Below are 134,194 nucleotides of genomic sequence, written 5' to 3' on the forward strand. Positions count from 1 at the left end.
GGCGTATATGGCAAGTTATACGCGTATAGGATGAAGGACTCCTTTGAATCATGAACCCGACTTAAAAAATTATCCTCCTCGTCCATCTGTCCTGAAAAAGACAATAGGCAAAAAGTTCTGAAGCTGACACGAGTACGTTCACAGTACTGCGTGGATATGAGTGACCTGTAATACGCCTTTTTTCAATCACAGGCCACAAGTAAACATCTCCACTATGTAACTGGATAATTCCAGAACACAATCTACTTAAGCAAAAAGAAGACAAAGGTATCCAGTATATGGCGACCAGATTTTAAGTCCAAAAGCCTCGTATTTTCTTAAGCTTATTCACACGCATACACCATATAGACAGTATTTCCAGGAAAGTGATTCCAGAGTACGAACTTGAATTTATCCCGTTGGAAAAGTTTATCATGTGCTGATCATCGGGGGAAAATCCAGTGATTGCTTGGAGTCCTGAACACGTAGTTCAAAGCTTTAAGAAAGTTCAAATTTGGCTATCCAGAGGGTAAAAGCCTTTCTGTCTTCTTGAAAACATTCTTCGTTGAAAGCATCTTCATTTCAGATAGATTATTTCTAATAATTATTATGTACTTCATGCTTGGTGTCCATGTCAAAAAATGTCCTTAGTTTGTATACCCAAGACTTATTCAAGCAGCCTTAAGCCAAAGAGGACAGTCCGTTGTAACACTGCCCACACGACAACTACACGACTACGGTCCTAGTTTCGATATTTGAGGTTAATGGAACAACAGACAGAATACGGGGAACTACGTAATAGACCAACTCCATGCACAGGCCATACACCTGTGTTCTAAGTTCTACCTGTTGTATTGATTTGTCCATGGATACCATGCAAACATTCATAGATTTTCGAATCAATATGCTCTTTATTCCTTTACAGTTCACAAAGTGGGTCAGGCGGTGAATTAAATATTTGTTATTATAACCATTTCATTGAACTATATGTGCCGGCCTACTTTCGTTTTCAAGTGATAGAAGCTTCGATTCAAACCCTAGAAATAGCTGGTTCCAGTCCCTAATTGCTGGGGTCGCTTAAAAATAGCAGGTCGTGATGCTTTGGTGGACCGTATTTGTGTTCGTCTCTCCTTTCCTAGGTAGTCACCATGACGTGACTAGGAAAAGAAGCACTTATATATAAGCACTATCATGTATATAAAGACTGATATAATTTTAAAAAAGCGAAAATCAATTCGTCTTTGCTGGAAAAGGAATGGTGCCGCAAAAAAAGCTTTGCTGGCAGTTCGAACTACAGCGCATTTTCCGGAGTGCGGTAAAAGTATCGTCCTACTGGGCTGTCAATTGCTCCGTTGTGTCTGATCGCGAGATCGTGAGTTCAAGTTCAGGTCATGTCTCGTGTTCCTCTTCAGTCGTATATCTAAATCTGCTAGATCTGCTAGCAACCTGTGGATGGTTGTTGACACCCCTCCCCCCTCACTCCCGGGCTCTTCTCGCCTTTTTCTTCCAACATAATACTTAAGTAAAATATTCTTGAGTATGGCATAAAACACCAATGAAATAAATAAATAAAATAAATCATTTTTACTGTAACACTTTGGTCTTGTGTAACTTGATACCGCTAAACCTTGTTTCGTACAAAGCCAAAGTGCCTCGAATGCTTATCGGTATCAAAACGAAAGCGTTAAACCCTTAAAGCAACAATCAAATATACATGATAAAAAGTTACAGGTAAAAATGCATGAGTGTGACTGAGGCCTCGCCTACTGTTTCCATGTTCTACACATTGACTCTAAGCCACAGCTCATCTGGCAGACTGCGTTCCGTATGAAAACCGAGAGCGTCCACACGGAATCTCGCTATATTTATTACTCCCAGTAAAGGTCCGCCAATTTTAGTGCAGTCAGGTGCAATATGGTGTAGAGATGAACACACACCGCACTCGTGTAACCCCTCAATACCCATTTAGTGTCCTGTGGAATTTGCATACTATTTGGCACTGTATGTTTGTGTGTTACTAGGGAACATATGACGGAGCGGTCCGAACGTGGGTTTATCGTGGAGCAGGAGTCATCTCCCCCTGGTTTACCAACTAAGCTGGTTCCAAGTGGCGCCAGATTCGCACCAGGAACATATCCACAGGTACGACAAGAACTACACCTTACCATACCTCACCATACTATACCACACATGTACTATACAGTGACATACCATACAATACCATACTATACCATACATGTACTGTTCAGTATCATACCAGGCAATACCATACTCTCCCATACCAAACCACACCACACCATACTATACCGTACATGTACCATACAATACCGCTTCATACAATACTATACTACACCTTACATGTACTGTTCAATACCATACCACACCATACCATACTATACCACACATGTAATATACAATACCATACCATACAATACCATAATATACCAAACCAAACCACACCACACCATACCATACCATACACGTACTATACAATACCAAACCACACCACATTAAACTACACCACACATGTACTATACAATACCATACCATACTATACCATACCAAACTACACCACACCATGCCGTACCATAAATGTACTATACAATACCATACCATACTATACCATACTATACTATACCACACCACACCATACCATACCATACCATACCACACCACACCATACTATACAATACCATACCATACCACACCATTCTATACCATACATGTACTGTTCAGTACCATACCATACAATACCATACTCTTCCATACCAAACCACACCACACCATACTATACCGTACATGTACCATACAATACCGCTTCATACAATACTATACTACACCTTACATGTACTGTTCAATACCATACCACACCATACCATACCATACCACACATGTAATATACAATACCATACCATACAATACCATAATATACCAAACCAAACCACACCACACCATACCATACCATACACGTACTATACAATACCAAACCACACCACATTAAACTACACCACACATGTACTATACAATACCATACCATACTATACCATACCAAACTACACCACACCATGCCGTACCATAAATGTACTATACAATACCATACCATACTATACCATACTATACTATACCACACCACACCATACCATACCATACCATACCACACCACACCATACTATACAATACCATACCATACCACACCATTCTATACCATACATGTACTGTTCAGTACCATACCATACAATACCATACTCTTCCATACCAAACCACACCACACCATACTATACCATACATGTACTATACAATACCATACCATACCACACCATATTATAAAACACATGTACTGTTCAATACCATACCATACAATACCATACTCGTCCATACCAAACCACACCACACCATACTATACCATACATGTACTATACAATACCATACCATACCACACCATATTATAACATACATGTACTGTTCCAAACCATACATTACCATACTATACCATACACGTATTGTATAATAACATACCATATAATAACATACTATACTATACCATACCACATCACTATACCACACATGCACTATACAATACCATACCATACAATACCATATTATACCATACCAAACCACACCGCACCATACTATACTATACATGTACTATACAAAACCAAACCACACTACACTAAACTATACTATACTATACCATACCATACCAAACCACACCACACCATACTATACCATACATGTACTATAAAATACCATACCATACCACACCATACTATACCATAAATGTACTATACAATACCATACCATACAATACCATACTATACCAAACCACACCACGCCGCAACGTGTGGATAGATAAATTAGTAAATAAATCCTTTGTAGGAGTAGGAAACGCAAAAATTTCACATCTCCGCTTATCTTCCCTTAGTCGTCCTGTCATTTTCCAAGCCAGAGTTGCATAGAGGTCCTATTTTGATCAGCTTTTCGAATGTAAGAAATGATTTCCACTTTTATCAAAAATAGAGGCAATTGTCATTATGTAACCCGTTTTGCGTGTTTTTATAGTCAAAGGTTCTCTGTGATATTGATTTTGAACACTGTCTTCGCGATAGTCTGGAGACCGTGGTGATAGAGGTCTGTTGCTGCTTAGTAGTTTATTCCCGATTTGATTAGAATATGGGCAAGGTAACGTTTGCCGGCACACTCATAAACGTAGTCTGTTAATTTTAACAGAAAGTCTGTTGAGTGAGTGATGTTAGAATGTATTCTGCTAAATATAACACACATATTCTATTAATTCAATACAAAGGTTCTATTAGACTGTTTAATATGACAGAGTATTGTGTTATTAGAACAGAATACATGCTAGCATCACCCAGACAACAGATTTTCTGTTAAAATTGACAGATTAACATTTTGAGTGCATATTATTTAGCACTGAGTAAAACATCAGTAAGGGAAGTAAATAAATAATTGTTATAACCCTCATCTTCTCTTCGGCAGCTGTCAGACGCTGGCTTTCCTGTTATGCAAAATGAATTGCACCCTATTGCACAGGATTTGCATGGCTCAATGATTTCCTTGCACACTCCGGAAGAGCTTCATCCTGCGCAAGATCACCAGGAGGGTTAAGTTTCCGGTTTGTTTCTATTTTATTATTTGTTCATTTGCTCCACTGATCATTTACACTGATCTGAGAATGTTTTATTTTATGCATGATAATGGTCATTTATTTTTGAGACTTGTCAACTTCTTCATAGACAATGTTCGATGTTCCTTCTTTTAGGTACACGATCAGTGTTGAGACCCTCTTAGCACTTTCCATTTGTCAACCTTCAGTGCTTTTTATAAAATGTGCTAAAAGTCACATTAAAATCACAGAAATGATGCTTGATCTCGCCTCTTTAAAAGCTAACAGAAATAAATACACTTGAAAGATTGGTTTAACACAATAAAAATTTCAGATGCACAACTAACACTCTAGTGAAGATTTCCCGCCTGGAATGCGCGGACTCAAATAAATGCAGACTACTTCCTACGCTCAAAATATAATCTCTTAATTTTTTAACAGAAAGTCTATTGTCTGAGTGATGTCAGACTGTATTCCGTTATTGCAGCAGCTTGTTCTGTTAAATATAACACACATAGTGTATTAATTAACATTACATCTTATATTTATGTATGTAAAGCACAGCAAACTTTAAGTCGTTCAGTCACTGATTTTACAGTACTGAAATGCTATTTAACATTTAGTTGTGGCGTAAATCAATACTTTGTAGAATTAGGAAAACTCTAAAATCCCACATCGCCGCTTATCTTCTCAAAGTCGTCTTCTCATTTGCCAAGGCAGAGTTGCAGAGAGATCATGTATTTTATTGGCTCTTTTTCTTTTCGTTGCTTGCCACTGCTGATATATACTAAATGATATTTGTTTAAAGGTTCAGAACAGACCCATGGAGCGATCAACAAGCGGTCATAGCACAGATGTCACCGGGTTCCAGTCAAACGTCAAATAGAGCGGATACTTATACACATGAGGAAGAAGAAATGTTAATATTGGGTTTTCAGCAAGCATGCTAAAGTGGAACGAGGAAAAATGAGTACGAATAGCGGGACTATAGCCAGATTGCCATTGATTGGGTCTTTAATAAGAGTGGGAATAACGAAATTCTGAAAAATGAGTCCGCATCGCGGAAAGTAGTATAGTATGCTGCAAACGTGTCTTATTGTGGAAGATTTGTGGAGGCATTTGCATATCGCTGAGTGCCCGCACCTGCATGCACGTGACGTCAGCGCATGAGCGTTACGTCACACGTCACACAAGGCGCGCAAAAATTGATGTCACGCGAGAGAGCAGCTCGATGTCGCGCCAAAACTGACCAATGAGTGAGCTCCATTTCGCGCCAAAACTGATGTCACGCGCGAGAGCAGCTCTGTTTTCCCGCTAGGTTATTTCGTTGAGGTCCGAGCTGCGTCGTCGAATGAGCGGCGAGGATGAGTCGTGCTCGAGAAGGGAGCAAAATAACATTGTATAGTATAACATTGTAACAGTGTGCACAGTATTACATTAGTATTGTATAGTATTATAATTTTGGGTAGGCTTGTAAAAAAATATATACGTAGAAAAAATGCCTGTTGTCAAATCGATGTTAGCGATTCCTGTGATGTTTTTTATTCGCGTGACGTCACATATCACGACGCCCAAACCGACCAATGGGCATTGTATAGTATCGACTCCATCGCAGCGAAGCTGTTGTGTTTTCAACACAAGGAAAAGTTATCACTTTGTCCAGGTATGTACCTAATAGTTGTGTTTGGACGATTACATCTTGTGATCCGTGGTTGTCCGAACTACTGTGTGTAACTGACAGTCGTGTACATGGGCTTGACAGGCAAGCACGGCTTTTCACATGGGTATGGTTCACCCGGAACGGAGAATCATGTTTCACCAGATTTCTGTATACATGTATATATAGTATTCTCAACAAGTTTGGTGCAATATTACTGAAAGTGTTGTAGCGTTGTATTGTTTGTGACGCGCTAGAAGGAGTTCTTGTTTATTATTTTACAATACATCGCGTGAAGTAAAATGCGATTTGAAGAGAGTGTCTAACGGTCAAAGGAGTTTTATTTATTTGTGAATACTGGCTAACTTATAAGGTAAAGTGATGTCATTTATTTCTTTATTTAGTTGGTGTGTAACGCCTTACACAGAATTCTTGCATTCATTTGTTGGCGGGCATGTATATGGGTTGTTCTAACTTGGGTAACAATAACACTGCGATACTCTGTGTGCCTGGGGTGTACGGACGAAGTACTTCAAATGAACATCCCTCTGTGTAGTTTCATGCATTTTTTACATTAAATTCAGGTAGGCTTGCATTTATATATGTACACACATATGGAATATATTATTTAATAAATAAAGGTATAATTTTTGTACTAGTTTGTTGTGCTGCGGCTGTTCTAAACCTCTCGCCTAACAAGTATTTAGTGATATTTAAACTATTTTAATCTTTTATAGGCCATCATTGGTCTGGAGTTAATTTAATACGTATGCAATTTTAATCCTTTATAGGCCATTACTGGGCTAGAGTTAAAATCCAGATCGCGTTTTTGGATACCTCTTTAAGTCAGCAACAGAATCAGCAATAACATTTGTGCGAGAGAATTTCAGGGGGAATAACTCTGGGCCGCTTGTCCACATGGCTATAGACGGGGAACAGCCCGTGGCGCTGTATGGTTAATCTAATCCCGTATTCAGAGAGTGTGAAGATGTCCTCTGTAGAAATAAGTCAGCTTGGCTTCATGAATTATGGAGTATCTCCAGGATTCAAGCATGTGTGATGTGGTCAAGAAATACTGGATCTTTCTTCTTTTAGGGTAACTTGGGTGCTGGGAGACGGTCTCGTCTCCCCTGAAAAACATATGTATATATATATGTTGTTTATGATATATATATATATCATATATATGAAACAAAACACACTCAGAGCACGTTTCACTCTCTGCATTCAGTTTACATCACTGTCACCACTAGCAAATTTTGTAGAGAAATCTTGAACCATGCCGAGGTCAAAGGGGTTGCGATGATGAGGCAGGAAGTGATGTCAGAATATACAAAAACTCCGTTTAAACCGTTGTTTATGATTAAACTTTATACACGTGGATGCTCTTCATCTAAAGTATACACAACACGATTCCAAGTGATACGGGAACCAATTTTATTGATTAAATATTTCCACGAATGAGCATCAGTGGTGAGGCTAAGCCTAAACACGTCTATGTGTGTCACATCGGCTCGTGCAAAGCGTGCATAGAGAGCGGCACGTGTGCTGTGAGGAATCTGCGAACACATACTGTGCCACAATATCCAAATTGTCTAAATCATGCTCTGTGCTTTTAAACACATATTTTCCGCATCACAAGAACAAATTTTGTTGTCCAGTTTGTTCTCTTCTGTTCTTATACGTCATATTGAGGTTGCATTGTGGGTCTGTCCATCCTACCCTCAACAGTTAAGTTGTAGGGATTCTTCACGTTTGTTTCTTGTTAGCAGAGCAGAAGCCTAATGGAAACGAGTCGCATCGCCTTAAAACTTATGTTATGGTCGTTTTGTGATATAATGATTTTAAAGTCAACACTGTATTTGTAGGGCTGCCTTACTATCAAATAGGAGGATCCTGTAACTTTTGATGATTCCCACCAATTCCGTGATCATTGTGTGTTATTTACTGCCATAAGAGGCATATTATCACGTTCCGGAACACTGAGGATTTGTTCACCGTGATATTTTGTCTTCACCATGTTGTTTTATCCGTTAACGATATACCATGAAGAATATGATGTTTTCCGGCAATTTATATACATACATATATGTTAAGCTAAAGTCTAAAGCAACACAAAGGCTGCTCAGATAATTATAACTAGTTCCGATGATGGAAATTACCTTAAAGCTACAACAGTTATCCCACAGAGCATCGTATGTATTATCTGATGATTCAAACCGTTCAGGTTGTCATTAGGCTGTACCTACTATACATACAAAGAAAAATTGGTGTGCAATTATTCAGATGTGCTTTTTTGAGGATTCCTGATTGTTGGACGGTCATTTCTTTAACCTGAGTGTATACATGAAAAAGATGTGCTGTGTGTGCCATCTTGAGAAGCAGTGTACTCTGCGTGTATGTGGATAAATAGAGAATTGCATCGAAGATGGGTTTGCAATTATTTGATACCTGTGGTTTCTGGCTATACACGTGGCAGTTTACATAACGTGAAGAATTAAACATTATAAAACTCTTTGCTCTTGTTGCTAACAAATGAGTTGACGGTTAACATGCTTGATTTTTGTGATTCTTCCTTCAGGAATGAAAATAGGGGTAGGCAGTGATTGCCACAGAATTTGTTAAGTGTGGCCATTTACCAGCTATCACAGTGTCATCACTGCTCTGGTTTAACTGCCTGTACTGTGTGTCATTGTATCCCTGCATAAACCAGGATCTGCTGGTGGACTAAGCATCCCCGATGGCCCATATTTATAAAAGGCTGCTAAGCCTACTTGGCCTAAATTGGCCTTTAGTAAATAGCTAAGCCTAACTGGAGGCTAACTGATATCCATAAAGCTTTGCTATGCTTATTTGGCTGCTATGCTGGCTGCTGAAGTTAGAGTTGACAACACAGCAAATTGAGACTTACACGTTCCACAGGAAACATGGCAAGATGCATATTTGAGTTGGCAAAAACAGACCACATATAATGCATAGAGAACGTGTTTTCAGATACAGACTAATCCCCATTGATATCCTTGATGATGTAAAATTAATAAAAAATGTACAAATTTATACGTGCAGGGAATCTCTTCATTGCGCATTTAATGGAAACGGCGAATGGACACCGAACAATGAGAAACCAAGCTCTTCTGTCCTATCAACAGAACCTCATTGCTTTACAGTATATTGCCACAGGCACATTTCACTCTGTCATGAGGGTGATCCTCGTCAAATTTTATAAACCAACTACATGTAGAGCAATTCATCGCGTCTCTCAGACATTATCAACGAAGATAACTGATTTCGTCCGATTTCTGAATGAAACGGATATTGCAAGATTTAGCGAGGGTTTTGAAAGAATCTGCCATTCCCTTATTTATTTATCTATTTATTTATGTATTTATTTGATTGGTGTTTTACGCCGCACTCAAGAATATTTCACTTATATGACGGCGGTCAGCATTATGGTAGGTGGAAACCGGCAGAGCCCGGGGGAAACCCACAACCATCCGCACTTTGCTGGCAGACCTTCCCACTTACGGTCGGAGAGCCATTCCCGTAGAGTAACTGGGTATGTGAACGGAACACATGAATGTATACGTGCTTCTCCATATGAGAATGATGCGGACTATGTAAAGGGGTATCATTCCCCATGATGACCGAGTCCTTAGATAGAGTAAGGTTTGAGATCAGATGGAAAACGGTGCTGTCCGTGGGTAAATCCATGGAGACTGTTGCTATCCATGACGAAGGTAGCCATGACGTCACGGTTGTACCCTAATACTGTAGTAGAACGGCGGCACAACAGGGCCCATAAACATTTGGAACACAGTATGGTTACCTAGTTACTTGCTGAATTGCTAATTTGCCAACTATCTGGTAAGGTGCTTACGATATTCAGAGAATATCTATAAATTATCTGTTATTAAGATAATAGATAATAGTGATTTGATTCCCTTAATGCAACAATTTTGAGTACCGTACGCAAAAATTTCCCGACATTAATAATACTGAGAAAACAATATTAACTTTCTTAGTGGTAGATATTTGAACAACAAAGCAGACTGGTGTAGAATATAGAACTCAGCATCGGCTGAGAGCCCAGTGGAGGAGAGTTCAGTGCAGAGGTCACTTCTTTTGTCGGTGGTTGTTGCAAGTGTGACAGAATTTGCAAAGAGGGCTGGAAAATCCTTTGCTCTGCCTACGCTCGACCGTATCAGTTACACGCGCGGTGAATAAGTATATATATTTTGGGATTTCTTCATTGCACTCACAGTACTCTGGTTGACAGATCTGCCAAGCTTTGCAGAAAATTTGCGAGCAGTGCGTGCTACTCCAATTTCTACAGCAGTTCTCGCAATTTTGGCTCTGATTTCATCATCAAAGGTGTCGTATTACCCTCGTTTTCTCTTTCGAGAATTCATGGCCGTTTGCACAACTTCATTTATGGCTTCCGTCGTTTCAGCTTCCTCTCGGGTCTCGCAGAGTTGTGGGTTATCATGAGGGGCGTCTGTGTATCTAAGCAGTTGTCATGAGCGGTGTCTGTGTATCTAAGCAGTTATCATGAGGGGTGTCTGTGTATCTAAGCAGTTGTCATGAGGGGTGTCTGTGTATCTAAGCAGTTGTCATGAGGGGTGTCTGTGTATCTAAGCAGTTGTCATGAGGGGTGTCTGTGTATCTAAGCAGTTGTCATGAGGGGTGTCTGTGTATCTAAGCAGTTATCATGAGGGGTGTCTGTGTATCTAAACGATATTCACCACACAATGATAATAAAAAGTTATCATCACCCAAGCTTACAAAATTACTGAACTGTATCAGGAGATATTATGATCAGCCTGAAGTCGTTCAGTGCAGAGGCCACTTCTTTTGTCGGCGGTTGTAACCGTATCAGTTACACGCGCATTTCATAGTAGTTTCACACCGCGCTTCTATTATATATCATATTACAAAACGCTAGTGAGAGTACAGACTCTAGACCATATTATATTGTATGGGGACGTTGAAGTCGTTTATCTTGGACCTTGTGGTTTTGAGTATTTCATTATTTGATACGCACTTATACACACCTGGCTACAACACCTTTGTTGCTTTGAGCGAAATACACTGCACCCAGGAAAAGGAATATATGTATGACCCCCAAAACCTCCTCTGAGAGTTCCACTATATTATTGTGTTTAAGATTTTTATTTTTGAGAATTTTTGAGTGTGAATTGAGAGCGCCGATTTGCAGGATTTTAATGTGAGTTTCTGAAACCCGCAAACACTATAGTGGGCGCGGTCAGTCACGGTTTATCTTGTGGCCGGTCAAATTTAGTCTAGTGTTGCTTTGGAAGAGCCGTTGCTGAGACAATGTCACCCAGTTTTCTTTACTGTTCATGTAAAATAATGAAACATCAAAACAACTACTGGTAGATATATGGACGGGGATTTCGTAAGATTTATCCACGTCTTGCTAAAAAAAAACCTTCCCCTCACCCACCCTTTCATTGCCTTAAAAAGCCAGATAGCTGTTACGCTTCAGCACGCGTAACGTATCATGGTTGGCATAAACAAAAGCACATGAGCACTTATGCCTTAACATTACAGTCTTTTAACTTGAAACTGTTCTCGTACACATGTAATGTCTTATATGGCACAAGGATTGGAATAAAAAAACACGGATTTTTCTGAGCAGTGTGTAACTACCGAGGGACATTTTACTTTAACACTGTCACGTTGATTTTCTTGTCACGCAGTGATGAAATCTTTATCATGCGCACTGGAAACATGTATCCAACTTACAGCGCTTACCTGCGGATAGTCGTGGGTTCCTTCCGGGCTCTCAAATACTCTTGAATATGGCGTAGAACACTAGTGAAATAAAATGTATAAATAAATCCTGATCGCGTTTTAAGAGTAAAATACATGTACATTCACCGTTGCGAGTTTAGCATCTGCAGTGCTTTATAATGGCCTGAAGATGGCATGTAAATCTGACGAAGAATTTAGGCATGGTGGTGTGTTTGTTCCACTCAGTGTTAAACATCCGTTTTAATTTGTGGTTTTGCTTATTTTGAAAACGGGTCTCACTATTATGGACGCGGAACACCCCTGTACAGGGTATTATTGTTAGATGTTATTTCATGGCCGTGTCTCACCGTGGTCCATATTGATGTCTTACAACACAAGAAGGCTATGCCTACGAAACGAGAAGCAACACCAGGTCCCAATTCCTCAAAGACATCAGTGATTTGTGTCCAGATTCATTATTTATTCATAATTAGTTACCCCTGTATATATTGTTAAATTGAATGTAAACTATTGAAAAAATGTTCAATAATCTGAGTAATATGGCACTTAAAATCACTAGATAATGAAGCTGGTTTCATGCATTTTTACCGCAACACTCGGTAGTTTACGTTATACCCTCATTTAGTTCAGTGTTGAGTGGCAAGCATATCGAATTTCTCCACGAAATTGTTTGCTTTCTGCTTACGTTTGTAAAAAGAGGTAGTTGAAGAGCCCTGGAATTCGGTTTTTCAAGTTTCCAGGTGATTTGGGTCTCAGGTAGGCGTATATTTACTGCAAAAGAAGAAAAGATTTTGTACTCCCCGATTACAATCGTATTTGCTTTCGGCAATTTACAGCTGAAAGCTGGTACAGGAATACAGCTGAATTTACACAACGGCGCCTGCACACTGTACTTATAAAATACTATTAACTTAACTGAAAAGCATCCTATATGTATTTATACTTTGCACGACTCTATTCCGAATGCCGACAATAACATGCACCGGTATCTATAGTGAAGCGGACAGAGGGAAAGAATTGTAAATAAATATTAAATCTTAAAATAAACACACGAGATGATCAGTGTAACACTGGGTAAAGCTATAGCTTATCAGCCATAACATTGCCAGTGCGGTTGAAAATGCCTGGACAAAGATCAAATTCGACGTCTGAAAACTCGGCATCTGAAGTCAGGCCAGAGATATCAGTATCATATATCGGAATTTCAAGGTCTTCCACTATGGGTTCAAATTGATAAGGCAGTATATTTGCTTCTGAGTAGCAAGAATAGCAAGGTCGTAAGTGGGAAGGTCTTCCAGCAAACTGCGGATGGTCGTGGGCTTCTACCTGGCTCTGCCCGGTTTTCTCGATCCATAATGCTGGCCACCGTAGCATGAGTGAAACGTTCTTTAAGAGTGCGGCGTAAAACCCCAATCAAACCCCAATCAAATAATTAAATAAATAAATATCACCGCATGCTACCGGCGAAGCGACGAGGCAGCGAGATTAGCAATAATGTAATGTAAACGAGATGCCAGTGAGTTTCACTCGAGAGTACATTTCACTACACATATGGCGACGTCGTTTGTAACACCATTAAAATGTGGAATACGTGTCAATAAATCTGACTTAATCTAAACCAGCATTCTTGACTAAATAAGTAAATAAATAAATATGTTACGTTTAATTAACTCTCACTTGAACGTTGGTGGTTATGGGCTCAATGAAACCGGAGCAATCGTGGTAAACCATCGACCTTTAGCAAGTCACTGACGAACTACCCACATATAATAGATGTATACAATATTTGTGGAAGACAATTGCCTTATCCTCAACGAACATTAGTCTGCACAAACGGCTACATGAGAGTGACCAACGACTTAGTGTCGCCAATGCCATCCAAGCTGTGAGAAGCGGAGGGTCTGTCCAACCAGCACCTATTGTATATAAGGTACATATATGGATTGTGAAGAATAAGTTCAAATTAGGTTAGGTTTCATTAACGTTTGGGACAGCTAAGATTAGATTTGAACTATGGCTAAGTTAGGGTTAGGATAAGGTTAGGTTATGGTCAGACAAGGGTTATGTTAGGGTTAGACTAGAGCTAGGTTAGGGTTAATTTAGGGTTAGTTAGAGATAGATTATGGTTATGTCAGGATTAGACTAAGGCTAGGCTAGGGTTATGTTTGTGTTAAACTACGGTTAGGGTTATGTTTGGGTAAACTCCGGTTAGGGTTAGGGTTAGACTAGGGTTATGTCAGGGTCAGACTAGGGCTAGGTTAGGGTTATGTTTGGGTAAACTACGGTTAGGGTTAGGGCTAGACTAGGGTTATGTTAGGGTTAGACTAGGGCTAGGTTAGGGTTATGTTTGGGTAAACTACGGTTAGGGTTAGGGCTAGACACGGGTTATGTTAGGGTTAGACTAGGGCTAGGTTAGGGTTATGTTTGTGTTAAACTACGGTTAGGGTTAGGGCTAGACACGGGTTATGTTAGGGTTAGACTAGGGCTAGGTTAGGGTTATGTTTGGGTAAACTACGGTTAGGGTTAGGGCTAGACTAGGGTTATGTTAGGGTTAGACTAGGGCTAGGTTAGGGTTATGTTTGGGTAAACTACGGTTAGGGTTAGGGTTAGACACGGGTTATGTTAGGGTTAGACTAGGGCTAGGTTAGGGTTATGTTAAACTAAAGCTAGATTAGGGCTATGTTAGAGTAGAGCTAGGTTAGAGTTAATTTAGGTTTAGTTAGAGTTAGATCGGGGTACATCAGGATTAGACTAGGGCTAGGTTAGGGTTATGTTTGGATTAAACTACGGTTAGGGTTAGGGTTATGTCAGGGTTAGACTAGGGCTAGGTTAGGGTTATGTTTGGGTAAACTACGGTTAGGGTTATGGTTAACTAGGGTTATGTCAGGGTCAGACTAGGGCTAGGTTAGGTTTATTTTTGGGTAAACTACGGTTAGGGTTAGGGCTAGAATAGGGTTATGTTTGTGTTAAACTACGGTTAGGGTTATGTTTGGGTAAACTACGGTTAGGGTTATGGTTAGACTAGGGTTATGTCAGGGTTAGACTAGGGCTAGGTTAGGTTTATTTTTGGGTAAACTACGGTTAGGGTTAGGGCTAGACTAGGGTTATGTTAGGGTTAGACTAGAATTAGGTTGGGGTTATGTTAGACTAGAGCCACGTTAGGGTTAATTTAGGGTTAGTTAGAGTTAGATCAGGGTTATGTCAGAGTTAGACTAGGGCCAGGATAGGTTTATATTTGGGTTACTACGCCACCGACCTTTTTGTCAGATATATAGCAAACGTCTTGACTTCAAGCCAAAAGTGAAACAACGAGAGCTGGGTTCGAACACGCGACCTCACTGCTGAGTCAATACTTCATGGAACAGCAACCTTTACATGTACCTACATGGGGAAACAATGAAACAAATGTGGGTAAAAAGATCTTGAGTTGTCTCAAGAGCTTACATTTGATGTTTATTTCTGGTTCTGAAAAACATGAACTAAAGCACAGTGTTGAAGATTGCGAAAAGTCACAAAACAGCAATCAACTACACAAAGTCACTAAACAACGGTCAACTTTCAAAAGTAAAACAGCAGTTTTCTGCCAAAAAAAGCAAACTCCATTATTTCAATTGGCCACATGTTTCACACAACACCTTCTTATCTCAGCCAAACTTCTTCGCTCATAATCAACCAGGAAACACATATGGTGACTTGGACCCCGCCTTCCTCCTGTTTGATTGATGGTTTTGGGCGCGGCTTTGGGTATGGGCGTGGTCAGCGCTATCAAATGGCATAAGCAAGCCTGGGACGGTCTCACCGACCACTTCCTTGACCTCGTACTTGGGGTAAGCCTTCCATATGCAGTCCTGGGTGGGGGTGGGACCGTGGTACATGAAGTGCATTCTTTCACATCCACGGTGGGAGCAGTAGGCGTAATGCTCGTGCCTCGGGTACTTTGCTTTTACGTTAAAAAATAAAATCCTGTAAAACAATTGGGATAATAACTATATACCGGGAGATGTAGCAGCGCGTTTTGCTGTATGACTTCCTTTTCTCACTGTTGTACCTATTCAACGTCTATCATGCCTGTGATATATATTCAAAACAAAGACAAGGCTAAGCAACACCCCAGAAAAAAAGCGCATCTTGACATAAAATCATACTGAACCCTGGAAAGTGATGGATTCGAACAGGTCACCTCATTAATATTGCTGAGCTTAGTGGAAATCTATTGTATTCCCCTAATGTATTTGACCTAGGGTATGAGACGACTTTTCACAGGTGCCCATCACCTCTCATCACCTCACTACTATCGAGGTCCTGTTTTTAAATTCACATCGAAGGTATAACAGCCTTAGCGTTACCGCGTTGGGATGTTATTCTATGATCTAATAGTATTTGATTCTGTGACATTACAGAATGTGAATCATTAACCTCACAGAATTTGACTCCATGACCTAATAGAAGATTGACGGATTACACAAAGGTGTTCAGATCGTATGACAAACACATAATTTTCTGTTGTGACGCTGCTGCAGTGCATGCCTGATACATGTTATTTATGATATATATATATATATATATATATATATATATATATATATATATATATATATATATATATATATATATATATATATATATATATATATATATATACATACAAGTATATACAAGTTTCCTATGTACAGGTATTTATTTCATTGGTGTTTCACGCCGTTGTCAAAGAATGTTGGCTTCGTATCCGATCGTACGTGTCGTAGTGTCAGCAACCTGCAGATGGTCGTTTCTTCCCCCCGCGCTCTGCCATGTTTCCTCACAACATGTTGCTGCCTGTCGTCGTATAAGTGAAATACTCTTGAGAACGACCACCGTAAAGCAACGATCAAATAAATAAATACGATGATTTGTATTTTCTTTGACCCCTATACTGTATCATGGGCTTATTCAGAATGCCGATCAAATAAATAAATATACAACTGACAATAATGGCAAGATAACATACCCAGTCTCAGCGTCGTGATAATACTGGTCATCTTGGTCGTATATCTCTTGCATCGATGCTCCTTCAAAGTATCGCAGAGTCTCGATTATCTCCCCTTTGTCGTTCTCCAGCTCCCAGAAAACGTTAAAATCGTGCAATGCTTTGATGCATATCCCGACCGTTAAGAAATCATCCCTAGAAACAAAACGTACAGATTTTAGAAAGGCGATTTAACTTGCCAGTGCGGCGCAATGACGCAGGAACCTTTCACCAATGCGGTCACTATAGGTTCAAGCCCAGCTCGTGCTTGCTTCTTCTAGGGCCGCAAGTTGCGAGAACCGGATTCAAAATAGTTTCAGGTCATTCCGAAGACTTTATGCAAGATTGGTTGCTTCGGGATCAGTATATTGTGACTGGGTGGTGTGCCATGTCTGGTGTCTACGGCTGGATACTTTACAGTATACTTTGACAGTATGGACTGTCACAGTATAACCGCAACTAAGAAGACTATTTTGAACTATTTTGAAATTTTAGAAGAATTTGAAAAATCAAGATGACCTCCAAACCAGTCCAGCAAAGATAGCAATTCTCTAGTCAGTCAAGGGAGCGAGGCACATTGGGAAATACGCTGATTAAGTCTACAAAAGAATTACTTTAAATATAAAACTGTACTTACTCATCAAAGACGACCGGGTAGAAGGTGATGTCGTGGGGGAGGCTCCATCCCCAACTCATCATATAGCCCTTGTTCCGGATAACGTTAGGGTGGAACTCCGTTCTCATGTCCGCTCCTTTACCTACGGGGATGCCATCCAGCTCTAATGGGCTCCCGGGCACTTCATTCCTCCAGACCCTCATTTGCTGATATTTCCCCACGTCGGCTCGCACGAATAGCTAACGGAAAAAACGGAGCTATTTTTAAAAATGCAATTTGGTGGTACTTTCTCGCTTGTTTCGATTATATACTATCCAAAAAAAGAAACGCATAACCCGGTTTTTTGCGGAGGTGATGCAGTCTTTTCAATTATGCATAACTAAATAAGAATTGCTATTCTGCAAATATTTTTTTTACACAGATTAAGGAAGGGTCCATATCTAGACAACAAGGCATCAACTTGAGGTAAGACACTCACAATGAGTCTCCCACTTGAGTGGAATGTCAGTATCTGTTGTGACCACCACGGGCACGAATAACAGTTCTGACACGCCTTGTCATGGACTGGATGAGACGCTGGATAGAGGCCTGGGGAATGTTCTGCCACTCCTCCTGCAAACATGCAACTTGCTCTTGAAGCGTTTGGGGTTGAGGTTGACGTTGGCGTAGACGTCGATCAAGTTCATCCCACAAATGCTCAATTGGGTTAAGATCCGGGGAACGGGACGGCCAGGGTAGCACATTTACATTGTTTTCGGCGAGGAAGTCCCTTGTGACACGTGCCGTGTGCGGTCTGGCGTTGTCCTGCTGGAACTACTCCCGCTGAACGTCAATGACAGGTAAGAGGTGTGGCTGCAGGATGGTGTCTCGGTAGCGTACGGCCGTAAGATTTCCCTGAACGTGGACAAGATTTGTACGACCAGTATACGATATTGCTGCCCACATCATCACACTCCCTCCACCAAATCTGTCCACTTGGCGTACGCAGTTAGGGGCATAACGTTCGTGAGCACGTCTGCAAACCCGGTTTCTACCATCACGTCTCTGCAATAGGAATCTGGACTCATCACTGAACCAAATGCGTAGATTCCATGCAGTCACGTTGTTACACCATCGGAGGCGATTGGCGCGATGGTGAGGACGCAGCACGATCCCAACATAGGGCCTCCTGGCTCTCAGTCCATGTTCCCTCAGCCTGTTCCGCACTGTCTGACCTGATATCCTCCTCAGTCCCGGTATGCTGGCTGCTGTGCTTTCAGTTGTAGCACAACGGTCACACAAATGGAGGACCCTTATGTAGCGATCTTGGGCTGCTGTAGTGACACGTGGTCGACCTGAACGCCGACGGTCATTTGTTGTCCCAGTATTGATGTAGCGGGCAGAAAGCCGTTAAATCGTGCTCTGGCTGACGTGTAGACGCCTAGAAATGGACAATTGGGACTCTCCAGCTTGAAGTCTTCCAATGCCAATATTTCTTGTGGCAGTGTCAAGACGTGGCTTGTTGAATCAGCTTGAAAACACCACTTGAAAGACGCCGATTTCCGGCCCGAAGTTGCGGTTTTATAGTCACACACTGCATGCTTTCCATGAAAATATGTCAAACTATTTAATCTGCATCGAACTAGTTCATTGCGGTTTGTGAATAAACGCCACTGATCGAAGAAATTTAGCTATGTAGTGACAATGTGAGATTTGTGACGCAATCTTGTTGGCGCGAGAACTAAGATTAAGGTATCTCTTTCTACTAAATGTTCACCACAAAAATGGTGCAGCCAAGTTGCCCTAGGATCTATCTCTGGTAAGGCATACCTTTTATTGTAGCTATATGTGTTGTCCGATTGGATCACATAGAGATCCGTCTTTCAAAACCGCATGAACAGTAATTCAATCATGTAGACAAGTACGGACATGAATTTAAACCCTCTTCAGCCACTTTTTTTACGATTGCTATGTATACTGTGTTTCGAATATGAGCATATAGATTTATCTATATCATAAATAAGTCATTGTATGTAGACCACGGGTGTCTTTAAACTCTGTACTGCCTGTTTCCAATCTACAGTTTCCCTAATTACTTATCTTTTTTCTGGGTATACATGTGTGCTACCCGCCCTACCTTTTTTCAGTAGAGTAACACTTACATATAGTGAGCTTATACAGTGCCTGTTGGACCGGAGAACCACACATATTTAGGTCAAATATACATTTAAACTTATACAATTTCTCGCACGTTTGCAAGGTGTTCATTCAAGCACATTCTGAAGGCATTATTCTGTGTGGACTGATAAAATTATACTTTTTGCGAAACCCTAAAATTGGCCAATCCTACCAATGTTGTCTTACAAATAAAATTATCAATGTGCACAAATTCCATTGAAAGTGGATCTTTGACATGCGAAAAGGTTTCAGATACTGTCGTAAAACTGCTATATCATATCACAGTCATATACACCGACGGATACGGTGAGCAGACAGAAAGAATTTATTTAGTATGACGCGTAATGAACAAACAAATATGAATATCATCGATCTAGATTTTGAAAGAAATTTATGTTGTTTATTTCAATAAACTTATGTGCCTTACAAAATATCTGACTACTGCATGTCGATTTATGAGTAGGGTCATTGTGCGCCACTCGCCCCCCTCCCCTCCACCCTCATGCTTGGATTTATGCCCTGGCTTAAAATCAGTGTTGTAATCACTGTGAGCAAAGGAAAAATCAAATTAAAAAAAAAAGGGGAACAAACAAATATAAAGAAATATAAATCCAGAACGCTTTTTAGCCTCCAGTTCGTGCTGTTGGAGGTTTGCTGTAAAGTATACTCAGAATTACATCACATGGTGACAGGGTCCTGACTCGTCGATCAGTTCGGAGGAAAACCTTGACAACCAATACAAACTGCGCATGTTCAACCTATCGGTAGCCTAATATCAGGTCCCAGAGAGAAAAGTGAACTGATCGTTTGCCCCGGACTCGTACCTTGTCCTCAGGCTGCAGTCTATTGCCATTTACTTAAATGTTGCCGTTCAGTTGTGCTGAGCAATCCCTAAATAAAGCAAATCCTAAATCCTCTTATTAATAAACTTGTTGCTGACTTGTGTTTGAGACAATTTTGGCATAATATTGAAAATGGAGGTGGTAGATAACGGAATTTTTTACTTTAGAGTCTGATACCCGACTGGAGTATTGGAGGCTGCAGCGGGATATCAAACATATATATATCGAATTCTTGTGTCGTTTCCATTTGTGTAATTTTTTGTTGACAGAAAATGAAATCCCATGACACTGAAGTTACTTGGACGCTTACTCTAACAGACGAGACCTTCTTGATCATCTCGGGGCCTCCGTGGCTCAGTCGGTTAGCGCGCTAGCGCAGCGTAATGACCCAGGAGTCTCTCACCAATGCGGCCGCTGTGAGTTCAAGTCCAGCTCATGCTGGCTTCCTCTCCGGCCATACGTGTGAAGGTCTTGCGCATGTCGTGGGCCCTGCCCGGTTTCCACCCACCATAATGCTGGCCGCCGTCGTATAAGTGAAATATTCTTGAGTACGGCGTAAAACACCAATCAAATAAATAAATAAATCTTGATCAGCTCTGAGCGGTGTTGGTCAAATATACAAGAGTCAAGGAATTTTGCGGACCTGGATAAAATGTTGAAGTATGCAAAGTAAATAATGAACACTTGAAACACAGAAAAATGATGTTAGTTAATCTTAAACTCACTTAAGTATAGGCTTGATTTAAATCAGACGTAAAGAGTTACCTCCCCTGAATGATATATCAATCATCGCACAAATCTTGCTTTATTATTAGGATTTCTCAACGTAAGGTAAAGCGAAATTCAATAACAATAACAGTGAGCTCTTTTTATGTCAGAAACGACTATGGGGAAAAATTCGGAACGTTTTAAGCTATTAGCACCATTAACTGCTCCTGGCTGAAATTTGAAACAAGAAAATAAAACAAATTATCGTTTCATCTTTAACAAGTGTGATTGATTGTTGTTTTACGCCGTACTCAAGAATATTTCACTTATACGACGGCGGTCAGCATTATGGTTGTTGGAAACCGGGCAGAACCCGGGGGAAACCCACGACCATCCGCAGGTTGCTGAAAGACCTTCCCACGTACGGCCGGAGAGGAAGCCAGCATAGGCTGGTCTTGAACTCACAGCGACCGCATTGGTGAGAGGCTTCTGGGTCACTACGCTGCGCTAGCGCGCTAACCGACTGAGCCACGCAGGCCCCTTAACAAGTGTGAAGTGCCAGTTGAAAAAACAGTTCAAATAACAGAAAGCTATTAAAGTTCCATGTCCCCGAACGTAATTTAAGTATTTGCAATATTTTCAAACACTAAGATCAAATGCCAGGAGGTACTGACCTCCGGTTTTGCTCAACTGTCTCCTTAGAGGTTGTACACTTAGCTGCCCTCAGTGTTCGTGTCTTGCTCAAAACTTTATTGTCCTGCACCTGCACAAGTGGGTTCACGCAAGAAATTCTGTTTGACTGTGAAGCGAAAAGTTATCCAGAAATATTGGCATGTTAAATAAAAATGGACTATGGCAAACTACGTATGGAACTATTCGGGAAGGAGACAGAGTTACTAGTGACTATGACCCGGTTTGCATAAAAATAATGTTAACCTGATGGCAAATTCATCAACGTAAAGTACATATGGAAGAAATGTTAGTATCCTGGCAGGTGACAAAATGTTAGTATCCTTGCAGGTAGCAAAATGTTGGTATCCTGGCAGGTGACTGATTATGGCAAAAGGAAAAATGTTAGCTGCCTGGAAGTTGACAAACAGACCATGGCAGAGTGCACATGGAAAAATATTAGTATCCTGGCAAGTGACAAAATTTTAGTATCCTGGCAAGTGACAAAATGTTAGTATCCTCGCAGGTGACAAAATGTTAGTATCCTCGCAGGTGACAAAATGTTAGTATCCTGGCAAGTGACAAAATGTTAGTATCCTGGCAGGTGACAAACAGACCATGGCAAATTACACATGGAAAAATGTTAGTATATTGGCAAGTGACAAATAGACTAGGACAAAGTATACAGGAAAAGAATATATAAAATAGGAGAACAATGAAGCTGACAGAAAAGCTGATCTGAAGTACACATGAACATATATTGGATATGTTTGAGCCTTACCCTGTGAGCTCAATTCTTCATGGGGCTATACAATTTTGCAGATTTTTAAAGGATGCCGATGATAGATCGTAGATGTATAGTAGGTGGGTCAAGATTACTTTAACTAAAACAGAAAATGTCAAAAATGCTATTTTTCAATTGCAATTTTAAACATTTCCTTTCAGGAATTTTTATAATGAAGACATGGACAAAGGAATTGTACCGTGAAAACTTCTCACCAAAATGTATAGTTAAAAAATGGTGGCAGAAATTTACTTTAAAGCACTGATGCAAGGTACTCGATTTCTCTTGCTGCTACGCATGCCTAAATTGTAAAACCAAACATCCTATAGTAGCATATCATATCTATCATCCTGTTAACATGCTAGGAAATTCAACGCTTCTTTTGCATTATTTTAATGGGTATTGGGACGACGTGATACTGAAGGATAAAAGAAGAACGGTCAAGGCGTAAGCTTTATTAAGGCAGAGTTACCTCCCTTGAATCAATCACCACACAGACGCAGGTTTTATTTCAAATGTCCAAAAGTAATATAGAGCAAAATAACAATGAAAGAGATTCAGTGAGGCCAACAATTTCATTTGAACATAAAATCTTTTAATGTCAGAAACTATTACTGGAAAAAGTTTCGAATGGTTTTAAGCTAAACGCAAATCAATCTACAAAATTATGACCATCAATGATTACGCCAGGAGGAAATTTTGAACAGCAGAAATGTATTAATTCCACATAATTGTTTTATTTCTAATAAGTGTCAAGTTTTATTTCAGACAAGAGCTGAACAGACAGAGTAGTAGCAGAAAAGCTGTTAAAATTTTACGCCAGCAATCTTATCCTAAATAATTTTTTAATGTTTTCAAACCGTAGGAAACAAATACCCTGCAGTAACCTTCCTGGCTACCTTCCTGCATCTGTACGTATGACTTTACACATCCCATTGTGTGGACGGAAATGTGTTAAAGATCATCAGTCTGTGAAGGTTTATGTGTTTGTGAAAAGAATCGTCACTCAACAATTTTACCAGTGGAAAATAAACACAGAATGTAGTTTACAACCACCTGTGATTAGAAAGATGTTATCTGCCTTTTAAATGCTGCCAAAGATAAATTTAAAAGATGTGAGAAATGTAAAATGTGACAAAGTACACGTGAAAAAAAGTACGGCGTCAAAAAACCTGACAAATGACTTTAGAGTCATTGTCATGTGAGTACAATTACACCTGAAGCCAAATTTGCCAAAGTACACTATTGATTATTTGCACATATCAACGATCGATAATGTCGTCCATCCCATACTTATCATGCAGCAAAACAATTAGCTCATTTTTATTTAGTGTAAAGCGTCATAATATGCAAAGATTTAAAAAAAAAAAAACTCATGGTACTAGGAATTTGAAAATTATATAATTGTCTTTTGGAAGGAGTTTTCAAAAATCATCGTATGTCTGAGAAGGAAACTAGCATGGTGTAATCTATCTCATGCTATGGTCGGCTAAAAGATACAAGACTTACCTGCCATAAGTGGGCGTGACTAGCCGATAATTGCTACGTTCTTAAGGCTGAAATCACATCAACATCAAGGTAATCAACGAAGGCCTTCTTCCCTGACAGGCACTGATGACTTAACACTCTGCGAACGAAAATTGATGAGCTCATAAAGTTTTGAAACCCTCTTCTTTAAAAGAAACATAAGAAATAATATTGACTTTTACTTTATAGTCCAAAGGAAAAGTCTGTGTGGATTGTGAGCGTCCATGAACAAAGGCTTACCTACCTACAAAGGCTAAGGAGTCACCATATGATTACTTAGAAAGGAAAGAAACAAAACTTTCCGACATTAATATAGATTTCAACGATACTATCATGACTATCACTGTCACCAAGAATATCACTGTCATCAAGACTATCACTGTCATCAAGACTATCACTGTCATCAAGACTATCACTGTCATCAAGAATACCACTGTCATCAAGAATACCACTGTCATCAAGAATACCACTGTCATCAAGACTATCACTGTCATCAAGACTATCACTGTCATCAAGAATATCACTGTCATCAAGAATACCACTGTCATCAAGAATATCACTGTCATCAAGAATATCACTGTCATCAAGAATACCACTGTCATCAAGAATATCAATGCTTATTTGTATTTACATGTGTGTCCCCGTAGCACACATGTAATGGATAGCTGAAGGGGATCAGTTGATACATAGCTAAATTTCGAGAAAAAAGTTGCCAGCAATATGCAGTTATCAATCCCCTCCGATATAAATAAGCTTTCTGCTGCCAAGGCACTAGAATGATTTTCTTTTTCTGTTGCAATACAGAGAGCTTTCCCGCTTCCATCAATATCTGGCGTTCTCCCTGAGTATCTCCATCAAGCAAATTGCAAAATGAAACATCACTAAATGACACAAGTTTCACTTTTTCATCGAGAGATTGAAACTTTAGAACAACATGTTCTGATTTGTCACTTTGTTGGCATCTACAACATTTGGGACTGTGGTGTGGAAGCGTCAAAAGATTTGTCCAGCATTTGATCTGCACTGATCAACTTTTTGTACACCTAATAATAAGTCACCATGGACTCACACATGATGTCCCCAGTTTGTCCAAACTCAATTCCTACACACCGGAAATTCTCGTCATCTTTCCTTCCAACGTTGAAGGCAGATCCAATATTGGGAATCACAGAAGTTTTAAAAAAAGGCATCTAGACGGCCTGCTAGCATCCCATTTACTGAGTCGTTATCGTCTGGCCAGTAAAAGACTCCTGGATTAACCACTGACACATGGGCATGACTGTACTTTGGTGTACCAGGAAAGTGACGCATCTATTAAGCCAAAGATTTAGCTTCTATCATTAAAATTTCTTCTGGACAGTTCTCGTTTGTGTGTCGAAATATCAAAAACAGTGATGTCCACTGGATATGAATTTAGATCTGCACGTTCACTGAAAATTTTTGCTTGATAAGTTTGAAGATCTAATGTTGTTCCAGCTTTCTGGAGTGAATCTTTGATCAGTAGTAACGGTATGTCGCTTAGCACAACTTGTTCAATTTGCCAGTTAGTACGATCTGTTGTGCTGGTATTGTCACCTGTTTGACTGACTGTATTACTTTCCCATTACCATATTTAAACTGCTTTTGACTGAGTAAGGACTGGACTTTGTCATGTTTATTAACTCCTGCCAAATACTGATCAAGCCACTTGGAACCACATACAGTTATGGTACATGCAGTATCAATAACAGTTGTTGACGTCAGAGCCCTTATGCTGTAATTAAAATTATACATTTACACGAGGCTATAAACTTCTGAAAGGGTGCTGATAATGGGTGGGTGAGTTAAGATTTCTTGCACAAATAAAAGACAGAAAAAGCCAGAAAAGCTATATTTCATATGCAATTGTCTCAGATAATTACGACAGGTTCACAGAGATGAACAAAAAATTGGATACTGTTAGTAAAAATATACAAGAGTCAAAAATATAGCAGGCTTGGATCAAGAACACTTGGATACATCAAACAAAGAAAATGTCAGTCAAATTTATTTTACTTAGATGTAAGCTCAATTCAAATTATAAAAATCGTTAGCATCACTATCTAGTCCTGATTTTTAAAAAATTTAAGGAATTTAAAAATCCCCGAAATTATCGTGCTATACTTACCAAGAGTAATGTGTTCATTAACAGACAGGTCATTAATAGAAAAGCCAAATATGAGTATTTGCAATCTTTGCAAACCCTAACAACAAATGCCATGGAGTTTTAACCTCCTTGCCCACCTGTCTAGTAAGAATTTGATCACTTAATTTCCCTCAGTGGTCGTGTCTTCCTCAGAACGTTTAGTGTTTTAGATTAACCAGGAATGTTTCTGTGCAAAATATGAACACATATTTTTTTTATAAGTACATGTGATTAGAAATATGTTATCTGTCCCCTAAATGCTGCCAGAGATAAATGAAGAAAATGCTAGGGTTTGGACAGGGAATAGACTATGACAAAAACACGTAAAATGTTTGCACAGAGGCAGGGGACAGATAGACAATAGCAAAATACAAATCCAAAAATCTCTTAGCATTAAGCACGTAACAGACAGACTATGACAAAGAACATAAAACATGTTGGGCAGTCTGACAGGTGACAAATAGACCATGGCAAAGCACACATAAAATACTATGGAAGTTTCGTCAAAAAAGGATAACAGACAGACCCTTCATTTTTGATGACAGAATATGAATTTTTGCAAATATATCAGATTTTTGTTTATTTTGGATAGAACTGAATACATTATGTCCAGAGTGGTTGCGTTTAAAAGTCAAACATCTTAATTAAAGCGGTATTTAAATTTTAAAAAAAAAATGGAAAATGGAATATCAGAGGGATGTTAGAGCGAAGTTATTCTTTATAAAATCGGTTTACCGGATATTGCAGATTTGTAGGAGAGAAATATCACGTTTACTTTTGTTTTTTGTCGCTAGTACGAAATCAGTTCACTTCCGCATTCGTCGTTTTTGTTTTCCATATGTATATATTCATTTCGCGTGGTGGCTTGCCATACCATCACATGCAGCTGGCATTCTGATATATTTTGATTAGGGGCAAAATAGCAGAGCAAAAATGTTTTGTGTAACCTGAAATATCTCTGTGGCAGTTTATCCAACCAGCGATCCTGCAACTCTTCAGTTTGGATCAGTTCGGAGACAAATCTTGAACCCAACTGCAAGAACACGTGTCCGTGTAACGTTAACTTGGAGGAGTTCATCTCAAATCGTACGTTACCTGTGTTTCTTTGTTCACTATATTCTATTTCCATGTGATTTAGATAGCCACATACGTGCTCAACGCGGCTAAGTTCCTAAACGAATGCAAAAGATTTCTTAAACCTGTTGCATAGTAATAGAATGACAAAGGCAAATTTACGTGAAGACCGGTATGTATAACAGCTAAAAAGTAATGGGCGATTTATTCTTTCTCGAAGTAATTCATTGCGATTTGTAAATAAATGATTATGGCTTGGCGCTGCATCAGTAAAATTTTCAGCCATATCGTGGTAATGCAGAAGGAACACATTACTGTTTAGCATGTCAGACATAAACTGGTAATTCCACAGGCGCCGTTTTAAAAAATTGAAAGAGAGGCTTACCTTACCGCCATTTGTAAATTTCTTAGGGTTTAGCGCCATTTGTCCCTGAATAGATATCTCTCCTCTTCTTTCCGTATGTATAGTCAACTTTCATTCCGTTGATTCGACTGTACTGGAGTTTAAATCTCACCTGAATACTTCATTCTCCTCCTACAGTTTTGTCTATCAAGTTAAAAACGCACCAGTCGTTGTAGGGTATCTTTGCTTCTCGATTGGGAACTCATTATCTGTATGTTAGTTGGCCTATTTTACGTCGTGAAATATTGAGAAACCTAAAAGAAGGTGGCATCTCGGCCCACTAAACAGTTTCCACTGACATTTCTGTCAATAATTATTATCAATCTCTCAATATTAGCTAAAACTAGCAAAAATGAAAAAAAAAAAACAACTTTCCAATCAATGTCGAATTTACAAACAGCACAAGCGGGTACAAGTTCTCGCCATGGCATAACACATTCTTGTTGAGCAGCCTAGGTTTACATCCTTATGTGCAATAAAGGAATATCTACTGTGTGAACGCTTATTACATATATCTATTTGTCCTGGCTGACTTCTCAAAACCCCTTGTTTAAACCATATTTATTACCTACAAGCTTTCATCTTACGGTAGATATCTTTTTGTTTCCTCATAACAAATCAATAATCAACAAGGGCGCATATATTAACTTAATCCCGTTACACAGACTACATAGCCCCCCCCCCCCCCCTCCGCCCCCTCCCCAGTGAAGAATAGATTTCAGTAAACTCACTATGGTTACTACAATAAACCCTATAACGATACTTACAATTAGTATCTTAAAACGCATCAGGTCATCCGAATGATTCAATAGGCAGGAAGTTCTGAAGCTGATACGAGTACGTTCACAGTACTGCGTGGATATGAGTGACTTGTAAAACGCCTTTTTTCAATCACAGGCCACAAGTAAGCATCTCCACTATGTAACTGGATAATTCCAGAACACAATCTACTTAAGTAAAAAGAAGACAAACGTATCCAGTATATGGCGACCAGATTTTAAGTCCAAAAGCCTCGTATTTTCTTAAGCTTATTCACACGCATACACCATATAGACAGTATTTCCAGGAAAGTGATTCCGGAGTACGAACTTGAATTTATCCCGTTGGAAAAGTTTATCATGTGCTGATCATCGGGGGAAAATCCAGTGATTGCTTGGAGTCCTGAACACGTAGTTCAAAGCTTTAAGAAAGTTCAAATTTGGCTATCCAGAGGGTAAAAACCTTTCTGTCTTCTTGAAAACATTCTTCGTTGAAAGCATCTTCATTTCAGATAGATTATTTCTAATAATTATTATGTACTTCATGCTTGATGTCCATGTGAAAAAATGTCCTTAGTTTGTATACCCAAGACTTATTCAAGCAGCCTTAAGCCAAAGAGGACAGTCCGTTGTAACACTGCCCACACGACAGCTACACGACTACGGTCCTAGTTTCGATATTTGAGGTTAATGGAACAACAGACAGAATACGGGGAACTACGTAATACACCAACTTCATGCACAGGCCATACACCTGCGTTCTAAGTTCCACCTGTTGTATTGATTTGTCCATGGATACTATGCAAACATTCATAAGTTTTCGAATCAATATGCTCTTTAGTCCTTTACAGTTTACAAAGTGGGTCAGGCGGTGAATTAAATCTTTGTTATTATAACCATTTCATTGATCTATATGTGCCGGCCTACTTTCGTTTTCAAGTGATAGAAGCTTCGATTCAAACCCTAGAAATAGCTGGTTCCAGTCCCTAATTGCTGGGGTCGCTTAAAAATAGCAAGTCGTGATGCTTTGGTGGACCGTATTTGTGTTCGCCTCTCCTTTCCTAGTTAGTCACCATGATGTGACTAGGAAAAGAAGCACTTATATATAAGCACTATCATGTATATAAAGACTGATATAATTTAAAAAAAGCGAAAATCAATTCGTCTTTGCTGGAAAAGGAATGGTGCCGCAAAAAAAGCTTTGCTGGCAGTTCGAACTACAGCGCATTTTCCGGAGTGCGGTAAAAGTATCGTCCTACTGGGCTGTCAATTGCTCCGTTGTGTCTGATCGCGAGATTGTGAGTTCAAGTTCAGGTCATGTCTCGTGTTCCTCTTCAGTCGTATATCTAAATCTGCTAGATCTGCTAGCAACCTGTGGATGGTTGTTGACACCCCCCTCACTCCCGGGCTCTTCTCGCCTTTTTCTTCCAACATAATACTTAAGTAAAATATTCTTGAGTATGGCATAAAACACCAATGAAATAAATAAATAAAATAAATCATGTTTACTGTAACACACGGAATCTCGCTATATTTATTACTCCCAGTAAAGGTCCGCCAATTTTAGTGCAGTCAGGTGCAATATGGTGTAGAGATGAACACACACCGCACTCGTGTAACCCCTCAATTCGCATACTATTTGGCACTGTATGTTTGTGTGTTACTAGGGTAATGACGGAGCGGTCTGAACGTGGGTTTATCGTGGAGCAGGAGTCATCTCCCCCTGGTTTACCAACTAAGCTAGTTCCAAGTGGCGCCAGATTCGCACCAGCAACATATCTACAGGTACGACAAGAACTATACCTTACCATACCTCACCATACTATACCACACCTGTACTATACAGTGACATACCATACAATACCATACTATACCATACATGTACTGTTCAGTATCATACCATGCAATACCATACTATACCATACCAAACCACACCACACCATACAATACCATACATGTACCATACAATACCGTTTCATACAATACTATACTACACCATACATGCACTATACAATACCATACCATACCACACTATACCACACATGTAATATACAATACCATACCATACAATACCATAATATACCAAACCAAACCACACCACACCATACCATACCATACACGTACTATACAATATCAAACCACACCACATTAAACTACACCACACATGTACTATACAATACCATACCATACTATACCATTCCAAACTACACCACACCATGCCGTACCATAAATGTACTATACAATACCATACCATACTATACCATACTATACTATACCACACCACACCATACCATACCATACCATACCACACCACACCATACTATACAATACCATACCATACCACACCATTCTATACCATACATGTACTGTTCAGTACCATACCATACAATACCATACTCTTCCATACCAAACCACACCACACCATACTATACCATACATGTACTATACAATACCATACCATACCACACCATATTATAAAACACATGTACTGTTCAATACCATACCATACAATACCATACTCGTCCATACCAAACCACACCACACCATACTATACCATACATGTACTATACAATACCATACCATACCACACCATATTATAACATACATGTACTGTTCAAAACCATACATTACCATACTATACCATACACGTATTGTATAATAACATACCATATAATAACATACTATACTATACCATACCACATCACTATACCACACATGCACTATACAATACCATACCATACAATACCATATTATACCATACCAAACCACACCGCACCATACTATACTATACATGTACTATACAAAACCAAACCACACTACACTAAACTATACTATACTATACCATACCATACCAAACCACACCACACCATACTATACCATACATGTACTATAAAATACCATACCATACCACACCATACTATACCATAAATGTACTATACAATACCATACCATACAATACCATACTATACCAAACCACACCACGCCGCAACGTGTGGATAGATAAATTAGTAAATAAATCCTTTGTAGGAGTAGGAAACGCAAAAATTTCACATCTCCGCTTATCTTCCCTTAGTCGTCCTGTCATTTTCCAAGCCAGAGTTGCATAGAGGTCCTATTTTGATCAGCTTTTCGAATGTAAGAAATGATTTCCACTTTTATCAAAAATAGAGGCAATTGTCATTATGTAACCCGTTTTGCGTGTTTTTATAGTCAAAGGTTCTCTGTGATATTGATTTTGAACACTGTCTTCGCGATAGTCTGGAGACCGTGGTGATAGAGGTCTGTTGCTGCTTAGTAGTTTATTCCCGATTTGATTAGAATATGGGCAAGGTAACGTTTGCCGGCACACTCATAAACGTAGTCTGTTAATTTTAACAGAAAGTCTGTTGAGTGAGTGATGTTAGAATGTATTCTGCTAAATATAACACACATATTCTATTAATTCAATACAAAGGTTCTATTAGACTGTTTAATATGACAGAGTATTGTGTTATTAGAACAGAATACATGCTAGCATCACCCAGACAACAGATTTTCTGTTAAAATTGACAGATTAACATTTTGAGTGCATATTATTTAGCACTGAGTAAAACATCAGTAAGGGAAGTAAATAAATAATTGTTATAACCCTCATCTTCTCTTCGGCAGCTGTCAGACGCTGGCTTTCCTGTTATGCAAAATGAATTGCACCCTATTGCACAGGATTTGCATGGCTCAATGATTTCCTTGCACACTCCGGAAGAGCTTCATTCTGCGCAAGATCACCAGGAGGGTTAAGTTTCCGGTTTGTTTCTATTTTATTATTTGTTCATTTGCTCCACTGATCATTTACACTGATCTGAGAATGTTTTATTTTATGCATGATAATGGTCATTTATTTTTGAGACTTGTCAACTTCTTCATAGACAATGTTCGATGTTCCTTCTTTTAGGTACACGATCAGTGTTGAGACCCTCTTAGCACTTTCCATTTGTCAACCTTCAGTGCTTTTTATAAAATGTGCTAAAAGTCACATTAAAATCACAGAAATGATGCTTGATCTCGCCTCTTTAAAAGCTAACAGAAATAAATACACTTGAAAGATTGGTTTAACACAATAAAAATTTCAGATGCACAACTAACACTCTAGTGAAGATTTCCCGCCTGGAATGCGCGGACTCAAATAAATGCAGACTACTTCCTACGCTCAAAATATAATCTCTTAATTTTTTAACAGAAAGTCTATTGTCTGAGTGATGTCAGACTGTATTCCGTTATTGCAGCAGCTTGTTCTGTTAAATATAACACACATAGTGTATTAATTAACATTACATCTTATATTTATGTATGTAAAGCACAGCAAACTTTAAGTCGTTCAGTCACTGATTTTACAGTACTGAAATGCTATTTAACATTTAGTTGTGGCGTAAATCAATACTTTGTAGAATTAGGAAAACTCTAAAATCCCACATCGCCGCTTATCTTCTCAAAGTCGTCTTCTCATTTGCCAAGGCAGAGTTGCAGAGAGATCATGTATTTTATTGGCTCTTTTTCTTTTCGTTGCTTGCCACTGCTGATATATACTAAATGATATTTGTTTAAAGGTTCAGAACAGACCCATGGAGCGATCAACAAGCGGTCATAGCACAGATGTCACCGGGTTCCAGTCAAACGTCAAATAGAGCGGATACTTATACACATGAGGAAGAAGAAATGTTAATATTGGGTTTTCAGCAAGCATGCTAAAGTGGAACGAGGAAAAATGAGTACGAATAGCGGGACTATAGCCAGATTGCCATTGATTGGGTCTTTAATAAGAGTGGGAATAACGAAATTCTGAAAAATGAGTCCGCATCGCGGAAAGTAGTATAGTATGCTGCAAACGTGTCTTATTGTGGAAGATTTGTGGAGGCATTTGCATATCGCTGAGTGCCCGCACCTGCATGCACGTGACGTCAGCGCATGAGCGTTACGTCACACGTCACACAAGGCGCGCAAAAATTGATGTCACGCGCGAGAGCAGCTCGATGTCGCGCCAAAACTGACCAATGAGTGAGCTCCATTTCGCGCCAAAACTGATGTCACGCGCGAGAGCAGCTCTGTTTTCCCGCTAGGTTATTTCGTTGAGGTCCGAGCTGCGTCGTCGAATGAGCGGCGAGGATGAGTCGTGCTCGAGAAGGGAGCAAAATAACATTGTATAGTATAACATTGTAACAGTGTGCACAGTATTACATTAGTATTGTATAGTATTATAATTTTGGGTAGGCTTGTAAAAAAAATATTACGTAGAAAAATGCCTGTTGTCAAATCGATGTTAGCGATTCCTGTGATGTTTTTTATTCGCGTGACGTCACATATCACGACGCCCAAACCGACCAATGGGCATTGTATAGTATCGACTCCATCGCAGCGAAGCTGTTGTGTTTTCAACACAAGGAAAAGTTATCACTTTGTCCAGGTATGTACCTAATAGTTGTGTTTGGACGATTACATCTTGTGATCCGTGGTTGTCCGAACTACTGTGTGTAACTGACAGTCGTGTACATGGGCTTGACAGGCAAGCACGGCTTTTCACATGGGTATGGTTCACCCGGAACGGAGAATCATGTTTCACCAGATTTCTGTATACATGTATATATAGTATTCTCAACAAGTTTGGTGCAATATTACTGAAAGTGTTGTAGCGTTGTATTGTTTGTGACGCGCTAGAAGGAGTTCTTGTTTATTATTTTACAATACATCGCGTGAAGTAAAATGCGATTTGAAGAGAGTGTCTAACGGTCAAAGGAGTTTTATTTATTTGTGAATACTGGCTAACTTATAAGGTAAAGTGATGTCATTTATTTCTTTATTTAGTTGGTGTGTAACGCCTTACACAGAATTCTTGCATTCATTTGTTGGCGGGCATGTATATGGGTTGTTCTAACTTGGGTAACAATAACACTGCGATACTCTGTGTGCCTGGGGTGTACGGACGAAGTACTTCAAATGAACATCCCTCTGTGTAGTTTCATGCATTTTTTACATTAAATTCAGGTAGGCTTGCATTTATATATGTACACACATATGGAATATATTATTTAATAAATAAAGGTATAATTTTTGTACTAGTTTGTTGTGCTGCGGCTGTTCTAAACCTCTCGCCTAACAAGTATTTAGTGATATTTAAACTATTTTAATCTTTTATAGGCCATCATTGGTCTGGAGTTAATTTAATACGTATGCAATTTTAATCCTTTATAGGCCATTACTGGGCTAGAGTTAAAATCCAGATCGCGTTTTTGGATACCTCTTTAAGTCAGCAACAGAATCAGCAATAACATTTGTGCGAGAGAATTTCAGGGGGAATAACTCTGGGCCGCTTGTCCACATGGCTATAGACGGGGAACAGCCCGTGGCGCTGTATGGTTAATCTAATCCCGTATTCAGAGAGTGTGAAGATGTCCTCTGTAGAAATAAGTCAGCTTGGCTTCATGAATTATGGAGTATCTCCAGGATTCAAGCATGTGTGATGTGGTCAAGAAATACTGGATCTTTCTTCTTTTAGGGTAACTTGGGTGCTGGGAGACGGTCTCGTCTCCCCTGAAAAACATATGTATATATATATGTTGTTTATGATATATATATATATCATATATATGAAACAAAACACACTCAGAGCACGTTTCACTCTCTGCATTCAGTTTACATCACTGTCACCACTAGCAAATTTTGTAGAGAAATCTTGAACCATGCCGAGGTCAAAGGGGTTGCGATGATGAGGCAGGAAGTGATGTCAGAATATACAAAAACTCCGTTTAAACCGTTGTTTATGATTAAACTTTATACACGTGGATGCTCTTCATCTAAAGTATACACAACACGATTCCAAGTGATACGGGAACCAATTTTATTGATTAAATATTTCCACGAATGAGCATCAGTGGTGAGGCTAAGCCTAAACACGTCTATGTGTGTCACATCGGCTCGTGCAAAGCGTGCATAGAGAGCGGCACGTGTGCTGTGAGGAATCTGCGAACACATACTGTGCCACAATATCCAAATTGTCTAAATCATGCTCTGTGCTTTTAAACACATATTTTCCGCATCACAAGAACAAATTTTGTTGTCCAGTTTGTTCTCTTCTGTTCTTATACGTCATATTGAGGTTGCATTGTGGGTCTGTCCATCCTACCCTCAACAGTTAAGTTGTAGGGATTCTTCACGTTTGTTTCTTGTTAGCAGAGCAGAAGCCTAATGGAAACGAGTCGCATCGCCTTAAAACTTATGTTATGGTCGTTTTGTGATATAATGATTTTAAAGTCAACACTGTATTTGTAGGGCTGCCTTACTATCAAATAGGAGGATCCTGTAACTTTTGATGATTCCCACCAATTCCGTGATCATTGTGTGTTATTTACTGCCATAAGAGGCATATTATCACGTTCCGGAACACTGAGGATTTGTTCACCGTGATATTTTGTCTTCACCATGTTGTTTTATCCATTAACGATATACCATGAAGAATATGATGTTTTCCGGCAATTTATATACATACATATATGTTAAGCTAAAGTCTAAAGCAACACAAAGGCTGCTCAGATAATTATAACTAGTTCCGATGATGGAAATTACCTTAAAGCTACAACAACTATCCCATAGAACATCGCATGTATTATTTGATGATTCAAACCGTTCATGTTGTCATTAGGCTGTACCTACTATACATACAAAGAAAAATTGGTGTGCAGTTATTCAGATGTGCTTTTTTGAGGATTCCTGATTGTTGGACGGTCATTTCTTTAACCTGAGTGTATACATGAAAAAGATGTGCTGTGTGTGCCATCTTGAGAAGCAGTGTACTCTGCGTGTATGTGGATAAATAGAGAATTGCATCGAAGATGGGTTTGCAATTATTTGATACCTGTGGTTTCTGGCTATACACGTGGCAGTTTACATAACGTGAAGAATTAAACATTATAAAACTCTTTGCTCTTGTTGCTAACAAATGAGTTGACGGTTAACATGCTTGATTTTTGTGATTCTTCCTTCAGGAATGAAAATAGGGGTAGGCAGTGATTGCCACAGAATTTGTTAAGTGTGGCCATTTACCAGCTATCACAGTGTCATCACTGCTCTGGTTTAACTGCCTGTACTGTGTGTCATTGTATCCCTGCATAAACCAGGATCTGCTGGTGGACTAAGCATCCCCGATGGCCCATATTTATAAAAGGCTGCTAAGCCTACTTGGCCTAAATTGGCCTTTAGTAAATAGCTAAGCCTAACTGGAGGCTAACTGATATCCATAAAGCTTTGCTATGCTTATTTGGCTGCTATGCTGGCTGCTGAAGTTAGAGTTGACAACACAGCAAATTGAGACTTACACGTTCCACAGGAAACATGGCAAGATGCATATTTGAGTTGGCAAAAACAGACCACATATAATGCATAGAGAACGTGTTTTCAGATACAGACTAATCCCCATTGATATCCTTGATGATGTAAAATTAATAAAAAATGTACAAATTTATACGTGCAGGGAATCTCTTCATTGCGCATTTAATGGAAACGGCGAATGGACACCGAACAATGAGAAACCAAGCTCTTCTGTCCTATCAACAGAACCTCATTGCTTTACAGTATATTGCCACAGGCACATTTCACTCTGTCATGAGGGTGATCCTCGTCAAATTTTATAAACCAACTACATGTAGAGCAATTCATCGCGTCTCTCAGACATTATCAACGAAGATAACTGATTTCGTCCGATTTCTGAATGAAACGGATATTGCAAGATTTAGCGAGGGTTTTGAAAGAATCTGCCATTCCCTTATTTATTTATCTATTTATTTATGTATTTATTTGATTGGTGTTTTACGCCGCACTCAAGAATATTTCACTTATATGACGGCGGTCAGCATTATGGTAGGTGGAAACCGGCAGAGCCCGGGGGAAACCCACAACCATCCGCACTTTGCTGGCAGACCTTCCCACTTACGGTCGGAGAGCCATTCCCGTAGAGTAACTGGGTATGTGAACGGAACACATGAATGTATACGTGCTTCTCCATATGAGAATGATGCGGACTATGTAAAGGGGTATCATTCCCCATGATGACCGAGTCCTTAGATAGAGTAAGGTTTGAGATCAGATGGAAAACGGTGCTGTCCGTGGGTAAATCCATGGAGACTGTTGCTATCCATGACGAAGGTAGCCATGACGTCACGGTTGTACCCTAATACTGTAGTAGAACGGCGGCACAACAGGGCCCATAAACATTTGGAACACAGTATGGTTACCTAGTTACTTGCTGAATTGCTAATTTGCCAACTATCTGGTAAGGTGCTTACGATATTCAGAGAATATCTATAAATTATCTGTTATTAAGATAATAGATAATAGTGATTTGATTCCCTTAATGCAACAATTTTGAGTACCGTACGCAAAAATTTCCCGACATTAATAATACTGAGAAAACAATATTAACTTTCTTAGTGGTAGATATTTGAACAACAAAGCAGACTGGTGTAGAATATAGAACTCAGCATCGGCTGAGAGCCCAGTGGAGGAGAGTTCAGTGCAGAGGTCACTTCTTTTGTCGGTGGTTGTTGCAAGTGTGACAGAATTTGCAAAGAGGGCTGGAAAATCCTTTGCTCTGCCTACGCTCGACCGTATCAGTTACACGCGCGGTGAATAAGTATATATATTTTGGGATTTCTTCATTGCACTCACAGTACTCTGGTTGACAGATCTGCCAAGCTTTGCAGAAAATTTGCGAGCAGTGCGTGCTACTCCAATTTCTACAGCAGTTCTCGCAATTTTGGCTCTGATTTCATCATCAAAGGTGTCGTATTACCCTCGTTTTCTCTTTCGAGAATTCATGGCCGTTTGCACAACTTCATTTATGGCTTCCGTCGTTTCAGCTTCCTCTCGGGTCTCGCAGAGTTGTGGGTTATCATGAGGGGCGTCTGTGTATCTAAGCAGTTGTCATGAGCGGTGTCTGTGTATCTAAGCAGTTATCATGAGGGGTGTCTGTGTATCTAAGCAGTTGTCATGAGGGGTGTCTGTGTATCTAAGCAGTTGTCATGAGGGGTGTCTGTGTATCTAAGCAGTTGTCATGAGGGGTGTCTGTGTATCTAAGCAGTTGTCATGAGGGGTGTCTGTGTATCTAAGCAGTTATCATGAGGGGTGTCTGTGTATCTAAACGATATTCACCACACAATGATAATAAAAAGTTATCATCACCCAAGCTTACAAAATTACTGAACTGTATCAGGAGATATTATGATCAGCCTGAAGTCGTTCAGTGCAGAGGCCACTTCTTTTGTCGGCGGTTGTAACCGTATCAGTTACACGCGCATTCCATAGTAGTTTCACACCGCGCTTCTATTATATATCATATTACAAAACGCTAGTGAGAGTACAGACTCTAGACCATATTATATTGTATGGGGACGTTGAAGTCGTTTATCTTGGACCTTGTGGTTTTGAGTATTTCATTATTTGATACGCACTTATACACACCTGGCTACAACACCTTTGTTGCTTTGAGCGAAATACACTGCACCCAGGAAAAGGAATATATGTATGACCCCCAAAACCTCCTCTGAGAGTTCCACTATATTATTGTGTTTAAGATTTTTATTTTTGAGAATTTTTGAGTGTGAATTGAGAGCGCCGATTTGCAGGATTTTAATGTGAGTTTCTGAAACCCGCAAACACTATAGTGGGCGCGGTCAGTCACGGTTTATCTTGTGGCCGGTCAAATTTAGTCTAGTGTTGCTTTGGAAGAGCCGTTGCTGAGACAATGTCACCCAGTTTTCTTTACTGTTCATGTAAAATAATGAAACATCAAAACAACTACTGGTAGATATATGGACGGGGATTTCGTAAGATTTATCCACGTCTTGCTAAAAAAAAAACCTTCCCCTCACCCACCCTTTCATTGCCTTAAAAAGCCAGATAGCTGTTACGCTTCAGCACGCGTAACGTATCATGGTTGGCATAAACAAAAGCACATGAGCACTTATGCCTTAACATTACAGTCTTTTAACTTGAAACTGTTCTCGTACACATGTAATGTCTTATATGGCACAAGGATTGGAATAAAAAAACACGGATTTTTCTGAGCAGTGTGTAACTACCGAGGGACATTTTACTTTAACACTGTCACGTTGATTTTCTTGTCACGCAGTGATGAAATCTTTATCATGCGCACTGGAAACATGTATCCAACTTACAGCGCTTACCTGCGGATAGTCGTGGGTTCCTTCCGGGCTCTCAAATACTCTTGAATATGGCGTAGAACACTAGTGAAATAAAATGTATAAATAAATCCTGATCGCGTTTTAAGAGTAAAATACATGTACATTCACCGTTGCGAGTTTAGCATCTGCAGTGCTTTATAATGGCCTGAAGATGGCATGTAAATCTGACGAAGAATTTAGGCATGGTGGTGTGTTTGTTCCACTCAGTGTTAAACATCCGTTTTAATTTGTGGTTTTGCTTATTTTGAAAACGGGTCTCACTATTATGGACGCGGAACACCCCTGTACAGGGCATTATTGTTAGATGTTATTTCATGGCCGTGTCTCACCGTGGTCCATATTGATGTCTTACAACACAAGAAGGCTATGCCTACGAAACGAGAAGCAACACCAGGTCCCAATTCCTCAAAGACATCAGTGATTTGTGTCCAGATTCATTATTTATTCATAATTAGTTACCCCTGTATATATTGTTAAATTGAATGTAAACTATTGAAAAAATGTTCAATAATCTGAGTAATATGGCACTTAAAATCACTAGATAATGAAGCTGGTTTCATGCATTTTTACCGCAACACTCGGTAGTTTACGTTATACCCTCATTTAGTTCAGTGTTGAGTGGCAAGCATATCGAATTTCTCCACGAAATTGTTTGCTTTCTGCTTACGTTTGTAAAAAGAGGTAGTTGAAGAGCCCTGGAATTCGGTTTTTCAAGTTTCCAGGTGATTTGGGTCTCAGGTAGGCGTATATTTACTGCAAAAGAAGAAAAGATTTTGTACTCCCCGATTACAATCGTATTTGCTTTCGGCAATTTACAGCTGAAAGCTGGTACAGGAATACAGCTGAATTTACACAACGGCGCCTGCACACTGTACTTATAAAATACTATTAACTTAACTGAAAAGCATCCTATATGTATTTATACTTTGCACGACTCTATTCCGAATGCCGACAATAACATGCACCGGTATCTATAGTGAAGCGGACAGAGGGAAAGAATTGTAAATAAATATTAAATCTTAAAATAAACACACGAGATGATCAGTGTAACACTGGGTAAAGCTATAGCTTATCAGCCATAACATTGCCAGTGCGGTTGAAAATGCCTGGACAAAGATCAAATTCGACGTCTGAAAACTCGGCATCTGAAGTCAGGCCAGAGATATCAGTATCATATATCGGAATTTCAAGGTCTTCCACTATGGGTTCAAATTGATAAGGCAGTATATTTGCTTCTGAGTAGCAAGAATAGCAAGGTCGTAAGTGGGAAGGTCTTCCAGCAAACTGCGGATGGTCGTGGGCTTCTACCTGGCTCTGCCCGGTTTTCTCGATCCATAATGCTGGCCACCGTAGCATGAGTGAAACGTTCTTTAAGAGTGCGGCGTAAAACCCCAATCAAACCCCAATCAAATAATTAAATAAATAAATATCACCGCATGCTACCGGCGAAGCGACGAGGCAGCGAGATTAGCAATAATGTAATGTAAACGAGATGCCAGTGAGTTTCACTCGAGAGTACATTTCACTACACATATGGCGACGTCGTTTGTAACACCATTAAAATGTGGAATACGTGTCAATAAATCTGACTTAATCTAAACCAGCATTCTTGACTAAATAAGTAAATAAATAAATACATATGTTACGTTTAATTAACTCTCACTTGAACGTTGGTGGTTATGGGCTCAATGAAACCGGAGCAATCGTGGTAAACCATCGACCTTTAGCAAGTCACTGACGAACTACCCACATATAATAGATGTATACAATATTTGTGGAAGACAATTGCCTTATCCTCAACGAACATTAGTCTGCACAAACGGCTACATGAGAGTGACCAACGACTTAGTGTCGCCAATGCCATCCAAGCTGTGAGAAGCGGAGGGTCTGTCCAACCAGCACCTATTGTATATAAGGTACATATATGGATTGTGAAGAATAAGTTCAAATTAGGTTAGGTTTCATTAACGTTTGGGACAGCTAAGATTAGATTTGAACTATGGCTAAGTTAGGGTTAGGATAAGGTTAGGTTATGGTCAGACAAGGGTTATGTTAGGGTTAGACTAGAGCTAGGTTAGGGTTAATTTAGGGTTAGTTAGAGATAGATTATGGTTATGTCAGGATTAGACTAAGGCTAGGCTAGGGTTATGTTTGTGTTAAACTACGGTTAGGGTTATGTTTGGGTAAACTCCGGTTAGGGTTAGGGTTAGACTAGGGTTATGTCAGGGTCAGACTAGGGCTAGGTTAGGGTTATGTTTGGGTAAACTACGGTTAGGGTTAGGGCTAGACTAGGGTTATGTTAGGGTTAGACTAGGGCTAGGTTAGGGTTATGTTTGGGTAAACTACGGTTAGGGTTAGGGCTAGACACGGGTTATGTTAGGGTTAGACTAGGGCTAGGTTAGGGTTATGTTTGTGTTAAACTACGGTTAGGGTTAGGGCTAGACACGGGTTATGTTAGGGTTAGACTAGGGCTAGGTTAGGGTTATGTTTGGGTAAACTACGGTTAGGGTTAGGGCTAGACTAGGGTTATGTTAGGGTTAGACTAGGGCTAGGTTAGGGTTATGTTTGGGTAAACTACGGTTAGGGTTAGGGTTAGACACGGGTTATGTTAGGGTTAGACTAGGGCTAGGTTAGGGTTATGTTAAACTAAAGCTAGATTAGGGCTATGTTAGAGTAGAGCTAGGTTAGAGTTAATTTAGGTTTAGTTAGAGTTAGATCGGGGTACATCAGGATTAGACTAGGGCTAGGTTAGGGTTATGTTTGGATTAAACTACGGTTAGGGTTAGGGTTATGTCAGGGTTAGACTAGGGCTAGGTTAGGGTTATGTTTGGGTAAACTACGGTTAGGGTTATGGTTAACTAGGGTTATGTCAGGGTCAGACTAGGGCTAGGTTAGGTTTATTTTTGGGTAAACTACGGTTAGGGTTAGGGCTAGAATAGGGTTATGTTTGTGTTAAACTACGGTTAGGGTTATGTTTGGGTAAACTACGGTTAGGGTTATGGTTAGACTAGGGTTATGTCAGGGTTAGACTAGGGCTAGGTTAGGTTTATTTTTGGGTAAACTACGGTTAGGGTTAGGGCTAGACTAGGGTTATGTTAGGGTTAGACTAGAATTAGGTTGGGGTTATGTTAGACTAGAGCCACGTTAGGGTTAATTTAGGGTTAGTTAGAGTTAGATCAGGGTTATGTCAGAGTTAGACTAGGGCCAGGATAGGTTTATATTTGGGTTACTACGCCACCGACCTTTTTGTCAGATATATAGCAAACGTCTTGACTTCAAGCCAAAAGTGAAACAACGAGAGCTGGGTTCGAACACGCGACCTCACTGCTGAGTCAATACTTCATGGAACAGCAACCTTTACATGTACCTACATGGGGAAACAATGAAACAAATGTGGGTAAAAAGATCTTGAGTTGTCTCAAGAGCTTACATTTGATGTTTATTTCTGGTTCTGAAAAACATGAACTAAAGCACACTGTTGAAGATTGCGAAAAGTCACAAAACAGCAATCAACTACACAAAGTCACTAAACAACGGTCAACTTTCAAAAGTAAAACAGCAGTTTTCTGCCAAAAAAAGCACACTCCATTATTTCAATTGGCCACATGTTTCACACAACACCTTCTTATCTCAGCCAAACTTCTTCGCTCATAATCAACCAGGAAACACATATGGTGACTTGGACCCCGCCTTCCTCCTGTTTGATTGATGGTTTTGGGCGCGGCTTTGGGTATGGGCGTGGTCAGCGCTATCAAATGGCATAAGCAAGCCTGGGACGGTCTCACCGACCACTTCCTTGACCTCGTACTTGGGGTAAGCCTTCCATATGCAGTCCTGGGTGGGGGTGGGACCGTGGTACATGAAGTGCATTCTTTCACATCCACGGTGGGAGCAGTAGGCGTAATGCTCGTGCCTCGGGTACTTTGCTTTTACGTTAAAAAATAAAATCCTGTAAAACAATTGGGATAATAACTATATACCGGGAGATGTAGCAGCGCGTTTTGCTGTATGACTTCCTTTTCTCACTGTTGTACCTATTCAACGTCTATCATGCCTGTGATATATATTCAAAACAAAGACAAGGCTAAGCAACACCCCAGAAAAAAAGCGCATCTTGACATAAAATCATACTGAACCCTGGAAAGTGATGGATTCGAACAGGTCACCTCATTAATATTGCTGAGCTTAGTGGAAATCTATTGTATTCCCCTAATGTATTTGACCTAGGGTATGAGACGACTTTTCACAGGTGCCCATCACCTCTCATCACCTCACTACTATCGAGGTCCTGTTTTTAAATTCACATCGAAGGTATAACAGCCTTAGCGTTACCGCGTTGGGATGTTATTCTATGATCTAATAGTATTTGATTCTGTGACATTACAGAATGTGAATCATTAACCTCACAGAATTTGACTCCATGACCTAATAGAAGATTGACGGATTACACAAAGGTGTTCAGATCGTATGACAAACACATAATTTTCTGTTGTGACGCTGCTGCAGTGCATGCCTGATACATGTTATTTATGATATATATATATATATATATATATATATATATATATATATATATATATATATATATATATATATATATATATATATATATATATATATATATATACATACAAGTATATACAAGTTTCCTATGTACAGGTATTTATTTCATTGGTGTTTCACGCCGTTGTCAAAGAATGTTGGCTTCGTATCCGATCGTACGTGTCGTAGTGTCAGCAACCTGCAGATGGTCGTTTCTTCCCCCCGCGCTCTGCCATGTTTCCTCACAACATGTTGCTGCCTGTCGTCGTATAAGTGAAATACTCTTGAGAACGACCACCGTAAAGCAACGATCAAATAAATAAATACGATGATTTGTATTTTCTTTGACCCCTATACTGTATCATGGGCTTATTCAGAATGCCGATCAAATAAATAAATATACAACTGACAATAATGGCAAGATAACATACCCAGTCTCAGCGTCGTGATAATACTGGTCATCTTGGTCGTATATCTCTTGCATCGATGCTCCTTCAAAGTATCGCAGAGTCTCGATTATCTCCCCTTTGTCGTTCTCCAGCTCCCAGAAAACGTTAAAATCGTGCAATGCTTTGATGCATATCCCGACCGTTAAGAAATCATCCCTAGAAACAAAACGTACAGATTTTAGAAAGGCGATTTAACTTGCCAGTGCGGCGCAATGACGCAGGAACCTTTCACCAATGCGGTCACTATAGGTTCAAGCCCAGCTCGTGCTTGCTTCTTCTAGGGCCGCAAGTTGCGAGAACCGGATTCAAAATAGTTTCAGGTCATTCCGAAGACTTTATGCAAGATTGGTTGCTTCGGGATCAGTATATTGTGACTGGGTGGTGTGCCATGTCTGGTGTCTACGGCTGGATACTTTACAGTATTCTTTGACAGTATGGACTGTCACAGTATAACGGCAACTAAGAAGACTATTTTGAACTATTTTGAAATTTTAGAAGAATTTGAAAAATCAAGATGACCTCCAAGCCAGTCCAGCAAAGATAGCAATTCTCTAGTCAGTCAAGGGAGCGAGGCACATTGGGAAATACGCTGATTAAGTCTACAAAAGAATTACTTTAAATATAAAACTGTACTTACTCATCAAAGACGACCGGGTAGAAGGTGATGTCGTGGGGGAGGCTCCATCCCCAGCTCATCATATAGCCCTTGTTCCGGATAACGTTAGGGTGGAACTCCGTTCTCATGTCCGCTTCTTTACCTACGGGGATGCCATCCAGCTCTAATGGGCTCCCGGGCACTTCATTCCTCCAGACCTTCATCTGCTGATATTTCCCCACGTCGGCTCGCACGAATAGCTAACGGAAAAAACGGAGCTATTTTTAAAAATGCAATTTGGTGGTACTTTCTCGCTTGTTTCGATTATATGACGACGACGTCCTCTTGTATATGGATAGGCGGAATACAGGCTTATTCTCAGTGCTGCCTCACTGAAACGCCACGTCGAAAACCTCAGCAGACTGTTCCATAGACATATTTCAGCCAACCGTAAACCTTTATGTACCAAACATCCATCTGAAATAATGCAGGTATCTTGTCGATTTCACAGCAGGCAACTTTTTAGGGAGACGAAATATTTTGTTTCATTGTGTACCCTCGCATCTCGTAATCCTAACACGAGATATACACATCAGTAGGGGCCTCCGTGGCTCAGTTGCTTCGCGTGCTAGCGCACGGTAATGGCCCAGGAGCCTCTCCCAATGCGGTCGCTGTGAGTTCAAGTCCTCATGCTGCCTCCCTCTCCGGCCGTACGTGGGAAGGTCTGCCACAGCCTGCGGATGGTCGTGAGTTTCCTCCGGCTCTGCTGTGATTCCTCCAACCATAATGCTGGTTGATAACGATAATGCAGCCATCGTATAAGTGAAATATTCTTGAGTACAGCGTAAAACACCAATCAAATAAATAAATACACATCAATACGCTGTTATATCTGTATGTTACGTGTAGACATCTGCACCAGTACACGTGTATCTCACTGAAAAGGAATAGTCGTGGCGTATATAATGCTAAAATATTTACTTCATCTTTTACAGGCGCATGGTTCTTTTGTTTTTTGAGTGTTAAAAGTGATTGTATATCAAATGTGATTACAGCACAGCATTTTGAGTAATTCTAGACCAGTGACGTCTAATAAATTGCAACTTTGCAATTCTTTTACCTAGTTCTGCTTCAGTCATGTTATGAGGCGCGAGTAAATTTGCTACTGTTTAAGCATTTTCATTTACAGTTAGAATAAAACCCTAACATTCGTATTTCACCGGTTGCGAATGATCTATTGCCAGCTATCACACTGTCGTCGCTTCCCTGTTTTTTCTGTCTGTGCTGTACCTCTGTTTAGCTACTGGAATTATCAATCTTCCCAGCGGGTAGCAAGAGTATTTACTGAGTTACATTTCCGTATCTTAACGAAACACAAGTGTCTCATGAGCAGTATCCTTCTGGTATCTTGGCTTATCATGTCTCATTAGCCTATTCATCCTGTATTTTGACGAACCACAAGTCTCTCATGACTAATATCTTTCGGGTATCTTAAAGAAGCAGAAACGTCCCATGAGCAATATCCTCCTGGTATCTTAACAAACCATATGTGTCTCTTTAGCAATATCCTCCTGGTATTTTAAGGAACCACATGTGTCTCGTCAGCAATATACTTCTGGTATCTTAACGAAGCAAAATGCGTGTATCTTATCCATGGAATCACGATTAGTTAGTATTCAAAAAGTTAGTATTCCTCAATGAGTTACTATACACACAATTTCTGTATTTTTTCACTCTAGTGTTCTGTGTCTTACCGAAAAGCAATTCCCGAATCTTACCGATTTACAAGTCTCGTATCTTACCGAGCCATAATTTCCACTACAAACAGCACAGCCACAATCCTTGCTCTGGATACATCCGGCATGTCTGCTGATCCAGTTGTTTTTGTTCATGATGTAGGCTTCGGAGTATCCGGATAAGGACCCGTCCTCATCCAGCAGAATCCGTGTCCTCTCACCGTCATTGGTCGGCTCTCGGCCAATAGAAAAGCGTCTAGTCTGCAAAAGTATAGCTTTTGTGCAATAAAATACCAAACCAGATGTTTTCAATCAAACTTTGATTAATACTAATCGATTTGTAATATGTAGGTCCAGTTTGTTTCTCCCTTTCTTATCATTTTAATTTCTTATTATTTACTTCGGGCTTGGAGGAGGGATATAATTATTGATTTAGTTTGAATGTAGAATTGAGAATTCGGATCCAGAACTTTAGAAACAGAACTTGAAGCTTACCTCGTGGTCAAACCAAAGATTGGAAACAGAATTAACAATGCGCCTTGTGAGAAAACCTAAGATTGGCAACAGAACTGAGAACTTACCTCAGCCACAACTAACACTGGAAACAGAGCTAAGAACTTACCTCGTAATTAAACCCAAGATTGGAAACAGAGCTGAGAATGTACCTCGTGACCAAACCTAATATTAGCAACGGAGCTGAGAACGTACCTCGTGACCGAATCAAATATCGGAAACAAAGCTGAGAACGTAACTCGTGACGAAACCTAATATTAGCAACGGAGCTGAGAACGTACCTCGTGACCAAATCCAATATTGGAAACAGAGCTGAGAACGTAACTCGTGACCAAACCTAATATTGGCAACAGAGCTAAGAACATACCTCGTTACCAAACCTAAGAATGGAAACAGGAGTAGAACTAACCTAATGACGAAACCTAAGAATGAAGACAGAACTGAGAACAGATTAGACAAAAGAACTGAGAACATACCTCGTGACCAAACCTAAGATTGGAAACGGAACTGAGAACACTCATGTGTCCCTCGGCGTCCACGCCTTCCATGAAGGTAATGGCGGCGTCAGATGTATAAAAATCGTAAAAGCTGCAATTTGTGATGGTAATTGGGCCCTGGAAGAACTGCACACCATCCGCACTGAAAAACAAGGTGTTACATTACTTTTATTGGAGCCGCGGAATATCTGGTGTATGTTACATCAGGCTTTCTGCACTTGTGCGTTTCACTGTTGGTAAAATTCTTGTATTTAAGTTCAAATAAAAGCTTTATGATAAATGGACAAAAAGAAACAGTTGTGACATCGCTGGCGTCATACACTACCACATACTAAAACAATCTGCTAAATATAACTGAAAAATTGGTCAGAGTGTCTGGTGATGTTTGAATGTATTCTGCTATTATAACACAATACTGTGTCATATTCAACATAATATCCTCAGTTTAATATAACACTTCATGTTGATTTAATGGAATGTTTTTGCTGTCTGTAAAAGAATAATCTGCTGTAATAACAGAATAGATACAAGCATCCCTCAGACGACAGACTTTCTGTTAAATTTAGGGAGTACGATTCATTAGACCACATTAGAATTGGAATTTCTTAATGCATTTATAATTCTGTTTACGATTCGTTGATTGATGGATTGGTGTTTCACTTATACAACAGTTTATTGGTGGAGGAAACTTGATAGGCTGGAGTGCCAGGAGTAAAATTCTGTCCGAGGAAACTGAAGATGAAGCCATTTTACATACAGCTGTACTTTGGTTAACGGATGACGATTCCTATGAAAGAAAATAAAACCCTAGTTATTTCCGAAGAAGGGTGGAAACAGACTTGAATGACTGCAGCCATTTTGTTCTAAATTGTTTGATAACTTAATCAACTTTTATTTAGGAATTCTTATTATACCATGGGAAATTCCATGTCGGAGAAACTGAAAATACGATCTCGCGTGACTCGAACCCGATGATAAATGGAAAAAACAGTCCGCGAGACGTCAGCGGAAAAGGTTTTTTCTGTACTCCCGTATTCTATACTACTCAGTTGTGCTTACGTTGGACTACCATATTTCAGTGATGCAACACCACAAAATAAAAAGGAGGTATAACTCAGTTTGGGATACTGTATCCATGCATGTGTACCTTTTAAAGATATTTTTGTGGTTTTACTAAAATAGAAAGTGATTAGAGTGAGTGAGTGCTTGGGGTTTAACGTCGTACTCAACAATTTTTCAGTCATATGACGACGAAGGAATCATTAGGGTGCATGTACGTGTAATGTGCCTCCTTGTTGCAGGACGGATTTCCACCGCTCTTTTATTTAGTGCTGCTTCACTGAGACGACTTACCGAAGGCAAGTAAGCCGTCCCGACCGAGCCATTATACGGGTCAACCAGTCGTTGCACTATCCCCTTCATGCTGAACGCCAAACGAGGAAGTTACAACTTCTTCTTCGAGTCTTAGGTGTGACTCGATCAAGGATTGATCCTGGATCTACCGAAGATGATTAGAAGTGGTATAGTAAGTATGATATAAACTATATATATATGTGTTATAAACTTCTTACTCCTTGTCCCCGCTGACGTCATTATTACTGTGACCAACGATCGTCGATTTCTCCACCCTCTGGTGAGATCCGGTGTCGTACGGGAACGATGGAGAGCTGGGTAAGGAAAACAAGGATATCAGTAAATGTGGACGGGAAGTCCATAAATAAATAACAGTTTGGTCTTCTGTCATAGCGTCTATATGCTATAATGTACCAAATGCGCACATGAAATGGAATTGCTGACTATGGTAAATACACTTTTCCTAATTCCAGAAATGAAGAATGAAAAATATTCATCTGCAGTGAAGGCCAAAAAAACTCATTCTTTCGGATTATTTGATTTATTTACGAGTAGCTGACGATGGTCGAGTTCAATGCCTGGGTAGCCTATATTAGACAACAAAACACGGAAAAGTCTTGGTGCGTCCTCAATAAATCAAGCCAGATACCGCTATTTTATGTCACTCCGTTTACTGCCTTGACAGCTATGCGCGAAAATCTTAAATTTCGGAATTTTGATGGCATTCATCGTCATCCAGTCAGACATTTCCACCAGATTTTCACATTTTAGTGCATTGACCAGAAGCTGTGGCAGAGTGACAATAGAGTGGTCGGTAACCCTAGTTCACGCTCTTCATGATGCTAACGGTAGACATACGCGGTACTGAGTACCGTGAACTGTGATTACCGAACACTTTGTTTTGACACTGCCACAGATCTTGGATTATTGCCCTAAAATGTGAAAATCTGGTGGAAATGGAAGCCACAATTGATAATCAATACCCTAATTTTTAGTTAATTATATTGAATTGAGGGAAAACAATATAAAATTGTTTCTCAGCGTTTATATTTTTGTTGAGTATATTTTGACATCACGTTTATAACAGGGAACCAGCAGCTACAGCGAATGGAAAGTGTGATATCTGATTTTACCTGTCATAGGCTGTGAATGCGGACAATCTACATACATACTGTTGTTGTTTCGTCTTTACTGCCATAGAGTCAGGTGGATCAGTTATTTTTATGCTGATATTTGACTTCATAAAATGAAGAATGGTTTAACGACCATGTCTTACCTGAACAACTGGACAGCAGCTAAGTTGTCTGAAAACCTAAAAACACATCGTAAACGAATTCCGTTATTTGATGGGTAATTCACGCCATACTCAAGCATTTTGCGCCGGATTTATTTTATGTCAGGACCATAGAGTTCAGAGTCTGGAGAAAATCAACCACATTCATGCATACCCACTGACTTAATGGCCTAACTAGTACCAGACGATTTCGAGGGGAGGTTCGTGTGTATGTGTGTATCGGAGGCAATCCACTATTTAAAAGAAAATTTTCAAAACGAATTTTTAATGTTTTTTGTGAGCTGGTCGAACTGTTCACTAAACACAGTATACGTACACGGCAAGATAGACTGAAATACACGAACAGAGTCTAACCTCTTCATTGTCTGGAGGAAAGAAAGAATTTATCGGTATAGCCTTCATGAGTTTTCGTATTCACCTCGCTCTCTTTGTCTATTACGACATCTCAAGGTCCAAGCGCAGCGTATGTAGGTATCTATGCTTAGGGTTTAATGTCGTACTAAACGAGTGCGCATTGTAAGTTGGGTACCTACTTTTATTCTTATGCATTTGATAGGGGAATGTGCCAATGATTGTGCTTCAAATACCATGGCATTTTTCATTTTGAGCGTGCTTTCTTCAGGTAACAAGTTATTATTATTCTGTGGTGTGCTTTATGGACCATTAAACGGAATTCTACTTTCATTTTAACCTGATGAAGAAAATCTTGTGACATTCAGTAATGTTGTGACTACTCATGCACCGAAAGAAAAAATGAAAGTTTTTTGAATATATGTTTCAGTGGTTGTGGTATTCCACCAGATGTGTCACAGTTGTATCACTACGTACCAGGAATCTGTGACCAGCAGATCGCCCCCACGGGCCTGAATACCTTGGTTATTCTTGAACGTTGTGAACTTCTCAATCCTGGCAGGGACGCGTGGCTTGGACGTATCTCTATCTTTGTGAGGAGAGTACCTGTACAAGGAAACAGGATGACGGATTGTTTGACAAGTTGATTGGCACGTCCCAACCCAGGCCCATTGGATAGAAGTGGTTGGGGAACGCACCTTGAAATGACACAATTTTCAAAAGATGATTTTCGGATATGATTCCATAAAAATAATCATATGCATTACTGACTCCAGCTTCTCACCAAACTGGTCGCTGTGAGTTCAAATCGAGATCAGGCTGGCTGCTTGAGTAACCTGCGGATGGTCATGGGTTTCTCCAGGGCTCTGCTCGGTATCCTTCCACGATAATACTTACCGCCGTGGTATAAGTGAAATATTCTTCCGTAAGCGTAAAACACTAATCAGATAAATAAACAAATGAACAAATAAATAACCGATTCTATCCAGCTGGACTCACTCAGCAGGTTGCCTTGCTAAATATTCCTGAGGTTCTAACTCAGAACTCTCGGTGATCTTGACTCCGTCGTCAATGTACAGTCCATACTGTAAGAGAAGGATAATAAAAAACTTTCGAAAAAGTATCGAATGAATGAATGCTTGGGGTTTAACGTCGTACTCAGCAATATTTCAGTCAGATGACAACGAGGAATCATTAGGAGCGTGCACATACATTGTGTCTTCTTGTGGCAGGGCGAGTCCATGCCACCATATTGCTGCCGCCACTGTGGTACTGAAGACACCGGACATAACACACTAACCTGTCGCATTATAATTATATATTATACCTGGCCAACCAATCATGTTTCCTTGCTATAGAAGCTTAGTGTTGAGCGCCAATGGAGGCAGCAGCGAGTACCATTTTTAAAGTCTTTGGTATGGGCCAACTTGGGTTGGATTCACGTGGTCTGCCGGCTTCGAATTCGAGGCAGACCCTCTAAGCAGTAGGCCACCGAAGTATCCAAGTATCGTTGATGGCTTATTATAACTCTTAACGAATATTGTATTTTGCTTACGGTAACCAAGTAGAATTTTCTGGCTATCTACACCCGGGCCAATAATAAATTATGTATATTAAATCACTACCTTCCTAAAGCAAATATGCCAATAGGTCAGCTGCAGCTTGCATGAATGAGGTCTACAAATCTAGGCAGCTTCTGTTTCAGTAAATGTTTTAGTGAGCCTTTACACATCACCGATAAAAGTTTACTAAGATAAATGTTAACCTATACATTGCAAAAGTAAACGTATACTTTCATTTCAAGTGAATGAATACTGATTTTCAGTAAACCTTTAGGGGATAATTTAACAGGCCTTGGAAGGGCGTCTAAGGCCCCAAAAGTTCCTGGTTTAAATTCGAACAGGGTTAATGCTGTTTTGTTGTCTATCATGGGATATAAATTTATCGTTGGCCATTAGTGTGTCAAACGCAAAATACAGGCAAATACGGATTACACGTTTCATCTATATGCTGTCTGTAGTTATGCAGCTTTAAGCAGAATAGCCTACTTTACTATATGTGTATTATTCCCGCAAAATCTCGTACTATCACGAGTTACTTACCGTCCAGCGAACAGTTCTGCAACGGAATAGACAAAATCTTGCTGATATAGCACACATTTGCCTTTCAACTTTAACTATGTGTATGTGAAAATATTCTTGAATAGGGCGTAAATGATCAATCAGTTACATAAAACAAATATATTTAGATAAATGAAATGCACACAAAGTTTCTTCTTTCATGTTCTGTTCTTGGATACACTTGTAGTAAAATTGCGTCCGTCAGTCCAACTGTTCGAAGGCGGCCTAAAGAGTCTATCAGCTGAATAACAGCTCTATTATACAGCTTTTCATTCTGACAACTCGGTAGGCAGTCTGACGGGAACGGATAAATAAACGCGCAGGTAAAAATGTGGACTTACGTTACTAGAGTGCGCTCGGTTCTTGTAAAAGGTACCCATGGGACTCCTAAGAGCCGCGAATGGGATCAGACTGCCCGGCCCGTACCCTGTGGGACGCTCATGGAAGATGAACCAAAACCCGGCCTCCTGAAATCAATACTTTTTGATATGACAGGTTTGATTTTCTTATTTATTTGATTGGTGTTTTATGTCGTACTCAAGAATATTGCACTTATGTGACCGTGGCAAGCATTATGGTGGGAGGAAAACGCACAGAACAAGGGGGGAAACCCACAACCCACAAACACGTGCGGCAGGAGAGGAAGCGAGGATGAGTTGGACTTGAACTCACAGCAACTACATTGGCAAGACGCTCCTGGGTCACTGGGCAGTGCTGGCAGGCTTACCACCCCGGTCACGAGGGTTGAAGATATCGACGTTTCTCTTAGCTGCAGATCAAGTCACTGGTGACTATTTATCTAACACACTCGTCTGGAAACTGTGCCTTGGAATACCATCAGTCATGGAGATGCCAACTGTCACTGGTGACTTGTCTCCTCCACCCTCCATACATTAGCACTCCAGTTGTGAAAATAAAATAACGTTTTGACCATATACTATTTTAGAATCATTGTCTTGTGTGGGTTCGATGGCAATAATGAAGTCGAGCTATCACAATATAAATGTAAAAGATTTCACAACTTTCGACTTACTTGCCGAAAAAAAAAAGATCTCGACAAACGGGTAGAAAGCCTGTGTAAACTTTTTGCATTTACGTGGTGATGCCTTGACTTCATGCTTAGCTTTTCTACTGATTAACAGTCATCTATAGATGACCGTTAAGAAGTCATCACAGTAGAAACGTAGTTAACTCAACACAGTCAAACGGACAGCATGTTAAAGACAAAATATAAACGCTTGTTTCGCATTTAACGCTTCATTTCAAATACAACTGATTCTATTCATTCAGGCAAGTGATATGCGCATGGCACTTACTTCACTTCCTCCTGCAGCATTCTCGATGAAGTTGTTGTTCGGGTGAGAAATCCAGAATGTCGATACGGCCCTGAAACAAGAGGTTGTACGGAAAGGCAAAATGACTTGTTGCAGACCAGCAGATGTACAGCTTGATGCCGTTTTGTAACATTCATATGCATGTAAAATAGGATTTTGTAAATATTCTCATAATTACGGCAGTTGGGAATTACTGACGAAGTGCGTAACTCTCCATGATGTTGTCTTTCCCAGTTTATGCAGGCATAAACCAGGATTCTTGCCAATCCTAAGCAACTTCCTTTTGCATTGTCATCGCTACTCTGGTCTTTTTCTCTATGCTGTTGTCTTTCATCCCATCAAACTAATTCGTTCTTGATTATTAAAACGTGGTTCTCCAATCCAGGCTCATGTTAAGTTGGCTGCACCTTTATGTCAGAAAACGTGTGCTGGCCTTCTGCCATCCTGCGGATTGTCGTGGGTTCCCCCCGGGCTCTGTCCAGTTTCCTCCTCTCATAATGCTGACCGTCGTCATATAAGTGAATTAACATTCAACACTCTTGTTAAGCGACTGACAAATGTGAAAAGAATGGCCGACCGAAAAACAGACATAGGGCAGCTTGTCCCGGTGGAAGAGGACACCTTGAGATCAGACATATAGTTCACCTAGGCACATGTTAAAATGTTAATACCCCACTTGCGTGCACGCCTCAGGACCAGACATATATCTTGTCCTCACAGCGCCCGATATCCCTCGGCAAGTAGAAGAATGTCAATACCCTACATACCTGTACTCTTCAGGGTCAGACATATATCCTGTCCTCACAGCGCCCATTATCCCTCGGCAAGTGCCAGAATGTCAGTACCCCACTTACGTGTACTCCTCAAGGTCAGGTATCTATGTTGTGCCCACAGCGCCCAGTATCCCTCGGCAAGTGCTAGAATGTCAGTACCCCATTTACGTGTACTCCTCGAGGTCAGGCATCTATCCTGAGCCCACAGCGCCCAGTATCCCTCGGCAAGTGGTAGAATGTCAATACCCTACATACGTGTACTCTTCAGGGTCAGACATATATGATGTCCTCACAGCGCCCAGTATCCCTGGGCGATTGGTAGAATGTCAGTACCCCACTTATGTTTACTCCTCAGGGTCAGTTATCTATCCTGTGCCCACAGCGCCCAGTATTCCTGGACAAGTGGTAGAATCTCAGCACCTCACTTAGGTGTACTCCTCAGAGTCAGGCATATACTAGTATCCTGTCTACGTAACGCCCAATCTGTGCGTTGAACCAGACATTCGTATACCAGCCGTCAACCACTAAGATCGTCCCAGATCTATAATCGCAAGACCAATTCCCAAAAGGACGTATAACAAAAATAAACAACCATCAAAGAACTAAGAAAGTATATAATGTACGAACATAAGACGGAATCATGCCAAAAGAATCAGTCAACAGTTTTCAATGATACTGGAAGACGCAAGATATGTTCTAGGCGACTGAGTGAAATCAGTATTCAAATTGTGTACCATTTTAGTGTATCAGTTGTCAATAACAAAATATGCATCTCAGCTGGGCTTTGATTGCAAATGTTCATATATCCAACGTGGCCGTCTAATTCAAACACGATGGATATATAGTCATAGCCATGGGTTAAGCTGAATTAGACACAATCATGAAGCAGAGCCCCGGAGATTCTGGACGCTCTGTACGTATTTACTTACAACAGAATTATGCTCACTGTGAAACTTAAGAAACTTGGAGCGAAGACTTTTGATGGAGTAACCTTGAATGTCAGTACCCCACTTACGTGCACTCCTCAGGGTCAGGCATATACCCAGGCCACACAGCTCCCAATATCCCTCGGCACATGTTGGCGTCCCTATCCGTGGGTAGAAGCGTCCCGGGTCGAGTGACCAGACCCAAGTTGTGGGTGAATGTATTGTTTTGCTCATTCCCGTCTTCCAAAAAGAAACAATGACCGAGAGTATCGTATCCAACGACGTCCTTTACCTAAATATCGTAAAATTATGAATAATATTAAAGAAGCCGTCTGTTTATGTATAGTGCAGAACGTCGCCGACATATGACTGACGACGTAAAACTCCAAACATCCATACTTAACAGACGTCATATTTAAAATTCAGTCGTGGTAAGACAGCGCCGTAGCCTTCAGCGTGTTCTTTTTTCTGTCCAAAAGAAAAACCTCCAAAGCTGTCATTTACACAATGGTTACCCAAACTTTATTTGTATAGAGAAATGAAGGTATGCGTTATACCTCGGGTTACAAATGATCCAACCCCTTGTCGTCTCTGATTCCATTATCCATGTTGTAGTCCTTCATATAAAGGGGTTTGCAGCGGAGTGAAATAATTGTGTGAACGCACGTAAGTTAACTGATTACAGTTCGCATTTTAATGTGGTAGCGTGTGATTTTTTTCTGAATGTGGTTTTATACGTTATCTACTTATAAACCTGCTCTACAGTCGTATAAATACAAGCGTTTTAAGTAGGGAATATAGCACCTATCAATTAAATACTGGTACATATAACAACAGAATGACACAGTACGTATGGAACTTACCTCTAAGCTGTTTGTCCCGTGTACTGTGACACATCGGCTGAAGCAGTGGTGTATTGAGAGACTCTTGGCGTAAACCCTGTGGTTGTAGAGATCCGGGTCACCCACGTCTCCTAACACATGGAAATGAATTGGGTAACGAGCCAAGAACGCCTGTTGACCCATGTTTACCACTTCTATACCTTCCAGGCGGGCGCTTTTGCTTCCCATAAGGATCTGACGTAAGGATAAAAACGATTTATCATTCGTATGACGAATATGCATCCGTTATGTAAGTTATCCCCGGCTGTATTAGAAGTCGAGAATTTTGGAGCCTTTGAGCTGTTCAAAACGTCACATATTTCGTCAACTTGACAGATTCTTGGTACTATCTTGGCTGACATTTTGTTTATTTGCTGACATTCTTTAAGAGGAACTATTTTAATGCTATTATCCTAACTACAACCAGACGATAACGTCTGTTAAAACGCTGGTAATGGTCACCAATCCACCACATAAATAAAAGTCACAATCAAAGCCCTATGTTGGCTGTTCGCTTCCATTTATCTTGGCATCTCCATGGGAGATTGTGTGCCAAACTATGGACAAAGTTACGAGATTAAATAAACGAAGTTTAATACGGAATTATAAAAATCGTTTTTGCTTTTACCAACATGCTCAAGATTTTACCTCGTCAAACAAGTCCTTTGCCTGGATTTGTTGAAATAAATCACACATTGACTATATCCTGTGAGATTATACTGCTGGTAATAGATTATCTCCCTTTGAGGTATATGATACATGCGTTCGACGAACTCAGCATTCGTCCGTAAACCTTCCGCCCGTAAATATTTCACTTATATGACGGCGGGTGGGGGAAACTAGAAAGGACCTCCGTTGCCGAGGGGCTAAGCATGTCAGCGAAGTGCAATGAACCAGGGGTCTCTCACCAATGCGATCGCTGTGAATTCAAGTCCAGCTCATGCTGGCTTCCTCTCCGGCCGTAAGTAGGAAGGTCTGCCAACAACCTGCGGATGGTCGTGGGTTTCCCCCGGGTTGTACCCGGTTTCCACCTACCATAATGGTGGCCGCCGTCGTATAAGGGAAATATTCTTGAGTACGGCGTAAAACATCAATCAAATAAATAAATAAATAAATAACCGCTGGCTGCCGTCATATAAGTGAAATATTCTTGAGTACGGCGTAAAACACCAATCAAAATAACTAAGAAAACTAGAATGCAAGAAGTAAATCACAGACCTTTATTAAGTACCTAACAAACGTCCTGACTTAAAGCTATTGCTAAAACTAAACAATAACGTATATATCTGTCTGAAGTCTCTAGAAAGTATTATCGTTTAAATGCAGACTTATAAGATTGAAGCTGAATGTGTTAAGCTGTGTTACCATGAGATGGCCTCCAAATGTATCATGGCTGAAGTAGTTACACCAGTTTCTGCCGTAACATTGAGATTCCATCTCTCCTCGCAATTTCACGTTGCGTGTGAGAATCCCGATCTCAGCGCGCATGTCCACACCTTTGTAAAATCCTCCGTAGTGATCATTCTTCACTAATCCTGTAACCACGAAAACATGGAACGAGTGATTCGAGTGGAATATTCTAGGTCTCTGATGTGTAACATATTATCACTAACATTATAGCATTTTTCACCCAAGTCTGCTTAAACCATACCGGTTACATGCGACCATGTGCTGACAATCATACACTCGTCAGCGCTCGGATCTTACTCTCTATGCTGTAGTCTTCTATAGGGTATAGCCACATGAGCCACGATTCTGCTGGTGGATTCAACATCCCCGAAGCCTGGTCCCTTTCCATGCTTTGAAATCATTATTTACATCACTGGAATTTTCGCTTAAGCGATGATCCATCATCATTTTAATTCTTCTTCTTCTTCTTGTTAACTTACCTCCGATTTTGAGCTGGTTGTACATGCAGTCTTCACAGCTCAGCACGGTAAACTCTTCCGCGTCGTGCATGTCCCGACTTGTGCTACTGATCACGACTTTGTCCCCTTCCTCCCAAGACGAGACGTTATCCTCCAACGTCAGCACGTTGACATCTTCCCCTGAAAAAAACGCAAATTGCATCGTTTTTTGTTCTGTTATAATAACATTATTATTATTATTTATTTTGGGGCCTGGCTGGTTCAGATTGTTGAAGTCATGACTTCATGAAACTTGCTGTCCGTGGTCAATCGCGTGCTTACATCCAGTTCTGGCTTCTTTCAGCTGCGATTTTAAGCCCCTTTTTTTCTCCACACACAAATCTGACAGCTGTCATGTAAGCGACGAATTCTTCAGCGGGGTGTTAAACACCAATCACATAAATTATCTAATTGTGAGAGAAATACTGAATTACTTCGGCGTTAAAGGAAAGACAAGGGTCTCCGTGGCCGAGTGGGTAGCCTTCGAGCCTACGGTTGGTTTAAGTAGTTTACGGTTATCACGTAACCCACTCTTTAAAGATTAGGACCCCCAAAAAATGCTTAAATTAATTAAATTCTGATTGAAAACTTCCAGAAATGGTGAAACGATATCTGGACACTTAATGACATTAGAACCATCCACGGAAATCGTGAATGTAAACTAACCACGGTTGCGTGAGGATTTTCACTTCACCATAAAGAACAGTGAACAAACATGGTATTGTAAACCACTGAACTATTAAATTCAGACGGTTTACTATACCTTGTGTGCAAAATGTTTGCACCACGGAACAGTTTTTCTTTGAGACTGAGCTAATATTTTCATCTTGTCACTCTCATGTCGTAAGCCGCCCTGCTGACAAAAATAATACTTTTTGTAAAATTCGAGCCTCTTTACTGTACATTTTTGAAGGGAAATTTGAAACATCATCAAGCATCTGTCGTCTTAAAATAAACTTTGAACATCGGGGAGCAGTTGTCCTGGAAATGTTTAGAAGGATGGCTGAATATAGAACATTTATTCTCTCAGAAGAAAATACTCGCAGAGTTGAAAAAATCTCGCTGGGATTTAGCCATTACTGTCAGAGCAGCGTTCCTGTCTTACCAGTCGTCAACATTCGAGTGTGGATAGACCAATCAGATCAGAGTTTTTCTTGTGTCAGCCAATCAAATCTCTCTCTGTTCAGTTCAGAAGGCAATAAAAGGAGCTGACAACATTCTGATAGATGGTTGCCCCGAGGGGTGGTAAAGCCCAAGCCGATCCAAACTCCAACACCCAACGGGAGGTATACTCCATTAGGCCTAAGAAGCTTAGCAGTGCCTGAACTGAAAATCCCACGCTCGCTGCAAAAGGAGGATCATTCAATTTGGCGTTTCGCTAAACTAGTCCTGAGAGCATCCATTTTTTATTGAGCATTTTAGGGACCATTCAGGTTTTTGGCGAATGATTCTGCTGTGAATTCACAACTGGATGGTGGCTGGCCTGAGGACACTCAAATCATCTGGATTGAGTGATCATTTAGCTTGGAGTTCGGCAAACTAGTTTTAGGGACATTCAGTTTTTGAGGAATGGTTAGGGTCAGGCATTCTTTTTGCACAGTAACCTCATTGTGAGTTCAGTGCTGAACTGAGGCTTGCATCATTGTTAGGTTAGACCCAGTGTACAAGCGAAGATCATCAGTTTAGGATTGAATTCTGAACACTGGCTATGAGCACTACATAAGGAACTTGAGGTTACAAACTAAAACAAAATACGATTTACAAAGCTGTCCTCTTGCTCATAACTCATAAACTAACACTGTTGAGAGCTTTTACTGTATCATCTAAACCAGGAATCCATAGTAATGAATGTGTGTTGAACATTGGGCTTGTGTTTCATATTAGAATAAAATCACCATTCAAGTCTCCAGTTAAAATTCTCTATGGACCTTGCTTCTTAATAGTCTGAATAACCAGGGGATATAACCCACATATAGCCGTGTCTCCAGCTACCGGAAGATCTCGAGTAATCGATGAGTGTAATCATACCGCTCGTATTATACAAATTGACAAGATCACAACAGGATTCAGAGGATCATTCTTTTGTCCCTGATATATGGTTTCTAGTAGTTAACTTGTCTTTAGAGATCCATTGGAGTTTCTGCACAGAGGGCTGTTATCCAGCAGCATTTGACAACTCCTGTTTTGCCATATACGAGTAATAGAAAAATACTCCACTCAGTCTATATATGAGCTACTGGGTATTAGATTGCGGATTCGTGTGTGACTGGTTCAAAACGCTCAGCCTATAATCTCATTCAACTTTTATCATAGGAATTTAGTGGCCGAGTGTCTAAAGGCGGTGTGTTTCAGTCGAAGTTACACTGGACATACAGGTTCCGTCCGACAAGGAATTTGTACTTTGCCGCGTTCTCATTGCTTTTCTTGGGACCTTGATGACAATACGCTGTTCACGACCGTTTGCACAGTTTAACTTTCACTGAAGACTTGGCCGCCTTCCATGCGTGCAGTGTGCAGTCACACGTGGGAAAGTTCGTCAGTGGCTTACCAATGGTCTGTGGTTTACCCCGCGGGCTGCGGTTTCGTTTGAATGAAACATTCTCTGTAGGGCAACAATCAAATTAGTCAAATTTTCACTCAACCCACACAATACACGGTAATCTCAACTAAAGGCACATGTACCCGAGTCCCTTACCTGCCCACAGGTGCTTGTTGAGAAAAGTCCACGAAAGCTTTTCCTTGCCGTGTATCTCTAGGATCCCGCCATCCTGTACGCACAGGCCTTTCTTTCCGCACTCGATGTCGTAGTCTTTATCGAAGGACTTCCCTCTGAAGACGATAGTGGCCTCGCCCTCGTAATAACACCCCTCACTGCCAATGTGGAGTGCTCCACCGTCCCTCAAGTCGATGAACTCCACGGTCAGTACGATGGGGCTCGGGCCATCATTAAAAACCAATTCCCCTAGGGTAAGGAAAGCGAATATCATGCCAGTGCTGCGCCATCACTGTTTCTAGGTGTCGGAACAGACATTCGCGTCCCAGTCGTCAACCAAAATGATTGTTTCGTGTAAATAATCACAAGACAATTTCTCACAAGTTTAATGTTATGTTTTGCGACAGGAAATTTGTATTTAACTTTTATGTAGATGCATACAAATAGCAAGCACCGTCATTGTCATCTATAACTCAGTTACAGAAAGAATGGTTTGAGTTTTTAAATGACAAATCATTGCCTTACATTTTGGTCTTGTAACATAAGACAGTTAAGATTAGGTTTTGAATTCAATTTGGTTACTTTGGAGTTTTACTGAACAGAAAACACTACATGAAATGACCGGTGCCCGGATCATGCAAGTGTAAAATGACAGCGGTTAGCGGTCATGTGAGTAAATTGTTTATCGATCATGCATACTATAGTGATAACAAACAGGGTATATTTATAATAAATTTGCTGACATTTTGGGTTGCTGTGAATTTAATTGTATAGATAAACAGCTCTCTTCTGACAGTAAATTTTACAGCCAATTGGGTAGATACTTGAGTTACATAGGCTGATAGGCAAGGTGCTGGAAACGTACAACATCGTCGTATGTTTCTTCATCGCCATAGTGCTGTAAATATGCAAATGCCAATATGAAATACAACAAAATGATGATTTTTTGTTATTTATTTGATTGGTGCTTACGCCGTAGTCAGGAATACAAAATGATGTAAAGATACCGCTAAAATGGGTGTATGCAAATCGATGGTATGTCAGTTCCGTGAACCTAGCACTAGTACTTGTATTTTGCAAATCTACTTGTTTATGTAAAGCGATTCTTTGTCTTGAAATACAACCAGATAAAATGTGTACAGTGTATAGGTGTGTTCATATACAGACATCTTCTATAGTGGATAGGTGTGTGCATATACAGACATCTTGTACAGTGTATAGGTGTGTTCATATACAGACATCTTGCACAGTGTATAGGTATGTTTATACAGAGACACCTTGTACTGTGTATAAGAGTGTTCATATACAGACATCTTTCACAGTGTATAGGTGTGTTTATACAGAGACATCTTGTACAGTGTATAGGTGTATTCATATACAGACATCTTTTACAGTGTATAGGTATGTTTATGTACAGGCATCTTGTAGTGTGTATAGGTGTCTTCATATACAGACTTCTTGTACAGTGTAAAAGTACGTTTATACACAGATATCTTGTACCATGTATGAGTTTGTTCATATACAGACATCTTTCACAGTGTATAGGTGTGTTCATATACAGACATCTGGTACAGTGTATAGGTGTGTTCATGTACAGACCTCTTGTACAGTGTATAGGTGTTTCCATATACAGACATCTTTTACAGTGTATAGGTATGTTTATACAGACATCTTGTACAGTGTATAGGTGTGTTCATATACAGGCATCTTGTACAGTGTATAGGTGTGTTCATATACAGACATCTTGTACAGAGAATATGTATATTTATACAGACATCTTGTACGGTGTATAGGTATGTTTATACACAGATATCTTGTAAAGTGTATAGATGTGTGCATATACAGACATCTTGTAGAGTGTATAGGTGTATTCATATACAGACATCTGGTAGAGTGTATAGGTGTGTTCATAGAACAGGCATCTTGTACAGTGTATAGGTGTGTTTATACAGACATCTTGACCAGTGTATAGGACGTTCATACAGAGACATCTTGAACAGTGTAAAAGAGTATTTATATACAGACATATTGTAGAGTGTATAAGTATGTTTACACACAGGCATGTTGTACAGTGTATAGGTGTGTTTATACAGAGACATCTTGTACAGAATACTCTTGTATAAGAGTGTCCATATACAGGCATCTTGTACAGTGTAAAGGTGTGCTCATGTACAGACATCTTGTACAGTCTTATAGGTGTGTTTATACAGAGAGACATCTTGTACAGTGTATAGGTGTGTTTATATACAGACATATTGTAGAGTGTATAGGTATGTTTACACACAGGCATGTTGTACAGTGTATAGGTATGTTTATACAGAGACATCTTGTACAGTGTATAGGTCTATTCATATACAGACATCTTGTAGAGTGTATTGGTAGGTTTATACACAGACGTCTTGTACAGCGTATAGGTGTGTTTATATACGGAAATCTTGTGTTTATATACAGAAGTCTTTTATATATGTATGTTAGCGATTTGTCAGAATATGTTTTGCATGCTTCTCATTACATTCTGTCTCACCCCCGTCTTTAATGTAAATTGATTTAAGTTCCACGGAGGTCTCCAGCCTGTATCTCATTCCCTCGCCAATGACCACGTCCTTCGTCCGATCGTTCTCAGGTGTCCACGACGTCAGGCCTGGGTCTTCCGACGGACATTTGGCTGAAATGAAAAATCACTCTCTGAGTGCAGTGTCTTGAATTTCTTTTTAACCATAGCTACACACACCTCTAGCACCAAGGACGGCCTTCCAAGCATCACTTTGAGCCCGCAACCTGTAGTTTTAACGCTAAGTACCTTCACATGAGCTTCCCAGCGACAGAATGAATATTGACAGACATACACAATCGTCACAGAAGAGTGACAGACATACGCAATCCTCACAAAAGAGTGATAAACATACAAAACCGTCACAGACGAGTGACAGACATGCACAATCGTCTCAGAACAGTGATAGACATACGCAATCGTCATAAAAGCGCGATAGACGTACACAATCGTCACAGAAGAGGGATAGACATGCGCAATAGTCACAGAGCTGTGATAGACATACACAACCGTCAAAAAAGAGCGATAGGCATAACAATTGTCTCAGAACAGTGATAGACATACACCTTCGTCACAGAAGAGTGATAGACATACACAATCGTCACAGAAGAGTGATAGACATACACTATCGCCACAAAAGCGTTATAGACATACACAATCTTCACAAAGGCGTGATACACTTACACAAACGCCACAAAGGCGTGATAGACACACACAATCTGCACAAAGGCGTGATAGACAGGGCGAGTTAATCCTACCAAACTGCAGAAGTAGTATACCGAAGACACCAGACATGACACGCCACCCAGTCATATTGTACTGAAACCGGATCAAGCAGTCCTGGTTTCGTGCTCTAACCCGCAGAGCAGAGACCAAGCGAAGCAGCAACAGGTAGCATTTTTAAAGTCTTTGGGATAACCCAGGTCTCCCGACTTAGATAGTGACGCTCTAACAATTAGGCCACTGAAGCGGTTAGGAAATTGGGTGAATGTAGGTCTTACATACATGTCCAGTTATAACATCATTGGATTTCATGGGACTGTTTTAATTTATTTATCTATTTGAATGGTGTTTTACGCCGTACTCAAGAATATTTCACTTATACAACGGCGGCCAGAATTATGGTGGGAGCCCGAGAAAAACTGGCAGACCTTACCATTTACGGTGGGAGAGGAAGCAAGCATTAGCAGAACTTGAGGTCACAGCGACCGAATTGGTGAGAGGCTTATGTGTAACTAACTTGCATCCAAATTATGTAGGATTTTTTGGTTTTCATATACAGATATATGTTAAGTGTGTATCCGATCCATTTGGCTATCAGTCAGGAAACGATAGCTGGCTTAGAAAACATTGTATTTTAGAACACAAATTTACTAAAGTTCCGGGATATATAAAACGTAATGAAGCTTACCGTAAAATGCACTTGACCGAGGCATCGCTAAGGCATGCCATAGAATTACACATAACGTGGCGTACGTCGACATTCTGCCTTCTATCTAAACGTGGGAAAAGCGTGGAGTTTTGCAGCAAGGTGTTTCAGAAAGAAACCCACTTTATAAAACAAAACTCTGGACGGTGGACAAGTCCTTTAGACAAAAAACATTAAAAATGTGAAAAATCCGAAATTTGCTTTGGGATTAGACGTAATCGCACATTTATACCTGGCAATCGCTCGTTAAGATGTTTATTTGCCTTGCAACCAATGTTGTGTGAAAAAAACGCCACACGTCTACAGTGTAACTAGCCACAGCCGTACATGAGGCAAACAGAGCTTAAACCGGTTCCTTTGAAAAAAGGCGACATAAAAATTTGATTGTGTGTCACGAGATGTTGACTTTGCCGGTCACAGAGCCAAAGCAATCACAGTTGGACCGGTAATATAATTTAGAAGAAGCACAATTTTTGCGTTGTTCCAAACGAGTGTTCCAAATACTCAGGGAGATGGTGAATAGGAATCTACAGGTGGGAAGGTGGGTAGGTGGTGGGGAGGGGGTGTTATGTGTGTGTGTTGGGGGAGGGGGGTGCAAACTAGTACCGCAGTACCGAACGTCGCTGACATTTTAAATGACGCCTGATTCATGAAAACGACTACAAGGGATACCACTTTCCTTTGTGAACTTCTCAAGTTCAAAAATGTACAGCTCCACAGTTTTCTCCACCGTGTGTCTAGTCTAAATAACTTCTCGTAATACTTTTTTCAGACGCCCATGATATAATAAATGTAATCTAACATAGCTGTCTCTGGAACATTTCTGACAGGTCACATGGTGCGGTAGGATGTTTTTTACCTTCAACGATAAAAGAGTGCGAACGCCCCTGTTCTTTAACATTTCCTATGTAAAAACGTCCAATTTGGCCAGGATTTCTGCTTCTTCATAAAATTCTCACAGTACGGGTATAAATAACAACGTTTGATTGGTCGACATCGCTTGTGTATTGAGCTTCAAAAGGTTCCTCTGTGTAGATAGAGGTGTCCAAAAGATATAGGTCCTAAAATAGGTACTCCACAAACACGTGTAATTGTGGAACGCTTTAGACGCATTGTGTCTGTTTTTCTGACACTTGTTCATTCAATATTTATTTATTGATTTATTTATTTATTTGATTAGTGCTTTACGTTTTATTCAAGAATATTTCATTTGACCAAATGACTGACAACACATCCTTATCTGTAAATGTCATTACGTATTAGTAACAATATGGTAAAACTAAAGTAATCCACTATATAAGTTGGTTAGCGCGCTACCGCAGCGTAATGACTCAGGAACCTCTTACCAATGCTGTCGCCCCGGCTCACGTTGGCTTCCTCCGCGGCTGTATGTGGGGAATGCCTGACAGCAACCTGTGGATGGTCGTGGGTTTCCCCTGTGTTCTGTCTGGTTTCCTCCCACCATAATGCTGGCCGCCGTCATATAGATGACATATTCTTGAGTACGGCGTAAAACACCAATCAAGTAAATAAATGGAATAATTAGATTGCCAGTCATCCTCCTAAGAGCTCAAGCTCAGCTTTCCGTGCTCGCTTTTCCTCAGTGCCAAAACTAACTATGCTAAGAAATCATAGCTAAGAACAATGCTAAGGTCACTGGGATCAAGGCGATAAGAGTGGAATCAATGTCAGATAACACACAAATTCTGTCTTTACTTTTGTTTCCATTATTACTTGATACGCATGCGTTCTTTTTATTTAAAATATGTACGGAAACAATTTTATTGACTAAAACGTCGCACAGGTCAGACTTGTCTTGTAGTAGAAGAGTTGTAAAGCGAACATAGAGAGTGGCGCATTCGCTCAACGGAGTGTGATCTTCGGTAAATGATTTCCAAAGTACTGTCGACGTACAGCCACACCTAGGTATGAAATCCACGTTCTGTTGAGCATGCAAAATTGTGAGAGCTCCAAATGCATGCACACATATTAGAAGTTACATGCTCGTATGATAAATCTGTCGCAATATATAAATATATATATAAAGCCTAGCATTACTGATAAAACACTCTTGAGGATTAAGGAAGCATAAAAGTGAGTGGATTGACAGCACACAATTATTAAACATTTCTGCTGGACAAGATGATTATACATTGAGACGATGGGTGAGTGAATGCTTGGGGTTTAACGTTGGAGGAAATAAGTGGTGACACTCCCATTGCTCACTTTTTCTTATAAACATGCAGGCTACACCCTTAAGCAACATTTCGTAACAACATTTTCTCGTTTACTTTCAATTATTTTTTTATTTTATTTTTTTTTTTTTTTCAGCTTTCGAAAAATAGTCTAGTAAAATATTAGATTGAATGATTACAAACATAACCTTCTTTTAAACTATTTTATTTTGTGGCACGATATTACTGCGGGTTATGAAGCAATGACATGAAATGAAATTAACACGTGATGGATGCGTTCAACTGACAAAGAACACAATTCGTGCAGAACGAAATGCGCTGTCACAAGAAAAGGCAATTGAATGCATTGGTATGTAATCATTGCTGCCGACTACGCTTATGCTCTATTCTTAGTGTCGGCTGATTAAGCATGCACGAGTGCATGGATTGCACCACATTTATTTATTTATTTATTTATTTATTTATTTGATTGGTGTTTTACGCCATTCTCAAGAATATTTCACTTGTACGACAGTGGCCACCCTTATCTCAAATCTCATAGCCGGGGGAAAGCATATTGATTCAGGAGTCCCTCACCAATGTCAGTTCCAGGTTGTACGTTGGAAGGTTTTCAGCAACCTACAGATGGTCGTGGGTTTCCCTCTAATTCCTCCCGGTTCAATCCCACCATAATGCTGACCGTCGTATAAGTGAAATATTCTTGAAGATGGCGTAAAACACCAGTATAATTAAGTATTAATCCTGGTGCCTAAGTTCATACACCACTTAAAGAACCGATACTAGAACAATTTAAATGAAAGTGAATATTATTGAGCGTGACATAAAACATGGACTATTTATTTGTTTATTTTTAGTTATTAGTTCAGTTATTTACTCTATTTCTTTGAGGAGGTTTTTGTAACGAACCTGGTGAATTCAGTGGACAACAATCAGAACATAGCTTCATGTGAAATATATTCTTATGTGTACATTACGAAATTTTCAGTGTAATATTTTACACAACAGCTAGGAGAGCAAAATTAGAACAGCGACGGCAGTTTAATAGGTGACAAATAGTCACTCGTCATTGGTGAATTCAGGCCTCTCATCTGCTTAATTCAGTTTTATCCCAACTGTTCATATAAATGATTAAAAGGTAGGAACATATCCATGTTTCCTAAACCCTAAGACCTACAATGTAAGCCACAGTTCTACAGTGCGCTGAAGGCAAATTTCTACACTAAGGTGTAGTGTAAGTACTGTTCTACACTGTGTAGTGTAAGTACTGTTCTACACTGTGGTGACGGCAGATTCCTACCCTAAGGTGTAGTGTAAGCTACAGTTCTACACTGTGGTGAAGGCAGATTTCTACCCTAAGATGTAGTGTAAGCTACAGCTCTGCACTGTGGTGACGGCAGATTCCTACACTAAGGTGTAATGTAAGCTACAGTTCTACACTGTGGTGACGGCAGATTCCTACGGTAAGATGTAGTGTAAGCTACAGCTCTACACTGTGGTGACAGCAGACTCCTACAATAAGATGTAATGTAAGCTACAGTTCTACATTCTGGTGAAGGCAGATTCCTACGGTAAGATGTAGTGTAAGCTACAGCTCTACACTGTGGTGACGGCAGATTCATACGGTAAGATGTAGTGTAAACCACAGTTCTACACTGTGGTGACGGCAGACTCCTACAATAAGATGTAATGTAAGCTACAGTTCTACACTGTGGTGACGGCAGATTCCTACGGTAAGATGTAGTGTAGACCACAGCTCTACACTGTGGTGTCGGCAGATTCCTACGGTAAGATGTAGTGTAGGCTACAGCTCTACACTGTGGTGTCGGCAGATTCCTACGGTAAGATGTAGTGTAAGCTACAGCTCTACACTGTGGTGTCGGCAGATTCCTACGGTAAGATGTAGTGTAAGCTACAGCTCTACACTGTGGTGAGGGCAGATTCCTACGGTAAGATGTAGTGTAAGCTACAGCTCTACACTGTGGTGTCGGCAGATTCCTACGGTAAGATGTAGTGTAAGCTACAGCTCTACACTGTGGTGTCGGCAGATTCCTACGGTAAGATGTAGTGTAAGCTACAGTTCTACACTGTGGTGACGGCAGATTCCTACAATAAGATGTAATGTAAGCTACAGCTCTACACTGTGGTGTCGGCAGATTCCTACGGTAAGATGTAGTGTAAGCTACAGCTCTACACTGTGGTGTCGGCAGATTCCTACGGTAAGATGTAGTGTAAGCTACAGCTCTACACTGTGGTGACGGCAGATTCCTACGGTAAGATGTAGTGTAAGCTACAGCTCTACACTGTGGTGACGGCAGATTCCTACAATAAGATGTAGTGTAAACCACAGTTCTACATTCTGGTGACGGCAGATTCCTATACTAAGGTGTAGTGTAAGCTACAGTTCTACACTGTGGTGACGGCAGATTCATACGGTAAGATGTAGTGTAAGCCACAGTTCTACACTGTGGTGACGGCAGACTCCTATACTAAGGTGTAGTGTAAGCTACAGCTCTACACTGTGGTGACGGCAGATTCCTACAATAAGATGTAGTGTAAACCACAGTTCTACACTGTGGTGACGGCAGATTCCTATACTAAGGTGTAGTGTAAGCTACAGTTCTACACTGTGGTGACGGCAGATTCATACGGTAAGATGTAGTGTAAGCCACAGTTCTACACTGTGGTGACGGCAGACTCCTACAATAAGATGTAATGTAAGCTACAGTTCTACATTCTGGTGAAGGCAGATTCCTACGGTAAGATGTAATGTAAGCTACAGTTCTACACTGTGGTGAAGGCAGATTCCTGCAGTAAGATGTAGTGTAAGCTACAGTTCTACACTGTGGTGACGGCAGACTCCTACAATAAGATGTAGTGTACGCCACAGTTCTAGTGACGGCAGATTTGAAACATATTCATTATCCGATAATTCGATAATTCATATTTTCTTATGTTGACTCTTCCAATGTTGTGCCATAGATCTGGGTAACTTCGGTACGCTAACAACGAAGCGCAGCGAGATCTAAACAATAGAAGTCTGCTCTTACCTTATCTGTACTAGTATACTTAATTTTACATTTACATTAATGTTATCGATGCGGCATCCCACCACTTTAAAAAGGATACTGATTTTAGTTAAGCATACGACACTGTTTGTAATGTCCCTAAGCTATAATTATACAGTGAAACAGGATGTGTTTTAAATTGGCCAAGATTTTATAAGACGGAGGCATTTAAAAAAAAAGTTACGAGAAAATGATTTTGCGAGAGTTTTGTGAAAGAGAGCTCTGCTCTTCATTATTTACTTTATATGAATATCCTGATCATTTTAGCTATTTATATGGAATTGGTTTTTTCTAACTTAATTCATTAGCTTTAGATTGTAATCAGCTCAGTAAAGAGGCCCAGAAAAAAAGTAAAAAGATAACACCTTTAATGCAATTGATCTGAGAGCGTTTTCTTACAAAGGCCAGTATTTTTTCAAAACTAAAAAGAATATATGGCTGTTTATTTTATATGCCCAAATATAGACATTACTTCTGCGTAGTTAACTTAGAAAGAGTCAAAGATTCATCCACGTTCCAGTGAATCACATTAAAAATTACAAATATTTCAATGAAGAAAAACATAACAGCCACAAAGTGTGAGCCGATCTTTCGTCGAGCACATAAAAACGCTCCCTTAGGCCCTTCGTAAAATTTCATTTCTGTGTTAAATTTGTTTATAAGCCGCATACATTATTAAAGAGAATGTTGCAATTTACCTTGCTGTTATGCTGTCACAGTAAATACATGTTTGTTCATCCATGCAAGACCACGGTGTTTGTATTTTTTCCACGATTTATGTGTTTATAAATACCTGGATTCGCCGTGGCGTTTCACTCGTTATGGAGTTGAGTCCAGAGGGATTCCGAGGTGCATACGACAAGAACTCTATAGTGTGGTAATCACATCGGACTGCAGCTATTCATTCAAAATGCGGTAAGTCACTCCCTTGTTTAACCGTTTAATGTAATCTAATTACATTTAGAGTAAGTTTCAATCACCACAGGCATGTTTTGCCATGACCATGCATGGCTCCGTTTTGTAATCATCGTGTGTCTTCTTTGAAATCAACACATGGGTCAGTTTTGCAACCAGAGCGGGTCCGTTTTACAAACAATGCTTGGATCAGTTTTACAACACATGGGTCAGTTTTGCAACCAGAGCGGGTCTGTTTTACAAACAATGCTTGGATCAGTTTTACAACATGTGGGTCACTTTTGCAGTCATGGTTGGTCTGTTTTATGATCATATTGCTGGCCGTCATAAGTGAAACATTCTTTAGTACGGCGTTAAACATCAGTCAACCATAAATAAATAACCTCCGGAGAATCTTGGGTATTCCCCGACATCTCCCCGGTATGTTTGTATCCTTGGGTATTTATCGTCGTACTTAACATCTTTTCAGTCATACGACGACTGGGAGATACTGAGTCTTTTTGTGGCAGGGCGAATCCATGCCGCCAAAGTGCTACTGCCAATGAATTATCATGCTGAAGACACCAGACATGACACCCTATACCCAGTCATGAGGTGCATGTGTGACTGGACACGGGTTTGATCCTAGCTATAGATCTCTCCACTTCGGCAACTGTCTGATTTCCTAACACCATAATATTGGCAGCCGTCGTACAAGTGAAATATTCTTGAGTTTGGCGTAAGCACCAATCAAGTAAAGCTAACTGGCTAACTGGCATGTCTTGTGATTGTATTATAGGTCCTCTACAAGCTGTCTACCATTTATCACCTTTATCCAGTTGGTAAGTTGTGGTAACCTAAATCTGCCGAAACAAAAAGATAAATACGAATTAATTCAACACAATATTCAAATTAATATGAGGTGGAAAACGGAACTTTTATCCGGATAATGGTCAATAGGACATAAGTTTAATATTCCTAGACCATAACTGCGTCACGGGGCCTCCGTGGCTCAGTTGGTTGTCGCGCTAGCATAGCGCAATGACAAAGGAGTTTCTCACCAATGTGGTCGCTGCGAGTTCAAGTCCAGCTCATGCTGGCTTTCCCTCCGTAAGTGGGAAGGTCTGGCAGCAACCTTCAGATGGTCGTGGGATTCCCCCGGGTTCCTCCCACCATAATGCTGGCTGCCGTCGTATAAGTGAAATATTCTTGAGTACGGCGTAAAACACCAATCAAATAAATAAATAAATAAGTCACTGCTTCTTCATGTTGGTGCGTTCTGGGAAATACCCGGATGTTAAGGTGTAATTTTTGCTTGTTATCTGATTTGTGAAACTTGTGCGCTTTCCCGGAGCTGCCTGAATTTTGATGTTGACATGTCATATGTTCGCCTTGCGACGAACAATCAACAGCGAAATTATGTTTTGGGGCTATTCGCCCTAGCAACGAGACATAGACAGTGGGCTTCAGAGCAAAACGTTAGTACCTATTTATTAATTTATTTCATTGCTGTTTCACGCCGTACCGTGCCCAATACTTAACAGATAAGGCCAGCATAATGATGGGAGGAAACTGGGCAGAGCCTTGGGAAACCCACGACCATCCGCAAGAGGCTGGGAGACCTTCTCGCGTAAGCCGGAGCTCGACATGGACAGATTTAAGACAGTTAAAACAGACTTAACACTGGATTGACAAGCCTCTTGATACGCTTTCATATTGTAATGTATTGCAATAAAAAGTTTACGTTGTAATTATTGTCTGTTGTAGGTTGCGTTGTCAGAGAACTACATTTTTGATCAGGTCAAACCACCGCCGGGGCAACCTATAATCGAACTGGCTCCTCCACGACGTGTAACCAATCAAACTGGTTGGGCCAGTTTTATCAGAGAGACCAGTGAGACTTTAGAGATCGATGGGACCGGTGGGAATAGTGAGACGTTAGAGATCAGTGAGACCGATGGAAACAGGGGGACCAGTGGGACTTCAGAGACCAATGGGACCAGCGGGACTTTAGAGACGCGTGGGAAGAGGGAAACCAGTATGACCATTAAGACTATTAGGGCCTTAAAAACCAGTAAGACCCTAGAGACCAGAGAGACCAGTGGGAGTATTAGAGGGATAACTTTGACCAGAGAGAAAAGACGAGCCAAAATTAACAGTAAAAGAAGGGGATTCAGTCGGAGAAAAGGGACCAGTAGAACAAGAGGAACCAGTCTGACCACTAGGAGAAAAGTAACCAACGTGAGAAAAGGGACCAGTAGGACAAGAGGAACCAGTCTGACCACTAGGAGAAAAGTAACCAGCGTGAGAAAAGCGACCAGTAGGACAAGTTGGACCGTTAGGAGAAAAGTAACCAACGTGAGAAAAGGGACCAGCAGGACAGGGGGAACCAGTCGGACCACTAGGAGAAAAGTAACCAACGTGAGAAAAGCGACCAGTAGAACCAGGTGGCCCACTAAGCATAGTAAGACGAATGGGGCCAGATTGCTCAATAGGCTACGGAAGATTTATGTGGTCACAAGGCCATATCCACGACCTACTCCCCAACTCTACGGACCCCCAAGCAATCACTACCCAACGGTACGTCCCCACCTGCCGATCCCTCATCCACCAATAACTCCACAGGTGCAACCACGACACTCTTGGGAAGGTGTTATAATGGAGGCTATAAACGAAGTCAATGAGGAAGACGGTGAGATGAAGCGGCGATTGGATTCAGGTGAGTGTTTGGTGGTGGAGAGAATGCCTTATCCGGTACCGTGAAAAAAAACGATATAATGAAAGACAAAAACAAGCTTGAAGACATTCATGCCTACTGCTCTAGGTTTGGACTGTTGATCAGATTTTAATTCCATAAAGTTTATGCTGGTAAGAACTTTCAACTTCCAGCTTAAACGTATACCGGGTAGATTCAATTTGATTCGTAGGCCTCGAATTGAAAAAAAAATCTGCACATCTAATTGACAGTTAGACCGGAGAAAAACAAAACAAGGCCGTCTTCATGTTTAAACCTGGCCAATCAAATGAGTTATCATACATTTTAAATGTGAAACTTGACTCTACAACGCAGGTGTTTGAGAAAACAAATGTTAAAACGTATGTTGTATTTTAACAGCGTTCACATTTTTATATAATGTCTAAAAGGTAATTCTTGACTCTTGTAGTATTCTTCTGCCTTAATCATTAACATCTCTTCATTTCTGGTCTCCTGTTGTACCAAAGTAGATATTCAGTGTTAGAGTTTACTACACCTCTATACAATGGGATGGCTCTCCCGGCCGTGTGGGGCTGTAAACGCCACAGCCTGTTGCTATAAGGGGTACCGCAGTGGGCTATTGCTACACTGGCGAAAAAACTGGGTTTGAAGATTTTTCCCTCTGTTCCCCCGCACGGCAACAACACCGAAGTACCATAGTCTATTTCTTTTAGCCAGTAGCCTTATATTCAGTTATCTGTAAAATCAGTCATATTCGAAACTAATATCCAGCATGTCACTGGTTTCGGAATAAGAATGACTTGAAACAATGACTTCCGGGTGTCGAGAAAACTTATGCAGTTTAACACTATAAATTAGAAAAAGTGTTCTTACTTTATTTTTTTAACAAGAATGTGGACTTCCAACATATGGATGTGTAGAGTTTGTGTTGTCGCTGACTAAAGGCAATTTTGGTAGCGAGTATGACTGGTTTTACAGACAGATGAGTATAGGCGACTGGTGAAGGGAAATGAACTATAACATCGGATCGTAGCCAAAATCCAAAGTTAAGAAAGTAGAATATTTCCTTCCTAAAAACGTTTGCTCTCAGGAATCTGTTTTACGAAGCAGTCGCATATTGTGCCTGGCGTATTTTCCATGGCGACATATATCGAAGTAAAAGTGACAAGGTGAAAAAAAATTCTGGAAGAGAAAAAAAAAGTACATGATAAAAAAAAAATGTTTTTTTATGCTTTTGTAAACTAACTTTTGTCGCTTGCAAATTATACTTTCTCAGTCCCAAAACTTTCTTTTACACGACGACGAAGGCTAACACGATTTAAAATATAACTTTCAATAATCTAGGATTATTATTAATAAAGTAAACTTTCAACGAGATAATGTGATAAGAGTGAAACTTATCACTGTCGTCCTCAGACATGCTAAGGCTTTTGGTTCTAACGTGTATACAGCTTGCCTGAGTTTCACCTTGGCTGGATCAAGTACATGTATTCGAATAGTGTCTCATATATAGCAGTTGCAGTGGAGATTGATTTATGTATTTATTTATTTGATTGGTGTTTTGCGTCGTACTCAAGAATATTTCACTTATACGATGGCGGCGAGCATTATGGTTGGAGGAAACCGGACAGAGCCCGGGGGAAACCCACGACCTTCCGCAGGTTGCTGACCTAGTCGATCCCATCAAGCAAAGCCGTACATGTACATGAAATTCACAAGCACTGCAGCGTGGTGGCTGAGAATAGTTGTATTTAAACAGAGTTGAATTGACATACACAGACCTGTACCCATTGTAACCCTTGTTCTTGATTCAAAATACAAGTTATTTATCTCACGATGAAACCCTAATCTAACTATGTAGTGACCAGTGAGTGATGCGCGTCAGTGGCTGCTATATTGGCTGCGTGATGGCTAACGACCTGTCACTTGCCAATTAAGTCGAGGCCCCAACTTGTAAAATCTGGGCTCCGATTTTTAAAGCCGGGGGTTGAAAAGAGATTTCTTTTCCCCAAAAAGTTTTTTTCACCACGTCATTTTTAATTCTTATCTTCCAAAAAACGTTTTTCTCATCTTTACGGCTTCGTAAATGAGACACGTCACGATGAAAACTGCCCTTAGGGGAGTGCGACAGCTTTGTAGGGGTGGGGGTCCAGGCTGTGTGAAAAAAAAAACACAAACTCACACACGCGCACACACACGCTACAGAGCTTCTAAATCACTTCTTCGTTTTACGAAAACAACGGCAGACAGTTATAAAGAACACCGGAAGGTTGCACCGCTTAACTGGGTCGAAGTCTTACTTAGGCGGTTATTTTCCCCTTAATTTAAAGCTTTCATTTCATATCACAGGTCTTGACAAATATGCTAATGATTTTACCGATCTTGATCCACTGCTGTTCTCGGAGAGTCCGGAAAATGCCGACGCATTTTCGCGGCAGAGCAGAGTCATCAACTGGATTTCACGAATTCTCAAGTAAGAGTTGACCAGTTTATTCATTAGTATGTAACGTAATGCTGGAGTATTTGACCATGGCCCCAGGGCATACTCAGCCAAGAAGAGATAAAAGTAAGGTCTTCAGAATGAATTAATGGAATTTCCGTTTCACTACTTTGTGGAACAAGGAAAACTTGTCAGAACTCAGATGATGTAGCATTAAGCCTATCAGAATTCTATTGATGTATTTTAAATCTTGATCACAATTATTACAATACTTTGCTACTTAAAGCAGTAATAATATGATACAAGACTATACCAACTGTGTCACCAAAGTATTCGTATAATTTGACAGCGTGTTGAAGGCTTTAACTGTAATCCGTTAAGCTTCATATTCACGGCAGCACATTGTCCCAAGAGCTCCTCAACAACACGCAGGGTTCCCTCAACAACACGCAGGGTTCCCTCAACAACAGGCAGGGTTCCCTCAGCAACACGATCGCTTTGAGTTCAAGTCCAGCTCATGTTGGTTTCTTCCTCGGTCATACATGGGAAGGTCTACCAGTAACATGTGGATGGGCGTGAGTTTCCTCTCACCATAATGCTGGCGGTCGTCGGATAAGGGAAATATTCTTGGGTACGGCGTAAAAATTTAATTAAATAAGTAAATAAATAAACCAAATCGAAAAAAGAGTGTACCCTGTTTAAAACAAGGTTGCGCCACAATATGGCTACTTTAATGCTTTAAGTTGTGTTAAGCGCTGGCCATAATCATTCATTCATTCATTTATTCAATCATTGTGACATGAAGATAGTTTGTTCACAGACAACGACATCCCAGCTATACACTGAGTGACGTGCTGCGACGAGCAGCCGCCCGTCAGCACGGTGTCGTTTGTCCATTCAGACCTCCACGGGACTGCTCCAAACAGAGGTACAGAACTGTTGACGGAAGCTGTAATAACTTGGGTAATCCGCTCTGGGGAGCGACCTTCACACCATTTGTAAGGACCCTGCCTGCTGTGTACGGTAAGAGACATTTACATTTCTCATCAACTTATTAATTTTCTACTAGTATCAGAGCGGAATGGTTTACACAACGTCTATCAGTCCGTCTACCTATCTCAAATCGGTTTAAGAAGTAGAAGTTAAAACTTATTCTTCTACTGAATTGAAAAACTTACAGTTGTTCGTCTTCCTCAAAACCAAGCCCACTTTTACCCTTTTTCCAGACTTTTCGAAAACGCTTCACCGTATTTGTACATAACTTCACCGTGATTAGTAACAGATCAAGATCAAGCTTCCAATCATACCATTAAGTTTCGACAAAGTTGTGACCGCTACTGTTCTGTTTTGAACTATAAGAGTTTTCCCCAAAGGTTTGTTGGGATGAAGTGAAGCCTTATACGTGGCTTTACCAACCACGTCACAGATGACATTCAAGTTTTGTGCTATTTTCCTTATTTTCAATGTAACTGTGGACATTTTATCCTGTTAAGAACCCAACTGGTTATTCTGAATTGAAACTTGGTACACGACCGAGTCCGAGTTCGAGTTTTAGGCCGTTTTGTCCAGTTTTAATAAACTTATGTCGGTCCTTGCTCTGTTCTCAACCTTGGCATAGCTATTGGCATAGAGGTTTTGATACTGGTAAGGGATACGTATTGCAAAAGCAATGAATGCAGATTGTTTGTTTGCTTAGTTATTTGTTTTGTGTATCACGTGACGAACCTTCTAGCAGAAGCTGAGTCAGACTTAAACACGTATTCTTAATATAGGACTGATTCATCTCAAGAAAGGTCGCTTCAAGGTCAAGGAGTGTTCCTTCACATTCAAAGCATTCCTCCGTCTATCATTAAACTATATTTAAATGTGCTCTTGTGTGCTTATTCGTATGTTTTAGAAGAACGAGATGGGCGTGACGATTACCCCGAAGTCACTCGGTCACCGGTGAGCCATTGCCCAACCCCCGTGTCGTCAGCACTCGGTTTCACGAGGGGGCGCCGATCGGCGACGACTCCGTGTACTCTATGCTTATTACCATATATGGACAGTTTCTGGCACATGACATCACCGACCGAGCTCCCACCAAAGGTAATAGTTGACCTTCTCATAAGCTCTAACCTCTCTTAGCACTGCTGTCGAATATAATCACACATACGAAGAACTCAGCAGTGCTGTCCAATGCTCTGGGTAAATTTGTTCCTATTTAAAGCTGCGAGTAAGCAGTTCTAAAAGTGTGTCGTTCGATCTATCATCTATCTCTTCAAATTAAAGACGGAACCGTATGGAAGACGACACAAACTCCTCTATGGGGAGGGATTTCGTCAGCTGTTGTGAATTCCTTTAAGGGTATCCCGATTTGTCCTTTGTCAGAAATTTTGCCTATCTGTTTTTGACTGCAACTTTGTCCTTTTTTCACACAGTACAATAATCAACTTATCAAAACAATGTTCACAGCGATTATGCAGACCATATCAAGGCTATACACTGATTAACTCCTCTCTAATTATATGGCATTATCTTGACAATAACATGGACAAGAACGTGCAGAAATTTCTAAATTTCAAACTTAATGACGAAGATTATGTTAGTTTATTTATTTATCTAATTGGTGTTTTAATCAAGGATATTTCATTTACACGGTGGAGGCCAGCATTGTGATGGGAGGAAACCGGGAAACATCCGCATATTGCTGGCAGACTTTCCCACATACGGCCGCAGAGCCGACCAATTGGGTCACCGAGGCCCGGTGAAGACTATGACAGAAAACAAGCCTTGATCTCGGTTAAATTTCTGTAACTGTTTAACGATATAAAATATAATAATTGAAACATACACAGGTGGAGAGACCTACACCACAAGTAATTAATATGTAGTACATATTCACTGACTGATAATGACTATGTTGAGCCCTTCATTGTTTATGCTGTGTTTTAGTGTGAACCAAGACATGGTCAAAAACAAATTTGCGCATCATGCCTGCTTGTCACTACCAGTACACCGCGTGTTGAAATTTGAGATATATCGTTCTAAAATAATACTACAGTTTGTCTGCACAGGTTAGATAATCTTTTGCAAATGCTGAGTGGTTGTTGAATGTATCAGCTGGGAATCGGCAAATCAGTCATGTAAGGGGAAGCACGATTTAGAGCGATATTTCTAGATTATCCAATAGGCCCTCAAAAGAGTCAACCTGAAAGTGATAAAGTGAGACGACCTTTGATAGAGCGAGAATCACGTGACTAGGCCGACCGTTTCGGTGGCTTAAACGTTTCGGTTAAAGCGTTCGCCTCGACGTCATGAGACCCGGGTTCAAACCGTCATCAGGGGCCGGTATGTAATGTGACTGAGTGGGATATCATGTCTGCTGTCTTCGTCATGATACTTCTGTGGCGGCAGGACTTTCACGGCAAATACTCGCCTGCAACAAGAAGACACAGAATATGCAAACTCATGTTATCACCCCTCGCCGCCATATGACTAAAAAAAGTACGATGTAAAAACTCAAGCATACATACATACCTCGGTCATATCTATGTTGTAACACCCGGAGGCCAGCCCATCAATTTGTTCCGCTTGTCATTTTCGGGTTCCATATTTGTTATACTTGACCCCGCACGTGCCAATCATGGCGTGCTAAAATAATGACAATATGTCATTGAGATCTTGTGGCCTGGTTTTCAGGCCATATCACATGACCATACTTGATTATAGATGGTGCAGACGCAGTCGTCCTTGACTCCAGAAGAAATGTCAAGATCTCTTCAATGGCGTCGATGCTTCTCGGCTAAGGCTGAATATAGGCTACATAGTTCATGGAGTTCGCAGAAGCTCTCTCTTGTAGGCTTATTGTATTTCAGGAGGGGATATTTCCGTTTGGTGGCAAAAAACTATACAACGTTTATCTTGGGCTTTCCAAATCAGTTAACAAAACGATCCAGGAAATAACCGATCAACACTATGTTTGTATTAAACTGACAGACGAAAAAACAAGGAACATAAGTGCCTGCGTTCATTTGGGGCCATTCTTGGCCGAACAAAATTCTGCCCAGCCTGATGTCAAAGTAATATCGGATGGTAGCACTCCGCTTATCAACGTATAAAAAGAAGAGCTTTTATACAATATCTACTCACGTCACGAGAGTAGATTTCCGGGTTTCTTGTTATCGGGTGTATCTGGCGTAGAGGGGCGTCAATATTCAGTTTATTCAGTGGTACACGGTCGATCTAACACGGCCTTGAGATTATCTCCTTCTTTATACATTATATGGGTAACACATATCAATATATCTGCTAGATAAGAGTTCATATGCCTGCGGCTGCCTGATTTCGCTACCATGCAAACGATGGCTGGCGCAGATGACACTGCGCTGAAGAGCGCAGGACCATGGGAGATAATCGCTGGAGAATGTGCAATGGCACCATGTGATCTATCAGTCAAACTGAGTGGTTTCTAAGTGGGATAAAATAAATCAAAGATAGGATATTATAGCATTTATAATGTATATCAGGGATAAAAAGGTCAATAAGTTGGAGAAAGTAAATTACTGCGCGTTGTGCAATTCGTTTGAACGAAGCAAACATACGTTTATTCCTTACCTTGTGTGTCTATCTATACGTGTGTAGTACCGTTCGCTGCACACTGTACAGTTAATGATATAAGTCGAAAAGTTTGTCAGCTACTTACCAAAAGTCGGCGGTGAAAAATGCTTGAGAGCATAGCGTAAAATATCAATGAAATATATAAATCAGCTGACGTGTGCTTGTGAAAAAGGCTAGTGAGGGATTTTCAGAAAAGTCATCAATTCGCACGTCCAGGGGGAAGAAAATACGAATCTTTATTTACTATGCAATTATTCACATACCAACTAATCCTAGACTGAGTGTTCCTAATCTCACAAATCCTATTCACTTTCTTTATTTTTCTTTGTCTAAAAAGAAAAGCACTTTGCGTGATAAGAAGCGAAATTGACTATAGGTGTGAGTGACAGCTCTTGACACATCCGTTTTTTTCCTGTTACATAGGAAAATCAAATCAATCGAAATAAATCAAAAAAATCTATACTCACACAAAAGTACGTTTCCAAAGAAAAAATAGCCCTCCTCCCCAAGATTCGAGCTCTTCCTGGAGGCGCTACCTGTTCTCCATACAGACTTGGTTAGTTCACTATACTAGGCAGACTATGGACGAAACACGGATTTTAACCTTGTCAAAATATGAAAAAAACTGATCGCGTTTATGTTTTAGATATGAAAACAAACGTTAACCAAAATGAATAAGTGACATTACGTAGACATACATACATGAACGTTTCAGCAAAATTCCTTGACGTACGATGTCCTTTATTACAAGTTGTCATCTTGTTTGCTGTACTATGTCCTTTATTACAAGTTGTCATCTTGTTTGCTGCACGATGTCCTTTATTGCAATTTGTCATCTTGTTTGCCGTACGATGTCCTTTATTGCAATTTGTCATCTTGTTTGCCGTACGATGTCCTTTATTACACTTTGTCATCTTGTTTGCCGTACGATATCCTTTATTACAATTTGTCATCTTGTTTCAGGCAGTGATCAAGCAGTTCTAAAATGCTGTCAGCAGAGTATTCCAACGTAAGTTTAAACACACATGATCTTTACTGTATGATAACGTGTTTAACGCTTTTCTGTTTCTAGATGCTGAGATCTGCTTCATCCTTGTCATCTTATCTGTCAGAAACAAAGATTTGTGATCTTGCATTTTATAACCTTCAACTGTCTTTTGGAGTGTGCTCTCGTCAATATACCAAAAACTGTGCCCTTCACTGCTGTGTTTACTTTAATCATGAAATAATCCTGGGAGCATTTCCTACCGATGTCAGACTTACCCTGGCTCATATAGTTAGTGCTGACATTGATCGATCATCACGCCCTTAACCAATGAGTTATCGTGTTTGACCGATGAGCTGTCGTGTTTGACCGATGAGTTACCGTCTTTGACCGATGAGTTATCGTCTTTGACCGATGGGTTATCGTGATTGACCGATGAGCTATCGTGTTTGACCGATGAGCTATCGTGTTTGACCGATGAGCTATCGTGGTTGATCGATGAGTATCGTCTTTGACGGATGGGTTACCGTCTTTGACCGATGGGTTATCGTGTTTGACCGATAAGTTACCGTCTTTGACCGATGAGTTATCGTGTTTGACCGATGGGTTATCGTGTTTGACCGATGAGCTATTGTGTTTGACCGATGAATTATGGTCTTTGACCAATGGGTTATCGTGTTTGACCGATGAATTACCGTCTTTGACCGATGAGTTATTGTCTTTGACCGATGGGTTATCGTGTTTGACCGATGAGTTATCGTCTTTGACCAATGAGTTATCGTCTTTGACCGATGGGTTATCGTCTTTGACCGATGGGTTATCATGTTTGACCGATGGGTTATCGTGTTGGACCGATGAGTTACCGTCTTTGACCGATGAGTTATCGTGTTTGACCGATGGGTTATCGTGTTTGACCGATGAGTTACCGTCTTTGACCGATGAGTTATCGTGTTTGACTGATGAGCTGTCGTGTTTGATCGATCAGTTATCGTGTTTGACCGATCAGTTATCGTCTTTGACCGATGGGCTATCGTGTTTGACCGATGAGTTACCGTCTTTGACCGATGAGCTATCGCGTTTGACAGATGAGCTATCGCGTTTGACCGATGAGCTATCGTGTTTGACCGATAAGCTATCGTGTTTGATCGATGGGCTACCGTCTTTGACCGATGGGTTATCGTGTTTGACCGATGGGTTCTCGTGTTTGACCGATGAGTTACCGTGTTTGACCGATGAGTTAGCGTGTTTGACCGATGGGTTATCGTGTTTGACCGATGAGTTATCATGTTTGACCGATGAGTTATCGCGTTTGATCGATGACCTATCGTGTTTGACCGATGACCTATCGTGTTTGACTGATGAGTTACCGTGTTTGACCGAAGAGCTATCGTGTTTGGCCGATCAGTTATCGTATTTGATGAGTTATCATGTTTGACCGATGAGTTATCGCCTTTGATCGATGACCTATCGTGTTTGACCGATGACCTATCGTGTTTGACTGATCAGTTATCGTGTTTGACCGATCAGTTATCGTCTTTGTCCAATAAGTTATCGTGTTTGACCGATGAGCTATCGTGTTTGATCGGTAACCCATCGTTGTGTTTGATCGATGAGTTATCGTCTTTGACCGTCTTTGACCGATGGGTTACCGTCTTTGACCGATGAGTTATCGTCTTTGACCGATGGGTTACTGTCTTTGACCGATGAGTTATCGTCTTTGACCGATGGGTTATCGTGTTTGACCGATGAGTTACCGTCTTTGACCGATGAGTTATCGTCTTTGACCGATGGGTTATCGCGTTTGACCGATGAGTTATCGTGTTTGACCGATGAGTTATCGTGTTTGATCGATGACCTATCGTGTTTGACCGATCAGTTACCGTGTTTGACCGAAGAGCTATCGTGTTTGGCTGATCAGTTATCGTATTTGAATCAAGCTTTAGGTGTTTCGTTCAAAGGTCAAAACTGTTGCCGCAAGAGTGAAGCTTCAGTCAAATGCGCCAGCAAAGCCGTTCAACGGTATATGCACTACAGAAGGCTTGTTTACTCTTCTTTTAACACAGCCCGATAGGGCCAATTCCAGACGTTCTTTTTCATCCACTAGTGACCGATTCAGATAAATCTATTCTGGAATTATTATTTTTTTATATTTTTTCCTGCCAGGCCTCACGGAAAGTGCGCAAACTTCCCTATTCCTGAACAAGACTTTTTCCGGACTTTCAACAGGGACTGTATGGAATTTCCTCGCTCTTTGGAAGTGACGGACTTACAGTGCTCGGATGGTAAGTCAAACATTCCTACTGCCTCCATAGATTTTATTTCGTGTAAAAATCCTATCAGTACCAGTCAAATGTCATAGAAGATATTATCGTTTATTTCTCTGTTTTTTTTAAAGTGTCTATTGCTTATAATACAATAAAATTCATTCAGTGAATGAATCCAGCAGCAAAGACAGTGTAATAGTGTAATAATCATAGTAATAGACAAAAGGTCACACGTAACGGGTGAAAATTCTGCCTGTTTTCCGCAGTTAAGGTTTCATTCTAACCGTCCAGATAAATGCTTACCTAGTAGCAATTTTACTCCCCCCCCCACCCACCACCAAAAATCATCATGTATGGCTATGAAAAGAAAAATAAGCAGATCACATTACAGTCATGTTTAACGGGCAGATTAATATTAATTTAATTATAATTAATTAATTATTATAATTAATTTATTAATTATAATATTGGGGTTTTTCATTTCTTTTTGGGCTTGGGGCAAAGCTTTTGACTTAAACCTGTACGTCGAATCAAACATTCGTATACCAGCCGCCAACCAAAATAGGTCAATACCCTAAAACGACGTTTAAGATAAACCAACAAAGGACTAGCAAAGTGTAAAACTATGAAATTATGCAAAACGGAAGCTGTCAACAGTTTTCAATGGGTTGACAAGTTGGGTCGGTGCAAATCTGTTTAAATCTCTTTAAGAATTATTTTGGTAATTATCTGACCGTGTTTCCTTGTAGCACATATGCTGATATGTTAATATGCTAATGCAGTCTCACTGAAATGCCATGCCGAAAACACCGGACACATTACTTGTAGCACATATGCTGATATGTTCAAATGCTAATGCAGTCTCACTGCCGCAAAACAGTACTGGTGGTATTTGATATAATGACACAGGCCAACCATTGCTGGAGTTATTCCCCTTCTTCTGATTGACGGAAAAGTCAAGTTCAATATTGTCTTTAGATCTTGCTTAAGGCATTTGGCTCGGCGCAGCCAATGAATGGTTATATGCTTTATTTGTACCGTGTACACCTGACGAATGTGTAAGTAACGGGTCTTATCCGACTTAACAGGATTCAGAATCAACACTGATTGGCTGAACGTGGACACAGGGTTTCATCGGTTAACCCATGAAGCCTTGGCCATGCTTGAATAGATCTACCATACCTAAAATTCAGCTTGGACGAGGCATATATAGCCTCAGAATCGGTGTCCGCTTAAGTTGGAAATACGATTCAAGACTAGCTCATTTGGGGGCCCTGGGATTTAAAATTTTGACCATTCCCTACGGGCGAATATTATCTTAAGAAAAATGTGTAATAATAAACAATGTGCAACGTGATGAATTAAAATTTGACTTTGTCTCTGGAGAATTGGTCTCTGTCCAATAAATGCTCAATATTATTGACTGTAGGGTCACGTGAGCAGCTCAATCAGGCCTCTTCCTTCATTGACGGAGGGGCAGTGTACGGAGCCACGAAAAACAAATCTGACAATCTCAGGCAATTCAAGGGAGGTAAGTCCATTCCGCTGTATTAGCGTAAGTATAGATGCATCAAGAGCACCTTGCATCTCTTCCAAAGGGATATTGTGACTTAAAGCTACTGACTGCTCTGTGTTAGTCAGAGACATGAAGCCTTCCACCATGTTTCCCTTGAATATTCGTCTACCCTATGACCGACGTCGTAGGATAAACCAAGCAAAAAATATGGATTTGTGGTCACAAGATGCGAAGCCTCGTGAAAAACCATCCGCAACGACAAATAAGAAAACATCTTCCCATTAGACGTGCTACCCCGTACGAAAGGTTACACATCCGCAATTCAGGCAATTGGGTCCAAAATTTTTCTCCGAACTGAAGAGTGAAGTAGCACTGAATGGGTAATACTGCCACACACAACCCATGCACATTTACTTCTCCTCTTCACTTCAATTCACAGTCTGGTACATTGTCCATTGCTTTGTTACTTACAGGGTTGTTGATGATGTCTGTTCCCCAGCAACTGCCCATAATACCTCACGGCAACACCCAGGCTACCATGCAGGGATATGCTTTCTATGCCACAGGTTAGTTTTTTTGACCTTATTATAGCACTAAGACAAGTAAAACTAAATGTTCAATATTTTTTTTATTATTATTATTTTTTGTTCATCATAGATTGTATCAAGTTTATAGATGGGGGAAACCGGAGTGCCCGGAGTAAACCACCAACCTTCGGCAGGTAATTAACAAACTTTCCTGTCGAAACAGCCGCAAAAGCCGAAACAGCGAGAGCTCGAATCGAACACACCGTCTTATCTTCAAGGGCTTAATGGTTGCGAGCCAGACAGGCGCCCCTTAACGCCCCCCCCCCCCTCCCCCCTCCGCACACACACACACTCTCCACCCAAACATCCGCCCATCCCGTCAAGTGTAACTATATGTCAAGTGGAACATTACATTAAGTGTCACTACGCCAAGTATAACTTTAATTCTGAAGCACACTTTACGCCAAGTGTAAAGTTATTAGTCCATATGCAAAGAATACGAATATCAACCCAAAAAATATATGCATCCACAAGCTTATGTTAAGCAGTGACGACCGTGTGATGATTAGCAAATGGTTTATTTGTTTGCCCTATTGTCAGATTGTCAGATAGGGTTTTATTCTAACCGTTCACGTATGTTTTTAAAAACTTAGCTACTCACTAGCACCATTGCTTAAAGGATGGGAGCATCTGTGACCGAAGTGGTTAGGACTCCAGCGCGGCGCATTGACCCTGGAGCCACTCACCAATGCGGTCGCTGTGAGTTTAAGTACAGCTCATGCTGGCTTCCTCTCCGGCCGCAAGTGGGAAGATCCTCAAGCAACCTGCGGATAGGTTTCCCTGGGGCCTGTTCGGTTTCCTCCCACCATAACGCCGGTCGCCGTCGTATGTAAGTAAAATATTCCTGCGGACTGCGCAGAACACCAGTCAAATAAACAAATAAATTTTAAGACTTAGTATATGATTTGGCCTAACATATAAAACTACAAAAAATATCAGCTTGAAAACACAGGTTTTTTAAGGTCTCAGCCGCCTCTTCAAGCCCAATTAGGCATAACAAAATGCAATATTGTACTGTATTTATTCACCATAAGTATAATTAGAAAACATGTTTACAGAATATAAAGCGTGGTGGGAATAAGGTAACAAAGGGCTTGATCTATCCCGGGGAAGTACACGTATGTAAGATGGCGCTGGTTGTAGGTGAATTATAAGTAAATAATAACAGAGTAAACGTTTTACATATTTAAGAAAAACAGAAAGGCGTGTAACGATCCAAAGAAATGCTGTGGTGCATGGCTATGAGACAGGTCAGGGGTATTTTATAGGGGTGATATATATATTTATGAGCGATTAATAAAGAAGACTGAAGGAAAGAGAATTTTACCTGTAAAATATTCAGAGGTCTGAAGAGAGGGCCTGTGTGCTTGGGTCGATTAGATAGGGTTATTGAACCCACTGCGCGTTTTTATAACAGACTCAAGGGCCTGAGATGGAGAGGATAGGTGTTACCCCATAAAACACAAGCATAGTTCAGAAAAGGGGGAATTAAGGAGTTATAAAGTATTAATAGAGTTGATTTGTTCATAAAGTGTTTAATGTGGTTAATTGTGCCAATGTTGCGAGATACTTTTTTGCATGTGTAACTGATATGGGATGTCCAGGAAAGTTTGCTCTTAAACATTATACCCAAAATTTAAATTCGGAAACTTAATCTATTACTGACCCATGCGTAGAAAGTTGAAGAATGTCTTAGGAGAAGAGGATACTAGTCCAATGACCATATATTTAGTTTTGTTAATGTTTAACGATAGCCTGTTTGAAGTCATCCAGTTATGAATCTTTTCGAGTTCAGCAGACGTGGTACTGACTGCTTCTTTTATATTTCTGTATAAGACACACACACCTGTGTCGTCGACGAATAATACATATTTCAGTACAGTGATGACGTTAATTATTCGTTGATATAGCAAAGAAATAAGATGGGCCCAAGGATGGATCCCTGTGGGACTCCATAGTCAGCTTGGGCAAAAGAGGAAACTATGGTTTCATATTGGAGACGCTGAGTTCGGCCAGCTAAATAACTTGACAGCCACAGGAGTGGTTTGGCATGAAAGCCATGATGTTTAAGTTTAGTCAGGAGTATCTTGTGATCCACGGTATCAAATGCTTTAGATTAGTTTTAAAAAGTAACAAGACTAGTTCTAGTTTCGTTCTTTTCTCAAGCAGATACAAGAAAATAGTGTAAAAGAGCATGCTGCATGCATGGTGGAACGATGGGCCCGGGAACCGTATTGATCAGACGATATGATATTTTGTTGAGATAATTTGTAATATTGTTTATGGCTGGGAGGACAGATATCGGTCGATAATTTTCGAGTAGGTTGGGTTCTCCTGACTTATGAATGGGTGTAATTTTAGCAATCTTTAATGAGCCCGGGACGTGACCACTTTCGAAAGACAAGTTAATGATGTGAGCTAACGGAGTAGAAATATACTCGGAAACTTAACGATTTTGGGGAATCAGTTGTCGAAGAAATGGTTGCATGTGAGACGGGAGAGAAATTGAACGTATTCGAGATTGGCTGGCTAAGGTATTGAGAAAGGTCGCATGTATCATGAGGTATTTTTGATTTAAGGTTAGATGCCATGGCAGAAAAATAATTGATTAAATGATCAGAGATATCAGTCAAGAGGATACTTGGAGTGATGTCAGAATCATGAAAGTTTAGGAAAATATCGTTGATCAAGGTTGCTGAGCTGGTTGTCACTCTGGTCGGTTTAGTTTAGCAAATTATTAATCAATTTCCACTGCTGTGCAATTTTACTTTTGGAAAGTTCAATAAACCTGACAGTTGGCATTTAACGAACTGTTGCTCATTAACCATTAGTATTGTTGTTTCTTTATCGAATTGTTGGAGATGCAGAATTTGATCTAAGCATAATTTCGCTTCGTACAAGACCATGGCGTTTCTAGTTGGAGACTGGTCTTATTTAGGGGGACGAAGTGAACCACAGGTCTGCTGGAAAATGCTCATGTTTAAGACTTGCACGCCACTCAAGCGGCCATACGAGAGGCATCGACTGCTTACCGTCTCCAGTAGGGGAGATTCGAGTTCAAACTCTTTTGTTGCTAAAGGTAAAAACAGCCCTACTGTTTCATGTGACTTGTGAAAAACGTAAGGCAACCTTTGTTGACATTAGTTTACCGAATCACTTGTCTCAACGTCTTTTCAGAGACCCAAATGACATCTGTTTCCTTGAAAACTTCTCAAGTTCACCAAAATGAGTTTCCTGGATTTCTCCATCGTTCATCTACTCTAAATAACTTTTTTGTGAAACTCTTTTCAAAGGCTATATAATATATATAACTAGTAAATTTTGATCAATCACAGTTACGATACCTAACATCTTCAACAGTTGAATGATACAGGAGGACTTTTTATATTTAGCGATTAAAAAAATTCGAACTTCAAAGGTCCCCTATCACCCGCGAAAAATGAGCTAGTCAAGTGTAGACTTTATGATCAATGCCACTATTTATTTATTTATTTGATTTGTGTTTTTACGCCGTACTCAAGAATATTTTACTCATACGACGGCGCCAAGCATTACGGTGGGAAGAAACCGGGCAGAACGGTGGAAAACCCACGACCATCCGCAGGGTGCTGCAGGACTTCCTCACGTACGGCCGGAGATGAAGCTAGCATTAATGCCACGACGCAGGTAGCACATCCCAAGTCCCAATAACCCTCGTAATAGCCTGCTGTTGACCAACACTTGACACGACATTGGTCAGATTTCGTGGAATCTTGATGTTAAAAGTTTCAATGTATGATTCCCCACCATAAGAGGGATCTGATGATACCAGCTTTACGGCACCTGCTCTCCACTGTAGTGCGTTCGCAATAGTGTCAACTAGCCTCCACTCCACTAAATTAAGATATGCCCTTAACTCATAGCCAGTCCTACAAAATGACCTTTAGCAAATGGCTGAAAAATGCAAAAAAGAAAAGCAACAAAAATTACTGAATTTAGTGCCAACTATAGCGAGAACTACATTCGGATCAGGAAATGATAATAGTGGTCTGTATTCATATATATCTATTCACACGGGACCCCGGTTGCCCTTTGAATATTACGTTATGTATAGAACGCTAAGTTAAAGACCTGGCCCTCGAAGTTCAAGCGTAGTGCTTTTGTCTATCAGTTCCCAATCTTATTATACTGCAGGGACAACCGGGTAAATGAGTTTATATGACTGATAGCCATGGAGACGGTATGGGTTCGAGAACATTAACCAGATTGCAAGGATCTGGCGAGGAGGCATCGTGACTGGATGACGAAAGGCTTTTTCAGAGAGACTAGGAGAATCATCATCGCCATGATACAGCACATCACATTCGCCGAGTATTTGCCAGCCATCCTTGGTCCTGACCTCATCCAAAAGTACGAACTGGGTCATCTTAATGACGGACACTACACGGGCTACGATGCCACCCACAACCCGAGTCTTGCCAACTCATTCGCCACGGTAGCCATGAGATTCGGTCACAGTATGCTAAGAACGACATACAGGCTGTTGAACCTACAAAACAAAGACAATGGCAACACGCCTATCGACCTAAAAGACACGTTTTTCAGGCCGCAGACGTTCCTTCTTCACGAAGATCCGCTAATGCGCGGCATGGCCACCCATCCCAGCAAAAAATGTGATCGTGTCCTGTCCAGCAAGCGTGATAAACAATCTGTACGAGACTGACGAAGGCACTGGTGTCGGACTTGGCGGCCAACAACGTACAGAGAGAGCGGGATCACGGACTGCCGTCGTATGAAGAGTGGAGAAGATATTTTGGATTATCTGTGCCCAGCAAGTTTGACACGTCTCCCCAAGGGTTTAATAGCCACACCCCAGACACGGTGAAGGGATTGAGCGAATTGTACAAGTAAGGCAATATATTAGTGTGTGGTAACAAAGGGGTTCGATTTCGTACTCTTTTGTCACAAAGTTAAAAGATTAGGCAACTACATGTATGGAGCTTCGACATTGCCCATTATTGTTTCATATTGATACGGCGGTTTATTTGCTACTGTATAGTTAGTAGGAATCTCAAAATTGACATCGTTTGGATACAAAATTCCCAGGTGAAAATAGCAAGCGAACCTTGCGGAAAGTCAGCTACGACCTCACCGCTGAGTTATCTGCCGGCCGGCTGGAGGCCGACCAGGGCAGTAAGTTCTTTTTTAACTGTATTTAAAGTCGGTGCTGTGTTTTTCAGAAGCCCTTCGACCTTTGTAATTAGGTCCATTTGTTATATCTGGACGCTAATTCTTTAAGCACACACGGAAGGATCTACAGCTTGGTAAAGATGAACACAGGTAGCTAATTTACGAAGCATTGACCAAATGCCTCCGATGTAACGCAATATACACAGGCGTCACCATGCCACATGTGCACGACGTAGGGTAACGATATTAACTGTTTCAGGTTTATAGAATGTTAAATATTACCGTGTTCTTTCGGAAATTTCAGGTACCGAAACAGAAGGCGCAAAATGACCGATAGCGTATATAGCGACAGCTTTTTAAAGAAATTATAGACATTTTACTAAGCAGAGGCGCAAAATGACTAACCGAATTCATGAATAATAGTTTTATAACTTTTAGATCTTCTTGGTAAAGCATCGATATCTGGTTCTGTAAATAATGGTTGCCATGGATTTCTTTACAGCTATATGGTGTCAGAAATCCCTGATCAACTAGAGATATAAACAACTGCGTATTTGCAGGGATGCGAGGGACGTGGACCTCTTTACGGCTGGGGTGTCAGAAGTTCCGGTACATCAGGGGGCAGTGGGACCCACATTCGGTAACATTCTGGCGAAACAGTTCAATGCGTTAAAGAAGGGTGACAGATACTGGTATGAAACTAGCGAACAACCACAAGCATTTACTTTAGGTGAGTGAAACAAAATATGCTTCGCCTTACATGTAGTTCGACAACTATCATGACAACTATTGGTTCGTTGCATATATATCCCTTCCCAAATGTGAGGTATCTCTAAACTCCAACAGCACGTCGGTCAAGGTTCCAAGTGGACGGCCGTAAGTGTATTCATTTCAAATCAGTCTGAAACACTATTATCAATTCCTGTTTAGTTCAGTATCTTCATCAGTTTTGTGCCGTGAACACCTTCCAGTCATTTCAGTCTTATTTCCAAAGTAATTCTCTATTTACCGCAATACTCCTTCCGTAATGTAGATGTTTCTGAGCGTAAGTCACCTTACCTATGTTAGTCTGGAGACCTGGAATCCAACCCGGGTCTAATTATATCAAAGACATTGAACATGGTACGTGTTGCTACCTCGCCGGGTTAGAGAAAGGAAACAGGACTGGTTGGCCCAGTGTCAGTATAATGTGAATGGGTGGGGTGTCATGTCTGGTGTCTTCGACATGATACTTCACTAGCGGCATGGGCTCATCTACACGCAATTAATGACACTATGTCCTCATATGACTGAAAAATTGTTAAATACGACGTACAGCCCCAAGCATACATACATATATGTTCGCATTACATCGCTGTCAGCACTATTACCAATATCAGAATGTGTACAGGAATTTTGAACAGCGCTAAGGTCAATGGGGTCACGGTGATGAGGCAGAAATTGACGTCAGAAACAAATAACTCAGTCTAAACCTTTGTTTCTGTTAATACTCGACACACATGCATTCTCTTTCTCACCGAAAGTAAGTACAATGTCATTGATATTGTACCCAATACAATATCATTGATGAAAACATGAATACGTGCTTCGCACAGGCTCCATTTGTCAAGTTTGTCTACTTTGTAGTCGCGGTGATGTAAAGCGAGCGCTATTCAGCCGCGTATGCACTGGTATGAGAATCTGGCAAAGTAGTAGTGGCGTACAAGACTGTACTGGCGTACTGGCGTTACAAGATTTCTTTCGGGAAGAAGCTATAGAGCGGCAAAATATCATCGAACAAAGATCTGGCGTTTCCACATGATTGCTTTTTTTATTAAGACTAACTTTAACATTTGATGCCAATACTAAACAAAACCATATCTTTTTCTTTGTAGCACAGCTCCGTGAGATCAAGAAAGTGACGATTGCTCATCTGTTGTGTAAGACATATAATTTCAAGAGAATACAAAAACGAGCATTTTTCAATCCAGATGAGAATACGTAAGTATACATTTCACATTCAAATGTGGATGTGCATATAGGGGGTTACATGAGTGTGGTGTAAAATGACCGGTATCCAGTATGGCAAACATTAGTTTTTGATTGTTGCTTCACAGCGAAGGGCTGATACGCGCGGTAAACAAAACCTGGACACATGGCCATTTAACAATATGCGACAATATTACAGAGTTTAGCCAACAGTCAATGGTGATGATTTTTTTTTCTTTCCTCTTTTTAATCTGTATTTTTTACGCCACGAAACTTTGCTTAAACTCATGCAATGTATCAGGTGTCACAAATATAAAAGACTGCAGCATTAAGGATAAAGACAGCGTGGCGAAACGCTGAAAATTTGCGATTGTTTGTCCCGCAGCAAAGAAAGCCCGATAATGCGCACCAAAAACACTCCAAAAAATAATCCGTTAATTTTAACAGAAAGTGTGTAACACTGAGTTGATGCCAGATTATACTGCTATTGTAGCAGCTTCAGTATTCTGGTTGATATAACACATATATTCTATTAATTCAACATATAGAGTCGATTAGACTAACAGGAGGTCAAGTTGAATATGACAGAATTTTGTGTGATAATAACAGAATACATCCTAGTATCACTCAGACAACAGACTTTCTGTTACAATTAACAGATTCTTTTTTTTTTTGGGTGTATCTTTACTTATTGGTGAATGTTGCTATGCTGGAGAAGTTTGGCAAAAACAATCCATTTTTAGCAATCAGATCAAATTTACTATAATTGCCCAAAAAGGCTCAAAATATTGCGCTTCAGAAAATGTCAGACTCATACCTGTATTATTTACAGAGTTAAAATGACACCAAAGCTTGAAAAGTTGTAAAGCGATCCGCATTTTAAATTTTAGGAATTTTATTACGGATTTTGGACGGTAACACTTTCACGGGCGAGGAATTCAGAAATATTACCAAAAGTTTGCGTTGATTTGTGCTGATCCATTTCTTGCCAAAAATCTCCAACCGTTATAATTTGTTGATTTAGAGACAATTTTTTCAATTTGCTCACAAACATCAGACAAAATAATTTTTAGCAGGAGTAACCCCTCTATCTCTCCCACAGTTTTGTGGCTTTGCGCATTTGCATATTTTACTGTTGGTATTGTTTCTTTAAGCCTGTGGTGAGGCATTGTATTATTATATTATGTATAAAATTGATTGCAATGATGTTCATGTCCACGGACGTTGGCTGTTAATAGTTACTCATCGGCATAGCGGTACTTTAATTCTTGTTTTACAAGCTAAAATCTTCTCAAAATTTGTCAAAGAATTGCCCTAATTATTGGAGGAAATGCGTTTTGGAAGACACAAAGCCAAATACTGAAGTATTATTTTTGAGGATGTTTCGTTGTAGTTTTGTTCTTTCTGATATTTTTCAGAAACAATCTGGTGCCGTGTTCATCAATACCATCATTAAACCTGAACGTCTTTTAGGCGTTACAACAACAACGCCATTAAGTAGCGGATGTGACGGAGCGCGGATGCCAGTTGACGTCTTGGGGAGTTTTGAGGACCTACAATTTCACTTTTAACTCAGTGCTCAGCTGTTGTTTTTATGTGTGTGTGTATGTGTGTGTGTGTGTGTTTTTTGGGGGGGGGGAGGGGGGGACTGAAATAAAAAAGTGTGATTCATGTTTTAAGATAACATTTTTCAGTGGGGCCAAAATCGAAATTTTTCCTTTTTCTAATTAAATTTTACTAAAATTTAAATATTTTCTTTTTCTTGATTATTTAAAAAAGCTCTTAAATCGTATTGTAAAGTGATTCTAGTCAGAAATGAGGAATCGACCGCAAAACGCTTGGCAAACAACGAACCAACGGATTTTTTTGGTAGTGCGGTGAGTCATTTAGGCTTGCTCGTAGGTGTTAAGTGACGGATCTACAATTCCTTCACCTCTCTCATCCCTGCGGAAAAAAGGGGATGGGACCCCGAGCAACTCTGCGGGAAATCGTCCCCCCAATGGTTCCATTTTTTCATACTGAAATCCAGGAAAAATTAGCTTGAATCTAAAGTACCGTACAATTACTGTACAAAATGTTCTTCAGAATTGTGGTTGTTCGTATATTTCTTTTTAGTAGAACAGCAAAATTATTATCATAAACAGATTTTGTCAGTTTATAGCTTTCTCCTGGGGGGAATTCCCATCATAATAAAAATATTATTTGTGCACATATATGATACTGACATTAGAGTGTTGCACACTGTTTCCATGTATCATGTTGATTCAAATAGTTTTATCAGTTGAAAAAAAGGAATTATTTGCTCAATAAATGGACCCATGAATTAACCATTGCAATTCATTACTTTAAACGTTCAGAGGTAACATGGCCGTCCGACAAGCCAGCTCACACAAGAGACAAGGAGTTCCATTCTATTTCTATTTTAGCGCTGAACGTTGAGTTGCGGAGAAAATGATTAAACCACTCAAGAAACTCTTCCATTTTTTGTTTATGTTTTGTGAAGTTTCATAACATAATATCCTCACGATATGGCTGAAATATTGCCTATATGGCGTTAGGCAATAATCATTCATTCATTCCAAATATATCATTTATTTACTGGATTGGATTTTTCACGCGCACTCAAAAAAATCACCTGTTAAATTTAACAGAAAGTCTATTGTTCGAGTGATGCTAGAATGTATTCTGTACAAAATGTTTCTTTAGAACAGATTAAGCTGTTAAATACAACACATATTCCATTAATTCTACACCTAGATTTTATATGTTAGACTAACAGAATATTATGTTAAATATGACAGAACATTACATTATAAAAACAGAATACATTCTAGCTCCACTCAGAAAACAGACTTTCTGTTAAAATTAACAGCTTAGTTTTTTAAGTGCCGTTCTCAAGAATAATGGCTTTGCATGTAACATAACTCGTCTGCGTTATTCCGCAGAAGATCGGTCGCTGTGGGCATGTTGGCAGCTCTCTCGCTCACAACGCTACAGTAATAAAACAATATTCTCTCTGGGATGACGTTTGCTTAATGTGACTAAAATAGGCTAAGTGTCAGGTTTGGTGTCCACTTAAAAATCCTCTTCTTGTGCTTCTATGTAAACAACTCATCAAAATTTCAAATGTAAATGTCATATCAAACATTTGAACAGCGTCGTGACATGCGGGATCTCAGCTGTTAATTTCACAAAGCCTGTTTTGACTTTAGCCAAACTCTGAAATTTGATCAAAGCACTTATTTTTGGACTCTGGGGGTCAGTTGTTCAAAAGTGTACTATTAGTTAAGTTCGGTATTATTTTTTGCCTGGAATTAACTTTGTGTTCGACAAAGACTCGTATTAAGACTAAAGCTTTGCTTAACTTTTAATCCACTTTGAACAACAAGATTGGGAACTTCTAGCAAGTGCTGAGGAAAAATAAATTTGTCAGCAATTGATTTATTTCATTCATTCGATTGAGGGCGTTTAACACACTGCGACGGCGGTTAGCGTTAAGGTGGAAGGAAACCGGACAAAAAGACTTACGACCCTATGCAGGTTGTTGACAGAATTTCTCCCGTACAACAGCCTGGGGCATTCCGCGAACGCTTTTTGAGGGATTGTACCTCTATGATATGGAGAAGTCAAAGACTTGTTTGTTTTTGTCGGATGCTTATAAAGTCGTTTTCAATCTTAAATCGACTATGTCACGATGGTGTCTTTTCGTTGACGTCATACTCCTCACATCGCATGCGCTGCTGTCCACGTTCGTTTTGCACCACTGCCACCACCTGCAAATTTTGTACAGAAATCTTGAACAACGGCGGCGGTGATGAGGCAGAAAGTGATGTCAGAAAACACAAACATTCTGTGACACACAACATGATTCTAACCATCACCTGAAACAATTTTATATAAATTTAAGCTGGGTATACAGGTCCACACAGAGACATCAGTGGTGTGGCTTAGCGTACGTAGGTCATACAAGCTCCTAAGCACATAAAAACACCTCTGTTAAAATCTAACACAACTTGTATTGTTTCATTCAACACGGAAATGTGTTACCCCAACAAAAACATGTGTTACCCCTAAGACAAACATGTGTTACCCCAACACAAACACGTCCTAAGTAAATGTGAAGTACGCACGTTTGCGATGCAAAATAATGAAACACGGACAAGACCTTGTGTTAATTCAACACAAGATGCAGTTGTTTAAATATGACACACAACTTTTGTTGGAAAGAACACAAGTTTGTGTTCATACAACATAAGAGTTTTTGTATGAGGTCAAACTTGTCTAGTAGTGGCAATGATGTATAACAGAGCGGCTCATGTGCTGTGAGGAGTATGCGTAGAAGTATCGAGGTTGCAAAGCCATGGACTCATTTTTAAGGTTATCGAATAAATAAGTCTTCATTCAACAAGTTGGTCTACAAGTATTGTTTATTTTTTTGAGAAAATAATACTAGACAGACTGAAGTATAACTTTTTCACCATCACATGAAATTAAATGTTCCATGTCAAAACCGATAGTGCCTCTATATGTTTATTTGAATTGCGTTTTACGCCATACTAAAACAATTTATATAGCCTCATACACATAAGCAGAATTCATCACCGTGTGTGACAGTTAGGTATTTGCATAATATTAAAGCACCATGAGCTTGTAAATGTATATAAACAAAATAAGGTGGGCTTGAAACCCCACTAAGATTTCTTCATAAATTTGTTTTTTTCTTTGTTTTCCGTCACTTAATTTTTACGTCCCTTTTACACGTATGATGACGGTGTTCCCGGTTAGAAGACAGATCCAAGCGTGACATATTTACAGTGATGCCTCACTGAGACGACGTGCCAAAGCCATCGGTTGTTGTGACACACACAGTAATTACTTGTGACACACAGTAAAATAATGCTAAGATCTTAACTTATATGAGATGCACAGCGTAGAGAGTAAAACTAGAGCAGCGACGACAGTGTGATAGACGACAAATGACAACACTTGACCTATGAAATACGATCGCTAATTGTCAATTTACCTCAGTTTGTGTTTTATTCTAACTGTTCACGCAAATGCTTAAGTGGTGGTAATTTACACGCCCCCAAGCATCATGGAAAAAATAAGAAATAAATTAGAGTCTCGAAGGCGACTTTAAATCAGTCGCTTTGCCTGGTACCCGGTGAAGAGTTTGGGCCGTCATGATTATTCCATCCATTAACACAACAGTTCGGATTCTCCCATCCATATACCCGACCGCTGTCATGTATACAGCGACATTATTGTCCAAGGTGTTGATTTATCAGTTAGATAAATCAGTAAACCAGGAAGCAAATGTCAAACTTGTGCAAAATTCAGCTTAACCTCATCAACAGCCCATGGATATATCTCTGCGTTGGTCTCCATTTAATCCGTAGCGAACACAACGGGATCTCCTCTCTCACTTTTCTGCAAAGATAAGAAAAAAGTATGATAGAAAATGCAGGCTAATGTTGATTGCTTATTAACGCTTATGCATGCATATAATTTCTGATCAGAAGTAACAGATTTATCGGCATTTGTGTGGCCATTTGTGACATCGATAATTGATGTTTTTAAGTCTCCACTTGCTTGCCTCGACTGAAAATCAAGAGGACTGTGTCCAGAAATACGGAAAATAATATTTTTATCGACAAACTCCACAAGAGCAATTTTTTCTATAGAGACCATGTTTTCCAAAGGTTTTCAGATTATTTTGAGGATCTAAAATTCATTCAAAGCTATTAGAATGTGTTCATAAGATATAGTTTCATCAGAAATGAATTTTAGGAAAATATCTATTTTCCAAACGTTCCAACCACAAATGAGGAAAGTCCTTATGATGACAGCCACATGACGTCACATCACTTAAATCTGGCCGAAAAGGCCATCATATTTTATCTTACGCTAAAAGCTTTTCATGGTGCATCAAAAATTCTAGAAGAAAAAGAAGAAAATAGTTTTGGGTACAATTTGGCCCAGACCTTTGAATGACAATGATTTTGTTACATCGTTTATATATATTCTTTTTATTTCATTTTTATTTTAATCCCTTGTTCACATGTCTTATCCGTTTAAGGATACATGAAAAGGAACTTTAGTTTCTATGCCAAATAAAGAAAATTATGCCTGAGAATATTTGTTAAAAAATTTCATTTCGGGGGTATTTTTTACGTGTTAAATACCCCTCTATATTATGTATATTTTCCGTCAACGGTCAGATTTTTGGGAAATTAAGTCATTCTTGATCTTCCTCGGAAATGAATGAACACCCCCGAAGTGCCTTGAACCCGGTGAACCATGTCACTACAGTGTGCGCAAGGTGACATGTACACAGATACTGGATGGCTTCTTCAGGCCCGCTTAGCACCCCTCCGCACCCCTATACCCGTCCTCATTCGGTCTGTTCACCATACTCCCGCCCCCATTCGACCAGACCCATTCAGTCTGTCCACCAGAGTTATTTTTAAAGAGGTATCGTTGATCGAGCGAAAGTTGAAACATTTGTTTGTACTCTTACGTGTTATTACACATTATAATCTGCACATTAAGAAATAAAACCAAAATGTTTCATGTATCATTTAATTTGTGTCACACCCATTTTAACTATGGTAATTAGTTTCCCGAAGAATCATTGTACCAAGTGATGTAGTAAAACACCAGACCTAACCAGATTGGCGTCATTGGGCTGTGTTGTTGGCGTAAGGGACCGTCGTGGGACGGGTTCCGACCTGGCCAGATTGGCGTCCTTGGGCTGTGTTGTTCCTCCTGCCTGCTGGAATACCATCACCTGTTGGGTGGGTCACTGGAAATCCCCGCTCTGACAACTGTCAAAGAGACGAAGAAACAAAACTACGAGGGTATAACATCTATAGATACGGATATGTATAGGGAGGAATTGGACAATACACGCACATAAATATTACGGTAGGCTGTTTTCTTTCTCTTTGTAATGTTTAGAAAAGCATAATAATCGCAGCGCATGCGTAGCGCTCTAACTCTCGTTTCACATCACTGTAACTACTAGACAACATGTGGAAGACACGCAGCTTGCTTTGTCTTAGGCTCATCACTAATGTCCTTGCGCGGATCTACAGTCAGCATTTATCAGTAAAATTATTTCAGGTTCCCGTTGGAAAGAGAATACGTATCTATCGCCCACCATTAGATAAAGACAAAGGTTGAGGCAGAGTTTATTCTGACATTACTGGAGAAAAAATAAAAGAAAATAGTTTTGGGTACAATTTGGCCCGGACCTTTGAATGACATTGATTTTGTCACATCGTTTATTTATACTCATTTTATTTCATTTCCAGTTGAATCCCTTGCCTCACCCATTTTAACTATGGTAATTAGTTTCCCGAGGAATCATTGTACTAAGTCATGTGGTAAAACACCAGACCTGGCCAGATTGTCGTCCTTGGGCTGTATTATTATTATTGGCTTGACGGACCGTTGTGGGACGTGTATCTCTGTTAATCATGCCTTCTGGATTACCTTCAGCTGTTGGTTGAGTCACGGGGATTCCCCGCAGTGACAACTGTCAAAAAGACGAAGAAACAAAAGTACGAGGGTATAGCATCTATACATACGGATATATACACGGAGAAACTGCACAAAAAACGCACATAAATATTATGGTACTGGAAACCACTTGATGTACGTATAATGCTATTGACGGTAAAATTGAATAAGCGGTACAGGGTAGACACTGATAGGCTGTTAGTGCAGATAAGATTTCCTGGGTTAAACCCCACAGCCTTGGTAACGCTTGAGTAAATCTGCTATTCCTTGAATTCACCATCAGCTAGACAGAATCTGACCTTCAAATTCAAGTTCAAATAGTTACAAAGTAAAGAGGCCTCTAGTTGCAACTGTAGATGTATGTCTATCAGTGAGCAACGTTTCTATATATTATTTATGATTACAATATAATTATGATTGTTTAAAGATATTTTTATTGTATTTCTTATTATTATTTGTCTATTGCCTTAGGAATATCTATTTTTCTGAGACAGTGAATTAAAAATATATTGTTTTTATTTAGTTTACAGATTACGTCATTGCTAAATTTTGTCAGCGGGTCATTATGAATAAAAGCGACTTCAGTGACTAATGATACCGTGCAATTCGCCACGTGACTGAGAATTGATGCCCTATGACCTGAGCAATGCCTTGAGTTATTCTAGTCAAGTGACGTCTACCAAATTGCAATTAACATCACCGCCCTTTTTTACTTAATTTTGCTAAAGAAATAGTAACAGAGGGCGTGTAATTCGCTGATTTGCATGAACACTTAGAATTTAAAATGTTGTGAATCGTGTATACTAGAATGGTGCAGACTTCGTAAATGCAGTGCAAGGTAAACAAAGGGGTTTGGAAGAAGAATAAACACCTATTCTCTCGTTTGGCGGAACATTTCTGTAACTTTTTCTCTTCCGAACATGGCCATTTGTCTCCCTCTTCACTTCACTAAATCAACCTATATATCCATTGCAATCAAATACGGTGTACTCTGAATGAAATGCCCTACTTTTTCGTACTTCCGTCACCAGAAGTCGTAAAAGCTCTTGGTCTTGGTCTTGCTCTTGCTCTTGCTCTTGTTTACTCGAGTGTGACTTAACATTAACTTTATGAATGACTGTGAGAGGCGCCCAAGGTTGGTATAAGATTCCCTGACTATGGGGGGAGGGGGGATGAGGGGGTCTATCTTGCACGGTAGACTCTTTTCTTTCTTTCGTAATGTTTAGATAAGTAACAATAACTGCAGCGCATGCGTAGCTCTCTAACGCTCGCGTCATATGATTATAAACGTGTGGAAGACAAGCAGCTTGCTTTGTCTTAGGCTCATCACTAATGTCTTTGCGCGGATCTGCTGTCAGCATTTATCAATAAAATTATTTCAGGTTCCCGTTGGAATAGAGAAATATAATACGTAACTATCACCTACCATTAGATGAAAACAAAGGTTGAGGTAGAGTTTATTTTGGCATTACTGTACTTCCAGTGTCGCCATCGTGACCCCAGTGAACTCAATTTGACGTTCTTCAACATTATGTGTGTGACAAAAAATTTCTAGTGGTGACAATCAGCAGTGATGTAAAACGAGCGTAGGGAGCGATAGTGTGCTGTAAGAAGACGCGCTGCGCTGATATGACAAAACCTGACTAACTTGAGGTCTGGTTGGATGTATGCGATCCCATGACTTACCTGTAGTTGTGGTAGGAGCCTGGCTCCGCTGGGCACGAGTGACTGGACAGAGGATTCCTGTCTGACAGGACATCCCCGAAACGATATTTGGCTCATCTTTTAATAGTAGTTCTAAAAAGAAGAAAACGACAAAAGTACTAAATATTGTTCAGAGATTATGTTAAAACTGATTTACCCACACGCTTGAGACTAAATGAAAGCATTCTTTGCGCTAGCACTTCTACCTCAAGTGTGAAATCAATTTATTCCATACACCGCATACTTCTCACTACAGCCACATTCCATGTTGTTTTGAACTCCTGTCAGTAACTAAGGTGCAATCTGACTGGACCATGAATCCTGCATATTTATGTAGGAAAGTTCAGAGTTTTGAAGAGATAACATGGCTCAGTAAATCAAGGTAGATGATGTCGGATATTGATAGCTTGATTAAATGAAGATGTTATTTTCACACGTGGGTCTCCGTGGCTCAGTTGGTTAGGGTGCTAGCGCAGCGTAATGAACGAGTAGCCTCTCACCAATGCGGTAGTTGTGAGTTAAAGTCCAGCTTATTCTGGCTTCCTCTCGGTCTGTATGTGGAAATTTCTGCTAGCAATCTGCGGATGGTCTTGGATATTCCATAATGCTGACCGCCGTGGTATAAGTGAATTATTCTTGAGCACGGCGTAAAAAATCAATCAAATTACTTTTACCCTAAATATTCCCTACAGACAACATTTATGTTATGCTTGTCTGTAAACTGCATTAAAAAATAAAATGTCAATACAAACCGCTGAATAGTTGTGAAAACAACAGGCTGTAGGGCCTACAGCGCACTGTATGGTTCACTTGGCTGCGGGTAGACGTACTACTGATAGTATTACAACCCGTTGTTGTGAACATACAAGTAATCGCTCACCACGTGACCACGTGGTTTTCTATTCAATATATATATATATATATATATATATATAGAATGTTTGGGATTGATCTACAGCGCTAGACGTTAACATTGTCGTTTATGGAAAACTAATGGGGGTCTGTAGGCACTTGACAATTATGTCAGTCGTGTCAAGCGTCTGGACTAAACTCTAATATAAACGGCTCCTACAATAATTGGCCACAGACTGAAGCCGAAACTCCGTATTTAAAAACTACGATTTCGCTAATTATTGTTGCTCTGCAGTTAAGAACTCATTGACTATTTCAATATTTCCAAGCAACTTTACAACAAGTAGTATCAAAGATACTGTTGTCTTTTTACAAAGCTCTCCCTTGTAATTTTTGAACTCTGTTTCAACACAACAGCGTGTGAAACATTTTTTTCTCACAATGTATCAACCATTTCTCAAAGGTTTGCTGCGCAACAGAGACAAAAACAATACATGGCTGCACAAACACTTCACATAACATGTTAGAGATCGCGGACAAGTGTAAGGTGCCGTGGAGACTAGCTATAGGGTAGTTGCATACTTCTAAATAATGGACTTCTAATAATACATATAGGCCTAGCGTATCATATAAATTTGATTTACGCCGTACTCCAAAATATTACACTTTATAAGACGGCGACCAGCATTATGGTGGGAGGAAGGCGGGCACAGCCCGGGGGAAACCCACGACCATCCGCAGGTTGCTGGAAGACCTGTCCACGTACGGCCGGAGAAGAAGCCAGCATGAGTTAGACTTGAACTCACAGCGTCCGCATTGGTGAGAGGCTCCTGGGTCATTTACGCTGCGCCAGAGCCTGGCGTATGATATAAACACATATATACAATCTTTTACCTTGATTATATTCTGGATTGGCATTTCATATACTAACGACACAGTTCCATGTGAAGGGCAGTAACGATTTAGAGCGTAAAGGTGGAAGTAAAGCTGGGAAGACGACCAGTTGATCTCAATTCTGGGTATACGCTCAGTACTTCGTAAGTACAGTTTACGATATTCCAAGAATCGTCTACTGTGTCCCAAGAACCATTTAATGTATCAGTTGTGTCCCAGGAGCCGTCAACAGTATCTCAATAATCGTTTACGCTATCTAAAGAAAAGTCTACACCATCCCAAGAACCGTTTATGCAATCTTAAGACCCCCACCCCTTCCATCCCAAGAATCTTCAACGCCACCTGCTGAACCAACTGCTCTACTTCAAGAACCGTCTACGACATCCTAAGAACCGCCTGTTCTATCCCAAGAGCCGTCTACCATACCCCATGAACCGTCTACTCCCCATCCCCCCAAAGAACTGTAAACTCTATTCTAGGAATCGTACCTGTATTCCAAGCGCCGTATAGTACATGCCAAGTATAGGAAGCGGTATATCCAGGGTCAAACTGAATCGAGTCACACCTAAGACTTTAAGAGAGGAAGTTGTAATTTCCTCGCTTGGCGTTAAACATGAAGGGGCTAGTGCAACGACTGCTTCACACATATCAGTATAATGGATGTAGCGGGGCAGCTTACTTGCCTTCGGTAAGGCGTCTCAGTGAAGCAGCACTTGATAAAAGAGCGGTGGAAATCCGTCCTGTAACAAGGAGGCACATTACATGCCCTCTAAGGATTCCTTCGTCGTATGACTAAAAAGCACGACGTTAAAGCCCAGGAACTAACTAACTAACTAACTCACTCACTCAGGTGCCAGGTAAAGCGTTGGTACACACCACACCGAAAATAAAGACAATAACAAATATGTAGAGGTGAATATGATAAGTACATAATGATAAAATCAAGAGTAAAAGGTATACCTGTCAGTGTAATGATCCGAATTAATCCAGGTAATTGTTGGACGATCAATCCAAAGGCACAAATCAATCTACGACTTCTACGCCTATATATATATATATATATATATATATATATATATATATATATATATATATATATATATATATATATATATATATATATATATATCACACTCTTGTTCTCTACTCAAAACATATATATGTTTTGAGTACAAAAGACGAGAAGACTTTGTGTGACCTATTTTCTTCAGATAGCGTAACTACATACACGTACTTGTACACACCATACGGCAAAACTGGTCCCTGTCTCAAATAGGTGACACATATCCTGGTAATTTTCAACTAGGCGCGAGTTTTTGAGTTTTGAAATAAGCGCGGGAGTTTTGAGCTAGGCTCGAGATTGGCTTTTCATACATTGTCACGCGACATTTGTAATATTGAAACACAGACTGTAAACGAGAATTTCCGAGTCACGTGGTCTGTCTGGCTGAGAAAAGCCAATACAGGGGAAAGCAAAGGTCACTCTATCGTTGTAAAGAAGATTTTCTTATGTTAGATCACCAAGTTCTTTTGTTGGTTCTTCAGTTTTTATGAAACTATCTATCTGCAATTCGGAAGGCCTAGCGCTCCGGATCTCCTATTTAGATCTCTGCTGTGTAATTACCACGTTACCCTCGTCATTTTAAAATACAGTCACAGGAGTACGATAAACGTGACCATTAAAAGACACTGATCAGATGGAATATTTACATATCACATAAGCACGGGCTAATACATATAGGCCTATTATACAATATAAACATCCCAACAACCACCTGTTGTATCCCAAGACCACCTGCTATATGCGATTAACCGCCTACTGTATCCCAGCAACCGTCTACTGCATCCCAAGAACGGTTAGGTACATACCAAGTACAGAATATCGCATCCAAACAACTGTCTTCTATACCCCAATACCCGTCTTCTTCATCCCATTAACAGTCTACTGTATCCCAAGAACCCAAGCATAAATTAACGCATCCAAAGGACCGTCTTCTCAATTCCAGAAGCCGCCTACCGTATCCAAGCGACCATCTACAGTCAGGTCTCGACATAAGAGGCGATCGAACCGGCCGATCGTTTGTCGATCTCCCAAACGTAAATACAGGGGAACGAATTTTTGAACAATAATTTCATGTTGGCAAGTACAATGTGCTCTCAGTAAGTCGCAAATAGCTAAATTTATTTTACTTACAGGAAAATCCGCACAAACTGCCGGTTTAAAAAGAAAAAGAACAGCACAAAACAAGATTAGACGAACTGTGTAAGCAAGATTGATCCCCGTGACCTCTGTAGGCGTGATCAGAATTTCGATCTTCTGGCTGAAAATCTAGGAGAACGATTTTCTGATCCCCTCGTTCATCCTTATGCCGAGGCCTGCATGATGATCTCAAGAAGTTCTATCTCGAAAAACTCTCTGATTTCTGAGACTTCTGTCCACCAGTTGGGCGGCCACAAGTAACGCCATTTTTCTCGTAAAGGTACGAGATGGAGGTACGAGAATTTCTAAGACAAAACGCTTCGTGAAAACGGGACTTGACGTACAAAATATCGTACGACAAATGTACGATAAATCAATGTCGTACGCGGCTTTGTGAAACTGGGCCCAGTTTACTGTATGCGCAAGAACCGTGTAGTACAACCGTGAATTGAAAAATAAGTGTATAGTACCAACATAAATTACCAAATTTTTCACCTTTAAAAAAGAACAAAACAAAACCAATAAAAAAACGAGTACAAAGTTGAAAAAATTCAAAGGTTATACCTGTCCGTGCATCCAACGTTTAACTCCACTCCGCCCAGATTATATTTGGGTATTGACAGACCTAGCCTCTGAACGAGGGGTCGAGTGCGCATGAGCTGTTCAGAATAAACGCGAAAGATCCTTCTCCAATGATGTTGAATTGCACTCACTGGTTTCACAACACAATGCACTCACGGTCTAGCTGTGTATACATATGTGTTCACGGGCGTTATTCGTGTCATATACCCATGAATGAACTTGATCCCTGTACCATGTACTCAACATGGCGCACACCAACACATCAAACTGAAATAACAAAAATAAATTTTTTTAAAAAGTGAAATAAATTTAAAGAGGAGCTGGCTCAAGGGGAGAAAAAGTCTCTTTGGTTTATATTTATTCGCTTGTTCTCTCTTTGCTAAATGTTCTCATCAATATCGCTCTTAGCGCCCACAGAATTTATCTATTTTTTTATTTGATTGGTATTTTACGCCGAGCTCAAGAATTTTTCACTTACACGACGGCAGCCAGCATTATGGTGGGATTTATTTTTTTATTTATTTATTTATTTATTTATTTATTTATTTATTTATTTATTTATTTGTTTGTTTGTTTTTCAATCCGTACTCAAGCATATTTCATTTATGAAACTCACAGTGGCCGCATTGGTGGGATGCTTCTAGGTCGTTGCGGCGCGCAGTGACCTGGAAAGAGACTTATACTGTGATAACGAGTAGGTATATATCCGTCACCCCAGTCAATAATGGGGTTAATAATAGCGCGGTCATGTGACGTGTGAAACTGTAGGTCCTCTCACATGTACCATGTGGCATATATGTACGCAGACAGATGTGGTGTAATTCAATTACCATAATCGATCTGCTTGGAATGTTGCACCTTCATGGAAATTTCTTGACAATGAAATGACAAAGACATTTAGATGATTTTCATACGAAGCGGGTGAAATGCCCATGTAGGACCTAGCCTACATTGTCTATAGGAGAGCTTAAATATGACGTGAGAGTGTTAAATACATGTCCGCGCTTGTCCAAATTCCTCTCCCTCTCCCTCTCCCTCTCCCTCTCCGTCTCCCTCTCCGTCTCCCTCTCCCTCTCCGTCTCCGTCTCCGTCTCCGTCTCCGTCTCCCTCTCCGTCTCCGTCTCCGTCTCCGTCTCCGTCTCCCTCTCCGTCTCCGTCTCCCTCTCCGTCTCCCTCTCCGTCTCCGTCTCCCTCTCCGTCTCCCTCTCCGTCTCGTCTCCCTCTCCGTCTCCCTCTCCGTCTCCCTCTCCCTCTCCCTCTCCCTCTCCCTCTCCCTCTCCGTCTCCCTCTCCCTCTCCCTCTCCCTCTCCCTCTCCCTCTCCCTCTCCCTCTCCCTCTCCCTCTCGCTCAATTGCCCACCCATAATATCAGTAAGTTAATCAGCCTTGAAATGCCAAATGGATTTTGGAATTGTACTTGAAATGTACAAAACGTAATGTATGTATGGTGTACTGAAGAAGGACAAAAAGGCACTAAGGAAGTATAGTAAACGGCACTAAGAATCCACTAAACTGCAGTAAAACTGTGCTCAGCGACACTGAGGATGTACTACTTCGTACTAATGGTGTACCAGACTGCACTAATATCTACTCAGCGGCACTAAGGATGTACTCTACGAGTCTGTAGATGTACTAATCCGCACTACGAGTGTACAGAACGGCCGGAGATGAAGCAGGCATGAGCTGGACTTGAACTCACAGTGACTGCATTGGTGGGGTGCTTCTGGGTAACTGTGCCAAGCTGACGTGCTAACCACCTGGACACAGACCCCCATTACAACTTCCGTTTTTCAGTAGGGACGATTGTAGTTCTGTGTATTTTAGGGTGTAAAGTCTTTTTTTTTGCTGCCAGCCTGCCGTTTTTGGTGTAGAGGTGCATGCTTGGTATCAAAATGATGGAAATTGTCTAAGCTTTGGGCAAGTATGAGTTTTAATGGTGAAAGTTTGAAATTCTGGGCGAGAGGACACAAGGAGACAGGTGGTGATGAGGCTGCGATTGACGTCCCCTTGGCGTTGCTAAGCACCCCTCCCAGCTGCCGGCATGGAAAGGTCCTGATTTTGACGGTCAACCTATGTCAAGATTTTTACAGCTTCTTTCTCACAGGCTGGGCCAGGTATGCACCAAAGCTTATTGGCCTCGGAATGTTTGGGACTGAGCTACAGCGCTAAACGTTAACATTGCCGCTTATGGAAAACTAATGGGGGTCTGTGGCCACCTCACCTGCGTTACAATAGTCACGCGGTCATGTGACGTGTGAAAATGTAGGTTGTCACACGTGTATCATACTTCATTCACGACGAAGACAAAACATTAACAGCTGTAGCGTGTTTAGTGTCTACCCTATAGGAGAACTTAAATATAACGTGAGATGGGTAAATGCATATCCGTGCTTGTCCAGATTCTTCCTTTGTAAAGGTTCTCAGTGTGTGTGTATAATATAAACAGTAAAGTGAAACGAAGAGAGAGTTTTATGATCAAACTGCGCCGCTTAGTTGCCGAGTCATAGCATCACAGTGGCTTAATCAGTCTTGAAATGCCAAACGGATTTGGGAATTTTACTCGAAATGTACAGAACGTATTGTATGTATGGTGTACTGAAGAAGGACAAAAAGGCACTAAGGAAGTATAGTAAACGGCACTAAGAATCCACTAAACTGCAGTAAAACTGTGCTCAGCGACACTGAGGATGTACTACTTCGTACTAATGGTGTACCAGACTGCACTAATATCTACTCAGCGGCACTAAGGATGTACTCTACGAGTCTGTAGATGTACTAATCCGCACTACGAGTGTACAGAACGACTCTATAAGTATTTTGTAATATAGTTGTAATATAATGATATTCTCAACAGTACTATTAGGATGCTTTAATCGACAATAAGGACATAGCCTGATGAAAAGCTGTACTCAGCAGCACTGAGGACGTACTCAACGCATCCACGGATGTTTCAAGTTTCATCAAGAAGGTAATAAACGACACGAAGGACGTAGTGAAAGGCAACGACTACTGAGGCACAAGAACTGCACAAACCCGTACTTGGGAATTACAAAAAGTACTTTGGATGGACTAAGAGGTTCTGTGTGTGTCTGCTTCATAGTTCTTGGGATATATCAAACAACTCTTGGATGTATCAATAGTTCTTGTGAGATATCAAACAGTTCTTGAATATAGGAATCAGTTGTTAGGATATATCAAACAGTTCCTGGGATATATCAAACTGTTTTTGGGATAAATCAAACAGTTCTTGGGATATATCAAACAGTTCTTGTGATATATCAAACAGTTCTTGTGATATATCAAACAGTTCTTGGGATATAGCAAGCAGTTCTTGTGATATATCAAACTGTTCTTGGGATATATCAATAGTTCTTGTGACATATCAAACAGTTCTTGGGATATAGCAAACAGTTCTTGGGATATATCAAATAGATATATCAAATCAGCGTCTTATTTTGCCAGCATTATGGTAGGAAGAAAACAGCAGAGCCCGTGAAAACCCATGACCACCCGCAGTCAATAGACAGGCCTTCCGACCAACGATCGGAGTGGATGGATTGGTGAAAATCAACTTGGTGCTGCGCTAGGACGCTAACCACTAGGCCACGGAAGCCACGCGTCGTTTTAAATAATCCCTGTATCATGATCTGGGAACTGATCTACTGACGCACAGTTCATTCTTATGGTGTTATTTTTGTTCCCATTTGTGCCAAGAAAACAGCTCTTGTATCGACCCTTAGGCCTCAACGAACTCTGAACTCGACCCTTTGGGGTCTTTCAAATGCAAGCGTCGATTTGCGCGATTTTTTTTAATATCAGAGACCCAACTGAAACTTGTATCGAGCTTTGAAACCCCATAGTTTTAAATAGGATCTTAAAGTGTCAAAACTCGACGCATATACTCGACGTCGGGTATTCAGTAGTCGACTTCGACTTTTTGCATTTAGGATGCGTCGATTTTGGGATTTAATACAGGCTCTCTTTAGTGGTATATTGCAGGACCTCAGAAATTAGTAACGTGGTTCTAGTTTTCTAGTCACAAAAAACCTGGTGTATATGTTCGATATGGTCTTTCAGTATGGAAATACTATATATAGGTCTGCATTGGGAAAGTCGTTATATAAAGTACAAGTAACAACATCAGAATGCCAGATTGGTCATAATGATTTGTAATCTGACACTATGCGAAATCTTGGCTTCTTTTACACAGTCACGAATTACTGTATGTAACCAGCTGCAATACAGTGCGGTCGAGTACAGTGAAGATACTGCAACCATAGGACTGTGCTGCATATCACAGCATGTCCTGATATGTTCAGGAAGACAGGATATGTTGATCGTTATAGGAAAAAGGTTCGTCCCATCAACCTACATTGAAGTGCAGCACATTTACACCGACGCATATTAACACCTGGCTTGTGAACTAGCTAAATTCGTGTCAAGGAAGGAGTCATGGCGATTTTAACAAGATACAAGATTCAACAGTTTAGTTGACGAAATCTTTGTCGGGTTTACCTGGACTTCATCGCCAGTGAGTCTTTATCAACGAAAATTTCAACGAAGTTTATTTCAGGAAATAACAAGGAGGCTTTGTTTGTTCCCATATGTCAACTATGTGGTTGAGGAGAACCGACATTCCAAATGTCAATCATTATCTGGCGCCGCCTCCTGTCATCATAGATGAAAGGAACAGGTCCACCTTTATCGACAGCTCCTGATGACCATATGTGGGCAAAGGGGGAGGAGCATTGAAGGCAGACACAACTATGACCGGAAGGTAAGATGGTCTTCAAGGTTGGTTCAAGTATACATGTATTCGTGTTATGTGCACTTCCGGCGTGACGTCTCCTACTTTCCCGCCAAGTTTAAGAGAAGTAGAGCACCGCCATCTTGAATTTTCCTAATCGTAAAAGTCACAATTTCATTCGCACTATGCAGACAAAGAACTAACTTCCACGTGTAAGATAATGGCGTCTTGAGTCTTGAGTCTTCAACTTACAGATACATAACTGCAATATTACCAAGGTGGCATTAAGCCGCAGAGCCCAACCATTCACTCACAGGTTAAAATGAATTCACACAGAGATGCTCATGTATACACACAGCATAGCGTGAGGCTCCGACGAGGATAAAATGGACGAGGATAAAACATTATATCCTAGTTCTAACTGTAAAATATGATATTAAAAGGTTTAATGACTGCGCATCAGCACCACTTCAAATAAATTAGCTGCTGGATTCCTGTCATTCTATCCGCGGGAGATTCATAGATGGAGACACAACATATCACGAGGTGTCTGCAGATTTGTCAAAATAAAATATCATCTGATAATATACATCAATACTCACTATTTGAAATCAAACAGGGGACTTGAAATATTTTACAGGCCGACGTAAAGCCATAAATCGAATCTGAGCATCAACGAGTGTCAGCTTCTGTCTGGCCGTTCCCGCACTTCACCCCTGTTTGAGAAAATAGGTCGTCTACAAAAAGCAGAAATTCAAAAGGGATACTAGGTTACTCGCACGATAGTGAGTGACTGAATCCTTCTTTAATTCGGCTTAAACACCAATCAAATAAAGATATATATATATATATATATATATATATATATATATAGAAGGTTATTAAAAGATCCATTAAAGTATAACATTATCTGGCAGAATTAAAACACCACAAATACTTAAACCTAGACGAACCCTAAACTTGACGTCGAGTTTTGTCCTCGTGCTTTTTGCTTGTTGAGTTTTAAATGGAATCTTAACCTATCAGAACTCAACGCAAAAATCGACATCGACCATTGAAACTCCACATCGAGTTAAGGGTTCGTCGAGCTTTAAGCGTTTGTGGTGTTTTTATTGTCCCACATAACAAAAAATATAAATAAATTATTATTGAATATTCTTCAGTTAGTTTAATTTAAGACATTACAACTACAATTGGCCTACACATACACATGCCACCTACGGTGTTAAGAACCTGTATCAGTAAAGAGAAGTCATAGGATGTGTTGAAAAACCCATTTTTCCTCAATCTGTTCTATAATAATCTTGTGTTTTCCGAAACAATAATGACATCAATAGAGAACAACTTTTATAGGCAGTGGTACTAACAAACCACCAATTACTGTATCGACGTTTTGCGGTTTTATGCTGCATGCTTGCCGAGAGCGCAAAACTCTTGCGTTGCCTTGTCTGCCTCTTTTTGTGTTAACAAAATGGAAGGGGAAGGGGGTGGGTGGGTGGTGTGGAGGTTGGGTAGCGAGGTTTTGCGGTTCACTTCTTATCGTTGTTTGTACTAGTACATTCTTAACCACAGGGCGAGCACACGGTGCTCACCATCGGATAAATAAAAAGGTAAATAAATTAAAGGAAATTATTTTTAAATAAATTTTGTGCCAACATCCATACTATATAATCAGACTGAAATTAACTTATCATTCTATTGGAATGAGGTTGATGTTTTCAGTGTTATTTGAACTTAAAATTTAGTTTATCTAGTGCACGTTGATATTGGCACGTATTAAAGCCTATTAATTTCAATAAGGTGAAGACGAACAAAATTGCAAAGACAGATTCAACAGTTTTCAGAGGTATTTGTTGTAATGATTAAGGTATGTATGAATTAGTGAGGTCTTTATACCGTCTGATTACACGAACACTGAATGAAGTGGAGTATTACTGTTAGTGCTGTCTGATTACAAAAAGCCAGACAGATTGAGGTGGAGTGTCATCTGTTTGTGCTGTCTAATAACACAATGCCAGACAGAATGAGGTAGAGTGTCATCTGTTTTTGCTGTCTCATTACACCAAGCCATACTGGATGAGGTGGAGTGTTATCTGTTTGTGCTGTCTCATTACACAAAGCCAGAGTGGATGAGGTCGAATGTCATCTGTTTGTGCTGTCTGATTACAAAATGTCAGACTGAATGAGGTGGAGTGTCATCTGTTTGTGCTGTCTGATTACACAAAGCCTAACTGGATGAGGTGGAGTGTCATCTGTTTGTGCTGTCTGATTACACAAAGCCAGACTGGATGAGGTGGAGTGTCATCTGTTTGTGCTGTCTCATTACAAAAATCCAGACTGGATGAGGTGGAATGTCATCTGTTTTTTGCTGTTTGATTACACAGGAACTGAATGAGGTGGGCATTATCAGTTTGTGCTCTGCTGACACAAAATTTGAATCAGGTGGGCATTATCTGCTTGTTGTTTGACGACACAAGGACAGAATGACGTGAAGCATTAACTCTTGGTGCTGTTTGATGACACAAATACAGAATTAGGTGGAGCATTATCTGTTTTCGTGCTGTTGGATGACACAAGAACTGAATGACGTGGGCATTATCTGTTTGTTTCCTGATGACACAAGGACAGAATGATGCGGAGAATTATCTGTGCTATCTGATGCTACAAGGAGTGGCTGAGGTGGAGCATTATCTCTTTGTGCTATCTGGTGACACAAAGACAGAATGAGGTGAAGTATTATCCGTTTGTGCTGTCTGATGACACAAGAACTGAATGAAGTGGAGCATTTTTAGTTTTTGTGCTGGCGGATGATACAAGAACTGAATGAGGTGGGCATTATCTGTTTGTGCTGTTTGATGACACACGAACAAAATGAAATTGGCACTACCTGTTTGTTGTCGGGTGACACATCAACAGAATGATGTGAGCAATAACTGTTTTGTGGTCCCATATGGCAAAAGAACTAAATGAGGTGGAGCATTTTTTTTGCTGGGGGATGATACAAGAACTGAATGAGGTGGGCATTATCTGTTTGTTGTCTGACGGCACCAGGGCAGAATGAGGTGGGCATTATCTGTTTGTTTCTGGCAACACCAGGACAGAATGAGGTGGGCATTATCTGTTGGTTGTCTGGCGACACCAGGACAGAATGAGGTGGGCATTATCTGTTTGTTGTCTGACGGCAACAGGACAGAATGAGGTGGGCATTATCTGTTTGTTTTCTGGCAACACAAAGACAGAATGAGGTGAAGTATTATCCGTTTGTGCCTGTCTGATGACACAAGAACTGAATGAAGTGGAGCATTTTTAGTTTTTGTGCTGGCGGATGATACAAGAACTGAATGAGGTGGGCATTATCTGTTTGTGCTGTTTGATGACACACGAACAAAATGAAATTGGCACTACCTGTTTGTTGTCGGGTGACACATCAACAGAATGATGTGAGCAATAACTGTTTGTGGTCCCATATGGCAAAAGAACTAAATGAGGTGGAGCATTTTTTTTGCTGGGGGATGATACAAGAACTGAATGAGGTGGGCATTATCTGTTTGTTGTCTGACGGCACCAGGGCAGAATGAGGTGGGCATTATCTGTTTGTTTTCTGGCAACACCAGGACAGAATGAGGTGGGCATTATCTGTTGGTTGTCTGCCGACACCAGGACAGAATGAGGTGGGCATTATCTGTTTGTTGTCTGACGGCAACAGGACAGAATGAGGTGGGCATTATCTGTTTGTTGTCTGACGGCAACAGGACAGAATGAGGTGGGCATTATCTGTTTGTTTTCTGGCAACACCAGGACAGAATGAGGTGGGCATTATCTGTTGGTTGTCTGGCGACACCAGGACAGAATGAGGTGGGTATTATCGGTTTGAACTGTCGGATGACACAAACACAAAATGAGGTGGAGCATTATTTTTTGCGAAATCTGATGACAGAGCTGAATGAGGTGCAGTATTATCTGTTTGTGCTATCTGATGACACAAGGACAGAATGAGGTGAAGTATTACCTGTTTGTGCTGTCTGATAACACAAGAGCGGAATGAGGTGGGTATTATCTGTTAGTGCTGTCTGGTGACACAAGAACTGAATGAGGTGGAGTATTATCTGTTTCGGTTCCCGTATGACACAAAGACTGAATGAGATGGAGTATTATTTGTGTGTGCTGTCTGATGACACAAGGATATAATGAGGTGGGCATTATCGGTTTGAGCTGTCGGATGACAAAAATACAGAATGAGGTGGAGCATTATCTTTTTTGTGCTGTCTGGTGACACAAGAGCTGAATGAGGTGGAGTATTATCTGTTAGTTCTATCTGATGACACAAGGACAAAATGAGGTGGAGTTGCTGATTTCCAGTTTCCGGGCTGTCAAACAGAATCCTTTGCCATCTTGAACTTGGTTAGTAGGTATCCGATTGAATATTAATACGGCCGGTTGTGAAGTTCGGTATAGAAGATTTTCGCTACGTGGTCATAACAACGCAGTAAACCAAGTCATACAAAGACTTGGCCATGTACGTCATATTTGATATGACTTATGAATATGATTACTTGGAACTTGTGGTTAAATTCGTATGGGAATCCCACGTGGAAAATCTAACGGTATCGGAGTGATATGCTGTTTAAAAATCACGCATGATGTTGTCTTGAGTTAAAGAGAAATAATACTCAGTAGTAAACTCGATTGGGGGGGGGGGGGCGATATCACATTCGAGATCACTCGCTTTTCTACGTGATCCCAAGGTGCTGAGACAAGGCTCGTGTAATGATGGGCGCAGCGCAGTGATTTCCCCCCAAATTTGTGGATAATTGTTCATAGGGGAGTATCAGATATTTATGAAGTATTTTTACATTACATGAGTCTAAATGTGTATCAGTCGTATAAAATTAAGCAACTGCCTGCGTCTGAATTAATCAAAAACATCCAAAATAAAAAGGAACTATTTACTCACGTACTAGTTAATGAATATTTGTACTATGCAGACAAAAAAGTAAGTTCCACTCTTAAGATAATGGAGTCTTGAGTCTTGAGTCTTCAACTTACAGATACATAACTGCAATATTACCAAGGTGGCATTAAGCCGTAGAGCCCAATCATTCACTCACAGGTTAAAATAAATTCACACAGAGATGCTCATGTATACACAGAGCATGGCGTGAGGACGAGGATAAAATGGACGAGGATAAATCATTATATGCTAGTTCTAACTGTAAAATATCATATTAGAAGGTTTAATGACCCCTACAAATAAATATTTGTCAAAATAAAATATCATCTGATAACCAATACTCACGATTTGGGATCAAACAGGGGACTTGAAAAATTTGACAAGCCGACGTAAAGCTATGTATCGAATCTAAGCAGGCTTCCTGTTTGCACACTTTACCACTGTTTAGATAAGTAGGTCATCTAAAGAAGGCAGGTAATCGAAAGGAATGTTGGGTTAACAAATCAAGGGTGGAAGAGGTGGAGTGTCATCTATTTCTGCTGTATCATTACATAAATCCAGACTGGATGAGGTGGAGTGTCATCTGTTTGTGCTGTTTCATCACACAAAGCCAGGCTGGATGAGTTGGAGTGTCATCTGTTTGTGCTGTCTAATTATAGAAAGTCATGCTGGATGAGGTGGAGTGTCATCTGGTTGTGCTGTCTGATTACACAAAGCCAGATTAGATGAGGTGGAGTGTCATCTGTTTGTGCTGTCTAATTACAAAGTCCAGAGTGGATGAGGTGGAGTGTCACCTGTTTGTGTTGTCTGATTACACGAAGCCAGAGTGGATGAGGTGGAGTGTCTTCTGTTTGTCATGTCTGCTGACACAAGGGCAGGGTGGATGAGGTGGAGTGTCGAATGTTTGTGGTGTCTGATTACAAAAACCCAGACTGGATGAGGTGGAGTGTCATCACGTTTGTGCTGTCTTATCACACAAAGTCAGAGTGGATGAGGTGGAGTGTCATCTGTTTGTGCTGTCTGATTACACAAAACCAGACTGGATCAGGTGGAGTGTCACCTGTTTGTGCAGTCTGATTACACAAAGCTAGACTTGATGAGGTGGAGTGTCATGTGTTTGTGCTGTCTTATTACACAAAGTCAGAGTGGATGAGGTGGAATGTTATCTGCTTGCGCTGTCAGAATACACGAAGCCAGAATAGATGAGGTGGAGTGTCATCTGTTTGTGCTGTCTAATTACAAAAATCCAGAGTGGATGAGGTGGAGTGTCACCTGTTTGTGCTGTCTGATTGCACCAAGCCAGACTGGATGAGGTGGAGTGTCATCTGTTTGTGCTGTCTCATTACACAAAGCCAGAGTGGATGAGGTGGAATGTCATCTGTTTGTGCTGTCTGATTACACAAACCCAGACTGGATTAGGTGGAATGTCATCTGCTTGTGCTGTCTGATTACACAAACCCAGACTGGATTAGGTGGAGTGTCATCTGCTTGTGCTGTCTAATTACACAAAGCCAGATTGGATGAGGTGGAGTGTGATCTGTTTGTGCTGTCTAATTACAAAAGTCCAGAGTGGATGAGGTGGAGTGTCATCTGTTTGTGCTGTCTGATTACACAAAGCCAGAGTGGATGAGGTGGAGTGACATCTGTTTGGGCTGTCTGATGAAACAGATAGAAAGAGGTAGATCATCCTCAGTTTCTGCCTGTGTAAAAACATCCAGACAGAATGTGATGGAGTATTATTTCTTTGTTCTCTTCGATAACACAAAGAAAAAATTAGGTGGGCATTTTCTGTTCGTGCTGTCTGATTACAAAAAGGCAGACTAGATGAGGTAGAGTGTCAGCTGTTTGTGCTGTCTAATTACACAAAGCCAGGGTGGATAAGGTGCAGTATCATCTGTTTGTGATGTCTGATTACAAAAATCCAAATAGGATGAGTTCGAGAGTTATCTGTTTGTGCTCTCTGATTACACAAAGCCAGAGTGGATGAGGTGGAGTGTCATCTGTTTGTCCTGTCTGACTACAAAAATCCAGACTGGATAAGGTGGAGTGTCATCTGTTTGTGCTGTCTAATTACACAAAGCCAAAATGAATGAGGTGGAGTGTCATCTGTTTGGGCTGTCTGATGACACAAGGGCAGACTGGATGCGGTGGAATGTCATCTGTTTGTGCTGTTTGATTACAAAAAGCCAGACTGGATGAGGTGGAGTGTCATCAGTTTGTGCTGTCTGATTACACAAAGCCAGAGTGGATGAGGTCAAGTGTCATTTGTTTGTGGTGTCTGATTACACAAGTCCAGACTGGATGAGTTGGAGTGTCATTTGTTTGTGCTGTCTGATCACACAAAGCCAGATTGGATGAGGTCGAGTGTCACCTGTTTGTGCCGTCTGACAACACAAATCCAGACTGGATGAGATGGAGTGTCTTTTGTTTGTACTGTCTAATTACACAAAGCCAGAGTGGAGGAGGTGGAGTGTCATCTGCTTGTGCTTTCTAATTACGCAAAGCCAGACTGGATGCGGTGGAGTATCATGTGTTGGTGCTGTCTGATTACACAAAGCCAGATTGGATGAGGTGGAGAGTCATCTGTTTGTGCTGTCTGATTACACAAAGCCAGAGTGGATAATGTGGAGTGTCACCTGTTTGTGCTGTCTGATTACACAAAGCCAGATTGGATGAGGTGGAGTGTCATCTGTTTGTGCAGTCTGATTACACAAGGTCAGACTGGATATGGTGGAGTGTTATCTGTTTGTGATATCTGATTACACCAAGCAACAGTGGATGAGGTGGAGTGTCATCTGTTTGTCCTGTCTGATGACACAAGGGCAGAGTGGATGAGGTGGAGTGTCATGTGTTTGTGCTGTTTTATGACCCAAGGGCAGAGTGGATGAGGTAGAGTGCCATCTGTTTGTGCTGTGTGATTACAAAAATCCAGACTGGATGAGGTGAAGTGTCATCTGTTTCTGCTGTCTAATTACACAAAGCCTAAGTGGATGAGGTGGAGTGTCATTTGTTTGTGGTGTCTGATTACACAAAGCCAGAGTGGATGAGGTACAGCGTCATCTGTTTTTGCTGTCTGATTACACAAAGCCAGAGTGGATGAGGTCGAGTGTCATTTGTTTGTGGTGTCTGATTGCACAAAGCCAGACTGGATGGGGTAGAGTGTCATCTGTTTGAGCTGTCTGATTACACAGAGCCAGATTGGATGAGGTTGAATGTCACCTGTTTGCGCCGACTGATTACAAAAATCCAGACTGGACCAGGTGGAGTGTCAGTTGTATGTGCTGTCTGATTACAAAAATCCAGATTGAATGAGGTGGAGTGTCATCTGTTTGTGCTGTCTGATTACAAAAATCCAGACTGGATGAAGTGGAGTGTCATTTGTTTGTGCTGTCTGATTACACAAAGCCAGACTAGATGAGGTGGGGTGTCATCTGTTTGTGCTGTCTGATAATACAAGGGCAGAGTGAAAGAGGTGGAGTGTCATTTGTTTGTGCTGTCTAATTACAAAAATCCAGACTGGATGAGGTGGAGTGTCATCTGTTTGTACTGTCTGATTACACAAAGCCAAACTGGATGAGGTGGAGTGCGATCTGTTTGTGATGTCTGATGACACAAGGAGAGAGTGGATGAGGTGCAGTGTCATCTGTTTGTGATGTGTAATTACAAATATTTAGACTGGATGAAGTAGAGTGTCATCTGTTTGTGCTGTCTCATTAAATTAAGCCAGACTGGATGGGATTGAATGTCATTTGTTTGTGCTATTTGATTACACAAATCCAGACTGGATGAGGTAGAGTGTCATGTGTTTGTGCTGTCTCTTTACACAAAGCCAGACTGGATGAGGTCGAGTGTCACCTGATTGTGCCGTCTGATTACACAAATTTAGACTGGATGAGGTGGAGTGTCATCTGCTTCCGCTGTGTAATTACACAAAGCCAGGCTGCGTGAGGTAGAGTGTCATCTGTTTGTGCTGTTTAATTACAAAAATCCAGAGTGGATGAGGTGGAGTGTCACCTGTTTGTGCTGTCTGATTGCACAAAGCCAGACTGGATGAGGTGAAGTGTCATCTGTTTGTGCTGTCTAATTACACAAATCCAGAGTGGATGAGGTGGAGTGTTATCTGTTTGTGGTGTCTGATTACACAAACCAAGACTGGATTAGGTGGAATGTCATCTGCTTGGCCTGTCTAATTACACAAAGCCAGAGTGGATGAGGTGGAGTGTCATCTGTTTGTGCTGTCTAATTACAAAAGTCCATAGTGGATGAGGTGGAGTGTCACCTGTTTGTGCTGTCTGATGACACAAAGGCAGACTGGATAAGGTGGAATGTCATCTGTTTGTGCTGTTTGATTACAAAATGCCAGACTGGATGAGGTGGAGTGTCATCAGTTTGTGCTGTCTAGTTACACAAAGCCAGAGTGGATGAGGTCAAGTGTCATTTGTTTGTGGTGCCTGATTACACAAATCCAGACTGGATATGGAGGAGTGTTATCTGTTTGTGCTGTCTCATTACACAAGGCCAGACTGGATATGGTGGAGTGTTATCTGTTTGTGCTGTCTGATTACACAAAGCCAGAGTAAATGAGGTGGAGTGTTATCTGTTTGTGAAGTCTGATTACACAAAGCAACAGTGGATGAGGTGGAGTGTCATCTGTTTGTCCTGTCTGATGACACAAGGACAGAGTGGATGAGGTGGAGTGTCATATGTTTGTGCTGTTTTATGACACAAGGGCAGAGTGGATAAGGTGGAGTGCCATCTGTTTGTGGTGTCTGATTACAAAAATCCAGACTGGATGAGGTTGAGTGTCATCTGTTTCTGCTGTCTAATTACACAAAGCCTAACTAGATGAGGTGGAGTGTCATTTGTTTGTGGTGTCTGATTACACAAAGCCAGAGTGGATGAGGTAGAGTGTCATCTGTTTCTGCTGTCTGATTACACAAAGCCAGAGTGGATGAGGTCTAGTGTCATTTGTTTGTGTTGTCTGATTGCACAAAGCCACACTGGATGAGGTAGAGTGTCATCTGTTTGAGCTGTCTGATTACACAAAGCCAGATTGGATGAGGTTGAGTGTCACCTGTTTGTGCCGTCTGATTACAAAAATCCAGACTGGACCAGGTGGAGTGTCAGTTGTATGTGCTGTCTCATTACACTTATCCAGAGTGGATGAGGTGGAGTGTCATCTGTTTGTGCTGTCTGATTACAAAAATCCAGACTAAATGAGGTGGAGTGTCATCTGTTTGTGCTGTCTGACCACAAAAGTCCAGACTGGATGAGGTGGAGTGTCATCTGTTTGTGCTGTCTGATTACACAAAGCCAGACTGGATGAGGTGGGGTGTCATCTGTTTGTGCTGTCTGATGACACAAGGGGAAAGTGGATGAGGTGGGGTGTCATCTGTTTGTGATGTCTAATTACAAATATCCAGACTGGATGAAGTAGAGTGTTATCTGTTTGTGCTGTCTCAATAAACTAAGACAGACTGGATGAGATCGAGTGTCATTTGTTTCTGCTGTTTGATTACACAAATCCAGACTGGATGAGGTAGAGTGTCATCTGTTTGTGCTGTCTCATTACACAAAGCCAGAGTGGATGATGTCGAGTGTCACCTGATTGTGCCGTCTGATTACACAAATTTAGACTAGATGAGGTGGAGTGTCATCTGCTTGCGCTGTGTAATTACACAAAGCCAAGCTGCGTAAAGTCAGATTAGATGAGGTGGAGTATCATCTGTCTGGGCTTTCTGATTACACAAAGCCAGACTGGATATGGTGGAGTGTTATCTGTTTGTGCTGTCTGACTACACAAAGTCAGAGTGGATGAGGTGGAGTGTCATCTATTTGGGCTGTCTGATTACACAAACCAAGACTGGATTAGGTGGAATGTCATCTGCTTGGCCTGTCTAATTACACAAAGCCAGATTGGATGAGGTCGAGTGTCATGTGTTTGTCCTTTCTGATGACGCAAGGGCAGAGTGGATGAGGTGGAGTGTCATATCTTTGTGCTGTCTCATTACAAAAATCCAGACTGGATGAGGTGGAGTGTCATCTGTTTGTGCTGCCTGATTAAACTAAGCCAGATTGGATGAGATGGAGTCTCATCTGTTTGTGCTGTCTGATTACACAAAGCCAGAGTGGATGAGGTCGAGTGTCATCTGCTTCCGCTGTGTAATTACACAAAGCCAGGCTGCGTGAGGTAGAGTGTCAGCCGTTTGTGCTGTCTGATTACACAAAGCCAGATTGGATGAGGTGGAGTGTCATCTGTCTGTGCTGTCTGATTACACAAGGCCAGACTGGATATGGTGGAGTGTTATCTGTTTGTGCTGTCTGATTACACAAAGTCAGAGTGGATGAGGTGGAGTGTCATCTATTTGGGCTGTCTGATTACAAAAATCCAGACTGGATGAGGTGGAGTGTCATCTGTTTGTGCTCTTTGGTTACACAAAGCCAGAGTGGATGAGGTGGAGTGTCATCTGTTTGTCCTTTCTGATGAATCAAGGGCAGAGTGGATGAGGTGGAGTGTCATTTGTTTGTACTGTCTAATTACACAAAGCCAGATTGGATGAGGTCAATTGTCACCTGTTTGTGCCGTCTGATTACAAAAATCCAGACTGGATCAGGTGGAGTGTCACCTGTATGTGCTGTCTCCTTACACAAAGCCAGAGTGGATGAGGTGGAGTGTCATCTGTTTGTGCTGTCTGATTACAAAAATCCAGAGTGGATGAGGTGGAGTGTCATCTGTCTGTGCTGTCTGATTACAAAAATCCAGACTGGATGAGGTGTAGTGTCATCTGTTTGTGCTGTCTTATTACACAAAGCCAGACTGGACGAGGTGGGGTGTCAATTTTTTGTGCTGTCTGATGACACAAGGGCAGACTGGATGAGGTGGAGTGTCATTTGTTTGTGCTGTCTGATTACAAAAATCCAGACTGGATGAGGTGGAGTGTCATCTGTTTGTGCCTTCTGATGACACAAGGACAGAATGAGGTGAAGTATTATCTGTTTGTGCTGTCTGATGACACAAGAACTGAATGAGGTGGAGTATTATCTGTTTCCGCTCTCGTACGACACAAGGACAGAATGAGATTGGCACTATCTGTTTGTTGTCTGAAGACACAAGGACAGAATGAGGTAGGCACTATCTGTTTGTTGTCTGATGACACAAGGACTGAATGAGGTGGGCATTATCGGTTTGAGCTGTCAGATGACACAAATACAGAATGAAGTGGAGCATTATCTTTTCGTGCTGTGGGGTGTCACAAGAACTGAATGAGGTGGATCATTATCTGTTTCTGCACTCGTATGACACAAGGACTGAATGAGGTGGAGTATTATCTGTTTGTGCTGTCTGAAGACACAAGGACAGAATGAGGTTGGCACTATCTGTTTGTTGTCTGAAGACACAAGGACTGAGTGGGTGGGCATTATGGGTTTGAGCTGTCGGATGACACAAAGACTGGAGTTGATCTCCAGTCTCCGGGCTGTCATACAGAATCCTTTGCCAGCTTGAATTTGGTTAGTAGGTATCCGATTGAACATGAATATGGCGGGTTGGAAGTTGGATATCACATTCGAGATCACTCGCTTTTCTACATGATCCTACGGTATTGAGACAAGGCTCGTGTATAAACAGGCACCATCAGCGCAGTGATTTTCCCCAAAATTTGTGGATAGTTGTTGATAGGGGAGTATTAGATATTTATGAAATATTTTCACATTACCGGAGTCTAAATGTGTATCAGTGGTATAAAATTAAGCAACTGTCGGCATCTGAATTAATCAAAAACACCCAAAATAAAAATGAACAATTTAAGTTATTCAACAAGGCGGCGCCCACGAAAGACGATATGAAAGGAGAGTTCAAAGAAGTGATCACGTATGCCAAGGTAAGCGGTGGCATTTCTGTAGAGGTGAAGGCAAAGTTGGTCACCGCTCTTCGTGCGGCATGTGAGAAAAGAGTTGTCATTGCAGTCTAATCGACAGGGTATGGTAAAAGTCTTGTATGTCAGCTTATGCCTTGGGTCATCCAGCGACGAGAACTCAGTAAAGAACTCGCGATAAATATTGTTGTATCCCCTGTGAATTCTGTTATGCAAAATCAAGTGGAAGCCTGTAAATGGCGCACTGTTCAACGGTTCGGTATGTTCGCCATCGCGTGCAGTTGTTTACAGAAGGCAAAAGTAGTAATCTCAGATGAGATGACGTAATGCACAAGCCTCACTTTCCACATCGCTATTGTAAAAAACATGGCGCAGTAGGTATATTAGAGATTTAATCTCAACGGAAGCAGTAGGTACATTTCTATTTTAGAATGGGGAATGTTACTGAGTAATGGGGTTATCTTCTCTTTGACATCATGCCGCTGTGCCTACCGAAGTCATGAGCCACAGCCTAGTATTGTTTCCCACGGAAGACGTGAAAAATCTTATTGGATCGTTTCCAAATGTATTATTAAATTCTTTTAATAACATATTCGTATTCTCTTGAGAAAACACCACACATACGGATAAGCTGCGTGTCAAAAAAGAAGATTTTTAAGATGCAGGGGCCGATCAAATTTCTGATTTAAGTAAAACATTGAAATACAATCATAAAGCTCATTTTTCTGCTCTTTGTTCATCTCATCAGTATTAACTAAAGAGTAAGTGTCCAACTTTTTACTTCCAGTTTATACCCAAGACTACGCTTTGTAAACAGATTTTAAATTTCGACTCATGTCGGAAATGGCATTGTGGAATCGGCCACAGATGTTCATAATTTGTTCTATTTATTATCAAAGTGATAAAAAAAGTATTTACAAAAACAGCCAAATTAAGAATTCACTGACCTTTATTTCGTTCATTTAATGAAGTCTGAGAACACCCTGACGAGTCTTGATGAAATACATAAATCCAAGGCTCTGTTAATAAATACCGACAGCTACAAGATGTGTGACATATGTACAATGAGACAGGTAAACAATCGTTAAGATGATAACCCCTGTATAACTGATCACCTTTGCCCTTTTATTGTACTATAATTGACCAGTGCTGAAAACACAGTGCTTACCTTCCAACCAAAAATTCATACACAGGCCCAATGTGACAATGATACATGTACATATGGAACATCCGGATACTTGGTGCGTAAAAAGTATTTTGTTCTGGTGCGTAAGCCCCGCGCATAGAAGTATTGCGTTCTTTTTTTCTTTCTGCTTTTGTACTTGAAAACGCGACACTCAACGTTGCTCATCTCAAAATGTCACTCTCTCTGTGAGGGAAGCAATTCTGACTTTTACTCCTTGAACAAACCCGAACAACATTTACCAGGCTGACCTGTAGGCCTATTTCCACACTGCATACGCTTCCACATTGGGTACAGGTCCACACGGAATATCTTTAAGAATTCTTCAATTTTGGAACTGCTGGGTCCAGTTTCACAAAGATGCTGTACATGCACAATAATCGCTCATACAGGACAATGGTAACATAATAGTAACATACAAAATATCATACCAGGATTGTAAGATAAAATAATGTGGTACACCACTTTGTGAAACTGCGCCCCTGGTTTGCAATTTATAGTAAATACACACGCAACTGTAGCAGAATCACCCAGTTTCTCTCTTCTCACATTGTTAGTCCATCTGCTAACAACATATCCATATCTTTACTTTTCCAAAAAACCATGAAAGAGAGATAATCTTTCAACTTTCGGCACCAATAACACTTATCCCAAAAATTAGAATTACAGTAAATGAAGAACAGGTTATATTCCACCAACTGTTTACTCCCATATGATGTACATATCCTTCCACATGTTGTTTACTGGAACTTACACATGGTTTATGGTAAACACACACGCTGTATACTTCCACATGGCTTATAGTAAACACACATGATGTATATTAATTCTTCTGCATGATGTACCCCCCACCCCACCCCCACCCCCGGCCTCAGGACAAAAGTAAATGTTCACAGCCACATCTTGAACAATTGAAAATTGTACAGAAACTGCTCCTTTCTAGCAATAATTTCTCTCAAAGCTGCAGTAAACGGTAAGAACAGGCCACTTAGACAATGCAGGGCAGTTTGGTGCGATATGACGGTGGGGTATCAGACTGGGCAGGTGCAGGTAAAACAGGCTCAGGTAGTACATGAAGCTCAGGTGTTGCGGATCCCCAAGGCTTGTTCGATCTCTAACCTCCTCTGCTGAATCTGTCAAGAGCAAGAGCCAAACTTGATCATGATCATGGGATCATCATAATAATAACAATAATAATAATATTTTTATTAATCGAAGGTAGGTGGATCAATTTACAGTGAAACTGTTCTTCTACAAGGCCTTTACAGAGAAAACAATATATAGGAAATACACTTCAGAATTCAATCAAAAAATACATCAATATATATAAAACCAGATGAAGCATTGTGTAGTTTGAAAAGTGAAGATACATATGATATATATACATACAAAAGCAACAACACAACCAATAATGCTGTCACTACAACTGTCCCAACCAAGAAGGGTTGGTGGGAGACAGCCCATTACCAACTCTTCCCACTGCCCTGATGGCTGGAATCTTCTACCATAAATTTAGCCAGGGGGTGTCTCAGTTTCTTTGAGAACTCCCTATTCTGAGATAGGGAAAAATAGGAGGAAATAGGAAATGGGACAGCCTGATTTCAAATTCTGGCTAAATCTATGCTACCTGCATAATTGCACAGGGAGAAAACCAAGTGATTGGGAGATGGCTAACAGGAACACACCTCTGGACGACTGGCGTGAGGTTACTGGCCTCATGCATAAAGCAATTGTAGTCTAAAGTAACTGTAACTACCATGGCAACATATGTGTTTAACATCTGTCACCATGGTAATTACAACCAATTAAGCCTATGGTCCCAATGCGCAAGTGGTCCAAGATTTTCATATATCTACAAACATGGCGAAATGTGAATTGTATCTCGCATTTTGGTCAGACATCTCTTTCATAGTTCTTGCGGCCTGACACTTCATAAATTGCACAGCTTTCCAGGACCTTTTCAGATAGAATTCTTTCATTACCAGTTCAATGACCCCTAAATTCCACAGTGCTTTCCACTTTTTTGACCATCTGACCATTTGACCATATATGGCACTGATATCATGCCAAAACAACATATTAACAACAAATTCAAATCTTTCTCTGTTTAAAGGCAATGACCTCTGAAAATCGAAGTAGGCCTCATTAAATAGCACACTTAAAACTGTGCATTAATATATTTCATTTTTTTGGTTAGATTTGTGTGAGAAGAGTTAAAGGCATTCAAACATTTGTATTCTAAGGTGGGCTTTGTGGACCATACCATCAGAGTTTAGGAACTCTGACGTCACAGGAAGTTTTACCACCTTTAATCACGACAATGAGTGTTGGAATAACTCTTGTTACCTATGAGTAAAGGATTACTGAAATAATGCTCCAATAAATTCCTTCCTTCTGGAAAAAAGGGTGATGTGACGTCAGAGCTTCTAGGTACCGTCAATATGGCTCATAAAGCCCCCCATAATATTCAAACATTTAAATGCTTTTCAACACTCTTAAAAAAATATGAAGAAATTAATAAAAGTATTTTTACGCATAGTTTTCAGTTGTCTATATGATGAGTCTTACTTATATTTTTGCTTTCTGTTACTTTAAATGTCAAGTATATAAAAGTCTTAAACAGTTTTAATATTTTTTATAGGCATCTTAATAAAGTCCCAGGTCATATAAAGAAATTTATTGACAAGAGTTTCAGTTTCAAAGGCCTGGAAATTTTTATTTCAAACTCCATGTTTCTCAAGGATTTTCCAGGGATGCCTGAACCCTGCAATCTGCTTTGAACTGACTGTTAACAGACATACCTTGCCGTAGAAGTAACGACACACGGCCTCCTGGCACCAGGGTTGGTGGAAGTAGTCAGCCCTGCGCTCTTCTTCAGGGTTGCCTACCACATCAGTCATCGTCTAAGAGAAAAAAGAATTTAAAAAAAAACATTCAGTTGTGTTGCTATCCTACATTTACATTACACGGGAAAAATGCTTTCAGATTTGAATAACTATGCCACAATCTTCTATCATACAGTGGTAGTAACCAGGTTCTCAGAGACAAACCGCTAGCTCACCACCAGTGCACTTGTGGCAGACTTCCACATCTTCCATAGAGCAGTAGTAACCAGACTACAGGTTCTCAGTGACAAACCACCAGCTCTTCCATACTGCAGTAGTAACCAGACAACAGATTCCCAATGCCAAGCTACTAGCTCACAACTAGTGTACTTCTGGCAGACTTCCATATCTTTCATACAGCAGTAGACTTCATGTTCTCAGAGACCAACCCATTAGCCCACCGCTAGTGCACCTTTGGGTCACTTCTAGCATTCACTCCACATTCATCAGATGAAAATGCAGTTACACTGCTGCATTCTTTCTGTGTTCCAGAGACACACCATTGGCAGGCTACTGAATCCTGAGTATAGAAACCACTTTCAGGAAACTTCAAAACTTCAAGATTTTCCATCAATAACATTTGCCACAGGTATAGACAATGTCATTTACAAAGACTTCAAGTGAAATCTGACTTACCATGGCTGCATGTATACATTTCAGACGCTTTAACAAAGAGCTTGATTTATGTCCATATTTATGTCAACATCCGATTCTTTTCGCTGCCTTTACCTGTTCATAGGTTTCTATTCATTCACTGTTTGCCAATGTGTTTCTGTTGCTAAAGACGTGTATTTTTCCTAAAGCACTAAACTTGCCATCCACATCACTACTGCTTAATTCACCACATGCTGACATGCTAACCATCTGGTTGCAGTTTGGACAGGTGGATTTTAAAAATTCTCAGTCCTGTCATGTAGTGTTTGAGCCATCAAATGACAGCCATTTTAACTGTGTGGTCACAAGCCCCCTCAACAGGGTTGCAGGACTGACAGTATTATGTCACACTTTACCTTCAAGTCTCTCATCTGTGACAGCAGCCAGTTGTTGATGAATTCTTGGGGATCTTTAGCAAAGCTCAGGAAGAAATCACGATGTGTTTTCAGGGAGTTGATGGTTTCCACAGTTTCGTGAATCTAGAAGAAGAATGGATGAATGAATAAGGCTTTATGCCACATCAGCATTATTTCGCTCATATCTTGGAAAACAAAAAACAAAAAAAAAAGTTGTTTTCATAGCATAGGATAAAGGTTTCTTAACTGTCAACTAATACTGTACACCCAAGTGTTCTACATATTTTGTTCAATTTATGTATTTATTGTATTCCAGTTTTGAATTTTCAAGTGACATATTTTACTTCGACCATATAGGGTCACTTGAATACACGTTTTTTTTGTTGTTGTAAAGTTGGATTACATTGCTATTGTGTGTTTATATGTGCCTTTAGCTACCAAGCTATACGTGCAAAACGTACAAAATAGTAAAGTTTGGAAATTATCACCTGTGATATAAATAAATTTTACCTATTGCATAAAAATGTCATGATCCTGGACAAAACTTGAACAACTGAACATCACTGCCCATCCCTGCTATTGGTCATCAAACACCATTTGTACACCACATGTCACATGGCTGACAACGGAAGTAAACAAATTAAGAAAAGACATCGAATGTTGCACCTACTTTGTTGTCTAATGTGGCTATTTCCTGTTGGCTCTGAGTCGACAACAAGAAGGAGTTCATCTGCTGCCTCAATGTGTCGTCCTGAAAATATAACATCATAAAATCATGATTTATTTACTTATTTATTTGATTGGTGTTATACGCCGTACTCAAGAATATTTCCCCGATACGGCAGCTGCCTGCATTATGGTGGGAGGAAACCGGACAGAGCCCACAATTATGATTTAAAAGTTCATTGAGTGTGTTTCTAAGATGAAGTAAAAAGTTTCTTAAAGCTTTACTTCCACAGATCTCAAAGTTTATGCATTGCCTTTTGCTTTTCTTCGGTGAATAAATCAAATCAAACCAAATCACTCCTCTGAAAATCTTATTTTGTTTATTTCAGTAGTGTTTTAAAGCTGTGCTCTGCTGCAAACTCTTACTGAAATAAATTACTCCTACTGAAATCAATGTTTCAATAAGAGTTCTAATGCCTAATAAAGTAATTGTTTCAATTTAAGCCTTGCAATGGTAAACCCTTTATACCAAAATCCTATTACCTTTATTTCACCACGACACATTAATAGTCTTATCTGTCGATTATTAAAATATATGAATAATATACACATAGCTTAAAACAATTTAACAAAATAATTTGTTACAATAAGTGTTGCGCTTATAACAATTATAATAAGATTTATGGCAATAGGGGTGCTTTATTTCAATAAGAGTTGCAACAGGGCTCAACAATTTGAAACTTTCAGCTTAGTACAGTCAAGTGACCATACTATGTTTATTTATTTGATTGGTGTTCTAAGCTGTACTCAAGAATACTAACAGTACAGTACCATGCCAACATGCAGTTTTGCTGTGTATCACTCCAGTAATGTCACCTAGAACTTGAAAAGTTGCTGTTAAACCAAGCTAGCAGAAAACATAAAAATCATTTTCACTTGGAGATGAAGAGGGTGAAAAGTAATTTTTTTCCTTTAAAGAGACTGAAAATAATTGTTGTATGCTTGGTAACTGGGGCCATCTCTAGGTACATATCATCTTTGTGATAATGTTCAAAGGAGGGTGTAAAGCTGGTATAAGGAATGTATTTGTGCTCAAATTTGGTGTTTTCACCTAACAAATGTGTTCAACCAAACATTCATAAATATTACCAAAAACACTCAGATTAAACACATGTTTGAAGATAAACAACAGGTTTACATTCAAATTACACTGATCACAACATTACAATTAGACCATTAATTATCCCAGATGATGTCAACCAAATGTCCTAAATACCCATGATACAAAAATTATTACCCAACACGTTTTTTTCTCCTGAAAGAAAAACCAAAAAAAAAAAAAATGTCAAAGCTCATGTTTGAAAATGTAAACTTTTTCATCTGAAATTTGCATCATTATTATGTTTTCTTCCCCTTTAACAAGAATATTTACCACTTCCACATCGATGTCATAACAGGCCGTCTTCTTGGCATCTGGACCCTCGACCCTGACAAGTAAAGAATAAGGAAGATGAGGGGGGGTAGGTTGGCTGCATTGTTAATGGTCTTGTGGCACATTCATAATCCTACCAAAGATGATTTATTTGATTTTTTTGATTTTTTTTTTTGATTGGTGTTTCACGCAACACTCAAGAATACTTCACTTATACGATGATGGCCAGCATTACTGTGGGAGGAAAACGGGCTTGGAGAAACCCACAACTATCCGCAGGTTGCTGAGAGACCTTCCTATGTACGGCCGGAGAGGAAGACAGGAGGAGCTGGACTTGAACTCACAGCGATCGCATTGGTGAGAGGTTCCTGATCATTACGCTGCACTAGAGCACTAACCAACTAAGCCACGGAGGCCCCATGAAATTTATACATGTACTACAATGCTCACCGGCTCTCTACAAAGGGAAGCAACTCTTTAACCCATGGAACAATCTGGTGGAAATTGAAGCAACAATTGATAATGAATATTTACCCCAACCGTTGAGTTCACAAGTAATTTAATAGAGACAGGAAATATAAAATTGCTTCGCCCATTTATATTTTAGTTGAGTATAATTGTTTAATATCATACATGTACTCAAGAATCTGTCACTATTACACAGGTTGTCAGATGTATGAGTGGAGCAAGTGTTTCACATAGGTCCACTAACCATTCCACAAGGGTTCACACAGAAAATACACTGTCAATCTTCTCGATAAATATCAGAAATTATTCACCATGTATATCTATTCAACATGTATAAGTTACATATTTTGCCTAATTCTTCAGAGTTCGCCAAATTTTTAGAAACAAATATTTTAAGACAATTATTTGTCTCTAAAACTGTTAGTGAAATTTGTTGTTATTTACCATAGTTGATACATTTATTTTCGTCATTTTTTGTGGATTTGCTTTGCAGGTATTCACCAGATTTTAGTTCAAACCTAGTACCACAAATCAGTTAGAGGCCTCCGTCGCTCAGTTCTGACCCAGAAGCCTATCACCAATGCGGTCACTGTGAGTTCAAGTCCAGCTCATGCTGGCTTCCTCTCCAGCTGCATCCTGCCAGCAACTTGCGGATGGTCGTGGGTTTCCCAGGGCTCTGCTCGGTTTCCTCGAACCTGCTGGCCGCCATCGTATAAGTGAGCTATTCTTGAGTACGGCATAAAATCACCAGTCAATCAAATCAAACAAATCAGTCTCTCCAAATGAAGGATTAATTGCACACATACATATAGAGTAAGTACAAAAGTAAACAAAATTAAAGCTCTGTATGTGAAGTGGTAGAAGTAATGCTATGGATGACTCCCGATCGTCATC

The 134,194-nt window shown here is 40.4% G+C and overlaps 3 protein-coding genes across 3 annotated transcripts in view; 1 reads left to right on the forward strand and 2 right to left on the reverse strand.

Moving 5' to 3' along the window:
- Positions 1–43,621: 43,621 nt before the first annotated feature.
- On the reverse strand, positions 43,622–62,225 carry LOC135478174 (inactive cell surface hyaluronidase CEMIP2-like). Its single transcript, XM_064758444.1, has 15 exons — positions 61,934–62,225; positions 59,221–59,379; positions 58,697–58,866; positions 57,314–57,526; positions 56,540–56,742; positions 54,734–54,803; positions 53,759–53,884; positions 52,297–52,382; positions 51,775–51,903; positions 49,871–49,966; positions 48,279–48,441; positions 47,356–47,550; positions 45,596–45,813; positions 44,941–45,114; positions 43,622–43,916 (listed from the first exon to the last, which is right to left on the reverse strand). The coding sequence occupies exons 1-15, from the start codon at positions 62,223–62,225 to the stop codon at positions 43,622–43,624; spliced, it is 2,589 nt and encodes an 862-aa protein (XP_064614514.1).
- Positions 62,226–73,126: 10,901 nt separating this feature from the next.
- LOC135478175 (chorion peroxidase-like) lies at positions 73,127–95,802 on the forward strand. Its single transcript, XM_064758445.1, is given in 14 exon segments — positions 73,127–73,195; positions 73,853–74,804; positions 77,151–77,274; positions 78,062–78,264; positions 79,139–79,211; positions 84,989–85,107; positions 86,519–86,620; positions 87,079–87,171; positions 91,437–91,688; positions 91,864–91,910; positions 91,912–92,078; positions 92,922–93,091; positions 94,236–94,341; positions 95,748–95,802. Coding segments are annotated over 14 exon segments (2,532 nt in total).
- A 30,144-nt stretch (positions 95,803–125,946) lies between these two features.
- Positions 125,947–134,194, reverse strand: part of LOC135478176 (SWI/SNF-related matrix-associated actin-dependent regulator of chromatin subfamily D member 1-like) — a 41,890-nt gene continuing 33,642 nt past the window's right edge. The window contains exons 9-14 of the mRNA XM_064758447.1: positions 133,283–133,326; positions 132,833–132,887; positions 131,405–131,485; positions 130,735–130,857; positions 129,641–129,742; positions 125,947–127,972 (exon numbers count right to left, since the gene is read on the reverse strand). Of these exons, the coding sequence (XP_064614517.1) occupies positions 127,919–127,972; positions 129,641–129,742; positions 130,735–130,857; positions 131,405–131,485; positions 132,833–132,887; positions 133,283–133,326 (459 nt within the window). The 3' untranslated portion in view covers positions 125,947–127,918. The remainder of the gene's footprint in view (positions 127,973–129,640; positions 129,743–130,734; positions 130,858–131,404; positions 131,486–132,832; positions 132,888–133,282; positions 133,327–134,194) is intronic.

The sequence above is a fragment of the Liolophura sinensis genome, chromosome 11 (genome assembly GCF_032854445.1).
Source record: "Liolophura sinensis isolate JHLJ2023 chromosome 11, CUHK_Ljap_v2, whole genome shotgun sequence".
In the NCBI taxonomy this organism is placed as follows: domain Eukaryota; kingdom Metazoa; phylum Mollusca; class Polyplacophora; order Chitonida; family Chitonidae; genus Liolophura; species Liolophura sinensis.

Bases quoted from the DNA above. Each gene is read 5' to 3' on its own strand.
- LOC135478174 (XM_064758444.1), bottom strand. From the start codon at position 62,225: ATGATATTCGCTTTCCTTACCCTAGGGGAATTGGTTTTTAATGATGGC. The intron at 54,804-56,539 runs GTAAGTGGGGTA...CTCTTGTTTCAG, and splicing joins CCTGACCCTGAGGAGTGCAC to GGCCGTATCGACATTCTGGA. The intron at 43,917-44,940 runs GTATGTTATCTT...ATTGTTTTACAG, and splicing joins TATCACGACGCTGAGACTGG to GATTTTATTTTTTAACGTAA.